At 37.4% G+C, this 144,179-nt stretch overlaps 1 protein-coding gene across 4 annotated transcripts; it reads left to right on the plus strand.

Annotated features, from left to right (window-relative positions):
* Positions 1-29,609: 29,609 nt before the first annotated feature.
* LOC138690979 (probable bifunctional dTTP/UTP pyrophosphatase/methyltransferase protein) lies at positions 29,610-104,512 on the plus strand. Of its 4 annotated transcripts, XM_069812593.1 has the most exons (7): positions 29,610-29,826; positions 37,297-37,396; positions 39,535-39,776; positions 53,381-53,527; positions 71,359-71,561; positions 99,628-101,237; positions 101,317-104,512. In XM_069812593.1, the coding sequence occupies exons 1-5, from the start codon at positions 29,768-29,770 to the stop codon at positions 71,498-71,500; spliced, it is 690 nt and encodes a 229-aa protein (XP_069668694.1). In that variant the 5' UTR covers positions 29,610-29,767; the 3' UTR covers positions 71,501-71,561; positions 99,628-101,237; positions 101,317-104,512. The 4 variants fall into 4 exon arrangements, with proteins under 4 accessions (XP_069668694.1, XP_069668693.1, XP_069668696.1 ...); XM_069812592.1 differs by having other exon boundaries at positions 99,628-104,512; XM_069812595.1 differs by lacking the exons at positions 29,610-29,826; positions 99,628-101,237; positions 101,317-104,512 and adding exons at positions 29,907-30,206; positions 36,740-36,857 and having other exon boundaries at positions 71,359-71,526.
* Positions 104,513-144,179: the final 39,667 nt, after the last annotated feature.

A 144,179-nucleotide genomic window follows, 5' to 3' on the forward strand; every position in this document is an offset into this window, starting at 1 on the left:
AAATGTTAAGAATGGACGTAGACAGTTTTGGAATTGGAGGCTTCATTTGTTACTACGCAATTGGCTACGCACTCTGATATTAAAGAAGGAACGCAATTTCAACAAGATCGGGCAACAAGCCATATCACAGAAATATCCATGGACGCCGTAACGCGATTCTTCATCGAGCACATCAGCTTAAAAAGCCGGAATTCGCCTTATAAATATCTTCGTGATAGTGGGATTACCAGCGACATCTCGTGTCCAATTGAACACAAACGCAATGAACAGGGCCTTCAGAGTGGGAATTAATTTTAACGACCCGACTATGGTCAACTGCCCAGAATTCTGTTTTCGAAGCATTCTAATTAGAAGATACAAGAAATATAGGGGTTTGAACTTCTATTGATGCAGAAAAATATGTGTTATACATAACACTTTACACGATTCTTATAAGTTTTTTGGTACGTAATACCCTCATCGCTGATTTTTAAACGGTAATTCGGATTTACAATATTTTTGCCTCGATTTTAAATCATAAGTACTCCTGTCTTTGCCCAAAACTTTTATGTCCCCAAACATTGCCATAATTTCATAATACTTCGATATCAATGTGATGTATTTATGTATTCTCAGCTCTTTCTCTGTCAATCGAAACACACGGTCCGGAAGCATATAGTTTTTCATGGATAGAAAATAAATGTTTAATTTCTTTAAAAACTTCAGAGCTTTCCAGATAACCAACAAGCACAGCCATCATTATGCAAGTTTTATTCTGAGACCCACAAGAATCTGAAAACAATCTAAGAGTTAAATTTCTGGATTCATCTGTGAGTAAACATTCTTCCTAAATTACTTACGCAATCCTTCAATTGTCATAATAACAATGTCTAAACGTAGCAGCACATATTGGGAAATCTTCTCCATTTTCACCTACTCGTATCATGAAATATGAAATAGACACAGATCTTTCTACGTTTTTGAAGTCCTACTTTACCATACGCAGTTAAGATAGATCAACTTTCACATTTCCTAGCAAAAATTGTCCTATTCAACTTTTGTACTGTTTCTCCAAAAATTGTCTCGAAAATTAGTTACATCATTTAAGCACAATGAACCTGCAGCACGTTTTTTTCCTGTTCACAATGATTATAGTTCATTTTGGATGAATGTTGTTATTTTTAGGCACAACTGTATATTTCTTACTCTTAGATTAACGTACTCTGCTCCTGCTTTTCCTGCCCCTTCCAGTAACTTAAACGGATTTTAAATACTCAGGGTTCTTATCTATTTTTCATCACTATTCACAGAATACATGCACTTACAACAGCGACCAGATTTATACTGAATTAACACATGAAACAAAAAATATTATATAATATTTGAGCTTGGAAATGTGTCAGTGTTGTCAAAATGCAAATGTATTACATTGTTGTAAAATATTGTACCTTGTGAAACAGGTTAAAAGTGTCAAATATTGAGTTAGAGGATATGTTGAGTATTGTAAAAGGTTGGTCGGTCGGTCGGTCGGTCGGTCGGTCGGTCGGTCAGTCAGTCACTTAGTTAGTCAGTTAGTTAGTGGGGTTTAAAAAGGGCGCGTCAGCTGCTATGGCTATTTACGCCCTTTTGTAAAATGCGTCACAAAACACAAAAAACAATACAATAATCTGAATGCTTAAAAGTGCTAAAAAGCGTTGTCACGGTTAAAACTAGGCAAACAAATGCAGTTTCAACAGGGTGATGCATAAAAAACATAACAGTGAGCAGATCACAGACCTTAGCTGGTATTTAAAAAGAAATAATAAAATTAAAAAAAAACGTGCCACCAGAAATAAATTAGCTGACGCATTTCTAAAATGCTCGGATGTAAAAGGTCCAAATGTCAAGTGTGTTAAAAACATATACAAAACAACGAATGTAACCTCCGGATGTAAAGGGTCCGGAGGATACGTAAAACGGATCGATAAAAAAAATAAATCACCCTCTCAAGTCCCGTATTCGATAAAAATCTCAGAACTGCATTTGTACAAATAAAATTATTTCCAAGTGCGCTACGTAGAGTCGGCCGAATTCCAAACTGCCGACGAATACGGTGATACTTTTACACTGTAATAAAAAGTGGAGAGATTTTTAAATATAAAGTGATCTTGTATACCAGTGATTTTACTGCAGAACATTATGCTATTTACAGAGCTTTGTTATTTTTAATTCGACAACCTCGGGGTAGATTTCTTATCTCCTCCGATTCTTTGAGTGCTGTCCAGTCTCTGCAATCATATTATTGCGATGATGCTCTCATTGTCAAAATCTAGGTTCTCTTCCACTCACTCCTATTGTCGGGCTCCGGTATTGGAGTGGTGTGGGTCCCAGGCCATGTTGGAATTCCTGGTAATGAGACAGCAGATGCTGGAGCCAGAGACGCTGCTCTTAATGGCACACTGGTATATTGGCGAGAGAGGCGGCAAGATGTAGTGACTTACCTAAGGAATGTATTCGGAGGAAATGCGATGAACAATGGTCTGCACAAGCGGGTAACAAACTACGAACCATTAAAAATACAATCCGAGAATGGGATTCGTCATCAAGAGCGTCACGGCGAGATGAAGTTACATTTACTCCCTCGAGGATTGGTCACTGTCGTTTGTCACATGGTCACTTATTCTCTGGCGAACCTCCACAGGAATGTGACACTTGCCATGTCCCTCTTACGGTGGAACATTTTTTACTCCACTGTCGCAAATATGATTTGCCTCGACGTCAGTATGCAATACGTCCAACGTTACGCGACGCTCTTGGCAATGATTTTAACTGTGTCAACGCAGTGCTAAGGTATTCACGTAGCACGGAACTCGACAAGGTGATCTAAGTTTTAATGTCCTTTTAGCCCATTGTTATTATTCTCCACATTCTTTACACCTGGAGATTATTTTAGTTACCTTTCTTTTAATTACACTTTATTAATCGGCCCTTATACATCCAACTTTTACTGACTGTTGTCATGTAACACTACCACATATTTCTTGTGACAGTGTTTGTTTAATTATTTTATGATTGTCTCACATTATCCTGGGATGCTACGTGTTCTTTTTAATGTTAACATATATCAGGAGTCACCTTGTTCGTTCAATATTAGTGTGTCTTAATGCGTCAACGTTTTTAATCCGTGTGTATTTTAGTTATCCAATAATAATTTAATTTCACCACACAAAAAAGGAAAATTAAAGGCATGGGTGCAAATAGCCATTGATGCTGATCGCCCTTCAAATTTCACTATCATCATCATCATCATCATCATCATCAATAACCACATCTGAAGTGTGCTCTACTACGGAGTCTACATTTTCAAGTTCGTTATCATCGAATGATATGGACTCCGAAAATCAGGCCTTTTTAAGAACCCAGTTTGGAGAGCGAGACGTAGAGCGGATATATGCATTCGGATGGAGTAGTGGTCACTACCATGTAGGTCGTAAATCACAGACCATTCGAAATGCGTGGACAAAACTGGGCTACAAATGGAGATATCTATCGTGGAGTATGTACCGTAAGCAAAGCATAGGTGTGTTGGTTCAACTGAATTCACGCTAATTAGATTTAGACGTGTACATAACTCTGCTATTTTATTTCCTCTGTCATCATCGGAATTTGAGACCCAAGAGTGGTGAGATGCATTGAAACCCCCACTAATAGATATGGAGCAGGTACTTGTGATAGGATATGTTCAATTTCATTCACTGTGAAAGGAGTTTCTGGAGGCATATTGATACAGACTATTGAAAACTCAATGGTGGGTAAAGTTATTGTTGCGCCTATGCATTGATGAGGAGTGGTAATATTAATGACAGAGGGAAAAGATACTTTGGCTGAGTAAGATGACATAACCTCCATTAGCCCGAATACCGGCAAGATGATCATACAGGTGAAAACTGTATCCTGATATATTCATGGAATATTCAGGTCGGAGGTGTCTCTCCTCAAGACATAAAATAGCAGGGTTCTCATGATAGATCAATTGTAGTTCTGTGTATCTGTAGTGCTGCGAACACCGTTCACATTCCACTGTACAATATCAGTCATCGCGAGGAGCTAAATTATGTTGGTGGCTTGACAGGGGATCTTCTTTTTTATCTTCTCTGTGACTTGTTACCCTTGTCTGCGACTGCTTAGTCTTCGACTGTTGCGACTCACTTGCAGTTCGTCGGACTCAAGATCGTGATCTTGATCGAGGACGTGATCGAGATCGAGATCTCGACCCGCGACCCGAACTATGAGTGCGAATTTCTGGCGTTCTACCAGGCCTAGTATCCTTCAATGCTGTCATTTTTATTGGGTTATTTTACGACGCTGTATCAACATCTAGGTTATTTAGCGTCTGAATGCAATTTATTTAGTGAATTATTTTACGACGCTGTATCAACATCTAGGTTGTTTAGCGTCTGAATGATATGAAGGTGATAATGCCGGTGAAATGAGTCCGGGGTCCATACCGAAAGTTACCCAGCATTTGCTCCTATTGGGTTGAGGGAAAATCCCGGAAAAAACCTCAACCAGGTAACTTGCCCCGACCGGGATTCGAACCCGGGCCACCTGGTTTCGCAGCCAGACGCGCTGACCGTTACTCCACAGGTGTGGACTCTGAATGGAATGAAGATGATAATGCCGGTGAAATGAGTCCGGGGTCCAGCACTTAAAGTTACCCAGCATTTGCTCGTATTGGGTTGAGGGAAAACCCCGGAAAAAACCTCAACCAGGTAACCTGCCCCGACCGGGATTCGAACCCGGGCCACCTGGTTTCGCGGCCAGACGCGCTGACCGTTACTCCACAGGTGTGGACTCCCTGCTGTCATAGCAGCGATCTTCTCAGGGACGTAAGGCCTGATGTAAAGCCCACACGTGTCTGACTCAGCATTCTGAGTGGCAGGGTCTACATACGTCTGGATTGCGATCTCAATTCGCTTCCCAGGTATACTTGTAAGAGGTGACGTTTGTGTGGTTCCATCACTTCTCTCTGTTGTTTTCTGCACTACAGACGCATAGGACTTTTCCATTGCCTTCTTTTCTTTATCTAAAATACGCTTATTCGCCTCGAAGAAGCTAATATTTTCCCGGACTCGAAGCTCTTGAATTCTCTTCTCCAGCATATAGTTTGGGCAGTTTTTAGAATTAGAGGCGTGATCCCCGGAACAGTTCACACAGTGCTTGACGCCGCCACATGGGGAATCCCCATGATCATCGCCGCACCTTGCACATATATTGATTGTGCAAAAGCACCGCATTGGATTCGGCACATGCACACGCACAGGGACACGTTCGTACCCCACAAAGATGTATTCTGGCAAGAGAGACGTTTCAAAGGTCAGAAAGACTGTGCTCAGGGGTTCAGTCCGACCGTCCCGCTTACGCAGTAAACGGTAAGCCTTGGACACGGACTCTTCCGCCATCTCTAACTGGATCTCTTCGTCGGACATACCATCTAGAGAATCCGTATGCACAACTCGCGTGGTGTTCAACTTAGAGTGTTGCTCAACTCTGATGGGGTATGACCCCAGCAACTTCGCACTCAAGAGCGTCTCACTCTGTTTTGCATATACAGTCTCAACAAGGAGACTACCGTTGCGGTGTCGAGTTGCACTTCTGACCTTGCCAACGAGTCCTTCAAGTGCGCGTCTCACGTAAAATGGACTAATGCATTTCATAGCTTTTTGGGTTTCATCCAAGGTGATACTAATATACTGTCCGCGCAACTTATCTAGGCAGCAGCGTTTCCTAGTGCTCTCTCACTGTCCCGTAGCTATCTGCTAGCTATCTGACCATCGCTGCAGCAGTTCTACGTACAGTTACAAAAACATCATTCGATATTTATTTTCAGTGCATTCCATTGGATATGGTAGGTGAAAACGTATGGATTCACAAAATAACAAATGTAAATAAATTACATTCTTTGCCTGTGTACAGTACAGTACAATCACAACTAAAATTATTACAATTCGTATCTGATTGTGAACTGATGGTACGCAATATAAGTCTTGAAAATAGATACATAAAGTCTTTCAAGTGGAAGAGCTATAGGTCTGTTACAGGGGCGTACGCAAATGAGGGTTACCGAGTTTGAACTTCCCCGTGAACTTAAAAAAAATAAAATAAAATTACATATAGTACATTACATTTCATTAGATTACTATCCTATACAAATAACAGTTGACGATATTATTGTGTGAATGTAATAGTGACACAAGAATTTTTTATTATGCAAAATGAAACAGACGTTAAAATTTATTAAGAATTGGATCGCTGTGAAAAAAAAAAACACATTTTCAAAGATTTTATAAGGATATTCATGAATATGTTCTATTATAACATAGTATAATATTAATAAATATGCCGTAACATAATAATAATAATAATATTATTATTATTATTATTATTATTACTAATAAAATCCAGAACTATTATTTAGTTCTGGCAGCTCAGCGACGCGAAGCAGGGGAAGTAATAGGAGTAGTGGGGAGAGCTCCGGAGTAGAGATAAAGGCGAGCGGTCGGTAAAAGAATGCAGTACAGCTTAATTGTACTAGAAACATACCGCTCTACCGCACACATTACATACGATCGCTCCGAAGGCAAGCGAGTGACTAGCACAAACACCACTTGGCGTAACTAAATGGACTCGCCTGACCCAGGCGCACATCGCCGGCGACTGTCAGGACTAAATAATCGTACTGTAAAACACAACGAACTCTTCGATAACACTAAGACAGCAAATTTATTTTATCCGTCTCGTAGACCGTCCTCCCCTATCCTTCCTCACTTCCGCTAGATGCGACCCCTCTATACCCCGCGCGTCTCTCTTTTAACTGTCCAGATAAGTTTCGCGGACAATACTTTGGAGGCGGCACTTTAATTCTTACTTTCTCAGGGTCCAGTTCCATTGCAGTGTTCGCTATATGAACACCAGTCGCATTGTCTTTTCCTAACGTTTGCTTCTTATTTTGTTTCTCTAATGGAGGGGGGGAGGAGCGCGAGGACATTTAAACTGCCCCCCCTTACGGAACCGTCGGCGTCAGCCTGTCACCGGGGGGGGGGGGCGAAAAAAAAGACACCTAAAAATTCTTCGCGGTCTGTGCCGGTTATGAGGACCCCCCCACAGCCCGATCACAAAGCAACCCACCTCACGCAAGTTACCCTTCAAATTGGACATTACACACCTAATGGCAAATCTTACACTAGAGGCATGTCGCACTTTTATGCTCCTACCTCGGGAATGACCGCCCGTGGCTCCCCACTATACGCTGAACAATCCCAGTACTTTCCAGCTTCAGGGGACTTGTGGTTGATTACACTGCGACACCCATAAGTCAGCGGTAACACGTCGGAGCGATATATCCGCCCCGGCGAGCAGAGTCGGTCACCGGGACGTCTAAATCGCCCCGGGCCCGCATTGGGTCTCTATTTGAGCGTACCTGACCTCTGGTTCGGGGTCGACACCTAAACTTGCATATAGGGGCAGTGTGAAGTGTCCATTATTGCTTCGTTGCTGGGCGCCCTGTCGGGCTACAAAATTCGTAAGCAGGGGCGGTTATTCAGGTGAAGTAAGTGAAGTGCTACTTCACCTATTTATGTGTAAAACATACTTTTATCTCGTTTTAATAACTAATCCCAGTTATTACCGGTACCGTATTTCTAGAATAATAAAAAGTTTTCTTTTCAGTCGTTATGAACAGTGTTTAGTTGTATAAATAGTACCTGTAACCGTCCGCTGAATAGAATAATGTCAACTGTTACGAGCGCCGAGCGGTGTCTATTAGAACTTACAATACTGTAGAGATGAAATTATTTGGGTTCCCATTCTTACACAGCACTTGGTTTCCATGGTAACGTGACGTCACGCACTAAAGAAAGATTGTATGAGTGAAGTGCGTTTCTGAGTCTTTCAGTTACGGAGAATTGTCACACTTGTTGTTGGTGGAGAAACCAGTTGCAGATCTAACGGTACTAATAATAGAAAAGGGTTGAAGCTGGTCTCCAAGCCTGGGGGCTATTGTTTAAGGGCCGTGAAATTTTACAGTATGTACTAACTGACTGGAGAATAGTATTCTCATTCCCTGTGTCTTAGCAGCCAACCCTGCAGTGGTAAATTAGCTGGCTCCATGTTATTTTATCAAGAATACACCCCACATACATTAGCAAAGTTTAAAAGTTGTTTTCCTCGGCGTGTATTATTTCTTCTCATGAGCTCTCCAGTTTTGCTCGAGCTCTTGTCTTTGAAAGTTTAACGCGCGCGTAAATGTACACATGTAGTTTAATACTAAGTACGTATATATTAACTTATTATTTAATGTATTTAGAGTGTACTAGTGATAAGTGTATATAGTGTATTAATCCTACATCTAAGTGTATATTTATGTTTAATCGCTACAGTGCTATTATATAAATACGAGTTCTTAGGTACGAGTACATAGAAAATGTTGATAAATGAGTGCGAAATATGTATCCCGAAAATGACAAGGGTTTGTAATTTATTAGAAATGTCGTTTTGTAGACTTAAATATGAGGATAAAAAAAATATGTTTTAAATTCTTGACGATCTACAGTTCCATTTATTCTTTGTTTTAAAAAGTGCTAAGAAAATAGAGAAGTTGCATGAAGTAACTTAAAAAATTCTTCCGATGAAAGAGGCTTTTCTGTTTGAAAAGATTGAAAATTTCACTCGGAATGCTACATCACAGGAGGGAGACTTTCATCATTAGCCCCATAGCTTTCCATAGAATATTCTGTCTACCCTCAGTTAAACTCAGACATTTTATGAAGACATCATCGACAGGTTTGCTGCTTTAAAAGATAGGAGAATTGACTTTTTATGCAAGAAACTGAGTGAGTCCTGAAATAAATTAGTTTTCCTGTTTGAATGTGTTCTAGAACTACTAAAATTGTACGTAGTTTACGAATAGTAGGCCTACTCATTATATTGGTAAAACTGTTCATGCATTTGTTTGTGTCAACAGCACTTCGCCTATTTTTTTGACGGAGAGCCGCTACTGTTCGTAAGTTGCGCTCGATACCGTGGAACAGGATCACGGAGATAGGAAAAATCCCCACTGATAAGACGGGAGTTATAAACCTAAGAACCTTAACCTAAGAATGAATATAATGAACTAGAAGATGAAGAGTAATGTAGCCTCACCAGGCATTCTTAACAAATCCCGTCACGTAGGCGGACGTGGCAAGAACAAAACAGCGGGGATGTAGGGGTGACAATGGCTGTGATGACGTGGTGTACGTTCCGCATGCAATGGCACCGGCGAGGAGAAATATAGCGATGAAAAGACGAGAGAACGAAAAGGGTGGTGATGGTGATGATCAGTCAATATTCGAAAAGAAAAGCACGAGAGCCACCATTGCATCCCCCGGTCACCAACTTGGCGGAACCCACCTCGACCGGTTTATAGTGGTACAAATCAATAATAAATATAATGGTAAAAAGTGGAATATAATAGCATGCTATAGGCTTCCGAACGAAACAAACTTATTTACTTTGAGTACGCTACAAGAAAAGATTTCCTCAATATCGTTAGAAAGGAAGGTTGTTTTAGCAGGGGATTTAAATCTACCCGCAGCGAACTGGAATGGTCAGGTAGAGACAAACACTCTTTCACAAACCTTTTTTGATTACCTAGTATGGGAAGAAGGATTTACACAAATCACAAATAAACCTATAAGGAACAATAACCTTTTAGATGTTTTCTCGATACGACCCTGGGATAGTTTTCATTCTTCACAAGTATTACCTGGAATCAGTAATCATACCAGTGTTGAACTCGAGCTAAGCTGGCTTCAGACAAAGGTCCTAATAGATATCACTAGAAAAATATGGCAGTATAACAAAGCAGATATAAACGGTTTGCAAGGTTACCTTATAGATCAATATAACAAATTCTTAGGCCGGGTTGCAGAAACGCAAATCAAATAAGTCCCTGATCGCCAATCAGTTGATGTCTGATTTATTTGATTGTTCATTGGATTGCACAAATGTGAATCTCCAATCAACTTGTCTCAATTTACTAATTGTTGATTTGAGAAAGAAATACATTTCACAACAGCGCTATTTAGCAACCACAGCCAATGGGAACCTTTCGCGTGTAGTAGCAGAATTCACCACCAGAGCGCACCAGGGGCCAACCCGGTCCTATATGGCGCGCTAATGTGCTTCTACTTCGTTGTTAGTTGTTACATGACATTGCTGGAAGTTTATTTCCGAATACAACTTTACACTCTCTATTAATTTATGCAAAAGTGTGAATAATAGAAAATTACGATGAATGGAGTTTACTCCATTGAAAAATGAATTTTGCCGAAGGAAAGCGAAAATTCATGGCAAGAAAGCAGATCTTGTACAGAGGTATGTTCCTAGACCTAAAGTTTTATAGTATTACATTTACGCCATTACTAAATTGAGGACTGGATTGAATTTAAATTCAGTGAAAATATTTCCTATTTAAAGTCTGATATGTAGGCCTAACACTTGGTAAAAAATTCTTGTTTCAGGCTGAAAGATTACGATGTAGCCTTCAACCAACGTGACATCATTCCTAGTGAAGATGATAGGCCTACGTTCGAAATGTATTTGCCACATCCTTCTTTGTATCAGGATATTAATACTGATACTGTACTTCCTGCCACATCGGACGACTGCATTAAGGTTTATTTGCAGCTGTGTGAAAAACGAGACTGTGATATGGAAATGAAAATGTATAATGAAAAATATTTATTGTGTGTTCGTATGGCATCAGTGAATACGTTTTCTTTTATAAAAAGCAGTGTTGCATCCTCATATAAAAGTAATATAGTTTATAATGTTGATGTGAAAGTGAAAGACTCTTTAATTGACGAATGTGAATGTGAATGTGCAGCAGGAATGGGACCAAGTGCGCATTGCAAGTATGTATGCACAGTATTATGTGCTTTAACGGACTTCACAAAGCAATGAAATCACAAGAAACATGTACCAGTAAGCTTCAGGCATTTCACAATGTGGAAAAGTTCAAGGGTTCACCAATTAAAGCGTCATGTTTGAATATAAGTGAGACAAGCACTTCAAAATTATTTTCTCAGTTTGACCCCAGACCACATAACCTACGTTCCTCTGAGTCCTATCCCAGTTACTTTAGGAACTTATCCATTAACTTTTCTGATAATTTTCCAACTACATTTCCTCCTCCTATATTGCAGCTTTATTCCCCAGCAAATCTAAGAGCATTTTATAACGACCATGACTACTGTCAGTCACCTGAAAAATTATTTTTCCTTTCATTAAAGCTGATCGACTTGAGTGCAGATGAAGCAAGGAAAATAGAAGAGGCAACAAGAGGTCAGATATCTAATCATCTGTGGATTGAACATCGATCAGTGAGAATATCAAGTACAACATTTAAGAGAATTTGTCATTTAACTGAGAAAACAAACTTGTCGAACCTTTAGCAAACCATGACCAATTGGTCAAAATGTTTTCAAAGCCCACAGAGCACGGCAAAAAATATGAATCTGTGGCCGTCAGAGAATTTCAAGACAGATTTGGAATTGTAACATCTCCCTGTGGGTTGTTCATCAGCAGTTCACATCCATTCATTTGTGCTTCGCCTGAGTGGGTGATAAGTGAAGAAGAAATACCAGAAATTAAATGTCCATATTCCGCTCAGGACAGTGTAATATCCCCAGAAACAGTGGACTTTTTATATCTTTACGATGTGAGTGGACAGTATGTGGTGAAAAGAACTCATCAGTATTTTTATTAGATGCAGGGACAGTTATTTTGCAGTGACAGAAAACTATGCAGATTAGTTGTGTATACATTCAAGGATTTTAAAGTAATTCATGTATATAGAGGTGATCCTTTTATTCATGATATGGTTAAGAAACTGTACAATTTTTATGAAATGCATTTCAAAGAATTTTTGCTCACAAAATTCTTGTATAAGGAATGAATAATTTCCTCACTGTACAATATTTAACTTACTGGCATTTTTATTTTATTCCATTCAGTAATACTCTCACTTTTAAAAACATTTGCATTTAACATATAACTGAATATAGTATTAAACATGGAATATAAAATACTCAAATATAAAACAATATCACTACCAAACCTATATTATATTATATCATGCATGTGTGATTACTGTAAATAGTGAAAATACTACTATAGTCAAAATTAGCATTAGTATTGCTACTGTCCACACCTGTGGAGTAACGGTCAGCGCGTCTGGCCGCGAAACCAGGTGGCCCGGGTTCGAATCCCGGTCGGGGCAAGTTACCTGGTTGAGATTTTTTCCCAATACGAGCAAATGCTGGGCAACTTTCGGTGCTGGACCCCGGACTCATTTCACCGGCATTATCACCTTCATATCATTCAGACGCTAAATAACCTAGATGTTGATACAGCGTCGTAAAATAACCCCAAAAAAAAGTATTGCTACTAGTATTAGTATTCAAGTCAGATGTTAAAATTCAGAAACTTCATTCAGTCAATAGACTTCACAATCTCGGATACAATATAAACAAAGCAGATGCCATGTTGTCGGACCTGGACCGGGTTACAGTGGCTGTATGAATATAGCCACTGTAGACCGGGTTAGTCCCTGCTGCCATCTGTCGGGACACGATGAAAAAAAGATTCCCATTTGATGCTCTTTAACAGTCGCGAAACTTATGCATCTAATAGGCGGTGAAAGGAAAACAAGTGAATGCTTTGCTGTTTTGTTGTTTTTGTAGAAGGGAAACAGTAGATTGTATTTGTACCGTTGCTTACGAGATTATACAAGCTGGCGCATAGAGCTTGAAAAACGAGTCTGAAGTGGTTCCCTCGTAATGCCAATTCCGCCGCTCGGAGCGCTGTTCTGCCCTATATATTCATAGCAGAACACTTAAAAGACATTGACATTTGGGACATTTAAAGGACTCATCATTGCTTATTAAATGCTTCGTACAATATTTTATGGACAATAGACGTAATTTGCAAACTTCTACTCCTCAATTATATTGCAATAAAAGGCTGTCATTCTTGATATTAAAACATATTACATATAAACTGAGGGACTGTCTGCTCTGTACTTCAATTCATACACCAAACATTTCCGGAAATAAATTAACTTAACATCTTACATATACGCACTATAGCCTACCCTTTTCACCTAATATTATTAATATTGTTATTAAATAAGATATTGCAACTAATTAAGGTACTGCATTATCTTTAATTTCCTTGAATTCATAATTACGCATTTGCAAGAAGGCCTAACTTTTCCCTCTCTTTTTAAAAAAAATACGGACGTCACAATAACTGAGAAGTATAATTATTGCGCGATTTTTTCTTGCATTGGTGAAAACATTTCTATAGGCCTACTGATTAATCTATTGAGCATAGTAATAGTAAACGCTGTAGTATTTTAGTGCGTGTACGCCTACTTAGCTCTTGTAAAACGAAATTTTCACTTTCACTTTCAACGGAACACTCACTTATATTCAGTTCTTGTATCTTGCAGTAAATTATCCATTTGTGATTATCTTTCCAATATAACCTCCCAGTGAAACGACCACTTAAAATCATGAGCTAGAATTTATTATTTTAAAAACATTTCCACGTACATACTGTTATAATTGTTATGAACCACAATACAAAAGACAACACTGTGAAATTGGATTAATTTACCAAGATCAACATCAATACCGGTAGTATAAAATCACATATAGGCCTAGGCTATATTATTTCATTACTTTATGGTATTAATTAGAAGAATTAATTTTGAAGAATTTACAAATATGCTGAAATAATTTATGACACCTCTTATAGAAATGTAAAAATATGTATGTACATTTTGAAACAATGGGTATAGCACCACTTGAAAATGTTGAGCATTTTAACAGTAACCTGTAAATTGTTCCATCACGTTGTCTATAGTGTTCATTTATTGTAGCACTTTTAGAACGAACGTGGTTCACATACATAAGAGGAAATGACGATGGAATGAGTCGAACACATACAGTTTTCTTTAATTTTTAGCAAATGATGAAGTTGAATATATACTGTTACTTCATATCCTAACATAAGTAGAGTTGCCACCATAGATGTAACACCTGAAATGAATGTAAAATAAATTAATGTATTGGTAATGATACAAGAATAAAAAGAAATTAGGCTAGACATAACCTCACAAAATTACAAACACATGCTAAAACAAAAAAAAAAAAAAAAAAAAAAAAAAACTTTACGCATCCGTATATAATAAAACTAGATATTCCAGATATAATTTGTTTCACACGATAACCACCTCAGCCTATTTCGGCAGCAGCCATTATTAGTTACAGTTTGAGGTGCATTACCTAATCTCATACTAACCTTGTTAAGTTCTCTAACCTAATTCACTGATAATTACGTAACAATACGCAGGTCTAAAATACAGACAAATACACATTTAATTACCTAATAAGTACAACATGAAGATAATTCATTACTTTTGTCGGTATTTTCTAAAAGAGAAAGGGAAAACAGTAACAACATTATCTTCAATGTTTACATCACGTCGTTCACATTTTCATTAGGCCTATATCAGTAATGCTTGGTAAGTGAAACAATGCATGAAATTATTTTACATTTCGGGTCACATCATTCGAGAGTCGGAAAATGCAATTCGCCACTTTTAACATAGCATTGCTTGTTATATGAGAGAACTTTGACATTTACCTTAACCTATAAAGATACGACCTGTTGGTATAGAGTTCTTCACATAGCAAAACACAGACAATTTTCGAATATAACTTAGCAGAACAAACTTCAAATAACACTGTAATATGCTTGGCGTATTTATAATATTCGTACTCAATCAGTAATGCACAATTAATCGAACTATTTTAACGATGCACAATGCTTTGTAATGGTACTATTCATCATTTCATAGGGCAGAGAGGCGAACCTAGCGGCAGAAATTGTCATGACTCACAGAGACCTACTCTCGATCGTGCTATGCGCCAGCTTGTATAATCCCGTAAGCAACGATTTGTACCAACGAGTTAGAAAGAGAAAGTATAGAGTGGTCATTGCGCCGCCATGTTTGAAGAAAATTGAACGACCGTCGGTAATGAACTTATGCGCCCAAAACAAAGTGGGCGTGGTGATAACTGACATTAGAATCGTCAACTGTCTTAATTTCGTTTGCATAAATCAGTTAAACTGAAGTGGAAAAACCAACGAGCACAGTTTGTGCTCGTTGAATCGGACAGTAATAAAATGTAAGTGCGCGGCATTCTAATCACACGTTAAAAATAGAACATCTGCTGCCGCAGTGCACTATAGTCGCGACGCTGTTATTCCCGGCATGACTCCTCCTCTTTGCTTACGTCTTAGGAAGTGAAGGCTCTATAAAGTCTAAGTAGGTAGTATCGTTCGCCACTTTTGTTCTTTCGTTGCCGAACTACTATACGAGGAATGTATTTGCCACACCGTTAAACATTATCATGTCGTAGCTCCTATGATAATAAATCAAACGCACTGTAATTGAGCAAATAATTGAGCGGCAAATAACGTCTTCGTGTGCTCTCTGCGAACGCCAACGAAAAAACCAAAATGGCGGGCGATCATTTTAAGCATTTATCGAGCCTTAAGAAATGACTAACGTCTTCATAAGCGAATCACAAGACGCGCACGTTTAAATGTAGCCGATCTGCAACGCGATTGGCTACCGGAAATTAGAGCGACGGGACTTATAGTACTTCACATGATCAACAAAGACTGTAATATAATATATAGAGATTACAGACAGATTAAATTCAATTGCTTACAGAATATTATTTGTGTAAGACGTATACCGTAACAGTGGTTAACTATTACTCGTTGTATAAATATGCCGCTACAAAATCGTAAAACTTTCTCTGTGCTATTCATCCGTAGGCTAAATAATTGAGATATGGGGCCTCAATATCAGCAACGATTTCGTGAAGAGCGACTACGTGAAGTGCAACTTAAAGACAAACACAATTGAATTCTGGAATGAAGTAGCCAGTTATAGGGATGCATGTAATATACCTTTTCAAGAGTTGGTTGATCTTATTGTGTTTTCTTGGTCTACTGTATTGCTCAAGTGGAGAGAATATTTAGTATGATAATTGTCGTGAAGTCTACGAAAACGGATGGGGACAAAATTAATTAATGCAATTCTGACAATATGGGCAGCTCTGGGTCTTGTGAACAAGTGTTGCAAGAATTATCAGGTACCACCAGAGATTTTGAAGAAAATAGTACCACAGTCTAGTATATACACTATATTATACAGTCACGAAGCTTGAGTTTTGAGAGTGCTAGGAACAATAGACTGTGCCAGTACTATTTTGCATTGTCTGTAATGAGGCGATATTAGCGATCCTAGCGGTTTGCAACTATCTATGGATGCATATTTACTACGTATTGAGCTTTGTGACTGTATATACTAGACTGTGATAGAACCTTGACTACGTACAGAAATGAAAGTGGACAGGCTAGAAATAACTTACTCTACCCCGGGGACTTCACAGTCACAGCATTATATTCCTGCGTTAGAAGATTCAGATGGAAATGATCCGGAGGGGCTGCTAATTTGAGTGAGTGATATTTAAATTACACGTTTCTTATCAATACTAATTGCATGCGTATAAAATTGAATGTTTACATTGTGCCGAAACGAAAGCTTCATTGACCAGCATCTACGAAAGTTAAACTTGTGCGTTATACCACATTATTATTATTATTATTATTATTATTATTATTATTATTATTATTATTATTATTATTATTATTATTATTATTATTGTGAACGTTACTTACATACCTGAGACTATGTGACATTGCTAAAATACCTTGCAAATACCTTAGATTTATAGTATGGAGTATTGGAAATTACAGTAGATGTGATTACTGGGACAGCTATATGTCCACTCAACTCGCCTTCACGGCCGACTTGATGTGCTCGCTTCGCTTCTCCTTTACCGGCCTTGACAATTCATTTTGATCCCTGTGATAAAGCTGTAATCGAGAAAATATGAAATTCCCGCCAGATGGCACTGACTCCCAAGGTTCACTGAGGAATGTGTGTATCACAGTCTACTATATACAGTCGCGAAGCTCAATATGTAGTAAAAATGCAAACATGGGTAGTTGCTCACCACTAGGATCGCTACTATCGCCTCATCATCGCAGATCTCTCTCCTAGCAGACGACAAAATATGTTACACTTTCGTTATGTTCTTTTGTAAAAATTAACACCTTCCTTCCATTATTGAAATATTAAATGCATAAAGTTAATTTATTATTTTAATGAAGCAGTGGCGGCTCGTGATAATATATTAATGTGTGTTCACAATTTTGTGGTTCCAAAATCGAAGAGTATTTAAAATCGTACGTTTAGTCTAATATGAAATGATATGATTGCAATGTTTCACTATCGAAAAAAACCGTATATAAATTCAAAATAACATATAATAATAATAATAATAATAATAATAATAATAATAATAATAATAATAATAATAATAATAATGAAACTCAGTCTTTTTATTTCCAATTTTTTTTTGGTAAGCCAGTTTACCCAGTTCTTTACTGTTCAAAATTACTTGAACAGAGTTCATTGTTTACGTTTGTTAAAAATGAATACATACCACAGTCTCGTTATTTGCAAACGCGTGTGTTCAGTAATATAGGCTATTTTGATTCACAACACACTGATACACTCTAGCCTATACCAGTACTGTAATCCCACTCGCATAGATTACTACAAATACATGCCAGTAAATATTATTCTTAAATATTATACACTAAAATACAGATACTTAAATTCATACCACCACCACAGTCAACCAGCACGTGTTTGAAAGTCAAACTATGCTATTTTTTTTTTTAATTGGCAACTTTTGGATACAGTATCGAAATCTTGGGTGATCTCCCGACTGTTCCTAATTACTTTTACTTATTGCTGAGAGGTAGTTCATTTATGATGCTGCACTCCCGTCATAACCAGGATGAACAGCGTGAAAACAAATTTGACAGATAACTATGAGAAGAGGAACAAAGGTGTACGATGTCTTGTGTAGTACTGAGGGTTATAAGTTCCTAGTTTTGATACATACACAATTTGGTGGGAATGTGCCTGTTTATAAAATGTTTCAGCGAATCTCCTAATGATAACTGGGATACTTTCCACTTTTAGATCTTGATGTATCTCTCCGTTTCTTGTGTACCACCCGCTGTTATGAATTGCACGTAATACTTTATTTTGTACAACTCGAATGGGATCTAACGTTGTCTTAGGTGCGTATCCCCATACTGTAGAACCATACAAAAGCACTGATCTAATCAGCAAATCAGCAATTTATAAATTTTCACTTTTTTAGATGTTGACATTGCACGCGTTTTTAAAAGGGGATACAGTTGTACCATTCTTGCTATTGTTCTTGCTCGTGTATTTGCAATGTTGGTATGCCATAACAGACGACTATCCAAATGGATTCCAAGATACTTAACAGAATCCTGAAATTCAAGGGCAGTACCATACAGTGTTAGTTTAGTTTGTGGTACACTTCGAGTTCTACTGAAGGCTATGACTTGACTCTTCATTGTATTTACAGTTAAGCGCCAATGTTGGAACCATTCTTCTATAAGGTGGACATGCCGTTGAAGTCGACCAATGGCTAGATCGGCATTGCGATGTGTAGTGTATGCTAGTGTATCATCTGCATATAAGGCTAACCTGGTGACGTCAGTTTCTGGAAGATCTGAAGTATATGCACAATATAAGTAAGGGCCCAATACTGAGCCTTGCGGAACTCCTCCTTGAACTTTCTTTTGTCTTGATAAACAGCCGTCTTTCTTAACACAGAAACGTCTGTTCCGAAGAAAATCAGCAATTATATGAATCAGTGCATCAGGAACCTCTGATTGGATTAATTTATAAATTATACCAGTATGCCACACAGAGTCAAATGCACTTTTGACATCGAGAAATATTGCTACGGTAGTAGCTCTGTTGTTGAAACCGATAGTTGTTTGTTCAACAAGACGCAGCAGTTTGTGTGTTGTAGAGAGACCTTGTTGATATGCAGCCTGATAGGGTGGAATAAGGTTTGGTGCACTTTGTAGAAGTCTGGTCATAAGAATTCGTTCAAATACTTTGCCAAGGGCATTAATCAAACTTATTGGTCTGCGATTTGCTGGAACCTTTGGATTTTTCTTTTGTTTGGGAATGGCAGTAATATATGCAAGTTTCCAAGCATCTGGAAAATATCGATGAGCTATACACTGATTGAAAAGCTTGGTAATATACATAAGTGCCTTTCTAGGTAAGTTTTTAAGTTCCATGTTGTTAATTTTATCAGGACCTGGTGCCTTTTTAGGTTTAAGGCATTTAATAATGGTTTTGACTTCTGACGGGCTCGTTAAACAAATGTACTGGGGTACGGGACATAGTAGGAATGTGCTGACAGTTTCCTCGACATGGCGATAATGTTCAACTAAGCTGTCACATTCATTAGCAGGTTTAAATGGGTTCTCAAAACAATCGGCTATCAGTTCAGCTTTTTCACAAGACTTATAAACTGGGCCATCTTGTTACCACAATAGGGGGTGGTGGCTTATGTTTCCGACTTCCATTTTGGGAATTTGCAGATTTTTCTTCTGTGGTGGAAAAATCCATTTGTGATGTAGGTTGTTGACTTATAGAATTATCTATTTCAATTTCTGGATCTTCTAATAGTGGTTGGAAAACATTGTTAGTTTTCACCGGAACTGTAGTTCCCATTTTCTTATACAAACGGGCAGCTGAAGTTCGGGGAAGAACTCCCTTCATTTTACTATGTACTGACTTGAATTTAAATTCATGTATGTCGGCTTCTCTAGCTGATGACATTTTTCCGACTTTACGCCGTGTTCCAGAAGAGTTATGAACTTCATCAATATGCGAAGAAATGGCATTCTTTTCCAGTTGTGGATTTATAGCAGCATCATAGATGTCTGAATGAACCTGAGCAGTAGTTATAATTTCACTGAAATCACTCGAATTTTCATTAGAAGTCATATTGAATAAACAACACAATGGGTCCGTCTACAGACGGCCCAAAAACGAAGAGAATGTAACTCAAATAAATATAATAATTGTAATTAACACACAAAAATTAAGAACTTGCTTTCAGCACAAATTTTAAATAATCTGAACACTAGTGAAAGTTAAACACAATGTGAGCACTGTACGCAACAAGACGCAGCTACTAACTGATTAGCACTGCTCTCCACCGCGTACCACAGCCAACTGATGCTATTATGCCGACACTGAAGTATAGTAATTCACAAACTACACTCTCGTAGCAGCACTGTACACACTCCACGTAAGTAAACGTTCCTACAGTCAGATGCTGACATCTACAGGCTATTAAATTTCCTCCTCGAGATATAGCATGTGAACGATAGGCAAGATTATTACCATGGATAATTATATATTTATCCATGTTATTACATTCAGGTTGTCCACATTAAGGAGTTTTGTATTCGGCAGTTTCCGGCTACATTCGGATTATGACGTCACAGGGATACCGCGTTTGGTCAGTCGTCTGCTACTCTGCTATACAAACAATAAGAATACTCTTACATGCATTAAGTTTCAAGTGGTTGTATTAATTTTAATATGCATATACTGTTTTATTAGTGAGTGTGTTTTATTAGTGAGTGAATAGTTACTTCGTTATTATTCTGCTTAAGTTGTGTGAACTATCGTAGCTGCTGAGTTACTGTCATGTTTCGCGTGTTTGTGTAGGCCTATAACGCAATACACTACAGTGAGTAACCATGCCGGGTATGAGGTGTGCTGTTGCAGTGTGCAATAACAGCTGGGCGAAAACAAGGAAAGACAATTCCAGAAGTCATACAAAATACTTCACTTTTCCGAAAAATGAGGAATTAAGAAAACAGTGGATTCAGAGATGTAGGCGTGACGGAAAATGGAATCCGGATTCGTGTAGAGTGTGTTCCGAACATTTTCATGTCAGCGATTTTGATCGAGACCTAAAGAGCGAATTATTAGGACTTCCTACCACACGCATACTTAAGAAAGATGCTATCCCTTCTCTAAATTTGGATGTTGATCGCGACACATATACAGAACAATTATCGTATGATGGAGAAATTAGGAAGGAAAAGAGACATCATAAGAAAGTTGTTACAGAAATGTTGCAGGATTCGGATATTTGTATGTCTAATTCTACATTAAGTTCACCATCTCCTTCAGTCACTCCACCTCCCCAGACCTATGATGAGAATTCAGCGGCTCTGATCGAAGAAATTGAAAGATTGAAAAAGGAGTTAGATGAAGAGAGAAAAACTACTCTTGTTCTGAATTTAAAATTGGAGGCAGCTGAAAGGAAGTTACAGCAACACCGTACAAAAATAAATAATTTACGGAAGGAACTAATAGCATGTAAGAAGAAAGAACGTTGTGCTCATAATAATCAGTGACTCGTGCATTGTGGATAACCTGAATGTAATAATCTTGAACGATAGGTATCGATGGACCTGACATCTGCAGGTTAGATACTCATCATGTTCACTTAACGCTTTGTGCTCTTGACGAATCATAAGCGGCCAGCTAAAGACAATTTTCTCCCGTGCATGCGTGAAATTCCTGTAACCATCTCGAAAAGAGCACGGCTTGTACGTGAACGGATGTTGCCAAGTTTACATAAGAAGTTTATGCAAGATGCGGGAAGTTTAAAATACTCGATTCTGATATTATACATCCCCACTACGTCAATAAGGTATCAAATAATAAAACTAGTAGTGCATTAATGGAAACAAGGTGTTCACGTGCTCTTGTGCTCTTATTGACGCACCGCCACTGTAATGAAGTATATTAAATTCCACCATAAACTCGAAGATACCTGCAAGAAATAAGTTAATATAATTTTTGTTTGTGCAAAACGAACTGAAATTTACTATAATAGCTCCACTCATTCAAGATTATAGCGATAATTAACTATGAAACCAATAAATATTAATTTGCATTTCCCTTTACAACAATAATAATGGAAATATGAATTAATGGAGTAACTTACGTGTTACTTATAGTGTAGGCTTACGTAGTTAACAAAGTGGGATGAGGTTAAGCAATAATAATCACACCAGAATTGGAAATAAAACGTGATCAATAAATTTTATTGTAACAGACTTTTTCTACGTTTCTAGTAAAGCAACAAATAAAAATAACAACAAAATTAACAGCTACAATTAAAAACATATCCTTTGAAAAAAAAAGTAGGCCTAAGCAATAATAATCCCACCAGAATTGAAAATAAAACGTGATCAATAAATTTCATTAAAACAAACTTAATTTTTCTACGTCTTTAGTAAAATAACACATAAAAAATAATAACAAAATCAATAGCTACAATTAAAAATATACCCTCTGAAAAAAAAAGTAGACCTAACCTTTATATCTCTGGAAATTTAGCAGCCTAAGTGACAGAACTTTAACCGGTATCTAATGTCCTTTCGGTTAGACTGAAACATTTCATTGTGAAATTTAAGGATATAATGTATTCTAACAGTCACAAAGAACTTCAAAATTAGGAGTTTTGTTTCTGCACAGCATTCTTGTGAAACCCAGGAACCTTTCTGAATCTTTCGGAAAACGGACAAAGGATAACTCTGGCCTCTTTCTCTTACTGTTGCTACAATTTATAGCACTACAAACGTCTCCTTCTTGTCCCATATTATTATTCCAATTATTATATTTTAGCCATTAACATTTTCATTACAACCAATAACGAACATTTCACAAGCATCAATGTGAAATACGCAACGAGCTAGCACTCGATAGAAATACGACACAGTCCAAAGTCGACCATGGACAGTCTATTGTTTCTAGTTGCTAACCGCTTGGAGCGCTTTATCACGAGATTTGCAAAAAAACACCTTAAGCTTCGCGACTGTATATAGTAGACTGTGGTGTGTATGGTTTCTTGTACGATTATAATTAGTAATATTGCGCTTCTTTCTACTGGCATGTGAGTTTATTGTGATATGATTCAAAACGACGTATTGTTGTGTACTATTGTGTACTTCGAATAGAAAAAAAGAGTGAAGGAGCAATATCATTCCACGAATTTCCAAGTGACAGGGAAAGATGATTATATTTCGTGACCATAATATTACAGGAAATGGAAATATAAAAATTGGAGTTGTATCCTTCGAAGAGGTGGAAAAATTCAAATATTTTATTTTACTAGGTTATTTTACGATGCTTTATCAACATCTTAGGCTATTTAGCGTCTGAATGAGATGAAGGTGATAATGCCGGTGAAGTGAGTCCAAGGTCCAACACCGAAAGTTACACAGCATTTGCTCATATTGGGTTGAGGGAAAACCCCGGAAAAACCTCAACCAGGTAACTTGCCCCGACCGGGAATCGAACCCGGGCTATCTGGTTTCGCGGATAGACGCGCTAACCGTTACTCCACAGGTGTGGACAAAAATTCAAATATCTTGGAGCAACAGCGACAAATATAAATGACACTCGGGAGAAAATTAAACGCAGAATAAATATGGGAATGCCTCTTATTATTCGGTTGAAAAGCTTTTGTCATCTAGTCTGCTGTCAAAAAATCGGAAAGTTAGAATCTATAAAAACAGTTATATTACCGGTTGTTCTGTATGGTTGTGAAACTTGGACTCTCATTTTGAGAGAGGAACATAGGTTAAGGGTGTTTCAGAATAAGGTTCTTAGAAAAATATTTGGGGCTAAGAGCGATGGAATTAGAGGAGAATGGAGGAAGTTACATAACGCAGAACTGCACGCATTGTATTCTTCGCCTGACATAATTAGGAACATTAAATCCAGACGTTTGAGATGGACAGGGCATGTAGTACGTATGGGCGAATTCAGATATGCATATAGAGTGTTAGTTGGGAGGCCAGAGGAAATAAGACCTTTGGGAAGGCCGAGACGTAGATGGGAGGATAATATTAAAATAGATTTGAGGGCGGTGGGATATGATGATAGGGACTGGATTAATCTTGCACAGGATAGGGGCCAAAGGCGGGCTTATGTGAGGGCGGCAATGAACCTCCGTGTTCCTTAAAAGCTATAAGTAAGTAAGGGAAAGATGCGAAAATGGCTTAAAGTGATTTCACGCCGACACTTTGTTCCTAAAACAACTCCCCATCTTCAGTCGTTTGTAGTTTACATTTCAGGGAAGAAGATTATTCTAATAATGGGAAATTTAGACTATTAAAACCAAATGCTGTGCCAACAATATTCCCTCATTATCCTAGGTATAAGTAACAGATATCAGAAGACCATGACGAACAGTTACTAAAACTGATCTCCCTCCACCCAAGAAACGTAAATCTTTTAGTAATATTGGTTTTTCACTATTCGAACAAGATGTTCCGTGTGGCTCAGCGTCAGTTAATGACATTCCCTTCTTGCCAGTTGAAAAAGACCATAAAGCGACGCAAACAGATGTTGTCAACTTTGTGGAGCTAAAAATAAATAATTAACAGATTGCATGTGAAAATTACACAACTTAATCAGGTGTTACAAGAGAAGCAAGATGAGATAACGAAAACAACCGGAAAACTCCAACTAATTGAAAGAGATCCGTTGCATAAAGAACAAGAAAATGTATGGAAAGAGGCTGATGAAGGCAGTATTCATGCAAAATTGATTCTAGATCAGCTGCTTAATCATCGAAAGAGAATACCAAACAAGAATATATTAGAAAATTTGTGTTCAGAAATTGAGCCGTTACTGTGTAGATGCCCTCTCTTGCAATGCCAATTTGTGATGAAGACGGCCAAAACGGACTTGCTAATATCATTACTGTGAAATTTGTTAGGCTGCTTCTAGATAAAATTGCAGCAGCTTTAATTGACAAGCTTGTTCCTTCGAAGAATGCGGCTTATAATCCACTGAGTCGCAAAATCTTGAAACTATGATTCTTGAATCTGCAATATCAAGTGGAATGTATCAGTGCAGTGAGTGAAATTATAAAACTCAGTACAAGTTATGGTAAATAATTACCCAAGTGATTACTTTGAAACATCGCAGTTTAGCCTAGGGGTGCTACTCAGCGAATGAACTACAAAATTACGCCTCTGTCATCATGTTACTTAAACTGAACAGGTTACTATCACAGTCTAATATATACAGTCACGCAACTCATACGTATAAAATATGCCAACATTTGACAGCTGGCGCGACAGTAGCCCTCTAGCGGCAGGCAAGTTAAAAGTGTGCACACGACATATGATAACACATCAGAAAACGGGTTTTGCGTAATTTATTTTATATTTTTATGCTATACAATAAGTGTATATGGTTCTTATTAATTCTACTTTAGAATCCTGGAAGAATTTCACACGCAGTTAATCTACAAGTTTCAGAAGCTGGGAATAAATGTAATTCTTTCTGCTCCTTACAACTGAATCATGGTCCTGATCACGTATTATGGTTTGAAATGATATAATTGTTCGTTGCGTGGTCGGTTAATTCAATTCATTCCTAAATATATTTATGAATCATTGGAACTTTGTATTTCCTGTGAGAAGAGTAAAAATTACGTAGCAGCTTCAAAATTGTAGGGAATATCTCGTAGGGTACATCGCGTGGTCAATTCCTCTCCCTATTTCCTGAAAAATTAACGATTTTCCATACCGGCAAATTGGGGTAAACTCGGCCGCTGAGGTAAACTTGAAAATAAAGACAAGGGGAGGATTTAAACATTAATATGAAATTCATTATTTTTCCATTTCTTAGCAACCGGTATTTCCTTTATTATTTTGAGTCACAAATAGTGCTGATGTTATGGTTTAAATTTTTATGGCAAGTTTACCGCATTTTACATTACATTTCCAGTTTTCACACATAATGCCCAATTTTAACATATCCTACCTATAAATACGTAATTTACATGCACTTACTGTTAATATGACGTAGGTGAGAACAAATAAATGAACATACAATTTTGTTGAAAAAATTGTAACTTCAATTAACTCAGAAAATGTAGGCCTAATTTTATTTTCAGAGCAGAAGTGGTGTAAGTCAAAAATGGGTAATGAGGGGTTAAAGTAAACATTCTGTAAAATACAGCGCAAAGCGGCAGTTAATATTGAATGTATTTAAACTATTAATAGTCAGTGAATAGCACGAAGGATATATTAATTGCTACTTTGCTCTGTATTTTACAGAATTTTTACTTTAAACCTCATTACCTGATTTTGACTTACACCACTTCTGCACTGAATGGCTCAAATAATCACTGGGAATGTAAAATCAACACCAATAACAGTCATGCAAATTGTTACAGAAAAGATTGCTTCTTATATTAAATTTAAAAAGGCTCTTTTATTTCTTGAGAACTTAATACGTCTGCCACATGAATCTACACGAACACATCAGAAATTTATCGACACAGTTTGGATTTATTCAAGGAGTGAATATTTTGCAAAGGGATTACTATACTCCATGAATTCTTGCAAAATTAACACCATGATACCTACTTGAATGCTATATAACATTCAACTTTTGAAAATATAAAGAAAAAAACACGAATACAAAAATTATGGAATTACTTGCATTAAAAACTGTAGATGTATTACCCAAAATCGGAATGGTTACACATTTACACATGATCTCTGCAAAAAAATAATATACTGTAACAGGTATTTACTTTGTTTTTATTTAAACTGTCCTTCCTGACATACAAATAGGTAACTGATAAGCAGGGAAAGGATTTATATGTAAATACATATTTACTTATAAAGCTAATATAATTTATATTTTGCATTATCTTTATGTTTCACAATGTGTAGGGTTGAAAAATCCTACTTTTATTTTCCATATTTTTCCATATTTTAGAGTTTAGTACATATTTTCGTTAATTTCCATATATTTTCCATATTTCATATAAAACAGTCCATATTATATTAGGTTTAACAATAAAACAAAACAAAATTCCATTAACTTTTAAAAATACATTTCAACAATAGAGATTTAAACACATGTTCACTAATCCCTTTAACATCAGAGTTATTTGAAAATTAGCAGTCCTATCAACAATGGGAAAGTAAGTTACAAAACTGTATTAATTTAATTTAAAATTTTTAACAGACTTCAGTTGTGCAGCTCAACAGTTAAATGCCAGTCAGAGTACACATAGGTTCAGTTTTGTAAATCATACTATAAAGACGGTAAATATGCCAAAAGTACGTCATTCAGTCAATTTAAAATCAAAACTAACAAGTTACATTTCAGAATTTGAAGAAGATGGTTTATCAACTGACAATAAAATATTATTTTGTAATTTGTGTCAGTGTGCAGTATCATCTACACAAAAGTTCCTGGTGCAACAACACATTACAACTAGTAAACATCAGGCCAACAAACAACTAAATTCCAAGCAGAGACAATTGTTTTTAACACAACCAACAACATCGAATGTAAGATCTGAGTTTAACATCGACCTGTGCCGTTCTCTCATCTCTGCTGATATTCCTCTCTACAAACTAAAGAATAAGGTCTTCAGGGAATTCCTTGAAAAATATACTCAACATACAATCCCGGATGAGTCAACACTTAGGAAGACGTATGCTCCATCCATCTACGATGAGACAATACAGAAGATAAGAGATGAAATTAAAGATAGTTCAATTTGGGTTTCCATTGATGAGACTCCCGACAAAGAAGGTAGACTTGTTGGTAATGTAGTTATCGGTTTGTTAAGTGAACAATATTCTGAACGAATTCTTTTACATTGTGATGTTCTAGAAAAGTGCAATAACAAAACTATAGTTAAACTGTTCAACGAAGCTATGGGTATCCTGTGGCCAAAGGGTATTATGTACGATAATGTGTTATTCTTTATTAGCGATGCTGCCCCTTATATGGTCAAAGCTGGACAAGCATTATCTGTTGTATATCCTAAATTGACTCATTTTACTTGTGTGGCGCATGCATTTCATCGTGTGGCAGAAGTGGTCAGAGACAATTTCCCTAAAGTAGATTTGTTGATTTCATCAGTGAAAAAAGTATTTCTCAAAGCTCCCAGTAGAGTTAACGCGTTGAAAGAAATGTACCCTGAAATTCCATTGCCACCAAAGCCAATTTTAACTAGATGGGGTACATGGCTAGAAGCAGTTGAATATTATGCCGAACATATAGACTCTATTAACAATGTTCTCCTTGCATTGGACTCTGAAGATGCAGTCTCAATTGATACTGCGAAAACAGTTACCTGTGACATAAGTGTGAAGAATGACTTAGCTCACATTCAGCATACATTTTCATGCATCATAAAAACGCTCAAAAGTCTCCAAAATAGGCACCTTTCACTATCTGAAAGTTTTGAAATTATAAATAGTACTGTGGAACAACTGAATCGTGGTAGAGGTAAAGTTGCAGATGCAGTAAGAGCTAAGGTGGACACTGTACTTTCAAAAAACCCTGGATATGAAGAACTACAAAAGGTTGTTGCTGTGATGAGTGGTGAATCAACAGTGAAGATTAACTTGGACTTATCCCCAGCAGACATTGTGAAATTGAATTATGTACCAGTTACTTCTTGTGACGTCGAACGCTCTTTTAGTCAGTATAAATCTATCCTCAGAGACAATAGAAGAAGATTCACTTTTCAGCACTTGAAAGAAATGTTTGTAACCTATTGTTATGGTAACAGACAATAAAAATTGTGTTTTGTTGAAACTACATTGGAAGATAAGGTACGTCCATTATATTTTTTGTTTAGTTTGATTAAAATGTACCAATATTTAACGTACATAGTCATTTTTTTATAATTTTAAGTCCATATTTAATTCCATATTTTGGTAAAAATCCATATTTAATTCCATATTTTGGTAAAAATAACTACATATATATTTACATATTTCATATATTTTTAGTCCATATAAATCCGTTCCCTGCTGATAAGTAATAAAATAATGTTTTATAGAACACAATACGTAGGCTACCTACAACGTGGATTATAGGTTATGACCGAGTTATGACTTTCTCTTGGTCTTTAGGGAATCTGAAGAACGACAAATTCGCAGATTTAAACTTGTTGTTACTGCAATTTTCGTCATTGCACACATTGCCTTTATTCCGTCGCATGATTAAAACGTTATTATAGCATCTCGCATACCTTTAAAGCATGTGCTGGCTGTATCAACCCTATGACCAGTGCCTTGCCTGCCGCTTGGGCGCTAGTGTCGCGAATGTTGGCAAAAAAAGTGTTGAAGTTGCGCGACTGTATCTATTAGACTGTGTTACTATGTGGTACCTTCCCTGCTTTTAAACTCACGCTTTTACCATAATTAACAGAACTAAACATAATAATACTTATTATTTTCTTATTTATTATTTATAAGTGTTATTATTACTCTTTAATCATTTATTTTGATTCATATTGAGTATTTCTTCTATGGACACCAGAGCTTGGCAGACAGCGCCTCGTGGTGGAATTGAGAAATATTCAATTTCAAGAAAATATTACTATTGTCAAGGTCAAGGCCGTATACAAAAAAAAAAAGCGAAGGGAACATCAAGTCGGCCGTGCTTACTTATATAATGAAATGGATGTGCGTGAATGAAGAACACTGCATATTTCGTGAATGTGACGTACTTGAAGAAAATGGAGGGGGTTTCAGACATAAACTTATGTGCAATAAGAAATGAAATGTGTTGTGGCTGTGATAAAAGTGTTCAAAATTACTTTATAGCTCCACATTGACTATGATAAAAGTGTGCAATATTCGTTACATTGGCGGGTGGATGCTGTACCTTGACCTATGGTTATTATTATTATTATTATTATTATTATTATTATTATTATAAAATAGAATAATAATAAATACGCATGAAAATCTATAGATTTTTGTTAGAAAATCCCGGGTTTTCGAAAGCAATCTAGCGGGATTATATGAACAACTGCAGTTGGCAACACTGTTGGCAGCAGCCTCGATAAATAAGAACGAAGTGATGTGACTAACAAGCTATTATTTGTCTATGCTAACAAGAAGCTTGTCTAGAAGAATTCTAAAACCTTGCAAAAGTTGAAGTGCTGCATATTATGATATAATCATGTCTTTAATGAGTTCAGTGTGGTTGCTGTTTCCTTACCACACAGCTAAGCTGACTTGAGAAGGATTAAGTAGTGCGTATGAAAGTACCGGTATGTATGAAACAATTACCTGAAGAAGTTTTGTTTCACAAATGAATTCTAATTCTACTTCTAATTAATTAATCTGTATGATAGCGAAATGAATGTAAATGTTTAATATTGTCTTTTAATTTAGTATTGAATGTGATTCAGCCGGTGTTGTTTAGGAGTAAGGTTAGGTCAACGCTCACAATTCTAAACCAGGGTTGCCATTGCCAGACGTCCCGATTTGACGGAACATGACCCGATTTTTGCATAAAAATCCAGCGTCCCGCTTCAAACCTAGATGACACGCAAATTGTCCCCCAACTGAATGAACATCATGTAACTTATTAAAATTTCGGGTAATTCTTTCGTAAGTTGTAATCAATTCTTTTGTAAGTTGTAACCAGTTTCTACACAAGAAGCTTGAATTTAAATATTAACTAGTGGCTTGTGCAGCAAATGCTGCAGCAAACTAAGTTCGTTAGACGTTCAAATACAAATTTTTCAGATTTATTTTCAATGAAGAATACTTGTCTTTTTTATAGTTATTTGCTTCTATAATAATGAAACATACTCCCTCTGAATGGATATTTTTAGGCCAAATACTTTTTCTTGAACCTATCCAACTTCAGTTATTGAGTTTCAACGCGAAAACGCAAGTATCAATGTCAGGACGATAGCAATAGCTATTTCAGGTCATTGTGGTTTGTAGGCAAAAGTTAAAAAAATGTCAGGTTTGCTAAGCTTTCGAACAATAGCATTTTCGTATAGCTGCTGCATGTAGAACTTGAAATGTAGAGTGTAAAATCATTTTATCCTACTAAGAGATCTTTCTGAAATGATCTGGACACTACAAAATTTTCTAGGCCTCTTATTTTATCAGTAAGTAATACCTTTTTATCTTTCCTTAGGAACTGTAATTTTTGCGCTCTCTCGAGCCAATACTGAAGACAATGATACATATCAATATCTACACTACACCGTCATTAAGTATATGAAAAAGACCCACCCCACTGGGTTAATAAGTATAAAAGTATTTGATTTTTAATAACAATATTATTGTCTTACTTAAGTTTTGTAGTTATATATAGCAGTCACTCAGTAAATTATAGAAATGAAGATCTAAATTAAGATATTCACTATATTTACTTACATAACCTCAAAAGGTTTGGCTTTCATGTTATCAATATAGCATCAATATTATGTACAATTAATGAAAAATAGACGCATCATGATATTAACTATACTAATATTTAATTTCTAATGGTAATAATGTCATCAAACCACCTCAAGTTTCGTAGATTTGAATATCCAATACACAGCTGTACTCAGAAAATTATAGGCCTACACTGCAGAATCAGTTTGTAATAACAAATTGAATTGAGCTCTAAATATGTCGGCAATCCTGCAGGTGTAATAGCCTATTGTTTATTGTAGTGTGTGTTTTGTTCTGAAATTCAATCAAGTCGGCCGTGATTCAATAAAATTAGTTCTCAGACAACAGATGGATTTTGGAAAATAGGAAAATTATGTAGGAAAATTGACATTTCACTGAAAACTACTACTTTTCTGAAAAACTTTGGATTCCAAGCTTCAAAATGAGGGACCATTTATTAAAATCCGTTCAGCCGTTTTCCCGTAATTTCCATTACCAGTTCAAATTATATATATATAGATTTTTTTTTATTTTAGTTGGTTATTTAACGACACTGTATCAACTACTAGGTTATTTAGTGTCGATGAGATTGCTGATAGCGAGATGATATTTGGCGAGATGAGGCCGAGGATTCGCCATAGATTACCTTGCGTTCACATTACGGTTGGGGAAAACCTCGGATAAATCCCAACCAGGTAATCAGCCCAAGCGGGGATCGAACCCACGCCCGAACGGAACTTAAGACCTGCAGGCAAGCGCCTTAACCGACTGAGCCACGCCGGTGGCTAATATTAATTTACGCAACAATGTGTTTACACGTTATTTTAAACCAGTATCGGTATGCATTCGCACAGCGGCCGCGCGTGTCAATTCAGTTAGCAACAACAATGGGGGTTCGATACCTAGCCCCGGAACAATTTTCCCCACGAAATTATTTAAATAAACTTTACAGGGAGTTAATACCTGAAAGCTTGATTTGCATAATACACGTCACTGTTCGTTAACAGAAAACCACAATTTAAGTCATAAAGAGTTAGTGTGCACTCAATGTTGGTTGCTTGAGAGTAAGTTGTCGGTCCACTTTGAGGTCTGTGGATATAGAGGGGAAAAATAGGATCGGTGTCTGATAGGAGTTCCCGGGTAGAGCATTTGAATGTTTAACCAAAGGTTCCGGGTTCGATACCCGGCACCGGAACAATTTTCCCTCAAAATTATTCAAATCAACTTTACAGAGAGTTATACCTGCATAATACACGTCACTGTTCGTTAACAGAAAACCACAATTTAAATCACACAGAGTTTGTGTGCACTCAATGTTGGTTGCTCCGGCGCCGGGGATCGAACCGGGTCCTTGGTTGTAAGTACCAAGCGTTCTGATCACTGAGCTACGCCGAATTTTTCTCCTCAAATATTGTCAATATTACAGATATTATTCTGTAGGACAAATTAATAAATCCTTAATATTCTCATACCTAGCAATGCATATTTCTGTACAGATTTCTGTGCACTTAACTGCGGAATCCCGGCTAAACAAGTCACTCAGTTGAGTGCGCCCCTTGTATAATGGCAGTTGACTTGAACATAAAATGTCAACGTATATGCCTAGCTTGGAGTCAGGCCACAAAGGGAAACATTGAAGGAGGAGAGTTCGATCCGGTGCTGTGGATTGAATTCGGCGTAGCTCAGTGGTCAGAGCACTTGGTACATAGAACCAAGGACCCGGGTTCGATCTCCGGCGCTGGAGCGAATTTTTCTCCTCAAATATTAATTGTCAATATTACAGATATTATTCTGTACCACAAATTAATAAATTCTTAATACCCAATTAAAAGGTAAAATTCACTGATCCATTGATACTGTATAGAGCTAGAAAGTGACGCTTTCTTAAACAAAATGACATGCTAGTCACTGTGTTTATAAATCAAAACATAACCAATCACATATCCAGATTAAATATAATTTAAATTGAACAATGCCGCCTATACTGATCAACCTATTAATGTACCGGTATTTCATTCCCAGGCTATAGCATTGAATAATCAAAGTCAATATATAAATGAAAGCTAGAGAGATTCTTATAACTGTATTATTCTTAGGATCTTAGGGGATAACACCTGCATCCCAGTATCTGAAATTTAAATGCAGGCAACGCTCAGAAAATGAGAGAATAAAGAATGATAAGAAAGAAAAGCAGGACTTGGACAAAGTCAAACACAAAAGAAAAGAAGTTAGCAGTTATGCAACCTCTGAGACTAATGATATGCAGTTAGCCAACAGTTAAGTTAGCAAGTGATGAGCTTATATGAAAACTATATGAAATCATCATGTTCGCACCTACAGTGCAAAACCTAAAAGTAGGAATATTTGTAGTGTACAAACTGTAGATAGGTACGCTGGAATGGTTCAGGAAGTTCTGGCTAACAATGAATTTAAAATTGTAGTCCTGAAATTTGTAGGCCTATACATTATTTTCCATCCACCTGTTCTCATGAAATTTCGGCCAGCTGCCCACCCAGCATTGTGTTGCACTTGGGCAGCTACAATAGGTAGTGAAATCCGGTTACAAAAGCCAGTTATAATGACATCGTGCTAACCTCCATTCTGGTTGGATGATCGTCCACCTCTGCTTCGGCATGTGGACGTGAGGCCAGCAGCCACCTGGTCGGTCATGGTCCTTCAGAGCCTGTTGTGCCTCTGAAAAAAAGAAATTAGGAATGAAATAATGCTAATTATATTTTTATGATTTATTAAAGGAGTGTTACACAAAATATTTACAGATCCTTACTTACTGGCTTTTAAGGAACACGGAGGTTCATTGCTACCCTCACATAAGCCCGCCATTGGTCCCTATCCTGAGCAAGATTAATCCATTCTCTATCATCATATCCCACCTCCCTCAAATCCATTTTAATATTATCTTCCCATCTACGTCTTGGCCTCCCTAAAGGCCTTTTCCCTCCGGCCTCCCAACTAACACACACTGCTGCTAGATAAATTAGATTATTATGGAATTAAAGGTGTTGCACACCAATGGTTTCACTCATATCTCATAGATAGGAAACAGAAAGTTGAAATCAATACAACTATGAAATCTACATCGACATGGGGAACTATTAATAATGGAATTCCTCAAGGATCAATATTAGGTCCCCTACTTTTTCTAGTGTTTATAAATGATCTTGCCCCCCTTATAAAAGATGTAAGTCATCCCATATTATTTGCAGATGACACAAGTATAGTAATTACAGCCAATAACTCCAACACATTCCAATCTTCAACAGAGGAAATTCTCTTCAAAATATGTGACTGCTTCTCAGTCAATAAATTAGTATTAAATTGTAACAAAACTAACATAATTCAATTTAAATCCTGTCCAAATTCAACGTCGCAAATTTCTAGCGCAATAATTAACAATAGATCCCTATTAGAAACAAGAACAATCAAATTTCTTGGCTTAAAAATCGATAATGTGTTAAATTTGAAAAATCATATTAAAGAAATTACCCCCAAACTAAATTCAGCTTGTTTTGCTATTAGATCCATGCAAAAGATAGTAAATATCAATACCTTAAAAACAATATACTTTGCATACTTCCACTCGGTAATGAGTTTTGGAATAATATTCTGGGGAAATTCTACAGATAGTAACAATATATTTCTATTACAAAAAAGAGTAATTAGAATAATAGTAGGTGCCAAATCTAGGGATTCGTGTAGGACTATTTTCAAAAAACTACAAATAATGCCCATGGCTTGTCAGTATATCTTTTCATTAATAGTCTTCCTCGTATGTAATCGTGAAAACTTTGTAACTAATTCAACAGTTCATAGCATAAATACACGTCAAAAAAATGACTTTCATACTCCATCGGCAAGTCTATCGTGCTATCAAAAAGGAGTGCGTTATATATGGCAGTAAAAATTTTTAATAGCCTCCCTATCGATATAAAAAATGAAACTCAAAACATAAAATTATTTAGGGCCAAATTAAAGAAGTACCTTATTTCTCACGCCTTCTATTCTGTAGGTGAATTCATGACATTCAATAACACTTCATAAAATTGATACTAAAACTATGTGTTGTACTAGTAGACTATATTGTAAATCTCGTCTGTATATATTTCATCTAGACTGACTATAAATTAAGATTTTATAATAGTATTAAGTTTTTTTGACTTGTTCCATATTCTAGCTGTAAGCATGTATGAATACCATGGAATGTTAATAAATACAATACAATACAATACTATGTATTTCTGGATTCGCCCATACGTGCTACATGCCCTGCCCATCTCAAATGTCTGGATTTAATGTTCCTAATTATGTCAGGTGAAGAATACAATGCGTGCAGTTCTGTGTTGTGTAACTTTCTCCATTCTCCTGTTACTTCATCCCTCTTAGCCCCAAATATTTTCCTAAGTACCTTATTTTCAAACACCCTTAACCTATGTTCCTCTGTCAAAGTGAGAGTTCAAGTTTCACAACCATAAAGAACAACTGGTAATATAAGCTTAACTGTTTTATAAATTCTAACTTTCAGATTTTTTGATAGTAGACTAGAACACCTGTGGAGTAACGGTCAGTGCGTCTGGCCGCGAAACCAGGTGGTCCGGGTTCGAATCCCGGTCGGGGCAAGTTACCTGGTTGAGGTTTTTTCCGGGGTTTTCCCTCAACCCAATAGGAGCAAATGCTGGGTAACTTTCGGTGCTGGACCCCGGACTCATTTCACCGGCATTATCACCTTCATATCATTCAGATGCTAAATAACCTAGATGTTGATACAGCGTCGTAAAATAACCAAATAAAATAAAAAAAAAAAAAGATAGCAGACTAGATGATAAAAGCTTCTCAACTGAATAATAACAGGCATTTCCCGTATTTATTCTGTGTTTAATTTCCTCCCGAGTATTATTTATATTTGTTACTGTTGCTCCAAGATATTTGAACTTCTCCACCTCTTCAAAAGATAAATTTCCAATTTTTATATTTCCATTTCGTACAATGTTTTCGTCATGAGACATAATCATGTACTTTGTCTTTTCGGGATTTACTTCTAAACCTATCTCTTTACTTGCTTCCAGTAAAATTCCCGTGTTTTCCCTAATCGTTTGTGGTTTTTCTCCTAACATATTCACGTCATCCTCATAGACAAGCCGCTGATGTAACCCGTTCAGTTCCAGACCCTACATTATTTAATTTTTCATTCAAACCTGACAATCTCCAAGTCATAAAGAACTGAACTAAAGAGAGAGAGGAAGGGAGAGGAAAGAGGGAGAGAGGGGAAGAGAGAGAGAGATTTTTTTCTGTTAAATAATGGACCGCATTTGTTTTGACAATTTAAAATGAGCCTCATCAGATCACGTAATTTTACCAGTGATCCATTGCCTTGTCTTTCTTTATTCAGAATCACTTCTCAGAACTGTAAATGACAATTCGGATCATCCTCTAATAACCCATGAAGAAATCTTGGCTGAGACATTTTTAAATGTAAACATATCATTAGATGATTCAAAGATCTACAGGTAATGCTTAACTCAATACAATTTCTTTGTTTTGATTTTTGGGGGCTCTGCATAAATGCCTTACTCACTAATATTTAATTTTCTTGGGTGGTAATACTAACCAGTTGGTCACTTCTTGAAGCAGTACAAATGGACTCGGTTTCATTAAAATAATCAGGTATTCTGTAATTGTTTGTATGCTTGATGGAGGTGTATCAATTCCTTCAACCCATTTCTGTCAAAATTTTTCATAATTCTTTGTCTTCAGTATTGTTTAAGTATCCATTTTCGTTGGTTGTTGGTTAAATTACTAGTCATCATTACCTAAAAGACAAACCATAAGTAAGATACGAAGTAATAACAATAATAATAAGACAAATAATACAAGAATAAACTCTATTCGCAACTGTAAACCTATTTCTGTCCACTTCTGTACAAAATGTAACTTTCTTATTTACAGTAAATTTAAGATGTTGGAACCTATTATAGACATTCTTAACTCACAAAGAATAATTTTGGCAAGTGGGTCACCAAGACGTGAAGAAATTTTAAAATGTGTGGTAAGTGAATTGTTTATGTAATTTATAGTAAATAATACAATTAAACAGTAAAATGGATTTTGAAAACATTTGATATGTCATGCCAGTTATCCAGTTACAAAATAAATTCGAGGAACACTGACAAAAATATATCCTATAATGAAGTAGTTCAAGCACACTCTTCAAATTCATAATTGCTGGTCAGTTACAATCAGTGCTGAATCATGATAACCCATAGCTACCTTGGTAGCTTAGTTGATGGAGTGCTAGTTTTCAACGACCCTAGACAAAGTCAAGTCTCAGTGACTGCGGAGTTGTATTTGTGGTGAAGAAAACCAAGATTGTGAAGGTTTTTCTCGGAATTTTACAGTTTTTCCATTGCCATTCCATCATCATGCTCCAGAATTCTTTTTCATTTCCATTCATTCTCGAAACATAAGGCATTTGTGTTTATATCAGGGTTTAAACTGGAAAATTATAAATGCACAAATGACAGTTTTCATTTGGACCTTCAATGTAAAGCACTAATGTTGCTAACTGTAAGAAGATTTCAAATTTCTGTTTTGATCAGATTCTTACAATTAAACCCTCTTTTGCACAGTAGTTGTTGCAACATACTCAGTCATCACTGTACTCCTAGTTTGTTGGTGTACATAAATTGCAAAAGCTCTTTAAAGTTAAAATTCTCACATTTGCTTTTAAGTACCTACTTTTTTGAACAGTGACTACTCCAATAACTTTTCATTCACATTACCACACTGCTGATTCTAACAATTTTATTCATGTATTTGCTTACTTTCATTCTCACCAGAGCAAACTTATCTTAATTCCCCAATCTGTCATTCATGTTGTCAATAATAATATTAAGGAACTTTGAAATTGTTAATTTGATATAATTGTTGTATTTCAGTAAGTCAGCATTAGATTACCAAATTCTAAGTCACAGCCATTAAATTCCTCAGGGATATTTGACAAAAAATTTGTAGCCTATAATTTGGGACAGATTTAGATTAGAGCTCCTCAAGCTATAGTGAATTAAAATTCAATTAATGGACCAACAATTTCAGTATTGCATTTTCACACAAATACGTTAACTTCTTGTCACATTATTTTAGCACTAGTCGCAAAATACGAGAAATATAATTGCAGCTTAAACTCTGAATGATGCTGAATTGGCTGTTCAACATTGTGGGTGTTCCTTGCGGTTTGTCCAAAGATTGTTAGATGGAATTGGTCATGAATAATTATAGACGACTCATACATCTCTGTTAGAGGCATAAGGACTCTCCAGGATCTTACCTTTCTCCTGATGGAGACATGATGACTCATAGATCTGTGAGGTAGAATAGATCACTATCACAGGTATAATATACGGATTTGAAGGCTGGAAAGGAATATGTAGTGTGGCAGATGGTGTGAGTGACTTAGTGGAGTAGTATATTCAGCACACAACTCATTCCATCATGTTTGCACCAAAATAGTATATGAAGTGCTCCATATCCCACCCGATAAGCATCTCTATAGCTGCATCTACACTGTTCAATTTTCCATGCTCGTACACAGGCAATCTGGGAAGAATATTGAAAGAATCAAGTTAAAACGCGCGTTCAATTAAGATGTGTGAAGATTTTGTGTCTACATAGTGCGCCGTTTTGAACGTCATCTTCATTACGTATATACAGGGTGTCCCATTTACCTTGACCAGCCAAAATAACTTTTCACACAAGCATCAAATGAAAAATTGTTTCATACAAAAGGTATACAACTGAAAGGGGGAAATAATACTGATGTGGAGGCAACCTTGTAGCATTATTTATTAATGAGATACGAGTACTAACATTGTTTTTTTTTTTTTAATGGCAGTTGTACACATTTTGTATGAAATAATTTTTCATTTGGTGCTTGCGTACAAAGTTATTTTGGGTGGTCTTGATAAATGGGACACTCTGTATATTAATTAATATTAACTATCAATATTGCATGCATTGCTTGAATACTTAAAGTTGAAAGAAAAGTAGAACCTTGTAGATGCACCTTAAGTCTATAGCCTATTTCAGTTTTTATTACTTTTGCACTTCATGAACAATTTTTTTTTTGGGGGGCTTATGTAATGGAAATTTTTTTTTTTTTTTGTTATTGAGAGGCTGTTTCTGTTTCAGGGACTGAAGTTTGAAGTATGTCCGTCATTGTATGAGGAATCTTTGGATCCAAACACATATAAATGCCATGCAGACTTTGTTCTTGACACTGCACGCAACAAAGTGCAGGAAGTAGCAGACAGGTTAAATGCAGATGGCAAGGAGGCCGATATAATAATTGGAGCAGATACTGTTGTTTCAATGGATGGCAAAATATATGGCAAACCCAAAGATGAGAGAAGAGCAATTCAGATGTTAAAAGAGTTAAGTATTTTGTTATTTATTGAGACAAAGCACCAAATGGAAGAGAATGTTTCAGAGAAGAGAAGACAATAATATTAAGTTAGCAATAGCTGTGCCACAATTGCCCATCCCAAATACGAGGACTATTTTTAAAATAAGGACCGTTTTGCAATGAAACATAAACTACGAAACATTTGGGTACTTTGTTTTCAGATGCTACATACATTTTGCTACTTTTCTGTATAGTTTCCATTGTTATTGAAACATTAGTTGTAGTGGGGAGAAGTTTCTGTAGACCCTTTTTATGGAGTCCACCACCTGAGTTGACAACCATTCCTGCACTACTGTTTTCACTTCATCATCGTTGGTGTTGAAATAATATAATAGGTTTAATAAACACATTGTGTATATTGAGTATTGTGAGTATATTGTACACAGTTCTTTGTCACTCATCTTTAGCGTAATGCGACAGCGGCAATGTTCTTAGTGAGCACTCAAAGATATGATATAGCGGGCAATGCAGTCCACAGATTACACATGCACAGTCACTGGTGATTGGTTTTGAAATGCTTGCCAGTGAGAAACCTCTTCAGATGGAGGAAGACATGGTAGCACAGTCTATTAGGCCTATATACAGTCACGAAGCTTGAGTTGTGAGGGTGCTAAGAACAATAGACTGTGCCGGTACTATTTCGCCTTGTCTGTATTGAGGCGATATTAGTGTTCCTAGTGGTTAGCAACTATCTGTGGATGCATATTTACTACGTATTGAGCTTCGTGACTGTATATACTAGACTGTGATGATAGTCTACTGGGATCAGGTCCACTTGCTGCCATCTGTAAGATTCGACTAGAGCTTGCGTTCGAGCAGCAGTATGGGCCTCACGTTGTCATGAAGCAAAAGAACTTCGGTAGACAGCATGACACAGCGTTTATTCTGGATGGCATGGCACATTTCTGTAAGATCTCACAATAGGCATTAGCATTGATTCGTGGATATTGTCTCACCCACTTACACACTTTTCCATCACTCATTGCATTGCAACCATACACTTCATAGATCTGGTGATGAATCTGCTGCTTTCACATTTCTTGCAGTCGAGAAACAGATCACTGACCTTATTTCACAGGTAGTGGGCCTCTCGATCTTCATATACAATTCCATCACATGCTACGAAGAGCACAAACTGTCAACATGGCTGCAAACATTTGTAATTCATTGTCGTTTTCACTTGTTGACAAGGTTATGACCAATACTGACATACGAAATTAATAGTTACAATATCCTCTCTAGAGTAATACAAACATGATTAGTACAATGAAATGTCGCTATTACAAATGCCACAATTACGAATTTTTCAGAATAACGAAATAATTTTTTAGTCCCAGCCATTTACATGTTAAAAATGTTCAGTTTAAAGAATGCATAAGTAAAGAACTATTCAGTTTAACGTAATAATAATTCATCCCGCTACAAAAAAAAGTTTTTAACGAAATTAGGCCTAATAAGCAGTTAAAAATTACTTAAAATAAATTTGAAAGAAAATAAAATGAGTTTCGCTAGGCATCAGTCACTCTTGGTTTCAGTGAATTTTTTTAATGCACTTCCGTAGATGCGATTGTTGTGGTTTGAATTTGTATTTAAATGAAGCAGTTTAATAAAATCGAACTTTTGAAGGTAGTGGTCTATACAGAACCCACTCTCGTAGATCATAATATTTCGAGAAATTGATTTGACAAGATGGTTGTAAACAACGAGCTAGATACTATAGAGAGGCAGAAGACCTCTGAAAGTTGAAGACAATTGAACTTTGGTCCGCCATATTTTGCTTAGTCAAAACAAAGGGGCGTGGCTCGGATGTTGTAGGAAATGACTGTGATGAAGTTAGTATTATTGTGAATTGAGTTACATATTAAGACTATGTTAATAAGTAAAAAGTAAAATACACATAAAACTTTACGTTTTATAACAGCTGTAGGCCTATGTTTTATTAGTTTCACTAAATATAGCCCAGATATTAAATGATAAGCTATACTCAATGCAACCAAAGCAAAGCACCTAAAGACGGATGAATGTATTCACCAGAAGAAAAATAAATAATATTTTGGCTTCGTCACAAATTTAATTACCTTACAGCTAATCTAACCTAATATGAAATCATGTAATTCAGTGCTCACCAGGTGATTTCAAGAGAGACGACGTATGTAACTAATAGGAGTAAAATATAGGAAAGGTAGTGGCGAAAATTAAAAAAAAATATCCAATAATTAAGTTATTGAGGAAAATTAATTTGAAATTGGAATTAACACAGAGAACTTTTGAAAACTGCAATTATTAAAACTACAAATAACCTCTTAGCATGCAACATAATAATTAAAGAATGACACTAATAGAAAGTTACTCATGATCATAACTCACCACATTTATTGAAACGATAAGATACTTCCGATTAACATTGTTATCAGAAACAACAGGAGCCACAGCTAGCTACACTTCTTTTCATGTGATGGAGACATTGTGTAGTCTAATATAATTTGAAACAAATATTGTCGCGTGATGGAGACATCGTGTAGTCTAATATAATTTGAAACAAATATTGATCTCACACGTGTCTCGCAACTAGGCAGAGGCTTTTGCAGAATAAAACTGTTCTTACATTATTTTGAACAATAATGACAAATTGTATGTGATGCAAGTGCTTACTTTCCTCTTTGTTAACAAAAAGAGCCCTACGCAGTAATACAAAGAAAATGGAGTAGGCCCTATAAACACAATAAATACTAAACTCTTGATGGTACAAACTTATTAATACAGATATTTCGCTTATGCTCAGTCCGTCTTATCTTATAATTCTCTGGGGCAATGATACCTGTATTGAGAGGGTTTAATTATCCAGCAACGAATATTATGATTTACGGTACATTTCATGTAAATCCGAGGGAATGAGATATTTTTTGGAAATTTTAAAGTCTTAATTAATACTTTTTCATTTATAAACCCGCCTTTTACCAAACCTATAGCGAAATGTTTAAATTAAATATTGATGTATTGATGTATAATTTATTTTATTTTACCTGGCAGAGTTAAGGCCTGCTCTTCCACTGACCCAAGTCTACAATTAATACAAATACATAATAATAATAATAATAGATATGTTGTGAAATATTATTATTGAAAGTGTATCATACAAGAATATGAAATAAAGTATTCATTGGAAACTACGGGACACCTTATTACTCAAAGTCTCCCGTTGTTTCCGTTTGCCACGTTATAACCAAATTACTACTTGACATAATTTCAAATTTGTAATAAGTTTAAGGTGGTGTTAAAGGACTATTTGTCTTCATAATATTTATTCGGATCAAGAATTTTATTGTAATGAAATATACTGACATGTGCATCTGTACATTGTATGGCAGCTGACAAAAATAAATGATATGATATAACAGTACCAGTACACAAACACAAATGAAAAGAAGAAAAAATCATTACATTTATCAAAATAAAAAAAAAACATAATCCTCTTTTCAGTCAGAAAATTGAAACAATTTAGGATATAAAAAACAAAATATATTACAGAAATATATGAACATTAAAGAGAAACAAATAAATGTAACCTAACATGAAAATCCACAATTAAATGCAATAATTTCCCCGATTTTTATGCAGTACTAACAGCTAGGTCATTTCAAACAGGATACAATGAACATAGAAGTCACACATCAACACACAACAAATTGGATAACGCAGAAAATATTATCAACACTAATCGTAATTACGAAATATACCAGAATAATAACAAACATAAAAAACACCAACAATTAACACTCAACACAATTAAATTTTAATTCACATACACTTTTTTACCTAAAATAAAATACAAAGGCATCCGCACCACCTCCCACTATCACATCCATATAACTCCTTCCATGGAAGGCAATGAAACGAAAAAATCAATTAACTTATTCTAATGTTGATCATAGAAATTCCGACTTAATTTTTGCACTACTTTGTTTGTATGAATGTCTCATGTGAGAGCTAAATCAATCCCAATGCCCAAAATTGAGTTGCAGTTGCCTCATCAACATCTTTATTTTCAATTTGAATTTTTTGGAAATTTTTGTGCTGAAAGAACTAAATAAAAACTATTTTACCAATGCTTAGAGTGAATTTGTTAACCTTTAACCAGGAATGTGATTGTATGTTTGACTGATTTACCATAGACTGAAGGCACATGGGGGGGGGGGGGGTCCTTTGTTGCAGAAGAACATATTCGTGTGACTGAATTTTGATTGAAGGATATTTGGATGGAGATTATTTATAGGCTGTCTACAACAAACCAATGCACAGTGGATCAAATTACAAACCTGGCTGGACAAAAGTATTTTTCTTCATTATCAAGAAATCATGATTTATATACAGTATATATAGACACACACACACACTTTTCACAGGTAACTGTTCCTAACTCCCCTCCACTAGAAACGCATTTCAGTGCAATATTGACAACACAGCACAGCCCCCCATCTGAGGTATCTCTGCACGTGTTGTTTACACTATCTTGCAGAGTCGTTTAGCGTATGGATGTCTGTGATTATCTGAGTATTTGTTGTAGTATTTTGATAAAGAGTATGTAGCTGAAAGTTTGGAAATTAATATTTTAAGCATTTTCAGTAATTACTTACAATAGATACACAAAAATATTAATAACAATATTTCTATAAGAAGCTTAACAATTATTTATTTATTTGTCTAATGGCTAGTACATGATATTTACTATCAATCAGTGAGGGAAAAACAAAGTGGTGAACAAAACTACGGATTAAGTAATTAAAAACATTCGGGCTCTGGCTTCCCAGTAGTGGTCGACTTCCTTGGAGGATTTCAGAGCAGGGCATTTTGCAAGATGTTGTCTATCCATGTATTGCTGTTGATGACAAAAAATGCAGGTTGCTGATGGAAGGATGCCAAGATGATTGAGGTGTTTACGCAGGATGTCATGTTCAGTGTTAAGACGAAAGCTTGCAACTGCTAGTCTCTGGGTTCAGGAGGTATATCCTTCAGTAATTTCCTATGTTGTTGCGAAATGTTTATGTCCAATTCTTGTTGGTGATTATTTTTTTGTAGTTGCTTGATATATTGTTTTACTGAGCTAAATGACAAAGGTTTCCGTGGGTTTTTTTGAGATTGGCACCCTTCTTAGCTAATGTGTCAGCCTGTTCATTCCCATGTAGATTACAATGTCCTGGGATCCATTGTAACACAACTGTTTTGCCATGTTCTTTTAAAGTTGCATGTATTTTTTGACAATTATTGATTTGTTTTGTGTAGGGGTGGTCAGTTTTATTTATGGACAAAATGGCTGCTTTTGAGTCTGAGAGGATGATGGCGTTTGTGAATTTATCCACATAGACCTACCGCCACGTGGTGCACCCTGGACAACGCTTTGCGGCAAAATGGTCTATAATAAGGCAAAGAAAATGAGAAAGCCAACAAATTGTCCTTTTAAGGTTTACTCTGAACAGCTTAACAATTATTTCATATTTAATGTCTTTGACGAAACTTTTAACATACTCTGTCATGATCTAAATTATGCTACAATGTAGTACAAAAACTCTAATTGACGGCAACTATCAAATTATTTGCACAGTCTTGGAACTTAGTTATTTTACATTTTAGACGTCAGTGCGCAATGGGTTACCGTGTGGTTACACCTCTTTGAAGAACTGGACTCGAAAATTCTGGGAAAATAAACGCTTAGTAACTAAATGAAAATAAAAATAGAAACACAGAATTGTTCTGAATGTTTAGAAAAATGCTGAGAAAGATTAATTTTTTCCAGCTAGATTTGAGTTTTGACCCACTGTACAATGCAATATTACTGACCCTTGAAAAGTATTAACTTTGTAAAGACTTGTCTAATTTGATTTCCTCTTTCTTCCTGTGCTCTAGTTCTCAAATAATGGTGAAATCGACAAGTGAAATATTGCTTCAAGATAAGCTTAATAAGTTTAGTGTAATGAAGTTCTTCATTTGCTTCTGTTGCTGTAAACAGATGGACACGATCAGGAAACAAGCATCCAGACAACATAAAAAACACTTCTGTTTGTAATTTTAACATCACATTAGAGCCACCATTCCTTAACATATTTTCATTATTCCTAAGAACCTTCTCTGCTACTTTACACAATTTAACCACATCATTTGATGGAATATACAAATTATTTTTCACATCTTTCACCTTAATAAGGCTGCCTTTTTTGACGCGATCAGTAGTGATAAGCACTTCAAAATATTCAGAACATTTAAGTGTCTTTGACAATTGTCTAATTACGCTACCAGCAATGTATTGAACAACATTTTCACTATATATGCTTAGTGCCTGATAATCTGAAATAAAATCATGATCAAATGGACGCATACTTGTATCAATCATACCTTTGTTTCTGTTTGTTTTCACACTTATTGGGACATCTGTATTGGATGTCAGCACCTCACTGTCTGTTGATTTACAATTTCCATTACATGATGGATCAATCTGAGCAATTAGACATTTTCTGTATGCTGATTTGAATTGAACAGAATTTGGGTTATTTCTATTCCCACCCCTGTTACGAATACTAGAGAAAAATAACTCTAAGTGATCCTGACTGAGTCTACGAGTTAACATATATTTTAGAGCTGGGATTTCCTGTCAAACATATGTTTCTGCTAGACCTTGAATGCTCATGAGATCTATAATTAGGCCGCATATTGGAATTTTTCTAGTAGAATTACAAAGAGGCTTTCCATCAACAAATTTGATGTTTTTTAGATAATGGATACATTCTTCAATGAAATTACATACAGATATTTTGTTCATATTATTAATTGGAGACTTCGTTCCCTTGCCCATAGGATGACATGAATTCAGTATATCAAGTGCTGTGTCTATAGTCTTTATAAATTTTACGGTGCAATCAGAATCACTGAATTCTTTGAGTCCTATATCCTTACAAAATAATATTGCATTGGCTACTGAATTACTAAGTGTCTCTGCAGCCAAAGAAACTTTAATCTTTTGTGCTTCCCACTGCAAATGTTGATTTCTTATTTTATTTGCAGCATGCAAACCTTCATTGTTCTGTAAATCAACTAATTTCTTTAAGTATTCCCATTGAATTTTGTTTGTATTCTCTGAAATAGCAGTCCCATCAATAAGCACCTGCTTTTCAGCTGACAGATTTGTAATCAACTTTAGCATGTGGGCAGCATCAAGGAGACAGTATACTTTTTTGCTTCTATCTGAAGGGTGGGGAAACCAGCACTGTTGGTTTTCACCACTCAACGTCACACCTAGTTTTTGAAAAACACTTCTGTTAGTTGTTGTTCCATCGCAAACTGTTGCTACAATGTTGATGCTGGTTTCATGCAATTTTCTAAGATATTGTTGCAACAAGTTCATTTTTACAGTAGCAGAAATAACGTTCACCAGGCAGTACCCTACAGGTATTTTCCAACTTCTGTTTAATGCCGTCACCATGAAAACCAGTGCCTCTCTGGCTACTTCGCAATCCTCACTGTCTAAGTGACCATGACCTAAATTAACATAGCCTGAATTATACTTCCCATCCCATGTTAAATCTCTCCTTATTGCCATTTCATCAAACATAATTGCACCTAGAATTGGCTCTGAGCTATCTTTCATATCCTGCGCAATTTTAAGAAAACTCTCTTCTGTAAACCCTGGGTTTCCATCAATTGAAGTTGCCCATTGGCGAAGAGTTCTTGGATGTGGCAGCTTAAAATACTTTCTGAGATACCTGTAACCTTGTGGAGAATAAAAGTGCATTGTCAGTGCAAACTTCCTCACAGATTCTGTATACTGATACACTACACCTTTTGCTTGAAGATCTATTAGTTCCTTTATAGCTCCAGGGAAACATTTGTTTAGGATGCTGCTTCCAGATTCACAAAGTCTCTTGTTAAGACCTTCAATTATTTTCCGACAGTTCACAACCCTTTCTTTTCGCTACTTAGCAGTTTGACGAACACTTTTAGAAGTCTTTTTTAGATCTTTTATCTTGTCAAGAGCTTGCTCATGCATCTTCTTCGTTTTTCGGGGGCTAGGTAAGCAATAATTACAGTCATTCTGTATGTCTCTATTTGCACGTACTACATCTGAAAAATCAAAAGAAAAATCAAATGAAGATCAGATCCTCTAGTATCCACTGTATGGAACAGAAGTGCAAAGGAGATATGAAGTAATTATCGCTATACAAAATACTCCCCAGAAGTATTACACAATGTCTTGGTTAGTTCTGGTTCTGCACTGCTGCTTCTTGCTGTTTCTTGGCAACTGCACTTCCGAAGTGGTCTGTCTATCTGCTTCTTTTGCATATGTATAGGAAAGGAAAATATTTTCGGTACTGCTTTTGCTAACAGGCGCCTCTTGTCATTAGTCTTATACATAAACTTCTCTTCGAAGTGAGCTGAACACAAAAAACTATGGTTTGTAGGTTGCCACTTATCTCTCTTCATTGCAACAACCCACTGTTTTGTCAGTTGTTTATCTTTCAGTGGAAATCTGCAATATTAAAAAGCATAATAAAGCCTAAACTTTGGGTAAACGAGCAAGCAATGCATTCCCTTACTAGAGGTTAGAACTTAGACCATTTTCAAATCAGCTTACATATTAACATATCTAAATAGGTTAGAAATTGCTATATAGTTCATATCAACAAAAAAAAAAAAAACTATAAATTTATGATTTTCACTTCCAAAATCATTGGAAATGCACTGTGACTTGCATTTCTTACAAAATTTATAACATTTGCAAAGGGAAAGAGACTTTTCTATGTAATAATCAATAGTATAGCAAAACATTACAAAATTCCTTTAAAAGAAAATACATAGAGGAGAGTGGGGTTCCATACGCCGCGGTTAATGATACGCACCAAAGTTTTAGGATATGACAGCACTCTATGGCCGTGTTCAGTGAGTTAGTCTAATGGCAACATCGGTAACGTTAAAAAATTATTTTGGAATTTATAGGAAGTTCGGTGCGTTCAATTACTCCACTCTCTCCTACATGAGTAATTTGTCGTAGGTTTTTCATGAAACTTGTCTCTTCAGGAACATCCTAGGTACATCACAACAAAACGGGTTTTTATCAAACAAATTTAAAATAGTCGGATTTTCTATAGCTTGCGACACTGGAGGTTTTTTGACGAAAAGAGTGAAAAACCTGTATAATTTTCAGAGGGAAGGTAGTTGGGAATGTGAAGAATTCATATAGGACGTCATTTGACTTGAGAACTTATTACAAAATAGGTAAAAATTGGAAAGAATTGATCGGTGTAGATAACCTAAAAGTAATTATTTTACATGTGAAATGAAGAGGTATAACACTTCAAAGTATAACTAGAAACGCCCATTTCACCTCACTTAGTATATGAAAGGCATACAAAAAGCCTAAACTAACCTAACCTGTCACAGATTCGTATATGCAAGACGTAACAAAACCTACACTAAGCTGTCACAGATTGGAAATGTAAAAAGATTACGAAAAACATAAACTAACCCAACATAACGTAACTTAATCTGTCACAGATTCGTGCACCAAAAAACTTACAAAAATTCAAGTTGGAAGTTTTAGTGTTGCGTACTATAGGAAAGCTAAGTGTTTAAATTTACATACTATTAGAAAACGATGGTCAAGAGAAGAATTGGGTTAAGATACGTCTAATTCCAGAAATTGAGGGTATGTTGCTCTCTCTCATGTTATTATAACAGTCACATTACAGTATGTGAAATTGAACTAAATTTATTAAGTATGTCATAACTGAGCTTCAGTGTTAAGTATGTAAAATATAGTAGGCCTACTTTAATTGATTATATTACCAAGAGTTTTAGTGTACCAGGAAATCTAAATCACAAAATTCACGTGCAGAATGTAGGCCTAAGCTTATTTTTGTTAAGTGTGCAGATTACCTCAACAGTAATTAAGGTACAGTTTGCTGCTTCTTATACATTTATGTATTGAAATATAAATCAATACTAACCTACTAACTACTGCTCATGAAAGAGCATTTATAATGAAACAAATCAGCGAACATATTTAGAAATTAAACACAATTTTTCACCAACTATCGAATTTTAAATTAACATCTCAGCAGATGACTTAAAGAATTATATTACATTATCACCATAGCACTCTGTCACTTCATGAAGAATCGCAGCAGAAAGTGTTATGCATTTTTTCACTATATGACGTCTTTTCATTATGTACCTATGACCTTCGTGAAGAGACAAGCTTCGTGAAAAGATAATATTCACCAAAAGAACTATGCTTTACGAAGCTTACGCCCTTACTTAAAATAATATACATCTTCTGTTTTGTTGCTTCTGTTTGTGCAATTGTATGCTGCACATACAGCTGGCATTATTCCAGCATTAAAAAATTCTTTTACACCAAGCTTACAATGTCAACACAAGTTAAAGCCAACTAGTTAACAAGAGTTACTTTCACTACACTATGCTGTTGTTTCAGTTTCACAGTTCAGTATAGAGAAGCAGCTGAGAGGCAGTATACCTTTGATAAGCACTCTTTGCGGAGGCTGGCAGTACTATAGGCCGCCATGTTTTGTAGGGAACGATCCATAGTACTGTTGGCCTCCGCAGGGAGCGCTTATCAGAGCTCTTCTGCCTCTCTCTAGTACCGGTATCTAACTCGTTGGTTGTAAATGTAACACCTAACCTATATAATCCAGTTCAACGTACTTTTTGCTCTGTAAAACATAATTTTTCGTTCTAACAAGGTCATGATGAGTAATAAAATATTGTACAATATGCAGGAATAATTGTTCAGTTGTCGGGAATGCATTATGGTACCAATTCTTATTGAAGTTGGAATATAATATGGATATACAGTACAACCTAACCCAGGTACAGTATCTGTTATTATATAATATGGTACACAATTTGTAGGCAAATTTAATCAATTTTCGAAATTTCACTACAACGAAAATAATTACAGTACCCTCTCAACTTCGTTATACTGGCATTTCACTGTAATAATGAAAAGCAATATAGTGATTAATTGTTACTAACCTGTGAGGGTACAGGCACAATCATCGACATTGACGAGAGTAAAGGCTATTGCAAAAACAAATACAACTGTGAACATTAATGTTAGTGTCTTTTTGTAAATGTTGTCCCCCTCGCCCCTTAATGTATTATTGCACTGATATTATTGCGTCTGTGGTATTGTAAACTCTAGATCATGGCGATATGGGAACTGTTTTATTGTGAATGAAATCCGAGAAATAATGATATCTAATTATAACTTTAGGCTACAAATAGGATTTAGAGTCGCTTTAATGTGTTTTTCTACTAGGGCCAATTTTGAGTATAATAAAATGGGTGTTAGTAGCTTAATCTGTGATCACTCCATTGCAGAATGACCAAATCACGATATTAGAGAACAAGGAAAATTCCTAGAGAGCAAAATAAAAATTTGAGTTTTGTTTACTTAATGGTAAACCTTACCATATTTGAATTAGTTTCGGTATTGTAATTATTATATTAGCCACTGCCCAATGCCACAGCTTCATGAGCTAAGGCAGGGCTGTCAAAGTGCCTTAATTAATTATATTAATGCCTTTAAATTTTTTTTTTATGCAAAAGATGAAAATGTATAATAACCCATCTTATTATATTAACATTGAAAAAAAAAAACAATGTTATCAAACCATGTTTTGAGATCTTTTAACAAGTTCATAACAAGTTTTCTCTAAATCCTGTTCATTTGTGTCGTTAACAATAACAGAAGTACAGTAAAATTCCTTGTATCTGCCAACTGTGGGAGAAAGCCATTGCTGGATAACTGTTTTGCCAGATAATTGGAAAATATGTATGTAAAGACATAGGCTACTGTACTGCACAAACATTTTGTTCCGTGTTGAAATTTAGTAATTTTCATATATATAAAAATATAGTTTTGAAATACGTACAATGTTTATGTTTGGTACTGAATGTGGTAATGTATATTCATCAGTTCATAATTGTAGTAATACATAATAGTGTAAAAATACTGAAAGTTTTCGTAACCTTATGACAATTTTAAGAAGACGAAGTAGCGCTCGATGATTTGAACCTCTTTAACATATCTCTAATGTCTTCTTGTTTACATATACTATCTGTCACTCGAGTGAAACTTTTACGTGCTGTAGGAACAGAGAATTTCACACATACAGAAAACCAGAATTTAAGTCACACAGAGTTAGTGTGTACTCAGTGTTGGTTGCTTGATGGTTGTCAGCCCACTTTGAGGTCTGTGGATATAGAGGGAAAAATTGGATCGGTGTCGGGTAGAGTTCCCGGGTAGCTCAATTGGTAGAGCATTGGTACGTTTAACCAAAGGTCCCGGGTTCGATACCCGGCCCCGGAACAATTTTTCCTTCGAAATTATTCATATCAACTTTACATACTTGAAAGCTTGATTTGCATAACACACGTCACTGTTCGTTAACAGAAAACCACAATTTAAGTCACACAGAGTTAGTGTGCACTCAATGTTGGTTGCTTGGCGGTTGTCAGCCCACTTTGAGGTCTGTGGATATAGAGGGAAAAATTGGATTAGTGTCGGGTAGAGTTCCCGGTTAGCTCAGTTGGTAGAGCATTGGTACGTTTAACCAAAGGTCCCGGGTTCGATACCCGGCCCCGGAACAATTTTTCCTTCGAAATTATTCAGAGAATTTCACACTTTTCTATTTAGACTCATCCAACATCCCTTCGAAACGTGCGAGTTCAAGTGGTAAATTTAAAGATATCATCTCTGTGCAAGGCCCAAGTGACATATTGATGCTACCCGATCTACTCCAGGGACATAACGGGGTTTTCTGTCTATGTTTTCACACGTGAACAGTGTAAATAGTAAACACAATATGCTGCATGTATGATCCACAAAAACCACTCACATCTTCATCCCGACTTTTTCCCTTTCGCATGAATGACTTTTTTTTTTGGCCTAGCCAAAAGTGCTGTTGTTTTGGTATTGCTGGTTATTTGGGTGCTGGATACGAAGAATTTTACTGTATCATCAGCATGCATACACATTTCTGTACATGGGTAAATTGTTGACATAAAATGAACAATACTGGGCCCAAAACAGTCCTGAGGATTACTGATGTCATTATGTACTTTCTTGGATATGTATCTGTTAGTGCATTTATTTGTTTTACATATTTTAATATATTGTTGCCTGTTGTCATGATAAGAAGCAAACCATTTTAGTATTATATCACAAATACCATATCTTTCAAGTTTAACAAGGAAGAAGTTATGATTTATACAGACAAAGGCTGTGCTAAGATTACAAAAAATTCCAACAGGAGGTTTGTCATTACCAAGAGCAGTCAAAATTTCACTATACTGTAAACATTATAATTTGAAGTTTCTAATTTCGTTATCTGTTTTTCATTAATTTCTTGGTATCATGAAACTTTGTTGGATTTATTTTATTTACTTGCATTTTTTTTTCTGCTACCTATGTTTGACTTCCATCCTAATAATATTGATACATACATAAACTTTGTAAAATAACTTTGAACGTATACTTCACATGTTACTTCTATTTGACAGGTTAAGTGGTCGTGTACATACGGTGTTCACTGGTGTCATTCTTCGCTCTGGTACCTGCCTAATGAAGTTCAGTGAAAGTACTAATGTTTTCATGACTCCAATGTCAGAGGAAATTATAAAAGCATATGTAAAAACTGGAGAACCCTTGTAAGTATTTTAAGTATCATACTGTTCATTATCATAAAGGTGATGATCAGAAAATATACACTTTTAGGAATAAAAATTTACTGATATTGATGGCAAAATGGCTTGAAGTACAGCAGGTACCTAAAACTGATTTCTTTCCTTTCATTATCATATTTTTCCATTTTGATGTCACTATGCATTGGAAACTAACCAGATCTATACATTGTTAGTCGAAACAATGTCCACAAAAGTGGACCAGATCGACATTCTACTCTTTTGAAGAAAATCGATATGAAGTTATTGGGTTATTTTATGATGCTGTATCAACATCTCAGGTTATTTAGCGTCTGAATGAGATGGTGATAATGCCGGTGAAATGAGTCCAGGGTCCAGCACCGAAAGTTACCTAGCATTTGCTCGTATTGAGTTGAGGGAAAACCCTGAAAAAAACCTCAACCAGGTAACTTGCCCCGACCGGGATTCGAACCCGGGCCACCTGGTTTCACGGCCAGACGCGCTGATATGAAGTGGACTGATATGAAGTTAAATGAATGTATAGATAAAAAATGAACATTGATTTTTTTACTATTAAAAATGAGGAATGCAAGTTTAATCTATAATACAACTCTACATTGAACTTTTCATTAACCTAAAAATTTTTTACAACTTATTTTAAAATTACTGGTCATTGTTCACTATGCACTGAATAATTTTCACTTTCGATTTTATATATACCTGCTTCTTCTATTTCTTACCATAATTAACTGTTTATCAGCCGAATTCATTTGCAGATGAATTTTATTTATTTTTCTCATTTCATATACCTAAACACCAGTCAGCTGAAGATGGTATAGTGATGTTTTATTTTATTTTTTTTATAAATTCACACTTTATTTTGATGTTCCCAATGAGAACATTGGCAGGTAACATTGTATTTTTTTATTTTTTAACTTTATTCTATCTGTATAATAGTACAATTACATACAATTAACTAATTTATTTCTTAAAAAAAGAACATACATCAAGCTGAAAAAAAATACAACAAATTGGTAAATTACTTTATTTCAAAATATGTTGTTGTTGTTTTCTAATGCCAGGCGTTTGACAATAAAGTCATTTGACCTCTTGCACTCCAATATTTTTCAAAGATATTATCATGGTCAGCCACTGAAGCATAGATTTTGAGGTGTTCCGAATCCATTTCTTGGTTTGAGTTGCACAATGGGCAGTTAGGGGACTGATTATACTGCCAGCATTCCATTGTAAGATGTTTAGTTGATTCTGTACCATTAAGTAGTCCCCGCCCGGAGATCCGATTGGGGGACTTTTACCTCCGGATAATTTTACCTTAATGGTAATCATTTCATATTGGAGTTAAATGGCAAGTTGTAGCTGATTTAAGTGAACACCATATTTTAACGTTTTGGTGGCTACTTCATTCACACACAACCCCCAGAATGTCTCGAGGACCACACCTGCTGTTGGTCGACGGGTCCATTGGACCTAGCTGGGAGATCTTGTTGATCACCAGCTTTCCCTCCTTAAGCCACTGGAGGACGATTTTAGTGCCATAGCAGGTCAGCACTAGGAACAGAAAAGTAGAAAGAGGAGGAAGGAAAGGGAAATGAACCCCTAGGCCTCGAATGCTCTAATGCCGTCGGGGTCGAAGAAAGTAAGAGTTCAGTCAGAGGACTGGATAGGAAAGGGTAAAGAGGGAATTAGGTATTGGATAGAGGAAAATTATACCAAATTCAGTCATTAACTCATCAAGCTGACCAGTGCTAATGGATGAGTAGCCCCTCCCTTTAGTTCAGCTCGTAAAATTATCCTTACTAACAGTTGCAGCACGGGAAGGTAGGGATGGGACATAGGGTATTTGTCCAGGTTGGTTCCTTAAAGCCTTCAATGGGAAGGATTAATGGCTCTCCCCCCTGTATCCGACAGATACCCTTTTGCAGCCTGTTTCAAAATGTAATTATTTACAAAAGTTCATGAAACACTGGAAAACAATGCAAAGGGGTCATTCCATGGTAACTCATGTTACAATTTAACAGTAATAATTAAAAAGTCAAACATTCTTAAACAATATGAAAGTTAAATATTTAGCACACAGATACAAAAATAATTATAACAGATCGGTAACTCACGTTACAATTCTTGGACAACACTTTCCATACAATCTTCAATTTGGCAAATTTCTGCTCTGTTAAGCATAGAATAAACATGACTTTTAACAGTATTATGAACACAAGGTCAGTATATGCGTACAAGGAGAAAACATCAAAATTTAATTTAGCAAAAAATGACTGTCAAAAAAGAAACAAAATTTGTGGTAACTCATGTTACTTGTTTGTAACTCACGTTGCACAGTCAACTAAAATTTGAAATGTCCTCGAGCATTAACAATGGTTGGTGGATTTATCACTCTGAATATATGTTCCTTTAGTTAAAATATTCAGTACATTGATATAATAATTATAATAGATCGGTAACTCACGTTACAATTCTGGAACAACACGTTCAATACACTCTTCAATTTGACAAATTTCTGCTCAGTTAAGCATAGAATAAATATGACTTCTAACAGTATAATGAACACAAAGTCAGTATGCAAGGAGAAAACGTCAAAATTTAATTTACGAGGCGCGGCCATAAAGTAACTTTCCCACTCGTCCCACAGCTAGCAAATCATATGTTGCGTGAAGCGACTATGTGTATGTGATAGAGTAATGTCCTGGCATGGTACATACGCTAGCAGAACTTCCCGAGTGCTCTCAGTAGCTTCGTTGTATTGGTTGAAGATGGACGCTCCTATTACAGCTCCTGCCGAGTGTGAAGTGCGATCAGTGATAAAGTTTTTGAATACACAGGGCATAGCGCCGATTGAAATTGATCGTCAGCTGTGTCAGATCTATGGGCCTAAAGTCATGAGCAAGCAGATGGTGCGTTGCTGCTGTAGACAATTTTCAGCAGGATGCCAAAATGTGCATGACAAGGAACGCAGTGGGAGGCCAAACATCATCACAGACGATCCTGTGGAGCAATGCACCATCTGCTTGCTCATGATGTTAGGCCCATAGACCTGGCACAGCTGATGATCAATATCAATTGGCGCTATGCCCTGTGCATTCAAAAACTTTATCACTGATCGCACTTCACACGTGGCAGGAGCTGTAATAGGAGTGTCCATCTTCAACCAATGCAACAAAGCTACTAAGAGCACTCAGGAAGTTCCGCTAGCGCATGCACCATGCCGGGACATTACTCTATCACATACACACAGGCACTTCGCGCAACATATGGTTTGCTAGCTGTGGGACAAGTGGGAATGTTATTTTATGGACGCGCCTCATATCAAAAATGACTGTCAAAAAATAAACAAAATTTGCAGTAACTCATGTTACACAGTTCTCTAAAATTTGAAATGTCCTCGAGCATTAACAATGGTGGATTTATCACTTTTAATACATGTTCCTTTGTATAAGATATCTCATCTTTGACTTCAGGCCACTTCCAGAATTTATCATCTCTCTTAACTTTTTAGTCCTCATCAGCTATTTCAGTTACAATTCCTGCAGATCCAATTCCATCATACTGAACTTCTACCCAGTCATCAACTTTAATTTTTTCCTTAATTCCTACTTCTTCCTCATCCTTGTCAGGGCTATCTTTTGCCTGTAGAAACTGTTTAGTTGTGATATATCCAATGATATTGTCATCTACAATGTTTATACAGTGCATGTTTGCAATACCCACTAATGTTTTGGGATTCTTAATTACCGATGTTAAATGCAAGCATTTGTTTTGCTGAGAAATCTCTTCATCAGTAACTTCTATTACATTTATTTTAGACAATGGATTTGTGGCTTGTACAGACTCTGATGCATTAGAGACTAAACATTTTCTTCTCTTTACTGCTTCCCATACTTGTCGCTTTATGGAACCTTCAATTCCGTCAACAAGTCCCTTGCCATGCAATGTGACAAAGTAATTCCATATGATCTTTTTGCCATGTTTCTTTTCCAGAATTTTGATGGATTCAGCAATGTATTTATTTTTTAATTGAGAAGTTGGACCATCAGATATGTGCATCTCTTGAAAAGATTTTACCAATTGTTCAAGTAAACGATCTGTATAAGTAACAACAGTATTTTTAGTGTGATCGATATTGTCTGATACTAGGACATACAAATGAATATCCTCTGAATGCCAAATGGCAGCAGTGAAAAGATTAATCTGATTCTGTTGCCAATGTGCACTTTGAATGTATCCTGCATCATGCATGTGTAATTCTCAAAAAAATCCACTTGAATTAAAGCCATATCATGTTGAGATAAGACAGTAGTTTTCTCTTCCTGGTAAGTGTTTGCCTGTTCCCTTTTGATGTAGCAGTGCTCCAGAAACTGGGGCCCAGTAGCACAAATATATTCAATCAGCTCTTGAATACTTCCTTCTTCCTGTGCCTTGGCAAGTCTACCATCACATTCTTTTCACACAAACCATGATGCTTCTACTGTTTTGTCTTTACAATTTTCCTGCAATACTGTGTTCATTAAACTTTTATATATTCACATTTTCCCATCCAGCATTATTGCACAGAAAAAATTCAGGCAAACTGGCTGTATATTCAGAAAATTTTGGCATTAACTTATGAAAAGAATTTATTGCACCAATGAAATTTTCATGGTACCTACAAAGACACACATTATGGGGAAGTTTGTTACTTAACATTACATGTTTTGGGCGAAGTTCAGCAAACTTTCTTTTGCCAACAATTGGTCCATTCTCATTACAAAATATTGCATGTGCTTCTCTTATTGGAAACATTAAATGTCGAATTTGGAACTTGACTTTCCCTTCTTCGTTTTTGACAGATACAACATATTTTCTCCCTGGAGCTTGTCAACTTATATCATCCCTCAAATAAAATTCACTGACAGCTTTTACAATGATGGGGCTGAGAGCAGACATAGTAGGCCTACTTTGTTTATCTTTAATCGGTTCAAAATTGTCTGCATATAACTTTCTAATGACTGCACATTTCTTTCTTAGAGAGTTAGGTAGTGCTCGCCTCAATCTTGCTGTAGCTTTTCCTAAACTTGAAAATGACGTAAATGGTGGTGTATGTTCTTCTGCCATTTCTTTGGGAGTCATGTGATTTTGTTCCCTTTCTTGTTTAAGCCTTCTATATTTAGCAACTCTTTCTCTGATACTAGCTTTCCTTTCATTGTGAACTTTGTTCTGGACATTTTTTGGCAATCTCTGCTCTTTTTCTTGCTGTTTTTTTCCTGCTATTTTTCACAATTTCTCTATGCTTTTTCTTATCTTCATAGTTTCCTTCTTCTTTCAACTTCTGTCTTCTTCTTCTCATTTTTTCAGCTGCTGCCAAAGGCATCTGGAAAAAAGATCACAAAACAAAGTCATAATGAAAGTGACCAAAATTACCTAAGTTATCTTCTGAACTTGCTACATTTTAACCAATTTATAAACATTTTATTGTATTTTATAGACATTAATAGATTTGTGACAGACTGACTACTATAGACGCAATATGTGTTTTTACGGTATTGTTGGTAACTCACGTTAGATTTAATAATCATGTTACATTGTTCATGCTTCTTGCCAGAATTTTTGTGACATGTTTCAATTAATCACATAATCAGTAAGCACAATATGAAGTATGAACCTTTTCTTCTTGTTAAAAAGGGCAGAATTCTAAAAGTATGGAAATTTGGTAACTCATGTTACATATGAGAGATTACGTTTAAAAGCATATAATCAAAAGGGAAAATATTAAATAAAAAATAAAATAGTTGTAGCACCATGAAAAGGAGTCCTAACACTTCAATTTTAAATGTACAAAATTGGTCATTTATTGCAAAAATAAGGTTGCTTTTAACAAAGTAGCTGCATATTCAAATCACAGATTGGAGGGAAAAAATACAGTGCTGCAATAAATCAATAATGAAACAAAACAGAAATAAACTTCCCTCAGTGAAATTTATTTTTTGCAACTTATGTTTACATTTTCATGGAATTGCCCAAATGCAACATTCCCGACACTGAAGACGTGCATTAATTTTGCATTGCACACACCTTCCCTGTTTGGATTCTACCAGGTAATGTCCGTCACTTTTCTTTATGTATGTGGGAGGCTGCACCCTTGGCTCTGGTCTTGATCCTAACCTAGGCTGAGATCTAAGCAAGGCAAGAGTCACTTCCCTCTGAAACTCTAGTGTTCTTTTGAAATTTTCCCATGAAGTTCCAGATGAAGTTGCCAAGCTCCTACAACAGTCATGTTTACTACATTTGCGTAAAGATTCCACCACCACTTCATACTTTGGAGCTGAAGTCTGTATCTGGATAGAAGCCTATCAAGTATATCGACACAACCCATTCCATAATTGTAGTTGCGTAACTATTCTAGATTCAGGGATAACTATTTTCTTTTTGTTTTGCCTTGAGTACCGTTTTGCAGTACCTATTGTAAGATATTTTTGGTGATTAGATGCTAGAGTGACAACGTCATTGTTACTCCATCTACATATGTACACATCGCCATCACATCGGTAATCAAAAGTTCCCCTCTCTGACTTCTTCAGTGTCTGAGATGATGTAAGTGAGCAGTGGCCAGTCCTCCCTTCACGTAGAGTTCCTGTAGCTTCGATTTTCATATCCTTCAATTCTTTCAGCAAATTATATGTGAAAAAGTTGTCGAAGTATATTTCTACCTAAATCGGATCACGTACAACTGACAGTAATCCGGTGACCATATGGGTTCCTAATGGTCCTTGATTTTCAGAATTCTTCTTGCCTGAGTAGATTTCCATAGCATAAGGATACCCGCTACTGGAACACAACATTCAGATTTTGAATCCAAAATGTATGGGTTTACCTTTTATAAACATTTTGTAAGAATAATGCCCATAATATGGAACCATGGATTCATCAATACTCAGTTTATTGTGGAATGTCCCGAACTGTTGGAGATTCTTTCCTAATTCATCATTGGCGTAACTTTACCAAGCTTATCTCCTACCTTCAGTCCAGTATTGTCCGTTAGTTGAAAAAACTTTTTCATATCTCTGAACTTCTGTCTGCTCATAACAGTTGGCACAATTTGAACTGAAACATCATCTGCTGTGCTCCAGTATAGGTCTTTTGCAGGAACGGAATGATATCCACTTAGAAGTAAACCGAAAAATTGAGCGATCTTCCTTGTTGGTTATGAATTGTGCTCCCTTCTGAGCTGCATACATCTGAGTCATTGTAGCAAGATGATCAAGATAAGTTCCTGGAAGCATCTTATAGAACAAGTCTATGGGTTCTAAAGTTATTAGTTCTGGATGCTGGTCCGCGAGAATCTTCTCACTCTACTTTCTTCAATCTTCTCACTAAAAATGGCAGTCTTCTTCCAGACGGGGTTACTTATTATGGCTTCTTTGGAAGTGCTGGGACAACTAGTTTCTTCCTTTTCCTTTTGATTAGCAGTTACCACAATCTCGCCACAAACATCTGCAGGAACTACTTTCTCCAGAACATTATCTTGAATATTTTCTTCGTCTGTGATATTACAATTTCTTCATTATCACTTACAAGATTTTCATTATCTAGCTGATGAATGTAATCAATAGCTTCTGCAAGAAATTTTTTCGAAGTCATGTCATGTACTGGTAAACATGAATGCTAGTGATATGCTGATCACTTGCGGCACTTTCACTTACAACAATGACTGAGATTTGTATGAATATATTACCGTTATTTTCCATTTTCCATATTCCATACCGAGATTGTTAGGTGCTTGTAATTAGTACAAAAGTATTAAAACTCATTGAAAACATGTTCGAGTTTGATTTATTTAATAATTTATTGATAAATGTGATTTATGCGAAAACAAGTATATTTAAAATATTTTTTCGGCACATGAGTCAAGTAAAGTGTGAAACAAGAATGCACAAATAAAGTTCAGTTGTTTGTTAACATAATACAATTTTATTTCAAATCAACAATTACATTTAAATAATTAAAAAAATATTTAAAAATACTGTTCCCATATGGGAACATTGGCTGGTAAATGGTTATGTATTCTCTTCAATTTTTGTTTTATTTCTATTTGTTTATTGTAATGATGAACTTTCTTCACACAAACACAATTTCATCACCACTTGTTGAATCATCCTATTCATGCAAGTCTTGCTGGTTGTTTTGTGATCTTTCTCTTGTAGCAGTTTGTGCAGTTTTAAGATTTGTGTAGTAGGCATAATGAAATAGTAGGATGAACTTCAGTAAATCGAACATATCCTTATTTTCATAGGTAATGGACTTCCGAATCTTGTAAAGTAGTTCCTGAGGAATATTTGCCAGTGAGTTTAGTTTAAGTATTTCTTTCTCTTCGTCATAAAGTTTACCTCACTGAATTCCACTAGTTCACTTAGGGATTCTTTAAACCTCATTGTTAAAGGCATGCTCTTTCATATCTCATCCATCGAATATTCAACAGTGTACTTCATGACCATCTATAGTTTATTTTCTGTTCGTAGTTGTCTGTTCTAATGAGTTTGTATCAACAAAATTGTCTCTTTTCATTATGACTACTTCAAATTTTGGTTCTTTCCATTTTGCGGATTTTACAATATTGAACAGGGCCACAGATACACTGTGCCTTACTTGCAGCTTTTGCTATTACACTGAAGTCAGCATTATTATATAAGATTGAATGGCCGGACGCCATAAATTTGTGATCAGTAGGGAGCGGATTTTTATGTGCTAAAAAATTTAAATATATTTATTTTTTATGTGCTAAAAAGTACGAAAATATTTGCTAAAATAAAAAAAAAATATTTTTTTTAAATATGACAAAATACCTTACTTAGCTTGAAAAAAAAAAATATTACTAGGTACTCACCAATCACACTGGAGTATCAGTTGCTAATAGTTGTCCGAGAATTGCAGTGAACAACAAAGGTCATTTCCAAATTATCTATCACAAATGCATGCCCATTATCTCTGAACAACGACTTATACTGTGAAAACGATCTTTCCACATCACAGGACGTCAGACGAGCATATTTAAAGAGAGGAATGTCACAAACACCTACACTATCAATTTCACCTACAGGCACACCCTCCAATACTTGAGCAACTTTACACATTTTTTTTATATCCAGACAATGTTGCGTTACCTGAGAGCTCTGATCTGCACTTACTGATTTACCACATGGTTGGCAAAATAACACTTTTCCGTCGGTAGTAAAAATGTTTTTAAATTCATCTACATATTGCTGTAGACACGATCTTAAACTCGATTTGATTTTAGGCATCTTAAGAGGCTAATATACACACGTCTTAAGGTAAAAACATGTTTCTGGCTACTGACTGACAATGTCGGAGGAAAGCTTCCTATAGCGATGCCACCACGTCTACACTACGCAGCTTATGCTTATGGTCCGATAACGGGGAATCACAACATAGGCATGAGCGAGAGGCGAGAGATTTGTTTAAATTAAATCATGTTTATACCAGAGCTCTTATCCGTTGTGTTTCACAAACAAAGCGGGAATGAAATCATCTTCAGCAACAATAAACATTCCTAATTATGTGTTGCAAAATCTCTCCTCCTTGTCCATGTTAATTTATTCTCATATAATAATACTTGATATGCTACCTAGCAGTTCTCAGAACCTGAGGCGATACTATTACAAAAATGGATCACTGATACACCACACAGCCCATAGAAACACGAAGCAACCAAGAATTCTTAAAAGAGAAAACGTATTTCTGAGCGATATAATTGATTTAGTTTTAAAATATTTAAAAGTTCTTGTAAAAATATTATTTAAGTAAAAAAACTCCAAGATTTATGTGTTTATAATAGATTTCCTGAAAATATGTATTTACATAATTTTTTTATGAAAATATATGTTTTTATGTGAAATAAAATTCGGGTTTTAAAGTTGAAACTTGACATTCGGAATTTGTAACTTTGTTAATTGTACGATGAAAGAGTAATGGAACGGAGAAAAATTCCCTCGGCACCAGGATTTGAACCCGGGTTTTCAGCTCTATGTGCTGATGCTTTATCCACTAAGCCACACCGGATACCCACCCCGGTGCCGGACAGAATCGTCTCAGATTAAGTTCCAACTCTTGGATTCCCTCTAGTGGCCGCCCTCTGCACTATGTCATAGATGTCTATGAACGTAGGACTGAAGTCCACACATGTGCCGAGGTGCACTCGTTATGAGTGACTAGTTGGCTGGGATCCGACGGAATAAGCGCCGTCTTAAATCACGAAGTGATTTATGCATATCATATCCCGGCGCCGGAGGGAATTTTTCTCCATTCCATTACTCTTTCATCATATGATGATGCAGAATATCTGCATGGAAATATCATATGTACTTCGGTACATTAAAATAATATATTTGTTAATTGTGTTTTATCACACGCAAGAAAAATATTTAATTACATAGGAATCCGCTCCTTAGTGATCAGTTATCTCCACCTGCATATTTTCTGTTTCATTAACTAGCTTTAGCAATGTAAGATTCATCTTAACATTCTGGTTCTCCTCAGAACATGCATCTGAATAAAGAATAATGTGTTTGTGGTTTCATGCATACTTTTTCAAATGCCTTGTAATATAGCTGGCTATTTCTTGAGATCCTCTGCCCCCTTCTGGCTCATCCCACATGTACATAAATGCTGCTGATTGATTGAAAGAATGAATGCCGAAGTTATATACTCGTACATAGACCTACATATTTCTTTTGTAGTATGCTGTGGATGTCATCAATGTAGGAAATGGCAAAGCCTTCTGCAAATAGAATTACATTTCATTACATCCATTTTCTTGAACTATTCTCACCAGACCTCTAGCTTGCTCAGTGTTTATTAAATATACATCTTTTTCTAGCATAAGGGTCTTTCTATTTGTTTCATTGCATTCATTTTAAATTTTAATTTCTAACTCATAACAAACTTGGCAAGTATCCATATATGAAGGCTTGAATTGCAAATTAAATTTTGAACTGAGAATATAATAAAATGTTTGTTTGCTGTTGACATTCTTCTACATACAAATCATACATTTTACGAATGTTGTCAGGATTTAGGTATTTTCTTCCAGGTTTGTCTTTCCGTGAATAGTGATTTTGATAAGCAAGAAAAGATCATATGTGGTTTGCGTTGCTTGCGCCTCCAGCCAGACACAAATGCTTGCACAGTATTTCTCAGATACACACGTAACTTCCTTTACCAAAATCCTCTGATTTATGTTTAGAAGATTAATAATGCTCACATCCTCAATTAGAAACACTATTTTTATGAAAGAAACTCAAAACATAAAAAAATAACACGAGTCAAATAATTTGTACTTTCATGAACACATATTGAAAATTATATTTCCTAGTGCAATGCAAACAATAAACATTATATCTGTTCTTTCCAGTCTTTCTGTGTCTTCTAGGTGCTCACATTTCTTCTTTCGCCAGTGCCAGATAACTGATTTTGCCAGATAATTGGAAAATATGTTTATAGGTTATGTAAAGGCATACTGTACTGCACAAACATTTTTTCCATGTTGAAATTTAGTAATTTTCATATAGGGTAAACCACCCAGTTATTGGCACCTTAAGGACATTGGAAGAGGAAATCTTTAATTTCTATGAAAATAGTGTTTACTGAAACTTAGAAAATCTGTTATAAATAGAGTAAAGATTGACAAATACAGTGGTAGCTTCAAATAATATTTTATTTCACAATTAATGCAACAATGTCTTGTTAAGTATTTAGGATCAAATATGCCAGTCATTGGCACCCTTTTACCAGTACTTGTCACCTTTTCTGCTAGTTATTGGCATCCTCTGTGAAAAGGTTGCATTTTTATCTCTAAGTCTCATTTCTTAGATAAATTTCTACTAAATTACATTATAATAATATGATATGTAATAATAATTCAATAATTGAAAATGTTAGGCTATTAATGAAATAAAGTTTCAGCTACTCTGAATCAGAAAAATGTGTCTTGTCCCCAAAATCATCATTACTGTCTAATTGTGAAACACTCATGGCAAATAAATAGATCTTCGTCGGAATCGTCTGGAATATGTTTTCTGTGATGATCCGGTATGCATGGACCATGGTAAAGTCTCTTGCATGTGTTGCATTCTTAGCCCTTCTTGGTTGTAGAAACAGTTCTTGTGCATTTGAAACATATCTCAATATTTCCTTCCTCTTGCCTGCTTGTAGATGGCTGAGAGATTACTGTGTGTATGCTCTTTAATATTGTGGTATCCTTTTCTAATTTTTTGTTCACTTTTGAAATTTTTCGTCTGGTTTCTGCTGAAATTTTTTCAAGCTTTTCCTTTTCTCTTTCCAGTTTACGATTCTCTTTTTGTTTCAAAGCATCTCCCTTTTGTTTTTCCTTCTGGTCATGCAGTTCTCTCCATTTCCCAGATGTTAGTATATGTGACACTCTCTCTATCTTCCTCTTTCCCTTCCGTTTTGGTGTTTCAGACCACAATAATATGTCACACATGTTTTCTTTAGTATGAGTTCGTTTATTAACAGATTAATTTATAATCTCAATTTGTTCCTCCTCGATGTTGGGGGGTAGAATTTAGCTGAGGAACATTTTCATTTACAAATTGCTGATCATGATTCATTTCGTCATTGACAAGGGTAGGAGTCCTGTTATAAGCTTGGTCCTCAGGACTATTTACTGTTAGAGGCCTGTTGTCACAAATGTCGCCCTCAGGACTATTTACTGTTGGTCTGCTGATCTCTGTACATGTAGTATTCATGTCCTGTGCATTATTGTTCATCTTATAATGTTCCCATAGTCTGTAAAGAACGAAGAATTCTTCCACGTGATCTTCATTTTCAACAAGGTTATGAATATTCTGAAATTTCTGAATTCTTTCATTGCCAACAATCCATTGAAATCATCATAAGGAAGAGACTGCATTTGAGTTCCTTCATGTTCCTTTTCATTTGCAGACCTAGTATCTTTACTTCTTTTTCCCAAACACTTTGTGTAGTCAATTGCATCAGGATTCATCCATCCATTATCACTACGGCCTATGACCCATTTTTCAGGCAGAGTGCTGGATATAGCCTATCATTGGAAATTCTCTGAAGGGGATATGTTATCATTGGGGAACAGACTTTCCCAGCAGCTGAGAAGGAATACATCACAGTTAATGTAGCTTTTGTGTGACCTCTTTCTACTTCGTACACATTTTTTGAGCCTGATGGGGCTAGAATAATGTTATTTTTGGGACAAAGCATGAAATTTGTTTCATCTCCATTGAAGATACGATCAGGATATGACAGAATGTAATACACATTTTGCTCCTTGAGAACATCTTCCACAGCAGTGAACCATCCTCTTATATATTCTTGACTCACGCACACACTTGCCGCAGTGATATCTTCAGGAGTTCTGATGGAAACTTCAGGATGCCTCTTTAAGAAGGAGTTGTACCATTTGTCACCAGGAGTATTGTCCTTAAAAGGATTTGGACAGTCGTTTTCTTGAAGAAATTTTTTCACATTGGTCTGAAGATTTTCTTTATGTCTTGGAAATCCCTTACGGGCACATTCGAAGATCCACCTAGAAAGACAGGAATGATATAGAAATATATTTTTGAAAATTTCCTATTTTAAATTGTAAAAATTTAGCCCGAAGGAAATAATGATCAGAAACTAAAACCGAATGTTTTAATTAAACATTTTCACAGATCAAAAATATCAAAGACCTCGATGATTAAATTTATGTAGGCCCAGTTGCATTGATAACTCACCTAACGAGAGTACTTTCCTCTTCACTGTTAAGAACAGGAGCTGGACCACGAGATATTTTCATAAACTTTTTGCGTAATCGAAATTGCAAAGTAGCTCTAGGTACACCAAATCTTATGGCTGCGGCTTTAAATGACATACCATGCTTTATAGCTCGCAGTGCTTCCTTTAAAGTCTCCTCACTGTATGTCTTTTTGTGTGGTACCATGTTGTTCACTGTGCGCATTTATTTTCAGGTTAGAAACTAGCAGTAGGCCTACTACTCAGTCTGGGAATAGAAAAAAATGTAGGTAAACATAGGCCTAACACCAGTTGTTGGCACAAAGTTTTCGAGTAATTGGCACCGGTGCCAATTATTTGATAGAGAGGTTGCTTTTTAAAAATAAAGCTATTATTAGCATCCATAAGAAATGGAAGACTAATTTCAGAATATTTTATCTAACAACAACTATTTCACTCATAAACCCGGTTATTGGCACTACATGCCAACCACTGGAAAATGCGAGTTTTGACACACCATGTATTGGCACCCCATCCTCGCACGTAAAATCGCAAGTTACACAATCCACAATATATCATACTCCTTAGGAGGCCAAGCCTAAGTTATGCAACTATCCGGAAAAAATTAAAAAAACGATGACAGTAATAGTTGTTAATGTACAAAGAATTCTCTGCTCTTAACTTATCGCTAAGTAATCACCAGAATAGAATAGATATTTCACAACACTTCTATCTGCAAGCGATATCCATCAAACAATGAGCAAGATATTTTTAAATTAAATTGTAGAACAACAACGAAGTAACTGGCTAACGAAATTCGTAAGAAACAGGTGTGCGAATTACTACATTTCCTTAATATCAAAGTTTTAATTAAGGGGTGCCAACTATTGGAGGGGTGCCAAAAATAGGACAGTTTATCCTAGATATTTAAAAATAAAGTTTTGAAATACGTACAATGTTTATTTTTAGTACTGAATATGCTAATGTACATTCATCAGTTCATAATTATTGTAATATATAATAACGTAAGAAATACTAAATGTTTACATAATCTTATGACAATTTTAAGTAGCGGCCATGTGAAGAGCAGTGTAGTCAACGTGAAGATGATTTGAACCTTTTTAACATATCTCTAATGTCGTCTTGTTTATATATATTATCTGTCACTTGAAACTTTTACTCGGTGTAGGAACAGAGAATTTCACACTTTCCTATTTAGACTCGTCCAACACCCCTTCGAAACGGGCGATTCAAGTGGTAATTTGAAAGATATCGTTTCTGGGCATTGTTTGCAAGGCCCAAGTGACAGCTTACCGATGCTATTATCGTCGCTCTCCAAAAGTTAACATTCGGCATCCCTTTGATTGCTAACCACATAGAGGAAGATTGCTTTGTGGAGCCGTGCCAATCAGCATGTCAATATCGCCAATCAGATTCGGTTATTCTTTAGTAGCTGCTTTTGATCCAGGTGGCGTTATTTCCATGTTGCCAGATTGTGTCTTAATTACGGTACATAAAGACCTATATAATTGATCAGATATCTCCACGAGTTCGTAGTTGCTAGTAGCACTCCATATGTTTAATTAGAGGCACATGCTTATTCTATTGTTTAGCAATAAGTAGAGGCACATACAATTCTTATGTTTAACAATGAAGGAAAAAAACGTGACAATAGTGCACAGCTATAAACACTCATGTCCACGGCTAGTGTTAATTACTGAAAGAAATACCGCTTCCCTTTTATCTGCTGACGTTAATCTTTAGTGAACTTGAGTAATACCCGATCTATTCCAGGGATAATGGGGTTTTCTGTCTATGTTTTCACTCATGAACAATGTACTGTTTGCGCAACTTATCTGGGCAGCTAAAAGAGCGGGGTAGTGGGATGTAGCGAGGTTGCTTGTAGCGGTGGCATGGCAAGAGAGGGGCAGGGAGAGAGCACTAGGGAACCCAAGTGCCTAGGTAAGTTGCGCGGACAATAAAGAGTAAACAATATGCGGCATGTGCAATCCATGAAAACCACTCACATCTTCATCCGACTCCTCCCTTTCGCATGAAAGACTTTTTTTTTGGCCTAGCCAAAAGTGCTGTTGTTTTGGTATTGGATGTCGGATACGAGGGATTTTACTGTAATAATGATTGTGTAAACAACTTATTATTTTATTATTACCTATACAAACATTCATTGTTGTCTGTATAAACACATGTTTTGTAAGCAGGTCTAACAATATACCAAAAACATTAAACCGCTATAAATAACTTATAATATTTGAGATAGGGAATAACAAACACATCACAGTGTTAGGCAAACAACGGGGTTTACAAAACATTGGGAAGATGTGCGCCGGTCTCTTGTTCAATGTTCAGCATTCTGTCTGTGACACCATGCACTGTATTTTGCAGATAATATCTTAGAATATTGGCAATTTCTTGCGAGATAGCATCTTTCAGTTGCAGTAGGATTGTTGGATGTGTCAGCAAAATTCATTCTTTATGGTAACCTCACAACCAAAAGTCGGCCGGATTGAAATCTGGAGATCGCGGAGGCCACATTGTTGGAAAGTGCCTACTGATGACACAATCGACACAATTGTTTTTCAGGGATAAAGATGTGGGGTGGAGCGCCATCTTGCATGAAGATTATGTTTTCCATATCGTGATTCCTCAGTCTAGGGATGACGAAGTTCTGTAACATGCTGTAGTAGTGCTCCCTGTTTACTGTAGCAGTCTGTCTTATTCCATTATTGTCCACACCTATGGAGTAATGTTTAGCGCTTCTGGCTGGAAGACCAGGTGGCCCAGGTTCGATTCCCGGTCAGGGCAAGTTACCTGGTTTAGGTTTTTCCGGGTTTTTCCCTCAACCCAATATGAACAAATGCTGGGTAACTTTTGTTGCTGGACTCTGGACTCATTTCACCGGCATTATCACCATCATTTCATTCAGACACTAAATAACCTTATATGTTGATAAAGCATAATAAAATAACCTACTAAAAAATTAATGGTGGAGTTAACACGCGTGATTGAGGTTCCTTTTCCGACCAAAGTCATCAGTAGGTACTTTCCACAATGTGGCCTCTTCAATCTCCAGATTTCAATCCGGCCGACTTTTAGTAGTGGGGTTACCTTAAAGAACGAGTTTTCCTGACACATACAACAACTCTACTGCAACTGAAAGATGCCATCTTGCAAGAAATTGCCAATATTCCAAGACATTATCTGCAAAATACTGTCCATGGTGTTGCAGACAGAATGCTGTACATTGAACAAGAGAACGGCGGACATCTTCCCAATATTTTGTAAACCCCGTTGTTTGTCCAACACTGTGATGTTTTTGTTTTTTTTTCCCTATCTGAAATATTATCATATTTTTAGTGGTTTAATGTTTGAAGTGACTTCTGAAATATCCTATATTTTAGGTTATTGTTTGTCTTTTATGAAGTGACGAAATTAATATAAAGTTTCTTTGTCTTAAAAATTGTTAATAATAGTTGAAAATATAACATTTCTAATGTCAGTAAAACTTCACACTATATAATTAGTAATTCTTTTGGCCAAGATAATGTCAAGCCATAGAACAGTATACATATAAATATAAATTTTTAATATGAAATAATAAAAAAAAAAAAATATGCACAATATATTTCACATTTTAATTAAAAATATATCAAGGAAACTCATTATACATATAGAATCAAAATTTAACTTTTTCTGTGATTTGAGGATTTGATCAAACATTCAACTTTCCTTGTATCAAAAGTGTAAAAATGTGGCTTGGCACTTTCTTGCTGGGATTTCCTCAATTCAATTCTTGTTAGTTACCACGCTCACTCACCACTGGGAAAGTTAATGTTGCACCCCAAGTGCTGCTATTTCACTCTCTCAAACTAGTAGAATTCCAGAAAGGTTTTGGTTGACCATATCTGGAGTACTGGAAAATGACAATAAAAGTGGTAACAACTTAAATTTGAGAAACATAAACTCCTGGTTTTAAAATTGTATAAATTATAAGTGTTTACTGATATGATAATTTTTTATCAACTTTTCAGAGATAAAGCTGGAGGATATGGCATCCAAGGCCTTGGTGGCAGTCTAATTGAAAAGATAGAAGGAGACTACTTTAACGTAATGGGTCTGCCTTTGCACAACGTGTGCAAACATCTAGTTGAAATGGGCAAGAAGATGAAATAAAATGACTGTGATTTTGTGAAATACAACTTCATTTTTTCATTAGTTTCAGTACCTTGATTGGGTTAGTGTTAATTTTGCATACACTGTGTTCCTGTTTAAAATATTTTACAGTTCAGAATTAATTTTGTAACTATTATACAAAAGTGTAGTAGGGTAAACATTGGTAATTTCGTGATAATTTCATGAAAATTAATTTAAAATGCAAATGTGTAAATATATCCTTATTCCGATTTTTTCATCTAAAAGACGATAATTTGCTGTACAAATCTGGAGACATAAAAGATTGGACACGTTCTTGAACAAGTGCCAAAAACCACTTTTACAACTTAAGCTAAAAGGTTGGTTATTTCGTGATAACCGTGATAATTTCGTGATATTACATTGATAATTTCGTGAGAGGTAGAAGAATTGTGGAAAAATTCATTAAAGTCAAATGAAATTCTCGTTTATTGTTACAAGACTTCAAATAGTAATTCCGGCTAATATTCATAGCAAGAAAACATAGAACTACATATCAACACATAATAAGAATGAAATCAAAGTAAAAATTGAAATCGAAAAGGGACCTTCTTTGCCCTGAAAGGGTGAACACTTTTATTACGGTCTTTACTATAGCCTATATTACTAGGGTAACTCCAAAAGTAATGCATAACATTTGTTTAAATATTATATTTTTATCCTACAGCTTTGCTATTTTCACAGAATGTAGATACATCCTTTAGGAACAAAATGTCACTTTTCCACATAATCCCCATTCCTTTCAACTGCCTTACGTAACCTAGGAACGAGGGTCTGTAGACCAGCACAGTAAAAGTCTGGACCAACACGTCTGAGCCACTCTTTAGCAGCGTGCACAAGGGAGTCATCTTCTAACCTCGTTCCGCGAATGGATCCTTCAGTTTACCAAAGAGATGGTAATCATACGGTGCCAGTTCAGGACTGTAAGGCGGATGTTTCAGTGTTGTCTATCCGAATTTTCTGATCTGGTCTGTGGTCTTGTGATTGACATATGGCTGTGTGTTGTCGTGCAATAGCAGAACATCCTGCTTCTCCCGATGTTGTCGGACACGACTCAGTCGAGCTTGAAGTTTCTTGAGAGTTGCCACATACGCGTCAGAATTAATGATGGTTCCGTGTGGCATGATGTCCACAAGCAAAAGTCCTTCTGAATCGAAAAACACAGTAGCCATAACTTTTCCTGCCGAAGGTGCACTTTTGAATTTATATTTCTTTGGTGAATTTGGATGATGCCACTCCATTGTCTGCCTCTGTGTCCGGTCCAAAATGGTGGAGCCATGTTTCATCTTCTGTCACAATTCTTGCAAGTAAATCATCTAGCACTTATCATTGGCACTTAGCATGATAACAAATAAAACAGAAGCTACACTGAACCCATTGCGTCCCCCTTTTCTTTTTTGTTATCACATCTTTTCCTCAGATTTCTAAAATTCGTATTGTAATACAATGTTTAAAATAGTATAAAATGTAACGCTTAATGCTCAACAAAATTTCGCCTCAAACAGCTAAGATTTCTATCAGTAAAGCTAAGCCTATATGGCGACTACAGCTATATCTAAAATTCCAAAAACATTTCCTAAAATTTCATTAAGATATAATAAATCATTGTACCAAATATCATATGCTTACCTTTAGTAATAAGCCTGTAATGTAATTACAAACATCCACAAAATTTGTATGCCTGAGAAGTCGATGCTAACTTGCTCTCTCCAAACATAAAAGCTCACTGAAGCAGCTACAATAGTCACATAAAGCGTAGCTGTATGTTTCTGGAAACCAGACAACATATGCAATCCCTTGGTGGAAATTTGAATCTCGTAACACCATTGGTTAGTTGACGAAAGAGCAAAGAAAAAAGTATCACGAAATAACCACTGCCACGAAATTACCAATGTTTACCCTATTAAACATAAATTGCACTTACCAAAGTTACCTTTAGATAGATAGATTATTATTTCAGATGAAACCTTTCGAGAACACATGCATCAATGATATCGCATACATGCTCCAACCTTGCCTTCTTCCAAGCACAGAATTTAAGGAAAAGGGCATACCTAGTGACTTAAACTTCAATTTAAATAATTGTGTACCATAAAGCAGGTGAAGACGGACAGTTTTATATGTTTATATTTAAATGCTTAGGTAAAACTTTGATTTAGAACTTATAAATTTAGAATATAAGTACTTTCAATCTTCACTTACATGACATTCTTGTAGTCATTTAAAAGTGCTGTATAGTGTCCGACATCACCTACCTATATTGGGTGAAGTCGGACACTCATACTTTTATACAGGAAACGAACTTTCTTTTACTTGGTAGCATGATGTCCGACAAAAAAAAACTTTTTAAAATAAATTTTATTGGTTGAAAACTGAAAATATGATTACAAACATACAGAATCTAAGGACATCTAACATTTAAGCAATTTTGAACAATTGTGTGTATGAATTAAAATGTGCCTCACATTTTTCTTATAGAAATAAAATTCTAAGAATATAGGAACATTACATTACAGCTAAAATTGCTTTCTTCATGTTCTCTTCTGTGTACTTGAAGAGCTGCATATGTTCTTCCTTCACAATGTATTTTTCAAGCATGTCCGACTTCACCTGCCATCAGAGCAATAATCTTATTATTTTCTCTATACAAGCGAAATATGGAAACTAATGTACTTGCGGTGCACATAACCAACAACAATAATTTACTCTTCCCAAACATAGCACTGATATTGGTTTCCGCTGTAACTATTTATAGTAAGCTGAAATGTTTTTCAAAACATCTTACAAATTACACTTACAGTAATAAAATTCTACCTTTACACTTGAAACTCGTAAGCTTACCTATTACAACATACATACTCAAAACGATACACTGGGGAGATTCAAAGAAATGCATCCTGCAACACACAGGTAACTTGCGTGTAGGGTGGGAGGCGATAGAACTGAAGCAGTGGCGGATTGTATAGTGTTTTGCTGGTGAGAGTTTATGTATCTAGTTACTAAGATGGCCATAAATAGAGCAAAGTTATACTATGAAACATTTCATTGCATTATTGTTAAGATTTAAAAAAGCTAATGCTTGTTCGAAAACAAAAAGTATTTAGGTCGTGAAATAAGTTACAAACCTTTATGAAATCAATAACCATATGACATACTTTTAAAGTACTATTTACAGTGGCGGTTCGTGAGATTTGATGTTGGGGGTTCACATATTCAATGTCGGTACTCATAAATAAGTTACGACATTAATTTATAGCATTACTGTTTTCGTGTACATGAACTCGTTCTCAGAAAAAATAAACATAAAATCAAACTGTAAGAATCAAATACTCACCTAACCCAGTAATTCGGAAGAGGATGGTGTTGCTGTTGAATGTTTGTAGTGAAAATCCACCCTTCTCTCCTTTTTTGTTGAAAATATGTTGATCACTCTCTCGTTGAAATCCACACATTCCGTAACCATGGATTTTTCAATGGATAGCATTGCTAAAGCCGTTAGACGTTCTTCCTCCATCGTACTTCGAAGAAACGTTTTCACCCGCTTTAATGTAGAAAAACATCTTTCTGCTTCTGAGGTAGACATAGGTACTGTTGCTATTATTTTCAGGAGCTTCGACACTTCACTGAATGACTGTACCACGTTATTTTCGAAGAGGAATTGCAAAAGATCAATGACACCAGACACATTTCTGAAGTCATTTCTCGTGTAGATCACTTTCAACTCAGATTTCATTTGCTAGAATTTAAGAAATGGATATGTTTCTATTACAGATTTCAAGGTTTTCTCAGGGAACATTTTGTTATAATTTGGAAAGTGTTTCAAGTCGAAAAGATTTGCTGCCAACATGTCATTTGTAAATGAAGATCTCAATCGTACGTGATTTAGAATCACGTCACAAACTTCTTTCGCTGCCACGTTGCGAGAGATGTGGGTGTTTTCACGATGTCTCTTTGCCTTATTGCCCTCTTCATATTCAGCTGCAATGTTATCGATGCTATGTCGAATTTTCATTACTTCTATTTCAAATGAAGAAATTGCATTCTTGATTTTTAATGAATCAGCTGTGCTTTTTTGTATTTGGTTGTAGAGTATATCTACATGAGGCATAATCCTGTAGAAAATTTCCAACCAAAAATTAAAAGAAGAAAGTTCCATTTTCAACCGCAAACCTTGAGCTTGGTTTATGGTTAAATTTTGTTTACTTGTGTTTTCAATTTTCTCCAGGCACTCCAGAATAGCGTCTTTATTTTCATATGCCACTTGGACAGTTCTCGAGTTAAAATTCCATCTGGTATTGGAACTGTGCGGAACTCTTTTCCCGACAATTTCATCAAGGATGGCGATCCTTTGAGGTGAGCTGGCAAAGAACGAGGGTATTTCTCCAATGTTGGCGAAAAACACGCGGACCTGAGTGTTCTGACTAGCAGCTTTAGTCATGATCAAGTTTAATTGGTGGGCGTAACAGTGAATGAAGTAAGCGTAACGGTAATCCTGTTGTACTAGGGTTTGAACTCCAGCATTACATCCACTCATGACATTTGCACCATCATAGCTTTGGGAGATTAGTTTCTCTTTATCAGTTTTGAGAATCTCTGCAAGAACGTCCTTGATGCAGTTCGCCAAGGAAAGAGCGTCATGACCAGATGGATTCGAGAAAGTCCAAAACCTTTCCACTGGTTTTCCATTCAGCAACACAGCGAATCACCACCACCAGTTGATACTTTGATGACACATCTGACGTTTCGTCTGCTATCACAGAAACAAAATCAGCATTAGCTATTTTGGCCAATATTTGTTCACGACACACTTGAAGCATGCAACTCAACTGATCATTCTGTATCGATTTTGATGTTTCCTTGAAAACAGTTGCTGTAGTGAGATGGTCTTTTAAGACACTGTCTAACGCAGATGTGAAATTGATTAAACCTCTAAAGATTCCCGGGTTTGATGATGATGTTTTTTCATCATGTCCTCGCAGTGGTAATTCAAATTCACCACAAAACTTGACACAATCGATAATTTTTGATAACACATACTGATTTTTTTCTCACCACATCATTATGTCTTTCAATATATTCTCCTGAACGCATTGTCGAGTTGTTCCCTGATATCTGTTTTCCCAAGCATTGACAGATCCAATGTTGCATTCTTATGAACCACAGATTCTTCGTGTTTTTTAACTTTTTGAGTCAGGTGACTTAAATCACACACTCCTGTTTTAACCCAACTAGCATCACTTTCTTTACCAAAGAGCAAACATGGGAAACAGAACTATTTGTTTGTGGCTTCACATCCACAGATCCAGTTATTTCTTTCATAAATTTGAGGCCTGAACACTCTACAAAATGATTTACCCTTACATGATCGACCAGTCGAGGTGGGTTCCTCCAAGTTGGTGACCGGGGGGTGCAATGGTGGCCCTCGTACTCTTCTTTTCGGCCATTTTTCGTGTTATCACCAACCAAACCTTTTCGCTCTCTCGTCTTTTTGATCACTCTATTTCTCTCCGCCGGCCACCATTGCATGCGGAACGCCCACCACATCATCATAGCCATATTCACCTCTCCATCCCCGCTGTTAGTTTTCGCCACGTCCGCCACCACGACGGGATTTGTTAATGCCTGGTGAGGCTACATTATTCTTCCTCTTCTAGTTCATTATATACATTATTAGGTTAAGGTTCTTAGGCTTATAACTCCCGTCTCACCAGCGGGGATCTTTCCTATCTCCGTGGTCCTGTCCCACGGTTTCGAGCGCGACTTCCAACTTGTGTGGCCCGACAGGGCGCCCAGCAACGAAGCAATAGTGGACCCTTCATACTGCCCCTATATGCAAGTTTAGGTGCCGAACCCGGACCAGACGTCAAGTACAGTCACGTAGAGCCCCCCCAGGGGGCCCGGGGCGATTTAAACGTCCTGGTGACCGACTCTGCTCGCCGGGATGGATATATCGCTCCGACGTGTTACCGCTGACTTATGGGTGTCACAGTGTAATCAACCACAAGTCCCCTGAAGCTGCATGCGATCTCGGATTGCTCCGGCTTTGGGAGGGTAGGTCGGAGTTAGCCAAAGTAGTCTGGCGGTTGTGTTCAGTGTAGAGTGGGGAGCCACGGGCGGTTATTCCCGTGGTAGGGGCATAAAACTGCGACACGCCTCTGGTGCAGAACTTGCCATTAGGTATGTAATGTCCAGTTAGAAGGGTAACTTGCGTGAAGTGGGTTGCTTGGGATCGGGCTGTGGGGGGGTCGCCACGGCCGGCACAGACCGCTAAGAATATCTTGGTGTCTTTTTCCTTCGCCCCCCCGGTGGCAGGCTGACGCCGACGGTTCCGTAGGGGGGCCAGTTCAAAATGTCCTCGCGCTCTCCTCCTCCCTCTTCATCACCGAAGAAACAAAAAGTGCAATTGGATGACAACATGGATTTGGACCCGGATAAAATTAAAGTGAAAATGCCGCCTCCGAGATTTGTGACTCTAACTATTGACGGGAATGAAAAGACGATGAAAGATATCAGTCCCTTCTATATCAAACGCACTCTCGACGCAATGATTGGTAAGGTTAGAAATGCTACTCGCCTTCGAAATGTAAGTCTTCTGGTTGAAACTTTAAGTCCTAAGCAAAGTGAGACCCTTCTGAAAGCGAAATTACTTGGTTCTTATCCCATTAAAGTTGAGCGTCACTCTTCTCTCAACACCACGAGAGGAGTGATTACTACGAGCTCCTTAGAAGGCCTGTCCGATGAAGAAATCCAACTGGAGCTGGCGGAGCAGTCTGTTTCCAAGGCCTACCGTCTTTTAGGTAAGCGGGATGGACAGACTGTTCCACTTCAGACCATATTCTTGACCTTTGAAGTCCCATCTCTCCCGGAGTTCATTCTCATAGGCTACGAGCGTGTCCCTGTTCGTGCATATGTACCAAATCCTATGCGGTGCTTCCGGTGCCAGCGATTCGGTCACACACAACAGAGATGTACAAATAACATCGTGTGTGCAAAGTGCGGTGAGGGCAATCATGGGGATTCCCCGTGTCCTCACAGTGAGCACTGTGTAAATTGCAATGGGGACCACGCTTCTAGTTCTAAAGAATGTCCAAGATACATAGAAGAGAAGGATATCCAAGAACTTCGTGTCAGAGATAACATAACATTTTTCGAAGCACGTAAGCGGTATTATGACGACCAGAAGAAAAAGTCGACCACAACATATGCGTCAGTAGTCCACAAAGGTCTTAAGGGATGTGATGCCTCCACGCAAACGCCACCCCTGGACGACACCCGTCAGAGAGTAGAGATATCTACTCAAACTTATATCGATGCTGCCACTCAAACAGCAGAGCCTGATGATGATAGCTGTGGGCTTACTATCAGACCATACAGTCCAAAGATCAGTGTATCGACGACAAAATCTACCGGTTCCACGGCGGAGAGAAAACCACATCGTCAAAGTCCCCGATCAGATGAGATGCCCCGCTCTTGCACCAGGTCGGGAGAACGAAGGTCAGAAAAGTGAATCCCCACAGCAGCGAAATAAGCAGTCGAGACAATGCAGCTCTGGTGATAAGAAAAAGAGAAAATCTCCCGTGAAACCACCCTGATCTAAAAATTTTTGATGCGTAACGACATAATTCAGTGGAATGTGAACGGAATTCGCAGCCGATATGCAGAATTACAGCAGCTAATCTATGATGAAGAACCCGCTATACTATGTCTCCAAGAGACACACCTTCGGCCTGAACATTTCCTATCCATTCGTGGTTACAGGGTTCACCGGCACGATCACCTGGCTGGAGTCAGGGCCAATGGAGGATGTGCTATCTTGATGAAAAATAGTATCATGTCTTCTGCAATTATAGTAAGGACAAGAGAAATAGGCGGGTTTTTGGTCTTGTGCGGAAACAACTCACTCCACACTTTCCCTAGCGGTTTATGACCTGAACAAAGAGATCTTCCTGTCGCTGCGTTCGAATGCTAGTTGTTGACAAGTGCTCGTCTGTGATACTACTGTGTTATAGCTTGTTCGCAAATATATACAACAATAAACAGTATTTTTAAATACTAATTACTGATTACAAACAGTATTTTTAAATACTAATCATTCAAGTAATTGCTGTCATGTCTCAGTCGAGCCCTGATATCAGAAGTCATACTAAAGGCGTTATTTATCAAGTTTACTGTTTCTTGAAAGAACTTAAAGATTGTGAGGACATTAAAAGTGTACTATCATCAACGCAGACAGCTACTGCCAAGGCGTGTGGTGTTTCTCTGCGATCGGTTCAGAGAATTTATGCACAAGGGAGCCATCTTTTTCGTCTCCGAAGAAGACTGTAGAACATAAGAAGCCTGTCACTGATATAGACGATTTACAGAAGGATCTCATTAGGCGTAAAATTCAAGAATTTTATGACCAAGGTATGTACCCCCACGCAGGAAAAAGTGATGGAAGCTGTTAATTTCGAAGGCTCTAAGAGTTCGATGGGCAAAATTCTGAGAAGACTTTGATATACATACAAGAGGAGCAATGATGGCAGACGTTTTCTTGTGGAAAGAAACAACATCGTTGCAGCACAAATCTCTTTCTTAAGGAAAATGCACGACATCAGAGAAGAAAAAACTCCGCGCCCAATAATTTATGTAGATGAAACGTGGGTGACCAAAACCACAGTAGTATATATATATATATATATATATATATATATATATATATATATATATATATATATATATATATGTCTATGGACTGATTCATCATCATCTGGTGGTCTTACGGTGCCCATTGGAAAGGGGTCACGACTAATTGAATCGGTCATTGCAGAAAGGGGATAAGTCATAAAATCTTACTTTTGAGATAATCAATAAAAACTGTTTTCTTCTTCCAATACTGGAGTAATCATTATAAATATTTTTTTCTTACTTTGTTTATGAATAGTGAAGTATAATACATCATGTTAGACATCTAACATCTTAAACACTTTTGTTTAAAGTTGTTTAATCGAACCATGACTTATCCCCTTTCTGCAAGGAATTGTTAAATATAAAAGAAAAAATATATAATTTACAATTTTGGGCTAATGTAATATTTGATATCAAACTAAATGTTAATAATTACGATGATAACGATGTTTTTGTGTGTAATTACTACATTACTGTCACCATTTACATAATTATTTTTGCATTTTAATCATTATTCCTACTACAGAAATGTACCAATATGTGATTTTATATCACAGTTTTAAATCAAAACTCTACTTTTAAACTAATACTTAAAAACTGCATATAGGACAGCACAATAAGAATACACTAAAGTACTACATTAAATCATTTGTTTCAATTGTTATAGAGTGTATTGTTAGACGTTGGAAGCCACGTCATTTGTAGATTCCTTGTCACAAGGTGGCCAGTTCAGGATCTCTTCGTAAAAGAAAGTGTGTTCCAATGGAATGTATTGCCTCACTTTCGATACGTCTCCAATTTTTTTTTTCGTATAATGGGAATTTTCTATTTGTATGCTTTTGTGTAGGCATTACTATGCGTCCAGAACCTGGTTTTTTCATACAGAATCTGTGTTTCCTCATTTCACTACCAATGAACAAACTGGCAGTCACACATCCTGGACCATCTTTAGAGTAAACAAATTCACTGAATTGTGCTGAAGAAAACATATTCTTATCTTTCCCTTTCTTCCTCAGTGTGTCTAATGAGCAGGTTGGTTTTCTTGTAATGTTCTGGCCACCAGTATTTAAAATTCAAAATATCATCCAGCAGTAACTGATTCTACAGAAAATCTGTTGTTTGTGTTTGCTTGGTGGATCAAGGTATTGTATTGGTTTGGCACATATACCCTGTCTGTCTTCCTTAGTTTGCGCTTCACTACACCAAAGTTGCGGTAACAGGGAAGAAATGAATGGCCTAGTTGTGGAAAATAATGAATGATTTTGTTAAATCTCCCCATTAGGGACAGTGCAAGCAACAATCGAATTAAGGTATGATTTTTATTTTGCCCTCCACAATTATCAGAGAAAAGATACAATTCCTTGACTGAAGAAGGGACATTATTTTCAATGTAGTTCAGAAGGAACACACTTCATTTGAAGATTTGTGGCCTATACCTTCATGATAGGATAGAAGTTCGCCGTATGATCTTTGAAATTGTGAATGTTGAAAATTGATGACACAAAATTGCGTCTAAACAAACAATGAGTAGTTTCTTACCCACATTGTTCTCCTGTCGTACGGGCTGCTGCAGAGTTCCCAATGGAATTGACGTTCGAATGCCTTCAGATTATTTTCTTATTTACATTTCTGCGGTAGTTAATTTCATTGCGTTTACGTTTACCACTAATAACACAGTTTTCTTCCCCTTACTACTTCTAGCTTATCTGTTATTTCCCTTATCAGCTGATGGGCCGTAACTTATTAGAACCGCGGCACTCGGTCGCGTCACGTCGTCAGTCAGTGCAGAAAGAAGTTAAGTCGCTGACTTGTCCCCTTTCTGCAATGACTGCGCTGCTTATGGTACTCTGCTTTGCGTTGAGAATGAGCAAATTTGTCCCATTTCTGTATGGAAATGTGTGTCTAGGTCTGGAGAAAGCAATGGCACTCTTAACTCATTTTCGCGTTTTTCATGACTTATCCCCTTTCTGCAATGACCGATTCAATTGTTTGTCATGAGGCTCATCGAACTATGGATTTATTGAAGGGGCAAAGATGGTATTTCAAGCAAGCAACAGTGGTGACTACCATCAGCAAATGAACAGCGATGTGTTTAAAGAGTGGTTCATCGATCTTCTCCGGAGTCTGGAAGAAAGCTGTGTCATGGACATGGACAATGCATCGTACCATTTGCGCGTGTTCGAGAAAATTCCCACAACAAATTCCAGAAAGTTAGAAATTGTGTCCTGGCTCGCCAGTAAAGAAATTCCTCATGATCCTCAAAAGTCCGTTCCTGAATTACTCCAGATTGTGGATAAATATAAAGGATTGTTCTCCAAAGTGTAAGAGTTAGACAACATTGCTGCAGAGATGGGTCATGAAGTAGTTCGTCTACCGCCTTACCATTGTCAGTATAATCCAATCGAACTAATATGGGCTACAGTAAAAGGGGAGGTTGCAGAAAAAAATAAAACATTTAAAATTAAAGACGTTAGAATGTTGCTGGAAGAAGCTTTGGACAGAGTAACAGTGCATGACTGGAAAAAATGTGTTACGCACTCTGAGAAAATACAGGAAGAGGATTTTATGAAAGAAGTGGCCAGGGATGTGATAATGAAAAGAATTGTAGTAAATTTAGGAAGTGACAGTTCTGAAGTAGACAGTGATAATGACGGTGAATTTTGACATGTTTTCGAAGTAGTGGATTTTTTTAAACAATGAACAAATTGAACTTTATGATGCCTGTATTTTTATCAGTTCTCTAAAAGTTTCACTGTATGTGGAGTTGATAATGACAATATTTTTTGCTTATACCAGATAAGTAATATCCCCTTAAATGTGAAGAAGTGAAGAATTTGTTGTGTAGGCCAAACGTGTATAATTACTGACAAAATTGACAAATTTTCAGACTGAGATGATGACGACGATGAAAGTTATAATCGTATAATTAAATGATACAAACATATTAATGACAGTGCTTCTTATTACATTGAATGTTTTATTTGTTTATAATTTCTACCTACCTTGATCGGAGTCGAAATCAATACATTTTACTATGCAAATCTAGTCTTTCAGGTGAAGCTCTCTGTAAAGCAGATTTGAATAATTTCAAACCCGGAACAATTTTTCCCTTGAAATTATTCAATACATTTTACTGTTTCCGCGATGTGTAACTTATATGTGGACCAACTAGTTTAATAATGCATATCCACAGATTATTTTTGTATTTAATTGTTGATGGATTGCAATAATACAGACTCATAAACAAATTTAGACTGAACGAAACTCATCGTATAGATCTGGAGTAGTGTTGAGTGCCTAATTTTATTTATAAAACGATTTTTTTAGTCATACTTATTGTGTTATTTCTTTTGTTAAGCTAAGCCGTTCATGTTATAATAACGTGTACATTTTCTACACATAGTATAAAATAATAATGTTAATTTTTTACACTTTAATTTTTTATTTTCTCATGATTCACGAAGTTGATAACTTTATAAACATTATATTTTATTATTTACTATTTCAATATAATATTCTGAAAACAGGTCTACTTGTGTGTGATGCTAAATATTTGATTTCTCGTATTAAGTTTACATTACATTATAATAATTATTACATTTGTGAAATGGCTAACTTGCTAAATATTATAAATGATAATATCGTCTAAAGTCTGATTAGTGTAATATGTTACTATTCAGCGATGTATGCAATGGAGGGAGAAAGAGAACTGGCTGTCATAACCTATTATATCCCGGCTTAGTTACCTCATGAGTGATGCCTTATTGTTGTCACTTGTGAGTTTCAGACCTGTGTTCGGACAGTTGGCTAAACAAAACAACAATATTCAGTAAATCAGGTATTTGTAATTACTAGAAATCACGTTATTATTTTATTTCTTCTTTAAAGTTTTCCGATAGTGCAAAACGTGTGAATGGACGAGTAAGTTATTTGGGACAGGACCATACATCAAGCAGGTTATGAGGGTGTAGGAGTCGGGGTAGTGAATGAGGAGTTCGCCATACCCGCCTATTTCTCGTGCTCCTAGTATAACATTCAAAGCATCATTCAGAATATAGTAATCCGAATACACCTGCCTACCATAGAATTTACAATAGCTTGCATATATATATATATATATATATATATATATATATATATATATATATATATATATACCACCCAACTTTGAATTAACGATACCTGAATTACAGTTTTTTGTATATCATTTCCCCGCCCCATTTCTCTTGGTGGGAGATTTTAATGCCTCCCATCACCGCTGGGGTTCAATGAATGACAATGACAGAGGGCATGTAATAGTGGAGATTTGTACTCGTCTTAATCTCATTACTCTTAATACAGGAGCAGCCACACATCTATCTCTCGCCCACAGCACCTACTCCATGATAGATCTGTCCATTTGTAGCCCAGTTTTGTCGGCGCACATGGAGTGGTCAGTCATCGATGATCTCCATGGAAGTGACCATTTTCCTATCCGACTTCGTCTCTCTGTATCATGTCCCACGGAGTCGCGCTGGCCTAACTGTGTTATAAAAAAGGCGGATTGGATTGGATTTGCCGAGTCCCTTTCGTTTAATAACAATGAAAATGACGATGTCGACTTAATCGTAGAGCACTTCTGTACAAATATCATACGGGCAGCAGAACTACATGTTCCTTGTTCCTCATCAACACCAAGACGTGTCCCTGTACCTTGGTGGACAGAGGGGTGTAGAGACGCTATCCTGGCCCGTAAACGAGCTCTACGACTCTTTCAAAGGCATCCAACGGAAGAGAACTTCATCCAATTCAAACGCTTCCGTGCCAAAGCTCGCCGCACCATTTGCGAAGCTAAGAAGGTGTCCTGGACGAAATATGTCTCTTCACTGAAAAAGAATGTCCCAGCCACAACTGTATGGGGAAAAGTCTGTAGGATAATGGGGAGACGTAATTCTGCTATTCCGGGTCTAGTACATAATGGCAATATGATAACCAATCATTTGGATATGGCTGAGCTCCTTGTTACATCATTCACGCATATCAGTAGCTCAGTCCATTATGAACCTAGATTTTTAAGAATTAAAGAGGCTGCAGAACGAAGTGACATCTCGTTTATATCTGATAACACAGAAAACTATAATACTCCGTTCACGTTACAGGAATTACAGTCAGCACTAGACAAATCCCCTGACACATCTCCTGGCCCAGATAATATTCATAATCAAATGCTCCGAAATTTACCAACAGCTGGGAAGATATATCTTCTCTCTTTATGTAATAGAATCTGGACAGAAAAATCCTTTCCATCTCAATGGCATAAAGCCATTGTAGTTCCTGTGCAGAAACCAGGAAAGGACCCATCCTTACCTAATAGTTACAGGCCTATTTGTCTCACCAGCTGCGTGTGTAAAGTTATGGAGAGAATGGTTAGTAATCGCCTAATGTGGTTCCTGGAATCAGAAAACCTCTTGTCTAAGATCCAGTGTGGTTTTCGTAAGCGCCGATCAACTGCAGATCATCTTGTTCGGCTGGAAGGAGCCATTAGAGACGCCTTCCTCAAGAAGGAGCACTTGGTAGCAATCTTCTTTGATCTGGAGAAAGCTTACGACACAACATGGCGTTATGGGATCCTACGCACTATCCACAACTGCGGTCTAAAGGGAAGTCTTCCTACTTTTCTGGCCAATTTTTTGGCAGAGAGGTATTTCCGTGTACGAATAGGTACCACACTTTCCAGTGAACATTTACAGGAAAATGGCGTTCCGCAGGGTTCTGTACTGAGTGTTCTTTTGTTCTCCATTGCGATTAATGGTATAGCTGCTAACATAAGTCCTCACGTAACACCTCATTTATGTTGACGACTTTAGTTTGTATTACAGCTCACGATATCTCCCATCCATTGGGAGACAACTGCAGCTAGCCATCAACACTCTGTCTGAATGGGCTATATGCAATGGATTCAAATTCTCTACTGCAAAGACGCAATGCATCCACTTTGTTAACTCCCGTGGACTTCACCCACACCCGGAGTTACGTCTCAACGGAGTAGAGTTACACTATACAGACACTGCAAAATTTCTGGGCTTAATATTTGATTCAAAATTAAGTTAGGAGGCACCCATACGGGATTTAAGGTGGCGCTGTGAAAAATCTTTGAATATCTTACGCATTCTGTCAGGGGTACATTGGGTGCAGACCGCAAAACTCTTTTACGTATCTATCGTGCTGTTGTACGCTCAAAATTGGATTATGGTAGTTTTATTTATGGCTCGGCAAATAAGTCGAAATTGAAAATGTTAGATCCCATCCATCATCAGGGTCTAAGGCTTGCAACAGGGGCTTTCCGAACGAGTCGGATAGAGAGGCTCTACTGCGAGTCTGGGGAACCATCGCTGTATCAGAGACGTAATATGTTGTTGTGTTCCTATGGGGTAAAGCTCCGAGCCCAACCTGAGCACAACACATACAAAAATTTTCATTCCATGGCTTTAGATTTCCGATACAGACGGGATCCACGGCGACCTCTTCCAGCTGGCGTCCGTTTCCAGGAAGGACTCTCAGAGCTGGACATTAGGCTGCCGAATATAAAGGTAATAGAATACCCGCCTCACCACCATGGATTATGAATCGTCCAAAATTCGACTTAAGTTTGAGCCAGTCTCTTAAGAATTTTACACCCAATTTTATTTATAGACAACGCTTTTACGAAATTTTATCTCAGCTTCCTTATAATAGTATAATTTATACTGACGGATCCCGGGTGAATGATCGTGTGGGTTGCTCCTTCGTTGTCGACGGGCAGGTTTATAAATATAAACTGAGTTTGTATACCAGTGTTTTTACTGCCGAACTTTATGCTATTTACAGAGCTTTGTTATTTTTAATTCGACAACCTCGGGGTAGATTTCTAATCTGCTCCGACTCTTTGAGTGCAATCCAGTCTCTGCAATCATATTATTGCGATGATTCTCTCATTGTCCAAATCCAGGTTCTCTTCCACTCACTCCTATTGTCGGGCTCCGATATTGGAGTGATATGATTCCCAGGCCATGTTGGAATTCCTGGTAATGAGGCAGCAGATGCTGGAGCCAGAGACGCTGCTCTTAATGGCACACTGGTATACTGGCGAGAAAGGTGGCAAGATGTAGTGACTTACATAAGGAACTGTATTCGGAGAGATTGGGAAGAAAAATGATCTGCGCAAGCGGGTAACAAGCTACGACCAATTAAAAATACAGTTCGAGAATGGGATTCGTCATCAAGAGCGTCACGGCGAGATGAAGTTATACTTACTCGCTTGAGGATTGGTCACTGTCGTTTGACACATGGTCACCTATTGTCTGGCGAACCTCCACCGGAATGTGACACTTGTCATGCCCTTCTTACGGTGGAACATTTTTTACTCCACTGTCGCAAATATGATTTGCCTCGACGTCAGTATGCAATACGTCCAACGTTACGTGACGCTCTTGGCAATGATTTTAATTGTGTCAACGCAGTGTTGAGGTATTTACGTAGCACGGAACTCGACAAAGTGATCTAAGTTTTAATGTCCTTTTAGCCCATTGTTATTTCTTCTCCAGACCCTTTACATCTGGAGATTATTTTAGTTACATTTCTTTTAATACACCTTATTACTCGGACCTTATACATCCGATTTTTAATGATTGTTGTTATAAAACAATGCCACATATTTCTTGTGGCAGTGTTTGTTTTATATTTTATGATTGTCTCACATTATCTTGGGACTACTACGTGTTCGTTCTAAAGTTATTTTATATCAGGAGTCACCTTGTTCGTCCAATATTAGTGTGTTTTAATGTGTCAAAGTTTTTAGTCAGTGTGAATTTTAGTTATACAATAATTTAATTTCACCACACAAAAAGAAAAACAATAGGCATGGGCGCAAATAGCCATTGATGCTGACGCGCCCTTCAAATTTCACTATCTATCTACATGATCGACCCTGAGAAATTGATAAAAGTGGAAGTTGTCTTCCCAGAGCCTTTATTTCAAGTTTTTTTTTCTAATGGAAGAGTTGAAAAGTTGGTTGTCTGAAGAACATTAACACTATTTTCCGCCATTACAAATCACAAGTTTAATTATAGGCCTAGTTAAAAACGCTCAACGTCCTTATGTAAAACATATAAACCTATTTTCCACCATTACAAAGCACACGTTTTAGTATTGTTAGAAACACACTTTCTTACGTAAAACGTATTTACAATAACATTAGTTTCACTATTAGTATCGATAGGTACTTATACAGAAGTCCGCACCGCGGGAACACAATGTTGTAACTGCCTCAGTGCTTCGCTAAAAACAACATTTCTTACAAATTCATGAGCTAGTCCTCCCCACACCCATCCCCTCTGAAGTATTAACAAAAGAGAAACCTGTTCTATTTAGGCAGCTTTGAAGCAAGCTGGATAGCCCTCTTGCTTTAGAGAGAGAATTGTGAATGACAGACGAGGGTAGTGTGAGTGACAGAAGGACAGAGTTGGAGCCACAGATTTCGTTGGCGATGACAACACTGTTAATAACGACTGAAAATGAAACTTTTTTTATTTTAGAAATACGGAACCGGTAATAACTGGAATTAATTATTAATACCAGATAAAATTGTGTTTTACACGTAAATAGGTGAAATGGTACTTCACCTACTTCACCTGAATAACCTTCCCTGATTACTTCTGTATTCTCGCCTCTACTGCTGTGCTGGCTATGGTGTGGTTTCTTTGTAACACTTACCATATGTTTTGTGTACCATACCCAGTCCTTTTGGAACATTATATTTCATTAATTTATTGCCCGCCACTTTGTCAGAAACTGGAAGCATGACTGACTTGACTAGGAATTGTTGCCAGGTTTGAAGTTTCCCTTTTCTTATAATAACTGACAGCTACACAACCTTAAGATATTTGTTATAATAACCGACAATAACTGATCACTCACTGACATTTTTAGAAACATTTACAATTTTCGCAGACAGTACGTCTGAGTTACTAAACTCTCTTAATGTCACATATAGGTTCAATAAAATATGTCAGATTACCCTTAGCAGAGGATTTTTCAAGAAATGTTTCTGCATGATTTTTCCAAATTTGAAATTTCGCTAGAAGACGGCGCATACATGGAAAAATGCACTATTTAGCTGGACAAAAATATTTTCTTCCAGAGATTTCCACTCCACACAGCAACACAGTATTCGTTATTGCACTCCACAGACGACAATGGCAATTCACTTGGTCTATTGAGAACAACAATGTACTCCTAATGTCAACTAATGTTCACAGAGCACTATTTACAAACAAAACTGTCAGTTCTCAGTTCGCTTGCCTTGGCTAGTTATTTTTTTTTTTTTCATTTATTTATTTTATTCCATAGATCTTACATGAGCAATGAAGTTTTAAGATGTGGAACAAGTCAAAATTTTAAAATATTACAATTACAATTTTTACAAATTTTTACAGTTTCACAATTTGGTAATTTTTTACAATTTTTACAAATTTGTACAATTTTTTACAATATTTTGGCGAGATGTGAGTTATTCTAGCTCATTCACTCAAGTTCACAGTATATCGAACCCAAGACTTCCGGTGACAGTCCACTGAACTTCGAACTCAGGGCCCCCCAACTGCGGTCCACCGCACGTCGAACCATCGACTCCGGATACATTGCACTCGCCTGGATGCTCGCACAGTTGCGGACACACACTCGAGTCGAACTCTGGCTTCACTGCTACACAAGACTGACTGGCTTGCTGTCCAAAAACTGAACTGGCTCCTTCGCGTCTCCTTTTTATCACTAAACCATAGTTTCCAGACAGTACGATTCTGGAAATTTCCGTTTCTGGTGTCTTCCACCTGTTACTCGCGGCTACTGTTTCCGCACGTCTGTTCGGGAGGTTTCTTCGCAGCCTTCTTCGCCGCGTCGCCTGTTTTCTCGCGCGCCCCGCCCTCTGCGGGACGCGTGATCGACTCCCGGCTGTCACATTGCTCCCTCAAGGCTGTCCATCCCGGACAGTCCCCTGGTAGGCCGCTAGACAGTCCACATGCACCACCATCTTCCCTCGGGGTTGTCGCTGGATGCGGTACACCACGTCGTTGATCCGGGTCACCACGCGGTATGGTCCATCCCAGGCACGCTGCAGGTTCGGTGATTTTCCTTTGGTCCTGGTAGGTCGGTACAGCCATACCAGGTCGCCCTCCTGGAATCCTGCAGAGTTGGCTAGTCTGTCGTAACGGACTTTAATCCTGTCGCTGGCCATCTTGAGGTGTTCTCTAGCCAGCTGATGGAATCCATCCAACTTCTCGGTCAGTTCTGCCACATAGTCGCTGGCTGGTCGGCGCTGGGTGGCGTGCCAAACAGCAGATCACAGGGCAGGCGCAGCTCTCTCCCGAAGACGTGTTTGCCAGTGTCATCCCTGTTGTATCGTGGACCGAAGCTCTGTAGGCCAAGAGGAACAGTGAAACTCTGGCATTCCAGTCTCGCGTATGGTTGGATACCACCTTCCGCAGGTGCTCCTCCACAGTTTTGATGTAGCGTTCCACTATACCGTCAGACTGTGGTCCTGGTTTTATGCACCCCCAGACGCTCGAACTATTCTCCCATCAGGTTGGATTCGAAGTTGCGCCCCTGATCACTATGCAATTCCCGGTGCACCCCGAATCGGCAGATGAAGTTGTCAAATAGTGCGTCTGCCACCGTCGAAGCCTCTTGGTTGGGAATCGCGTACATCTGTGGCCATTTTGTGAAGTAATCCATGGCTACTAGCAGGTAGCGGTTCCCTCGATCCGTGGCCAGGAATGGTCCAGCAACGTCGATGGCGATTCTCTCAAAAGGAGCTCCCACGTTGTACTGCTGCATGGCTCCCCTGCTGCGTGTCCTTGGTCCGCGACTGGCTGCACATGTGTCGCACCTTCGGCACCATTGTTCCGTGTCGGTTCTCTGATGCAGCCAGTAGAACCTCTTCCTTAACTTGTCCAGCGTCTTGTTGGCTCCCAGGTGGCTTCCAGTCACGCCAGCATGAGTCTCCTCCAGCACTTCCTTCACCTTGTTCCTGGGCAGGAAAAGTTGTTCTATGCGGGTTCTTCCAACGGCCGACTCCCAAATTCTCTTCAGGATACCGTCCTTGACAGTGAAGGATTCCCACTGGGCCCAGTAGCTCTTGTAAGTGGTGCTACAGTTGGCGATATCGGCCCACACTGGTCTCTGGCCGGACTCCACATCACGCAATAGCTGTCCAATGTTTGGGTCCTCCAGCTGCTTCCTCCTTATGGCGGCGTTATCCCATCCTTGGCTCGGCTGGGCGGCAGTTGCTCGGCCTGCGTGGGCGCCATCTCGCTCTTATACTTTCAGGCAGTGTTTGCAGCCATCCGGGCAAGGGCGTCGTGATAAGGCATCAGCGTTGGAATGTTTCTTCCCTTGGCGGTGTTCGGAGGTGAAGTTGTACTCCTGCAGACGTTGAACCCAACGGGCGGTCTGTCCCTTCAGATTCTTGAAGCCCAATAGCCAGGTGAGTGCAGAATGGTCTGTCAGATGGAATTCCTGGCCATACAAGAATTTGTGGAAATGCTTTAGGGCTTCCACAATGGCAAGAAGTTCTCTACGTGTCACACAGTATTTTCTCTCAGCGTTGGAGAAAGGAGAAAGTGTTCGGCTGAAGTAGGCAATCACCCTCTCTTGCCCGTCCTGTTCCTGAGAGAGTACTCCGCCGATGCCTACGTCGCTAGCGTCCGTGTCGAGCGTGAACTTCCCTCCAGGGATAGAGTATCCCAGTACAGGAGCAGTGCAGAGCGCCTCTTTCAGCGACTAGAAGGATGACTCCGCCTCGTCGTCCATTGGCATTGTCGTTTCTCCTCGGTCAGCTGGGTTAGAGGCTTAGAGATGTTGGCGTACCCAGCTGTGAACCTTCTGCAATAAGTGCAGAGGCCGAGAAAGTGGCGCAACTCCTGTTTGTCCCTCGGTCTCGGCCATCCTCTGACGGCTTGTAGTTTCTCCGGGTCTGTGGCCACTCTGTTGGTCCCTACTATGTGCCCAAGGTAGCTGACCTTCTGGAACAGATTACATTTCTTCGGGTTCAACTTCAGCCTGGCTTGTCGCAGTCTCTCGCAGTCTCTTTCCTCAGGTTCGACAGTTCGCCGAATGTTTTGCCAACCACGATGACGTCATCAAGGTACAGCAAACAGGTGTCTCATTACGGACTCCATTGGTCACTGGAATGTAGCTGGAGCGTTGCAGAGGCCGAACGGCATAACGGTGAACTGCCATAGTCCCTGGCCTGTAGAGAATGCCATTTTCTCTTTGTCCTCAGGATGTAGCGCCACCTGCCAGTACCCTGACTTGAGATCCAACATTGAGAACCACTCTGCTCCGGCCAGGGTGTCCAAGGTGTCGTCAATTCGTGGAAGGGGAAAGCAGCCCTTGGTGACGTCATTCAGTCTTCTGTAGTCCACGCAGAAACGCAGGTCCCCATTCTTCTTCACCAGCACCACAGATGATGACCAAGGGCTGCCGGATTCCTCGATGATCCCTCTTGCTTTCATGCCCTCCAGTTGGCTGTCAATCTCCCTCTGTTTAGCTATAGGGACGCGTCGAGAAGATTGTTTGGGCGAGCATTTCTAGTGTCGATGCGGTGCTGAACTTTCTCCGTTCTCCCGTAGTAATTTTCAGACAGACTGAACATGTCCTGAAATTGTCAGTAGGTCGTGGACTTGTCTTCTTTCTCCTTTCCTTAAATTCTCCACTAATTCTCGATCCAGCTCTTTCAGTGATGGGTCTAGATCTGGACGTGGTCGGTGATACTCCTCGTTATCTGCCAGAGACGTCACAGACACCACCGGCTCGACGCTACCTAGTACAGTTCCACTAGGCACCTCCTTGCCCCGATTGGTGACATTCAGGACCCTCACCGGTACCACCTTCTGGTTCGGGAGTAGGGATCTGGCCACATAAACCCCATCTATCGGAGTTGTCTGCGAATCGAGGATCAGGTTTCTCTTAGGTTGTCCATCCAGTCGTGCCGTCACCACCATCTCGCAGCCTGCTGGAATTATCACCTGATTCTCCAAGGTGAGTCTGCTAGCCATGGGTTGGTCTTCGACGTTCCTCAGGAACACTTCAACCTGATTAAAACGGAGTATATGGCGCCGGACGTCCACCGTCGCATCGAAGATCCGCATGGCGTCGAGTCCCATAATGACGTCTTGAGTGATGTTGGCGACGAAGACCCACATCTCCAGTCTCCTCTTTCCCAAGGTCAGATCCAAGAAAACCTCTTTTTGGATGGGCAGGCTCTAGCCTGAAGCGGTACGTAGCTCATATCGGCGTAGCAGCGTCCTCCCAGGTAGGCCACGCACGACTTCCGGTCTGGCGATGGTGAGCGACGCCCCGGTGTCTACCAGTACTCTGCATGGGCGGCGTCTTATCCATCCATCAGCAATCAGCCCATCGTCGCATCTTCTGTTGACAGTTTCAGGATTAGCCGAGGTGTCGGTGATGTCGGCGCCGACGTGCTCCTATCATTGGCCCCCTCTTTCTCCTGACTGGAGCCAGTTATGTCGCACTCCCTCCTTAGTTGTTCAGGTTCGCCGCAGAACCAGCAGGTGGGAACCCGTCGTCTCCGCCGCTCTGGTGACTGTTGGCTCCCCTCGACGTCGGCCACCTCTCTTTCCTGCCTGTGGTCTGATCGGTCTCAGTCTCTCAAGTGTCCCGGTCTGCCACAGGACCAGCAGGAGGGCGTTCCTCGTCTCTGCCGCTTGGGTGGCTTCGGTTGACGTTCCTCGACATCGGCCGCCGCGACGCTCCTAATCCGGTGCGATGCCAATACGTTTGCCGTCAATTTGGCCGCCTCCATCCTGAGGGCCGCTGCCAGAGCTGCGTTGATGGTGCGATGCTCTGCCAAGAGTAACGCCAGTTCCTACGTGGGCGACCGCAGCCACACGGCATGAGCGACGAAATTACAAACCAATGGCAATGCATGGGAGCGTTCAATGTGACCGAACATAGCGACGCGACATGAGCGGGCGATGCGAGCGTATTTTGAAAATTCAAATCAGTTTGTCTTTGGTCGCTTCGTCCGCTCGAGTCGCGTCGCTCCTGTCGTTTGTGTCGCCTGTGTCGCCCACGTAGTACGGTGATACGCCAGCAATGCTGACGGCGCCACCAATGTCAGCTGTTGGCCGGTAGATGGGACTTGAGAAAACAGTGTAGTACAGTTCCGGTCTGTGTGACTTCATGAGTAATCATGTCTGTTGAAGAAATTATTTCAATGGTGCAAAAGTACCCATCATTGTGGAATATGCGTCATATGCATTACCATAATAAGTTGATGAATGAACGATTGTGGAATAAAGTAGCAGAAGAAGTTAATGAATCCAGTAAGTAACCTTTAATTATTGTCTTACAAAAGTAAGGTTAAGTTAGTACAAGATTGTTTACTTTGGTTGTCGTGGTATAACAGTCATACTCATACAGTACAATTTGATCGGAAACTTAATAAATACTGCAAATATGGTTAATCTTATATGGTTTTATTTACAACAATTCTGCATTACAATATTTGAAACCAGGGTCTTTGCTCACATTGCGCACACAACAGTCACTGAATGTTCAATGTTTACCCAACAGTCATCCACTAGTGTAATTCTCATGCTGGCTGTTGATGAGGGAGGAGATTTTTGATGAAGTATGAGGAAAACAGCTCTCGAATCTCCTTAGCACGTTTCTTCATGCTATTGTGTTTTCTTGAAGTTGCCATAGCAGTTTGTGGATCCTGTTCAACATTAATGAATGTAGAAATTTCTTCATCTGTAAACCCATCTCAGTCTCTGATAATGTTGTGAAGAAGGGTCATGGCTTGGACTATATGTATAATGTTGTGAATGTCGGTTGCAATAGGGAATGATAAGATATTGAATTTTGAAAGGAGGCTTCCATAAGAACACTCAACAACTATTCGAGCACTGGCCAATCGATAATTGAAAACATCTTTCTCACCACTCTCTACTAATTGGTTTCTTGGGAAAGGTCGTAAGAGATATGGTCGTAGAGGAAGGCCTTCGTCTGCAATTATAACAAATGGTGCTTCAATTTCTGAGTTTGGCAGTTTTTGTGGGCGCGGCAGGTTTAATGTTTTTGATTCAAGTTGTTCACTTAAGGCCGAGGCAGCAAACATTCCACCATCGCTGTCTTTGCCATAGCCACCAATATCAACTACAACAAACTTGTAATTTGCATGTCACAGTCAACATGTTTGTTGAATAAAAACCTTTGTAGTTCCTATACATGTTTTGCGAATTATTGGGCTGCTTGATTCGAATATGTTTTCCATCGAGAGCACCCACACAGTTTGGAAAACCCCATTTCTTACCAAATTCTTCACCATTTTTCTTCAAAGTCTTCTGAGTCGGTACTGGCATGTAAATTGGATGCAAGTTTAACCAGATGGACTTGCAAATATCAATGATCATGGTGCTAACTGCTGTTTTTGATATCCGGAAAGAATATGCCAACTGCTTGAATTGCATTCCTGTGACCAGATACCTGGAAATAACCATTATATCATTATAACAAAGGAGGCCGATTATAAATGTAATTTTTATGCACAAAAATTTTGTTACTGTAATTAGTTTAGTAGCTATCAGTTTTACAATGTAAATAATGTTACAAACTACCTTATCACACTAACTTTAGCACATATCTTTGAGAATGTCTTAAGTAATTTTGTACGATTGAACAGTTCTGTAATTCGTTTTTTAACAACTTAAACTTCTGAAAATGGCAAATAAAAGAAAACTTTCTTTTTCCAGCTGCAGCCGCCGTGAAGAAAAAATGGAAAAATTTGAGAGATACATTTAACAGGGAGTACAATAAAGCACCCATTCCAAAGTCTGGGGACTCAGCTGATTCGGCTCCTGTCTACAACAGAAAATGGCCCTATTTCCAGTCGAAGCTTTTTTTTTTTAAGATATGTCTCAGCCTCGATCAACTAGCTCCAATTTGCAAACTGTGGAAGACTCGACCTCCTCTCTTGACAATACTCTACTGGATGAGGGACATGAGGAAACGGAAGATAATGTCATCTCTGAATCGGTGCTTGCCAACATTACATCCGACATTCTAGCATCACCTGCTCCAAAACAGCGTAAAAGTGATACTACTGTACATGTCGCACCATAAACAGTCCGCCCTAAAAAAAACAAGCAGAAACAAAGTTCACTCTCTACGTTTGAATGTGAATTGTTGAAGAAAGAGGGCTTGAAACTTGAACTACTCAAAGACCCAGACGATGACGATCTTAATTTTTTTAAGTCACTTCTTCCTTACTTTAAAACTATGAACCCCATAAGAAAACTGAAACTTCGAAGCAAGATCCAAGATTTGGTTATACAGGAATTAGATAGTGCTACACCTTCACCAATGCCTTCACCAGGACAGTCTTCAGCTTCACATTCATTCAAGGAGTTATGTACATTCATGTTTCAATCAATACAACTACGAGTATGAAGTCAACGACGAACAGGATCAACAATCACTGACTGTGACCGACGTACTAGTTAATCCGTTTAATTAACTAACTTGGCATTAAAAAGCCCATTAAGTGAGTAACAACACCCTGTTATTTGTAACTTTTACAACCTTTTGTGTAAATACAGTAAGCGTGCAAAGATGTAAAAATCCGAGAGCACATAAAATTTGTACACTAAATTTTAACCAAGATTGAACTATTTATGTACCTTCCACCATCTTTGATTTTATACAATTTCTATTTACTCAATAATAATTGTATTTTCTTTACATAAGTTAAAAAAAAAATCATGTTTGATGACTAAAAAATAATAAATTTAATGATGCTTACCTGAGAGTCACGATAAGCCGTTCCTCCAATGATATAGGCCTTTGAAAGTTGGTTGTCCTCAAAGTAAAACCATTTTTCAGAACACTGACAATGTAATCGAATGTTTCAATTGTCATTCTCGTGTAATTACGAAACAATTCCGGATACTGCCGCAATCTTTTATAAAGGTGATGAAACTCGCCATAAATTGGACGTTCTTTATAAATATTGTTTGTTTGACATCGTTCACTCTTCCTTTTTAAATATGCATACGTTAGCACCGAACTGTATAAAAGTATTAAGTTACGTCTTTTCTCCTTGGAGATCATGGTGAAATAGTTTTGAATATGATCGCCGGTGTCGCCCGCATCGTCAGTCCACGTAGAACACAATAACCTACATAAATGCTTGTGATACAAGTGTATCGCTGGGACGCTCCGTCCGCTTGTGTCGCGTCGCTGCTGTCGCCCACGTAGGAACCGGCGTAACTGTTGTCTGATTTCGGAGTTTCGAACTCTGCTGCCGAAGGTGTAGGCCGCCTCTCCAACGACGAAGTTAGTAGGTAGGCCACTGAGGGCTTTATGGGCCAGTTCCACCGCCATTGCAAATTCTTGTAGGGACTTGCCTGACTGTTGGATTCTCTTTTTCAGTTGGGTCCTAAATGCTGCCTCAAGTTGATGGTCACCATAACGTCCCTCGAAGACCGCCATTATCTCAGTGGCTGTCCCATCTTCTGGAACACTGTGAAGAATCTCCGACGCCTGTCCCTGAAGCGCGGCCAGCAGCTGAGTAGTTTTCTCTGCCGGCGTCCACCCATTGTGCTCTGCGATAGCCTCGAACTGGCGACGGAAAATCGCCCAAGACGTCGTACCGTCGAACTTCGGCGTCTTGACGTTCGAATGTCTGGCTGAAGGTGATGGTTCCGCAGGGCCACTATATAGAGTCCTCAAATCTGTTGCCTCTTCTTGCATGGCACTTCGAAGCTCCTCGGCAACTATCTGTTTATGTTCTCTAGCCTGGCGATCCACCAACGCGAGGATATGCTTGTTTTCTTGTTGTCCAAAAACTGAACTGGCTCCTTCTTCGCGTCTCCTTTTTATCACTAAACCATAGTTTCCAGGAAGTACGATTCTGGAAGTTTCCGTTTCTGGTGTCTTCCACCTGTTATTCCTTGCTTCTGTTTCCGCACGTCTGTTCGGGAGGTTTCGTTCCCCCCCCTTCACCTTACACAGCGAAGTACCTACAGCTTTGCGTCCCCTTTCGCCTCGCACTGCAGTGAACCTCCCCTTGCCCTCTCGGCATGCAGACGTTCCCCTTACGTCCGTCCCCTCCAGACCCGCTCAGCTGCAGCCTTCTTCGCCGCGTCGCCCATCTTCTCGCGTGCCCCGCCCTCTGCGGGACGCGTGATCGACTCTCGGCTGTCACAATATAATTCAATTATACACCTCTACTGCAGTTCAGTTAAATTAGAAACTAGTCATCTTCGTTTTGGATATCGTCACAGATGTCATCAGCGCGATCCATGTCAGATATTCCTTGTAAAAACCCAGAGATTTTTAGCAAGGGAATTACTTCTTTAGAAAATAGCTTTCTTCGTTTTCTGGTCGTTTTTCTGTTCGCAGAAATCACTGGATCTGGCGATACCAGCAACATTTGTATTATGTCAGTATTCGTGTCGATTTGCGATATTTTCCTGGAGTGGAAAAGCCTAATATTCTTGTACTCTTAGTGACTCGCTGCAAGAACATTTTCTGACACAACTGTTCCACAGGTAATGACAGAGATTTGATTATACCACTGCCATGTATAAGTACTTTGTGCACAGATGCACTCATTTTGTACCAACCATATAACTCTATAAACAATCTGGCTGTTTCCAAACTATAATTTTTGAAGTGGTCTACATTAATATAATGTCCACTTGCCAACACACTCAGAATATTTGAGAAACATGTGATGAGAGTGGAATCAAGGCCTGTAATTTCTGCCACCTTATCTGGGTTGTCGAAGAATTTCCTTGCCGTGTGCGCATCGTTGCTATTGCCACCTCCTTGCTTCAGTTGTTCCATGACTAGCCCCATTTCTTGATAAAACTTCTTTGTTATTGTAGATTTTCTTTGCTCCTTTCTATCTTTGACCTCCTTGCCTCTAGCCTGCCACTGTTTTATGTCTAATTATAGGAAATATATAATAAAAATTCAATGAAACGTAAATAGGCATAATATACGATATACCATATTGATAGGTATCGGTATTGCATTTTCTTTTTAGGATCGTTACTAAATCATTCATGTCTCTGGGTGTAGCTTTGCAAACGTTACGTGCTTGTGTTGAACAGGTATCTGTCAATGTGTTGCATGTTTTGCATCAATCATGATACATAGAAGTATATGATTAAATAAAAGTTTCCTTTCATTATCGTTATCTTAGTATTTGGTTGCAGGACATTGGTTTACTGATACATATAATATGTCCTTGTCTGGCTCAATTATAGCTATGCTAAATCTTGTGCACTTACAACATTGCAGTGAATGGAAGCATACTTCTGTGAATTTCCCAATATCAACGTGTAGTGTCTGTAAATATATTTTCTTATACTGAAAAAGTTCTTTCCACTTTACAGTCGACAAACCTGAAGACTGTGCAGCAGCTGACTTTCCTGAGAGATGTTCAGCAATTTCTTTGATCTGTTCCCAGTCTGGGTTCTTCATTATCATTTTAAATTTGGACTGCATCATCTCAATAAGTGGATGCAGGGAGAGCCCCCCCCCTACCCCATTCAACCTATATGATAACAGGTTAGTTTACGGAATTATTTACTTCAGTGAATGAAATTAAATCTGTTTTATTTCTGCCTTATATACGTGTCACCAAAGTATACACCCCTTGAATAGTAACCAGTGGACTCGTCTAACAGCAACCAGGACTGATGAGTGGTGACAGTAGTAGGAAGCAATGTTGCAAATGTAGTGATGACTTTGTCTCTAAATCTGGCGACATTTAACTGTATTTCGATGACAATTTGTTTGAACTTTTCTACTGCTTAATTATGGATCTAACCGTATGGCTTTGCATTAGCAAACATCTTTAAGGAAAAGGTAATAAATGAATATCTGGCGAGAAAAATGTTGGATGTACAATTTTTACATTTTACAGGACAGTTGTTTAAATGTTGTTAGTGCCAAACGCAGCTGGGTTGAGATTCAGGTGTGACATCCAACATTTTTCAATATTAATTAATCACATTGAGTTATTAAATAAAATACAAATTTTGTATTATTTAGTTGGAACCATTACATTGCAAACAATATAAACCATTCAGAAGGTACCTACTTATAACACAGAAACTGTGACATCACTTGAAACTTCAGAGATCAAACAGATGGAAGGTGTTCATAAAATTGTCTGTGCTCCTCATTGAACAAATATTTTGTCATATCCATCAGGTCAGCCTTTTTTTCTTTCGAAATTGGTAAGGGACCATTGTACATTTCTTCATAGTCTGGCGGCTGCTGTTGTGCGGGAATACTTGCGCAGAAATCCAAGGTCTTAAGGTGTTGTGAGTTTTTCTGGTATACAAACTTGTGGGGTCATCGGCGCTTAGTTTATACTAAGTAAATTTGATTATTTGAAGTTTCTTCTTAGCACCATTTGAGAACGCATCAGTATCTTTCAAGTTGCTCTGACTCATTTCAAACACCAAAAAAGGGCAATATATTTTGGCAGATGCTATTATGTATTTCCAGTCAGATGGGACAAGGGCCTTTTTCTTCTTGCACTTTCTATAACGGCGAAATTGTGGTCACAGGGAAGGAAACTGTGACCACTCACCAAGAACTTCTGTTCAATTGCAGTGAAAACCTCGGATGTGTTGAGATAGTGGTAAACGTTCAGAATGGTCCAGTTATTTTGACCTATACACCCATCCGACCAAGCAATAAGTTTCTGTTCTTGTCCTGGCTACTGTTTTCTGTGACATATTTTAACATACGGAACCAATTTCCTTTGAACCACGTTTAGCAATACTTTCATGCCACACAAACATGTTGGCGGTTTTGGCTGTCATATTGTGTATTGCTAGGCTGTATGAAGAATATTGGCGCTGATAATATATATCTGAGTGAGTCAGCGTTGGAGTAAACAGAACTTGCTGAAGATCCACAAAATCGTGATTACACTGTCATTTTTGGCATCATTAGCAAGAGATGCATAGGCTTGGTCAGCTTTCGAGAGGTGAACAGTTCCAGTTTGTGTGTTTGCTATTGAAATCTCCACCTAATAAGAAGTTAGGAGAAATTGTGGTTATCGAGAGGTGAACAGTTCCAGTTTGTGTGTTTGCTATTGAAATCTCCACCTAATAAGAAGTTAGGAGAAATTGTGGTTATTGTATCCAAGTCTTGGATTGTTAAAGGGCGACTGGGAGGAGCGTAAACTGATCCTATTAATAGTTGTTCTTTGTAGACTGGAATTTGAACTGCCACTATTTGAAGATGTTGCGGTTGTTGGCAGGGGATTTCGTTGTGCATAATATATGATTTAATTGCTATAGCAACACCGCCCTGTCGGCCATTTGGTCCATCTTGTCTATAGATGGAATATTTCGGTATTGGAAGCCCATCATTTTGTTGAAGATGTGTTTCTGTTATAAGAAATATATTTACATCATATTGTTGAAGGAATTGTTGTAATAGTTATTTATCGCTTTGAATACCGTTAGCATTCCAAGTTACAATACAGAGAGGATGTAATCTAGAATCCTGCATTCTATTCGTAGCTTGTAGATGGCGTTGGAAGTGTGTTGAAATGTGTTTGAATTATTTCTTCCGAGGAAGAAAAGGAAGATATAATAACTTCAAATACAACCGTGAATTTATCAATATTGGACTTAAGAGATTTTAATATGTTTATGATTTGTTTTATTTTGTGTAAGATATTCCGTATCTGCAAATTTTTGAAGAAATAGATGAAATCTTTAAGAAGTCCTCCAGCTGACATCAGATATGTTCTCTTGTGAAGCTGCAGTTCTTCTTTTGGCTCAAGAGATTGTGGATTTTGTTTTAAGTGTATCCGGGAAGTCAACCGATATGATAGGTGATTGCGTAAATTGTTGAGAGACGTAGAGGGGTTTTTCTTGGTAGTCATTTCTAACGGAGGAACCTATGACGTTAGCTTGGTGATGTTGTTTACAGTTTACACATGTGGCTGGTGAAGTTGGAGGCTTGGTGCAAATGTATGAAAAATGATCGCCAGCTCATTTCATACAACTAGGGTTTAGTGTGCAATATTGTGCCTGACGGCCAAAGTTTTGGCTTCTGTAACATTGAACTGGTCCTGTTTTTCCTATATAATGTTCTATGTGACCTCTGTAATGCTGTATACCTGTAAGGTGTTTTATGTTCGGAGTATTTTCGATATATTTATAAGTAATAGACCACAGTGGTAGAAATTCTATTGACTTTACGTTATTTTCGTTAAGAATAGTTTTTGTTAATTGGCGGATTGCTATTACTGTATAGTTCAAAGCAATAAGTTCTTCTTTTAACTCGTCTGCAGTTGTTGTAGGTGGTAACCCCCTTAGCATGACCGGATTTATCTCGTTGACCATACGCATAGTACTGAATTTCATTTGCTTTGAAAATGTCAATTAAATTGTTATGACACTCTATGCATTTAGGAAATATTTTGATTCCTTGCTGTGTGAATTGTAATTCTAAGTTTTGTTTGCTGACTCCTAGTGGATTATTGAGGTCCAAAGGTTGCAATTTGTTAATAATAGTTATAGGTGGTATTTTCTTACTGACCTGGTTGGAGTTGTGGTTATTTACCGTTGATGGGCCGGTTTCTGGGGCGTTGGTACTTTGGAGAGGTTGTGCTGTTGTTATTGTGCCCATTGCTGTTGACGTAGTGGTGGTGTTTAATACCGCATATTTATTTGACGTTGTGATGGTGAATTGCTGCTGTTGTTTAGCAGCGATTGTTCGTTTTGGATTTTGAAAGCTAGGATCATCTGATATTTCTTGGCGATTTCTTCCTTCTTCGGTTTGTCATCTGATGTGTGTTTAATAATTGGCTTGATGATATATCGCAGACCTTCAGCGGATGTATACACTTTCGGATTTGTAGATTTTAGTAAGATGAGCTCCGATGTGATGTCTCCAGATTCAGCTAAGTCTTGAACTTCCATATTGTGCTAGTATTCTTTGCCATGGTCGTCGTATGTACGTGATACACCGCTTTGTACGGTGTGATGGTGTCTGAGTTGATTTATTTAATTTATTTAAACAGATTAATTGAATAAGCACTATTTCAAATATTCACTGAGGTTAAACAAACAAAAAATTACACTATGAATGAAAGAAAGGTAGTAGATATACTGATATTCTCTATCAAGAGCACGATATTCGTTCACGATGCGAACTCTGTCACGTCTCGTGGTAGAATGCAGATTACCTGCCCTACACCACCGACAGCGTTCGCATTCCTGCTGTACTGCTGACAGCGCCATCTCTTCCCTTTATTATTCCGATTTAAATTCCTATTGGCCGGTTAAGTTCTGACATATGTGTGAGAGAGGGAAAGCGAGCTTTCTTGGTGACTATCAAAGCACGGAACGATCACTCGGGAACTCGTCGTTATGTTGAAAGGTTGACTTACGAACTCGTCGTTATGTTGAAAGGTTGACACAGGAATTATCGTTATGTAGAGAGGTTGACTCAGGAACTGATTGTTATATAGAGAGGTCGACTTGGAAATAATCGTCGTGTAGAGAGGACGATTTCGGAATCAGTCGAGAGGTATATTCACGTCGGAATTGGGCGGCTTGTGCTAAAGCTTTGTGATGTATTGATTTTGGAATTGCGCTTCTCTCTTTACTTTTTGTAGTTTGAGCAATCCGGTATCATGAGGATTACTATTGTGTGTTATTTCTTACGGCGATTTTTGCTATTTTGGATTAAGAATATTTTTATGCCATTTGCACGCCGGGTAATACTTGTTAGGTTCTCAATTGGTTAGAAGCTACCAGAGCAATATTGTATAGTCAAATTGGGCTATCTAGAGTTGGCTGTAATAATTGAATTCTAAATTGATTATTCGTTCTATACGAGTTTAGACTTATTGTCTTCTTTTTCTTTCTCTGCCACACTTTGGTTATTGTATGGTACAGAGATGTTATTGTAAGTCGAAATTATAGTTAATCTCTTAAGTACATATTGTCTCATGTTTACTGAGTGTGTGTGGCTGCTCCATTATAGAATATTTTCTTGTGAATTGGTATATTAGTAATTATACAGCTCATTAGTTAAGTCTAAATTATAACTTCGAATGCATAACTCTGCTTTAAGGACTGAAACGTATTGAAGTTGCTGGACGTTAATGTGCCACATAGTTTCAGATTACTTTGTAATATCGTTTTGTCTATTTAACTTCATTAGTTCATGTATCACAAATTCATCAATTCATTGCTGTATTGTTATTTATTGTTTGTTAATTATATTCTTTGTTATAAATTTGCATTTCTTATTTCGATGTCTTCCACTGTGCCCACCCCGAAACTCAATGCTTATAACATCTGACGAGGTTCACCAGAAGGTTAACCACCAATGGTAAGAATGCCTCATTATAGTCACCAGCATTGTCTACAACCTGTTGCCAGTTATTGTGGAAGTCATAGAGTGCTGTTAACAGTGCCTGTTCTATTGATAGTTTCATTGGACTAGTCTATTGCCTGATGAATATCTGGATCAGTTCAGAAGCGAATGCCTTAAAATGGTTCCTTCATCTCAGGAGTCAAGTCGAAGTTACAGGGCTTAAGTATGGAGAGTATGGTGGATGGCAGAACATTTAGCAATTCCATTGATCAAACACATGCGCCTGATCATTGTCCATCAAAATAATGAGTGGATTCTGCATAAAGTGTCGTCACTTCTTTCTCAATGCTGGTCACAGGTTGTATTCCAAAAATGAAGTGTAGCACTCCACATTGATGGTATACTGTTTGGGTACTGTATGCATAAGATCACACTACCACAGTGGTACACGAGAATCACCATAACTTTTACATTGATGGGGGTCCGACGAATGTTGATGTTCGTAGTGATTCATAATGACACCACTTGTTCAATTGATGTTTCATTTTTGTCTCGTAAGACCTAGCCCATGTCTCATGCCAATTGATTTCGCGTAATTAATTTTCACATGACTGAAGACCATCTTCAACCTGTAATGCCCTATCTGCTAGATCCATAATAGAAAAATACTGGAGAGCAACAGCTCTAATGGCTTCACTGCCAAGGGCTGAACATTAAACAACAGCAATAACAGTTTTCACAGTTGAATCTGCTCTCCAATAGTCTCGGAATTGAGGCTTGCGAACCATACACATATGAATCACTACTGCTAAAAACAATTTAATTTCCTGTGTGGTAACATTTCTCCACTGTGAAAGTGTCTCTTTTTACTTGCTTCCTGGGTCGTGTATCTGTTTGTCTCATGACATGAAATTTTAAACATATCATTGTCAGAAATGAGGCTTAATACGACAAATGGAGAACTGTCTGCTATGATTCCTGAATTACAATTTATTCCAGGAAGATCAGAACATTTGGGGAATTTACTGGAACCATACTTTGTTTCCAGTTCAACTCTGAATCACTTTGTTTTCTGGCTGGTGCTTGCCTTCTCTTTTGTAATGGTTCTTGAGGGGGCAGTACTTTCTCTTCTTCCTCACGAATTTCAGGAGAATCAACCGTTTTCGTCCCTATCTCATTATTGTCTGTGGTTTCGTATTCATAGGAATCAGAATAATTTACTAGTTCTATCAATCCTTTCTCAGTAAGGTTACACAGTTGGACGATATACTCGTATTCATTACTTGTACTGTGAGTAGGATTTTCCATACTGACATGTCTGCATAGTCTTACGAAAGAAACTGAATCATATGATAGTATGATATTGAAATGTGTGGCAGGCTGTTCTTGACCTTCTAGTCATATATAGTCGATAAAAATGTTCAAATTTCAGTAAGAGTAGATCTTTCATACGTTAATACCTAATACCATATACATTGCTGCAGTTATGCAACAGTGTACTCTTACACACATCATGATAAATATCATCTCCTTCACCAGACACAGAACGAAATGCAATGTTGTGCTGTTTTATAAAGCACTCTAACCATCCATTACTAGCAACAAATTCCTTGAGTTCTTTGGCAATCCGGTCGAGGTGAGTTCCTCCAAGTTGGTGATCGGGCGGTGCAATGGTGGCTCTAGTGTGTTCCTTTTTGCACATTTATCGTATTATCACCATCCAGCCCTTTTCGCTCTCTCGTCTTTCTCATCACTATATCTCATCACCGGCCACCATTGCATGCGGAATGCCCAACACATCATCATAGCCATTTTCACCTTTTCATCCCCGCTGTATAGACTTGCCACGTCCGCCTACATGACGGGATTTCCTGAGAATGCCTGATTAGGCCTCATATTTCTTCCCCTTTTGGTACTTATATTCATTATTAGGTTAAGTTTCGTAGTAATGATATATATCAATAAATTCAGTCTTATGGCTTAGACACTAATAATTATATAAAACAAACAATTTATGTTTTACATCTTATTAAGTTCTAGTACTAACGTTTTCACCCTCATGGGGCATCTTCAGGTACAAGATAAGAGAGAATATCTATCTAAAATCAATTACAAAACTTAACCTCATATTGGGAATAACATTGATCATATTAATATTATGAATGCAAAAGATTAACATGTAACTGTCTCATGTAGTATGTTCCCTGCAATGGAATGTTCTGCATAAAGTCAAAACATAAGGAAAGAACATCTTCTGTAGCACTTCTGTCAGATTGAAATTGGCTATAGAATTTATTGGCTCTTCGTTTGTGCACCATTCAGCAGCAGCAGTCCGTTTTGCATTGTGATTAAGATGTGAACTATTTAGCTTTGCTTTTAACTCTTCAGATGTTCCGCAACCGTCAATTTGAGGACGCCCAAATGAAAGATTGAAATTTTCATTAAACATTTCTGCATACGACTAATAGGTTATTATGACACCAGGGTGCAACTCTGAACAGCTTATACATAATTTTTATATTGAGCCTTGAATCTAAATATTTAAATGACCTTTGAGCATAATGACTTTCCTTAACATCAAAACTGTCTATGTGTTTCTTCACCTTAAGTTTTATCTCTTCGGGAAGAGCATTGCTCTTATCATTTTTTCCTCATATCTTTAGGGATCTCTCCAAGAATAGCTAGATCTCTCAACCTCCTCACTCTTTTCACTTTAATTCCATGCAGTGATAAAAATGCAGTGAGACTAACATCGATCCGTTGGTCTCCTACCATAACATGATACTTGAAAGATGCACATTTCTTCTTATTATTTTTAGTAGTTAGTCCTGGTCGACACCTTGCAATGTCCATTGTGCCTATGAGACCCTGAAGATATATGTCTTGTATGTCTTTTGACTCCATATGTACAGGCGAATACGAACATCAACAGGATCATCTACTTTGTCGTAACAGTGTCTGGTGCACCTAAAATGAAATAAAATTTTAAAATAGATAAATTTATTCCTAATATAAATTTATTAGAAATAATAGCTATCTTAATTTGAAATGCAATATATATCAATTAATTTTGTTATAATAGAATATTTTAATTACCTGCAAGGAGGGCCATACTGTGTAGCGGGAATCACTATTCCTTTGGCGTTAGTGTATTGAAGTCCTCTTACTCTTGCTAATATTTTTGGTTACATTTCCAGGATCTTGGCTGGGCAATCCTTTTCTTCACTTTCTTATTACTATTTTCCGCATTCTTCATTCTGTTCTTATAACACTGACTGTGAGACACTTCTTAAATACCGATATTATGAATAATAATTCCCTTCAAACCACAGAACTGAATTTTTATTATATTATTTCAACCGTCTATACCACAACAATGAACAAAAATATCCATAAAATGAACATGAAACTACAACTCGCAAGATTGCCAACTGGTCGAGGTGGGTTCCACCAAGTTGGTGACCGGGGGGTGCAATGGTGGCTCTCGTGCTCTTCCTTTCGACCATTTATCGACTTACCATCACTCAGCCCTTTTCGCTCTCTCGTCTTTTTCATCTCTATCTTTCTCACTGCCAGCCACCAATGTATGCGGAAGGCCTACCACATCATCACAGCCATTTCCACCTTTCCATCCCCGCTGTATAGACTTGCCACGCCCGCCTATATGACTGCATTTCTTACGAATGCCTGGTGAGGCACATGCGTTTTCCTCTTCTAGATATTTATATTCATTCTTAGGTTAAGGTTGTCAGGCTTATAACACCCATCAGCGGGGATCTTTCCTATCTCATGGTCCTGTTCCACGGTTTCGAGCGCGACTTCCGAATTGTGTAGCCCGTCAGGGCGCCTAGAATCGAAGCAATAGTGGACCCTTCATACTGCCCCTATATGCAAGTTTAGGTGCCGAGCCAGGACCAGAGGTCACGTACACTCACGTAGAGGCCTAATGGGGGCCCGGGGCGATTTAGACGTCCCGGTGACCGACTCTTCTCGCCGGGGCGGATATATCGCTCCAACGTATTACCGCTGATGTATGAGTGTTGCAGTGTAATCAATCACAAGTCCACTGAAGCTGGATAGCCCTGGGATTGTTGAGCATAATGTGTGGTGCCACGGGCGGTTATTCCCGTGGTAGGGGCATAAAACTGCGACACGCTTCTGGTGTAAGACTTGCCATTAGGTGTGGAATGTCCAGTTTAAAGGATAACTTGCGTGGGGTGGGTTGCTTGGGATCGGGCAGTGGGGGGTACTCATAGTCGGCACAATCCGCGAAGAATTTTTTAGGTGTCTTTTTCTTTCTCCCCCCTCCCCCGCGGTGGCAGGCTGACGCCGACGGTTCCGTAGATGTGGCCAGTTTAAATGTCCTCGCGTTCTTCTCCCCCTCCTTCAAAAAATAATAAAAACAAGACAGGAATAGACACGACTGGTGGTCATATGACGAAAATTGCAATGGAATTGGACTCTGAGAAGGTAACTGCCGCCTCCAAAGTTTATTACTACAGTATCACCTTGGACGGATCAGAAAAAAGAGAATGAGGAACATCAGTCCATTTTACGTGAGACGCGCACTCGGCGGACTCGTTGAGAAGGTCAAAAATGCAACTCGACTACGCAACGGTAGTCTCCTCATCGATACTATATCTCCAAAACAGAGTGAGACGCTGTTGAAAGCCAAGTTGCTAGGGTCTTACCCTATTAAAGTCGAACGGCACTCCTCGCTGAACACCACGTGGGGAGTAGTGAATACGGTTTCTCTGGACGGTATGTCTAATACAGAGATGCAGCCAGAAGTGGTGGAGCAGTCTGTGTCCAAGGCTTACCGTTTATTACGTAAGCGGAACGGACAGACTGTTCCCCTGAGCACTGTCTTTTTGACCTTCGAAAAGCCAGTCCTACAAGAAATGTAAGATTGCAATATTCATTAAACATTTCTGCATACGACTAATAGCTAATTATGACACCAGGGTTCAACTCCTTGAACAGCCTATATATAATTTTTATTTTGAGCCTTGAATCTAAATATTTAAATTACCTTTGAGCATAATGATTTTCCTTAACATAAAAACTGTCTATGTGTTTCTTCACCTTCAGTTTTATCTCTTGTCGGGTACGAGGGTGTCCCAGTTCGTGCGTATGTACCGAACCCAATGCAGTGCTTTAGGTGCCAACGGTTCGGAGATACGTAAAAAAACTTGCACTAATGACATCATATGTGCAATGTGCGGCGGTGCTGACCATGGTGATTCCCCATGTGCCTGTTCCGAACACTGTGTGAATTGTTCTTGGGACCACACCTCCAATTCTAGAAATTTGCTCGATATATATGGTAGAGGAGGATATCCAAGAGCTTCGAGTCCGAGAAAATATTACTTTTGTCGAGGCGCGTAAGCGTATTTTCGATCAACAAAACAAAGGCGACAGGAAAGTCTTATTCATCAGTAATGCAGAAGGCAACAGAGGAAATAGATGCATTTACGCAGACGCCACATCTTGCCAGTATGTGAAGCGAATTGAGACCGCAACCCAGACATATGTGGACGCTGCCACAGAGACTGCTGAGTCAGAAGACTCGTGTGGGCTTGATATCAGACCTTACGTCTCTAGAAAGATCGCTGCCGTGACAGCAGAGATTCTAGGCCTGGTAGAACGCCACAACGTGGCACTCCTAGTTCGGGTAGTGGGTCGAGGTCACGCTCTCTGATCACGACCTAGATCAAGATTACCATCAGAAAAGCGACGAACTGGAAGTGAGTCGCCACAGTCTAACACTAAGCAGTCACAGGCATGTGCATTAACCCATAGAAAGGGAAAGAAGCCAACAACATGATACAGCTCCTTGAGATGACTGATATTGTACAGTGGAATGAGAACGGTGTACGCAGCAGGTATACAGAACTACAACAATTGATCTATCATGAGAACCCTGCTATTTTATGTCCCCAGGAGAGAGACCTCCAGCCCGAAAACTCCCTGAGTATCGAATTACTACGTTCACCGGTACGATCACCTTGCCGGAATTCGTGCCAACGGAGGTTATGCTCTCCTACTCCACCAAAATATCTTTTCCTCTGTTATCAACATTAACATTCCACATCACTGCATAGCCGCTCGAGTAACTTTACCTACCATACAGTTTTCAATAGTCTCTGCTTATATGCCCCCAGACACACCTTTCGCAGTGCATGAAATTGAACATATTCTCTCACAGGTACCTGCTCCATATCTGGTAGTGGGGAATTACAATGCATTTCACCACTCTTGGGGCTCAAATTCCGATGATGACAGAGGAAAAAAAAAGTAGCAGAGGTGTGTACCCGTCTAAATCTCATTACCCTGAATTCAAGGAAAGCAACACACCTCCCCTTGGCATACGGTACATACTCCATGATAGATATGTCAATTTGTAACGCAGTTTTGTCCACGCATTTCGAATGGTCCGTCATTCACGGCCTACATGGTAGCGACCTCCATCCGCTGTACGTCCTGCGGAATCTCGCTCTCCAAACTGAGTTATTAAAAAAGCGGACTGGGTCTGATTTTCGGAGTCCATATCATTCCATGATAACGGATATGAAAGTGTGGACTCCGTAGTAGACCATTTCTCAATTGTGGTTATAAAGTCAGCGGAATTATCTAGCCCTCGGTCGTCCTGCAGGTGAAAACGCTACTCTGTCCCTTGGTGGACGTATTCCTGTAGAGATGCAATTCGAGACTGTAAACGTGCCTTACGCCAATTTGAGCGTCATCCGACCCTAGAAAATTTTGCCCAGTTTAAACGTCTTCGAGCCAAAGCTCATCGCACTGTGTGCGATGCTAGGAAGACGTGCTAGTCAAGCTACAGTACGTCAATTAAAAAAAAAAAAACAACGTCCCAGCTATCATCGTATCGGACTAAGTCCGCCCAACAATGGGGAACCGTAGTTCTGTAATTCCGTGCCTTCCGAATAATGGAGTAACGACCACTAGTTCCATAGCAATTGCTGAGATATTTGCTACCACTTTTGCAGAAATAAGAAGCTCAAGGAATTATGACCCGGAATTTCTGAAAATCAAAGATTCTGCACAAAAACGGAACCTAAATTTTAACTCTGATAATACTGAAGACTACAATGCACCGTTTACGTCTGACTAGCTGGAGGCGGCACTAGACATGTCCCCTGACGTCTCCCCTGTCCCTGATAACATCCATAACCGCATGCTGCGCCATCATGCGCCAGCTGGAAAATCCTTTCTTCTGTCAATATACAACAGAATCTGGACATAGGGGGTGTTTCCATTTGCTTGACATTCCGCCATTGTAATCCCAGTCCAGAAACTGGGAAAGGATCCTTCTTTTTATGCTAGTTATAGGCCAATTTGTCTCACCAGCTGCGTATGGAAGGATATGGAAAAAATGATAACCAAAGGCCTGATGTGGGTAGTCGAAACGGAAAACCGATTGTCTAATATTCAATGTGGTGTTCGTAAGTACAGATCCGCCGCATAGCTTCTTGTTCGGCTGGAGACCGCCATTATAGATGCTTTCCTGAGAAGGAACATCTTGTGGCGGTCTTCTTTGATCTAGAAAAGGCTTACGATACCACATGGCGTTATGGAATTCTGCAAACTCTGCACGATTGGGGACTTCGTGGCAGTCTACCAACATTTATTGCGAAGTTCATGGCAGAGCAGTATTTCCGAGTTCGAGTAGGCACCACACTTTCTACCGAACATATCCAAGAAAACGGCGTTCCGCAGGGGTTTGTATTAAGCGTTCTTCTTTTCTGCATTGCCATCAATGGAATTACCCACTGTGGGGGTGGCCGAGTATTTTCTCTCTTGTACGTTGATGACTTCAGTTTATATTACAGCTCCCGATATTTTCCATCCATCGGTCGACAGCTGCAACTGCTCATCAACGTACTATAAGAATGGGCTGTTCGCAATGGCTTTAAATTCTCCACTCTAAAAACGATTGTGTCCACTTCTATAACCATCGTGGACTCCACATTCTGAACTGCGTCTTAACGGAGTGGAATTGCAACATTCAGACACTGCGATATTTTTGGGCCTGATTTTGATTAAAAATTAACGTGGGAGGCGCATATGCGTGATCTGGGAAGGCGTTGTGAAAAATCGTTAAACATTTTACGCCTTTTGTCAAGGGTTCGCTGGGGTGCAGACCGCATAGTGCTTTTACATCTTTACCGTACTCTTATCCGGTCGAAGCTGGATAATGGGTGTTTTATAAATCCAAGTTACGTCTCTTAGATACTATTCATCATCATGGGATACGACTCGCTACAAGGGCCTTCCGAACGAGTCCGATAGAGAGCCTATGTTGCGATGCGGGGGAACCATCATTGTATCGGCGACGAAATGTCTTATTGTGCTCGTATGCTGTTAAGCTCTGCTCACAGCCCGAGCACAATTCTTACGACTCCTTTTACCATCTGTCTCTTTATGGCCGATACAGTGAAAAACCACGGAGACTTCGTCAAGCAGGTGTGCGCTTTCGAGAACTGCTGTCCGAGCTCGACATCCGCTTGCCAACAGTTCGCACACTGGAGTACACCACCACTCCACCGTCGACTATGCGACGTCCCATGTTTGATGGAAGTCTGAGCCGATGTTTTAAAAATTTTACACCAGCTTTTGTTTACAGACTTCGTTTTAGTGAACTTTTATCACAGTATCCGCATTATTCATTAGTTTTACTGAAGGATCCCGAGTAAATGATTGTGTAGGTTGTTCCTTTATAGCGAATGGACAGATATTTAAATATAAATTGAGCCAGTACTCCAGTGATTTACCGCAGAATTATATGCTTTTTACAGAGTTTTATTCTTTTAATTAGGAAACCCCGTGGTAGATTCCTTATCAGCTCCGACTCTCTAAGCGCCATTGAGTCCCTGCATCGTCTGAATTCTGATGTTCCGCTTGTGTTGAGAACAGAGGAACTTTTCCACACTCTTCTAACCTCTGGCTATGAGATTGGAGTGGTGTGGACTCCGGGTCATGTTGGCATTCCTGGAAACCAGTCAGCGGATGCTGCAGCAAGGGGCGGTGCTATAAATGGGTCTGAGGTGTATTGGCGTGAGAGGTGGCAATATTTTAATAATTATTTGAAACATACGTTATGGTGGCAATGGGAAGGCGAATAGTCTGCACAAGAGGGAAATAAATTACGAAGAATAAAGAATACTGTTCGCGTCTGGGATTCGTCCACAAGAGCGTCACGACACGAAGTTTTACTCACCCGGTTGAGGATTGGCCACTGTCATCTGACGCATGGCCATCTCCTATGTGGCGAGCCTCAGCCGGAGTGTGATCTATGCCATGTTCCACTGACCGTGGAACATTTGTAGAAAATACGACCGTGCTCGTCAGCAGTATGGAATTCGGCCGACTCTACGTGACGCTCTTGGAAATGAATTTAATCGTACAAGTGCAGTTCCGAGATTTTTATCGAATGCAGGACTTGACAAGGTGATGTAGTTTTTTTAATGACCCGTTTTACTTATCCTCCGGACTCTTTACATCTGGAGGTTACATTTTTAGTATATGATTTTAACAAATTTGACATTCGGACCTTTTACATCCGTGCATTTTATAAATGCTCCAGACAATTTATTTATGATGGCATTTGTTTTATTGTTTTGTTGCTTCTTTTTAATTACTACTTAGGGTCTGAGAACTTCTGAATTTTATGGTTTTTATGCTTCACCTTGTTGAAACTGCATTTGTTTGCCTCGTTTTAACCGTGACAACGCTTTTTAGTTCTTTTTAGCATTCTGGTTATTGTATTGTGTTCGTGTTTAGTAAATGATCTTAGATAAGGGCGCAAATAGCCATAGTAGCTGACGCGCCCTTTTTAAACCCCACTAACTGGACTAACTCCATGCCGGACCGACTTAGAGCTGTAATAGAAGCTGTTGGCATGTGGACAGGATTTTAAGTTAACAGGTCTCTTTTTGTTTCTTATGATTTTTGTTTGAGGAAGAATACTTTTAACTTCCAAGTAAGATTTATTATTTTTTGACGAGGTTCAGCCCACTTGTAAGATCCAGAAATTGGGCAAAATTATTCATATTTTTCGACAATTAGACAATCGAGGAACTCTGAAGAAATTAATTTCACCCCAATAAAAAAAGTTTTACCGGGGATTGAACACGAGACATTTCGGTTAAGCAGTGGAACCAACACGCTACTATATGAGCTACCGAGAGAAGATAGTGACAGCAGCAGTCTTTAATGTAGATCCCATAGCAGACATTTGCCATTCGGGTACAGAGAAGCAATGATATTTTGTAACCCGAGCTATGTTGTGAAATCGTGGCCTTAAATGGGTGTCTTCTTCGTGATCCTTATTCTGGTCCTAGTAACAATTCTTGTTGTATTTATCATGGTACGTATCGTTACGTCGATATCGAGTGAACCGCGCTGTAGAACACTAACTTCCGACGACCAAGGGTCGTCTCATTCCTTTTAAGGGTAACTGTACCTTATCATCTGCTGCTGCCTTTTTTATTCTTCTTTTGTAATTCTCGTATGCAGTTTTTAACTGGGTAGGAGTCCTTTCGCCCTGTTGTATCAGCGTGCCTGAGTAAAACCCAGGAAAGAGGAAAGGATCGTAACTTTAGGTATTTTTGGTTGCCTTTCACAAATAATATAAGTATCATAATAATTATAACAATTTAATATTAACAAACTGAGAGAGTTAAATTAATGTAAAAATACCAAAACAAAGAATTATAGATCTAATAACAATATAAATTAGTGAGATAATGAAAGAGAGAAAATTAATGTCTGCCATCAAAATGAATGTAAGAAAGGCGATGTATAACAGAGTAAACTGAACACTCATTGAGAATACAGTCTGAATAGACTCGGCTCAAATAAGACATATAAAGTTGTATAAAGTCCAACCTTTAGCTGAATCAAAGCTCAAATCCATGGAAAGCACACGGTAACCAAGTAAGCCGTTATATACATTAATGACGTAACGGCCCCAGAAAACTTCCCTGTAGACTTATGGACGTCGATCCCTCGTAGTATAGAATATGAAAATCAGGAATGCTGAGAATGAAACAGACCATCCCTCAGTCTGTAAAGCGATGATATCCAAACGATGTTCCACCGATGAATTATACCACACAGACGATAGTCGCAGCTATCCAAATCAGCGGGGTCACCTTGACCACCGGAACCTACGTAATACGATGAGTTGACTATCTCAGCAGAGACGGGAGACTACCCGTTTCTCTCTTGAAGTCGTAACTGCGTGCAATTCTCTCACCAACTGAACATTCGCTCCGTCTCCAAGCCCAGGCCGGCGGCGCGTGTCGTTCCTCCAATCAGCGGAGGAAAAGATCAGGGTACGTTCAGGAAAAATAAAGTAAACAGCACAGCCACCATAAACCATAAAATTGCCCACAGCATAAACTACATCACAGCCCTCAGATGAACACCTATTAAAATCGACAGCAATGTCTTCCCACGCCTTTTCTTTTTCTTGTGACCAAACTGCATCCGTTTCCCCCCCCCCCCCCGATTATGTGCATATATCCCTCCACTATATTTAATAGAGCTCTGTCAGTGGAGCTAAAATTTGGGCCCCTTGGTTTTTTTTTATTGGAATCGCTTATGGACATCATGATGCTTTAACCTCAAAGCGTATAATAAACTAACGTTCATTTACTACCGTTAAACAGCTGAAGGTTGTATTGCGAGCTGGTTTGGCGCTGTTGCCATATGTATTTCTCAGTCAAATCGACAATCTGTTGATCACAACCATCTGATCTTATATTAACTTTTCTGCAACTCGATCTGTCAGTCAAGTAAACGAGACATCAAGTAATCTCTGATCACACCCTGATTTGATCGACGTTTCTGCAACTGGGCCCAGTTGCAGAAACATTGATCAAAATATGATTGGCCAACAAAGAGGGTTTGATTGGCCACCAGTTCTATTTCTGTTGCAGAAAGAACAATCAGTATTTGATCGAAGATCAGTCTTCCATCAGAAATGATCAACAGATTTTTGCTGGTTAAGTGACATCACTGATCAAGTATATGTTGTTCTGTTCATAGTGCATGCTGTAATGTATATAACAATTTGTTACAGCGTAATAATATTGTTTTCTACGTAGTAATGGATTCTTCTGATGAAGAAATTTTCGAACAATATGAAAAAAATATTATTAAGAATATGGCATTTCCGCGACAGACATGAATTGTTTTTTATGTATAATGAGAGAGAATTTCAGCAGAGATTTAGGTTAAGTAAGGATTCGTGTGTTTTTTTAATTTCGAAAATTGAAACAAATATATGCAGACAGACAGGAACTTACCACTTTCTCCTATGAATCAACTTCTAATAACTCTGCGATTTTATGCTGTCGGAACTTTTCAGGCGGTCTTGGGTGATCTTGTTGGGGTCCGCAAATCAGCTATTTGCCGAGTAGTAAGGGATGTTACACATGAAATTGCTTTGTTATCGCAGGATCTCATAAAGCCTCCAACCTCATACAGGGAACGACTTGAAATCCAGAGAGAATTTTCAGCCATGTCAGGATTTCCAAGAGTCATTGGTTGTATAGATTGCACTCACATCCCCATCCAATCACCTGGTGGAAATGACGCTGAACCACAGTCTACTATATACAGTCGCGAAGCTCAATATGTAGTAAAAATGCAAACATGGGTAGTTGCCCACCACTAGGATCGCTACTATTGCCTCATCATCGCAGATCTCTCTCCTAGCAGACGTCAAAATATGTTACACTTTCGTTGTCGTGTTCTTTTGGAAAAATTAACACCTTCTATTATTGAAATATTAAATGCATAAAGTTAATTTATTATTTTAATGAAGTATATTAAATTCCACCATAAACTCGAAGATACCTGCAAGAAATAAGTAGTATAATTTTTGTTTGTGCAAAACGAACTGAAATTTACTATAATAGCTTCACTCATTCAAGATTATAGTGATAATTAACTATGAAACCAATAAATATTAATTTGCATTTCCCTTTACAACAATAATAATGGAAATATGAATTAATGGAGTAACTTACGCGTACCGGTACTTGTAGTGTAGGCTTACGTAGTTAACGAAGTGGGATGAGGTTAAGCAATAATAATCACACCAGAATTGGAAATAAAACGTGATCAATAAATATTATTGTAACAGACTTTTTCTACGTCTCTAGTAAAGCAACAAATAAAAATAACAACAAAATTAACAGCTATAATAAAAAACACGTCCTTTGAAAAAAAAATAGGCCTAAGCAATAATAATCCCACCAGAATTGAAAATAAAACGTGATCAATAAATTTCATTACAACAAAGTTAATTTTTCTACGTCTTTAGTAAAATAACACATAAAAATAATAACAAAATTAATAGCTACAATTCAAAATATATCCTCTGAAAAAAAAAAAAAAAAGTAGACCTAACCTTTATTTGTCTGGAAATTTAGCAGCCTAAGTGACAGAACTTTAACTGGTATCTAATGTCCTTTCGGTTAGACTGAAACATTTCGTTGTGAAATTTAAGGGTATAATGTATTCTAACAGTCACAAAGAACTTCAAAATTAAGAGTTTTGTTTCTGCACAGCATTCTTGTGGAAACCCAGGAACCTTTCTGAATCTTTCGGAAATCGGACAAAGGATAACTCTGGCCTCTTTCTCTTACTGTTGCTACAATTTATAGCACTACAAACGTCTCCTCCTTGTCCCATATTATTATTCCAATTATTATATTTTAGCCATTTACATTTTCATTACAACCAATAACGAACATTTCACAAGCATCAATGTGAAATACGCAACGAGCTAGCACTCGATAGAAATACGACACAGTCCAAAGTCGACCATGGACAGTCTATTGTTTCTAGTTGCTAACCGCTTGGAGCGCTTTATCACGAGATTTGCAAAAAAAACACCTCAAGCTTCGCGACTGTATATAGTAGACTGTGGCTGAAATTTATCGCAATAGAAAACGTTTCTTTTCTGTGAATGTACAGGCAATATGTACAGCTGTCAAAAGAAAAAGTGGCCGCTCTCCTGAAACAATGTTCCCTTCGGGTATCTTCGCTACAATTCGGAGACAGGCGATGTTACATGTTGTTGGACCACGTTGCCTGATATCTACAGTTATAATTGAAGTGTACTGTGTGTTATTCGATAGCATAATGGTAGCGTTCAGGCCTCTTATTCATGAGGTCTTGCGTTCGACTACAACCTCGTGCTTTTTATGTCCTTTTTTGTTATGTTTTTGAGAGAGACAAACTAGACATAATGGCGCCTTTCTCTTTTATGATTATTTTAGTAATTAACATCAGGTTCATTAATATATTATGCCATGACTTTATCATTATCATTATGATATTGTGGCTGCAAATGGAAAGAGAAAAGATTTTATTCTCAATAAAATATCTTTCGTGGCATAAACATAACAAATTTACTGGCGTCGGCCTTAAAACATTCAAACAATTAAGCGTTCAAAAAACAAAACAGAAAGCCACAATTCAATATTTAGTCTATCTTCCTCTTATCTCGATCATCTTGCAGTCGAGTGGGCATGGAATTGACTAGTCTTTGCAAATAGCGACTGTTCTTAGACACGATATTCCAGGCATTCTGAACATACACACATAAATGTTCTGTCCATGGGCAGGTCTTTCATTGCAAACCCAGCAATCTCCAATCTTTCCTATTTCCTGCCTTCCTCTTAGTCTCCGCATATGATCCACATATCCTAATGTCGTCTATTATTCTTTTCAATCAGAGACCCAACCAATTCCTTTTTCTCTTTCTAATCAGTTTCAGCATCATTCTTTCTTCACTCACTTTTTCAAACACAATTTTATTTCTTATTCTGTCTGTCCACTTTACACGCACCGTTCTTCTCCATATCCACATTTCAAATGCTTCAATTCGTTTCTCTTCAATTCGTTTCGTAATGTCCATATTCTTTCCCCATACAATGCCACACTCCACACAAAGCACTTCACTAGTCTCTTCCTTAGTTCTTTTTCCAGAGGTCCGCAGAAGATCCTTCTTCTATTAAAAGCTTCCTTTGTTCATGTTTGCAGTTTTCTTGGGAAGGATAGGCCTAAATGCGGTAACATCCCGTTGCTTTCCGCACACCACTATCTCTTTCGCATCTTATTAAATTCCAGGGGGCCCAGGCGTGGAGATGAGGAGAGTGGATTTGACTAATTGGGCCCTCCGGGCTTCACCGAAAGTCACGGCAAGGGTTAAATATTAATTCTATCAGGATGTTTGACCCGGTCAGAGACCGGGAAATCTCAATTAGCCTTTGCCCCCCGCATCCTGGACTAGCTTCTACGAATCATCAGAAAATCTTAGAGTGTGATTGGGCCAATTTTTCCGAAAATGTTTCCACACTTTTGCTCTCGTAGCTCAGCGGACGAACGTCGGAATTTAGATGTCAACGTCTCAGGTTCAATTCCTCGTTACTCCTTTTCATTTTATTGTGGTTCAAGATAGTATAATGTAATAATACAAAAATAAAAACTAAAACCAGTATTATGCAACTGGATTTTTCCAAACCTAATATTAAATTTATGTTATTTATATCGCTAAAGAACGATTACAATATAAATAACTTGAATATTATTTATACAGTATCACTAAAGAACGATAACAGAATATAAATGATAAATATCGGTTTGTTTAATTAATATATTGCGAAAGAACAATAACAATATAAATAACTTGAATATTGTTTTATAATGCTAATGAAGGAAAACAGAATATAAATGATAACTTGAGTATTATTTAAATCGCTAAAGAACGATAACAATATAAAAAAAACGTGAATATTATTCATATCGGAATTTCACAGATTTATTACAGATGTATTTAAGAAATTGTAGAAGAATAGTAATTAGTAACAGTGTCCTATTTATTCTTCTTGGAGCCAAATTTGTAACTTTTAAAAGTGTGGTTACTATGTTGAAGTGTATGTGTTGTAACGGATGCTTGATTTGTTATGTATGTGAGTCAGTTATGGGATGCTTGATGTCGCAATGTCGTAATTATAGTTTGATTGTGTTTGTGTGACTATTGTGTGTTAATTTATGATGTATGGTACGGAAAGCTGCATATTTGTGTTATAGAAGTGTTACGTATGTGTTTTTTTAATGTTTTTGTATGTTTCAAATTGATACCTGATATTTGTTTTGCAATCGCAATGCCTAATTTACGGATTGTTTATGTTTTGTTTACATCGCGTAAGCTGATTTAATTTTCTTTTCCATTTCTCTTTATGCTTATCTTTTTAGTGTATAAAACTATAGCCCTAACATACATATGTAAAATAGGGCTAACCCCCATTGGAGATACAATAATAATTATTATTCATATCGTTATAATACGATAACAGAATACAAATGATGACCTGAATTTTATTCATATCTCTAAAGAACGATAACAAAATATAAATAACGTGATATCCATAAAGAACGATAACTGGATATAAATGATAATTTCAATATAATTTACATCGCTAAAGAACGATTAAAAAATAAAATGAAAACTTGAAGGCCCGAACCTACGACCTTAGAATCATTAAACAAGCACTCTACCGCTGGTGTACGAGGCGCAGATATGGAACACTTTCATAGTTCCGGAACTGCTTGTACAAGCACATGCATCGTGTAACATCGCCGCGACCCGAAGTGGACTTTGAAAATATTCGCTGTTCACGAGTGCGGCCACTTTTTTTTTTGACAGCTGTACACCATCATTGAAATTCTGGAATGTTGTAGCCCGTTGGCAGGGTTCTACACATGACAGCACAATATTTTTAATGAGTAGGTTACGATGGAGGCTATGCAGGTTCCAATTTCTTGTTGGCTCCCCTAGCAAACCCCACGACAGAAACAGAGGAGCTGTATAATTCAACACATATATACACTCGAAACTGTATAGAGCGAGCATTTGGCGTGGTAAAAAGGTTTCCATGCTTATCGTTGGGTCTCCATGTCAAGCTGGGAAGGCAACGATCAACAACACTAGAATGCATTGTTGCATGTTTTGCCATCCATCATTTATTGATGGAGAGAGGAGAAAATAATCCCCCGCCTCCTGATGAACATCTCATTGCAAGATTCTACCCACAAGCTGATGAGGATGAAACACCTATGGGAAGAAGGAGAAATGGATGGAACACAGTCAGAACTACACTAATAAATACACACTTTACAACACTGGCAGAAAGGTGAGCAAAATACTCGTAATTAATTAGTTTTTTATTTTTGATGCAAACTTTTTTTTATTTTCTTTGACTAGAATTGCCCTTTTAATCTCTAACTCTACTTGGGCCACTTGTAGATTAGTTTTTAAAATTTCCATTTCCATTTCATGTTTTTCGACCAGAAGTCGACACCGTAATTCATTAAAATCAGTTTTACTGGACATATAGTCTTCCAGCCTGCTTCTTTGTGATCTTGATCTGGGCCTAACTGTTCTACTCCTGCTTCCTGTCAGTGGGACAGGATTTTCTCTTATTGGAGTAATTTCTGGTGACAGATGACGACTGCTGACAATGAATCTTGTTGATTTGCAGGAGACGGGGACGGCAGAATAGTTGAGGCCTCATCTCCATATTTGTCCCCAGTGACATCATGACCAGAAGTTGAATGCAGACGAGCAGAGTGCACTATAGACATAGCTCCATCAAATAAAGTTTCATGGCTATCCTGTAAAACAAGATGAAGTATACAATATAAATGCACAAACTGGAAAGTTATTTGTGTTGTGATTGAACTGAATTACACTATTTAGCCGAAAAAATTTGCTTATTTTTTTTGTTAATGTATAATTGTTTGCAGTGAGATGGTTTCTTATAAAACAGGGTTATAAGACTGTAAATAAATTAAGGGCAAAATGAAGTTCATCTTCTCCTTTCAATTATATTTCCATTTCACACCTCAATCGATATTTTTATGTTCTGAGCGATGGGATGTTGATGGATAATGTAGATGGATATTTTTTACGTTTTTAGGCCTACCCAAATTATGTCAAACTAAGCTAATATATTCTTACCTCCAGTATATTACAATCCTGTCCTGTTACTTGAAAAACTTGGTACTGACCATCACTGTCACAAGGATTATTCACAGGTGCAAAATGGTAATTCAGCCTGAATATCAGTCTTTCGCCATCTGCATCTAGCTTCCTTTTAAAAGTTCCTCCGCCAGTTTTGTAGAGCTCTGCCTGGAAAAACAAAGCTTGAATGTAGGTCAAGAAACTGGTTAGAAGAAAATAATTATGAATTTAAATCTCCCTCTCAATTTTTGAGACGTAATAATATTTATGGAATGCCACAAAAATGTAAGTGTCCATTAATAAATCTAGAAGTAGGTAAAAATTATACGACACAGCTTAGCCCTACCTTATCGTCAGCTGCAAGTTTCTTGGTTCTCCTTTTGTAGTTTTCATATGCAATCTTTAATTGCTGAGGTGTTCTTGCGACCTCATATGTAGCTTCATTAAATTCTGAAGCAATTTTCTTCCAGGCCTCTTCTTTCTGCTTCAGCTAAACACTATCTGTCTTCTTACTTTCAATGGTATGCATAAAGCTCTCTATGATGTTCAATAAGAGGACTCTATCACGTTTATGTTTTTTGTTTGCTTCATAGTCTGTACAAATCAACGAGTTAGAAAGAGAAGACTATAGAGTGGCCATGTTGTCCTGTACAGCGCTCTTTGCGGTGCCACCGCGAAACACGGCAGATCTGAGCTAAGCGCCCACCTTTGTAAAAATTCGTCTGCTTACAATGTTGTATAACGGAGGTAAGAAGTACAAGAAAAATGAAGAAAAAACATGCCTGTTGTGTGTGCTGCATATAACTGCAATGTCAAAAGGAAAAAGACAACTGATATATCATATTTCATGTAAATTTTATGAAGTTAAGTCCATAGTTTTGTTAATTAGCAGCATTTTTTTTCATGCATAAATGTGTAACAACGCCCGGCATAAACAAAATAAATGGTTCACTGGTAATGTACTTAAACTAAATACGGATAAAACCAATACAATTCCGTTTCAGACCCAGTGAAAAACAAATAGCAATACAATATTAAAACTGTATTTCGACACCGGCATCCTTTATTTCTGCTCTTTCTGTCCTTACTGCTTATAGAAGAAGACGATGAGCTGTAGCTTATAAGAAGTAGGCCTATTTCGAAGACAAACGATTAATCAAATAAATAGTTCACTAGTAATAAAGTTAAACTAAATACGGATAAAACCCCTACAATTCCGTTTCAAACCTAGTAATAGCAATCAAATATTAAAATTGTATTTCGACACTCGCATCCAAAATAACGCAAAACTCTGGGGTAGGTCGTATTGTTGTTAGTATTTTGACTGGAAGGACATGAAAGAACATAATTGAGCACCACGTGCAATAATGGGGTAAGTATGAATATATTTCGTAAATACTTACCCCATTATTGTACGTGGGTGCTCAATTATACACTAATAATTATCTATGGTGCCACAGCCCTTGAAAGGCTCAGACCAGCCGGCTGTTGGCCTCACGTTCACATTTCGATAATAATTATACTTTACTGTAACAAAAAAACTGAAAGCGTGTTTTGTCATGTTTCACCCACGTTACAAGCTTGGAGTAAAGGTTGTTTACTACAGTTAGGGCCTACTTTCATTCTATATCTTATGGTATAGTAAATAGTTTTGCAACGTGTAGAGACTGGGAAAACAATTTAATAAAATCATCCGAATCATACTCGTTCATTTTATAGGCAATCTTGCAGGTCGCATTTAAAAGAACCTAGGAATATTAACATTTTCTTCAGTATATTTGCTAGGACTTCTTGTCATACTACATGACAATTTTGCTTAGGTTAATTTTTTAAGCATTCCTTCTAGGAATAGCTCAAGTGTTTTAAATTTAGCGTACATAAGTTTAGATTAAGTTCCTAGCACGTATTTGACGAAATACTAGGTTTTTCCCAACGAGCACAGAATACAATAGAGTAGACACTAGCATCTTAATACCATTGGACGGAGTGAAGCCGGTTTTATGGACCTGACGCCATCTTGTTGCTACCAAAACATTGCAAAATAGCTATTATGTTATAGAAGATCTGTGATAATAAGAATTCCGTATGTCCCTAATTTCTTGTAGGACTCACACTTTCTTGTTTGTTTCGTAATACAGAATCGCTATGCACGTATTTTTAGCAAAAATTACGAAACTATCATCGATAAATCACATATATACAGGTTATTTAAATTGGCAGCTCTTCAAATTGCAGTTTGGTATTTAATAGATAATCTGGAAGGTTAAACAAACAATGATAATAAAAAAGGAAGATAACAGTTTGACCTTATTTTGCTACTAGTCCAATAAAAATGCTACCCTATAATAATTACTTTTATAGGTTGATCCATTTGCTTCGATTTAATAATGAAACTTGCTTTTTAACGCAAATTATCATTCTCTTCCTTTTGCCAATATTTCGTATAGATATATCGATTTTGTTTAGAGAAAAACTGGAATGCTCTTAACCATATAATATTTGATAGGCTCTTCGTTTATATTATATAATTAGATTATAACGGCGAACAAAAGTGAAGTTTTATTACCAAGTGGGTCAAGTCAGTTCACGACCGAGTTAATGAAGCTACTAAGTCTGCAAAGCATAAGTCTGATTTCGTGATTATAAAAATTAATTACAATAATATTAATACACTATTTCTTTTTCTTCATCAAACGAATACGTGCATTCGGTTTAAGAGAAACCTCGGTATAGCCGTTTTCTATAGCACTCGACACAAATTTCCAACATGGGTTGTTAGGTTAGCTTCGCTCGTAAATGCTAAGTCTGCAAAGCATGTCTGATTTCGTGATTATAAAAATTAATTACAATAATATTAATACACTATTTCTTTTTCATCAAACGAATACGTGCATTCGGTTGAAGAGAACCTCGGTACACCCATTTTTATAGCACGCGACACAAACTTCCAACTTGCGTTGTTAGGTTAGCTTCGCTCGTAAATGATAAGTTTACAAAGCGTGTCTGATTTAGTGATTATAAAAATTAATTACAATAATATCAATACACTAATCCTTTCTCTTAATCAAACAAATACGTGAACAATACGAATCTAACCGACTAACCTAGGCTAAATCATTCATTATCTACCAGTAATAAGTACATTTCACACATGCATATTTACCTGTGAAAAGTTATTCCAGGAATTTTTTTGAAAACCTGTTTGTGCAGCCATACGCAGTACATGTAGGCATATTGAAATTACTTCATTTATTAATTAAAACAACGATGCAACATCAAAATCAACTGCCCATGTGCTAACCGGGAGCCCAATGTTTTGGTAGCATCATAATGGCGACGGTCTACAAAAGCGGCTTCACCTCCAAGCTCTTCATGTCTACTCTATGCATTCTGTACTCGTTGGTTTGTAGTGTGTCACTGCTAGTTTCTCTGATGGATTCCAAGGTGGCTGCGCTGATGGCTACCCTGCGTGTTCACTAGCTGGAAGTATTGCGCTCTGGTGACTGCTTTGGTGGCTAGCTTGCTGGATTTCGAGGGTAGGTTCCAAAGACGTTGTAGTTATATATCTAGACACGGAATTGGCGCTGGTGTCGTGTACAAATTTGAAACCTCTCGCGCAGGTTCGCGCGACGCCATGTTTGGGGAGCATGAATGATTGTTTCTATAAAGCATTCGGAGTTTAGAAAATACCATTGAGTATATAGGCGTTTTCTTAGTGGATTTCCTCCTTCACTGTAATATAACTAAACTTATTTACGTATTTCCTAACGTATAATATAAAATAACAGAAGTAAATCTAAATATTGTAACTAAGCATTGTTTTAAATATAAACGCCTTAATTATATTACTCATAAATAGACTTACTAGTTTATTTGTATTTCCTATGACCGAATACATGGAATATTTTTACTTATGTTATTTTATATACGTTAGAAAATACGTAAATAATTTATTTAAATTATATTACAAAGAGAGGGATGTCCGCTAAAAATGTCTATATACCCAATGGTATTTTCCAAACACCTAACGCACTGTAATAATAATCCTCAGTGTTTTGAGAATCAGAGGCGATATGACTCTTCTATTGCAGACATTGATTGCAATTCCCCCATTCTTACATCATTCTTAAATGTGATTGTATTCATTGCTGACTTAGTTGTTGAATCATTAAGAAAAATATGGTGTAATAAATCTAAATACTCAATTTATGGTACGTAGCCTACCAGCAGTAAACAAAATCTCTTTTATTTTTTTAACGAAAGAATAATGGGAGTCTTGTCATACCATCATCTGAGATTATAGAAATATGCCGCTTAAGTGAAAGAGCGATTATATAGATGTTGACAGTTCAATGGCATATTACCACCCACTCTTACATCGTGTGAAAACAATGTGCTCTAGAAGTAGAACACTTGTACAATCTTTCTACACTTATAGGAAAATATTTTAGAAAATGGATCCCAGATTCCTCCCGAGAATCATATTTTAAACTTGTTAAACTGACCATAAAAGTACATAAAGATCTACTGACGTAGCTCAGTGGGCTAAAGACTGTCGGTCCGGAGTCGCGCTCGGTCGCGGGTTCGATTCCCGCTGATTTCCTGGTTGGGTTTTTTCTTATATCCCCAATCGTAAGGTGAATGTCAGGTAATGTATGGCGGATCCTTGGCCTCGTCTCGCCAAATATCATCTCGCTATCATCAATACCATCGATGCTAAATAATCTAGTAGTTGATACAGCGTCATTAAATAACCAAATAAAAGAAAGTACTACATAAAGAGCAGATTTTGTTTTTTTTTTATTTTATTGGGTTATTTTACGACGCTGTATCAACATCTAGGTTATTTAGCGTCTGAATGAAGTGAAGGTGATAATGCCGGTGAATTGAGTCCGGGGTCCAGCACCGAAAGTTACCCAGCATTTGCTCGTATTGGGTTGAGGGAAACCCCCGGAAAAACTTCAACCAGGTAATTTTCCCCGACCGGGATTCGAACCCGGCCAACTGGTTTCGCGGCCAGACGCGCTAACCGTTACTCCAGAGATGTGGACAAGATTAATATAATTTATGTTGAAATTTTTTTAAGTCTTTCATTACAACAAACGACATTGTTAATTGGTAAGCATAAACACTCTGTTCATAGTCTGTTTATTCAATAATTATTTCATTATTAACAACATTACCATTTTCCATCAGGATTAATGAAACCTTGACACGTACCACAGAAGGGTACCTTTTGCGAATTACGTTTACATAGCAAATGTCTGTTTGCGAATTTCATTTCTAGTGATGAACTCATTTGCCATTTGTCCAAATCTAAATGCAGAACTTCTTCTCTGTGAGAATGAATGATAGCTACATCAGTCATTAGCTCAGTGATGTCAACTAATGCCCATAGGAGCAAGCGCGCGCTTTAGAGCCCAGGAGAGCCTGAGCGCTTTACAGCGGAAAGGAAAGAGACAGACGAAAGAGGTAGTATATGCCGCTTGGTCGAGCTATATACAGGGATGGCCAGCACTGAAGAGAACTTATTAAAACTGTATCCATGTTAATTTTTAGATTTGTCTGAGAAGTATCAGTGCATTATAAGTTTTAATTTTAATGTTCATTTTTCACAAGTTTGCTTTTTTATTCAAAAGGAATATTTTCTCAACTTTTTTTTACAGAAAAGTGAAATTTTCAACAATGTTTTCGTAAATTTAATATATCGTAAATACGTATTACTGGAGATAGTGTATTAAAATGTTTGAAATTATTCGCATGGAAAAAGTTTGTAAAGAAATGAATTAACAAAGCAAATACTGTTACATCACAAACAAAAGATACTGTATGTGCATGTACTCGTATGTTGGTAAAACGTCAGCTCTATAGTTTCAGCAGATTTCGAGATAATTTAATATTCTGATAACAGAAAGTTGCGCACCAATATTACCTAAAAGCATAATGCGATAAGAGTTTTATTATGTAATATTAGTTACAGTTAAAACATATACCTAGACAACTTTGCTTTGTACTATAATATTGTTTTGATTACTTTTATAAGGGTAAAGATACCATCAATATCAATTTCAACTTATCATGTCATATTCAGTGTCTTTCTTTGGGATAACACTTTCTTTATGAATGATGTGTTTAATTCACTTAGTACAGTATAGTTGTAGTTATTATGGAATTTTTCTGAATATTCCTTCTTTGCTCTTTATTATGTTATTAATGTTTAAAACACAACTGCAATATTAGGCTAAGAAATAGGTGTTAGTACTTTTGTTTTACAGACAATATAGAAAATAACAAATAGAAAGAAGCCATATAAAAATAACGACATAAAATTTCACGTTCCGTTTGAAGTTTGTGCACCACTGTTTTCTTAATCCAACAGGCCGCTTATTCCTCCTAGCATACCTAGCGCTTAATGTCCGCGCACGACGTCAAGGTCAGAAAAATGCGCTTGCTTTGACATCACTGCATTAGCTGTTGACCCATGGTAGACCTAGTGTAGGATTCAAGTCTGCGGAGAGAGGAGAATGATCGCTCAGCAGTAGAGGTAGAACTAGTCTCATAACTAGTCTCATGGACTTAAGAAGTTCTGGTAGCATGTCATGAAGAAAAGCACTTACGCTACGCAAGTAAAATCACTTCCCGCATCGCCTCTCTATGTCATAGCTCGTAACATGAACTAACGCTTCGTATCATTAGTTTGGATAGTTGTGGAAACTGGAAAGTCTGTATATAAATAAAATTGAGGTGCTCAGCACCAACAGTAATTATTTTGGCGGTGTCAAAATGCAAGGCACCCCCGAAGTCGGCGCCTATGGTTACAGTTAAAGTACCATGATTCAGTGCTTCATGTGAGCGTTCCTTTTGGTTCACATGAATGATAAAGACGAGGGGCGGTTCCTCTTTAAGGACCATTGGGGCCCGGCCCCGGTCCCCATTTTTGAGATCGTAAAGTACAATATAGTGCAGTATATTTCATATTAAAATCATCCTTCTTAATGCTTTTCCAATACACAAAAATATATTATGCATTGACGCAATTCTACGAGAGAATGAACTGACTGGGCCCGTGAGAGTCCGCCCTGTACGTAGTTCATTTTAGCACTAAAGGTTGGATTGTAACCCATAACAGTTCTTTCCCGTCCCTTTCCCCATCATCCTCGCAGTTTTCTAGCGTTACTTGGGGTCGACCCTTCTGTTCAATTCTGTCTGTAGTATTGTGTTAAAATTGAAGTTCTATAATACATTAAGTTCAACGTAAGTGCATGTGAGTGTATGTACAGCGTTTAATGTGGATAAGTACGTTTACAAAAGTGTGTATAATATTACACAATTAAGTAAAAGTATAAACAGCGCTTTTTTTCAGCCGGAACGGTCCGGAACCCGGTAAACTTTTTGCCATTACAAATTCCAACAAGATATATTTTATAAGCGAAATTAAAATTGCCGCCACTGCCGGGTCCAAGAGTTTACATTTTCTCTATTATCGTTTGTGCAAAAGTAACTCATGCAATCTAGTGCTGCCATCTTCCGTTATTGATCCTGAACTATAGCTCGAAATCGCAATCACAAAACTTCCGTTATGCTTAAAATCGATAAGCTCCGTTTGGAACTTATTGTAATATAAGGTATATAGGCCTAATATTTTTAAACCTACGTTTTTGTTGTATAATGTGATCGAGTGATAGAGTTCCGGTAAACTTTTTTTCCAGAAAAAAAGCACTGAGTATAAGTATTATAGAGCGTGCAAAAGTGTTTGAAAGAATGAATACAGTAGATAGTTGGATTCAAACTCTGTTCTCGCGGTTAAAATTATAAGCTAAATTGACAAAGCTCGCGGACCTTTCCAGCCTAAAAATATTTACGTAAAAATTAATTTTTGGTCCTACAGAATTTATCTGTTATGGTTACAATGGTTATTAAAGGCGAGAAATTCGCTCCGACACCGAGGATCGAACCCGGGTCCTTGCAGAAAACTTTGCTCTGAGTGGTTTGGAAAGGAGAAATGGTTAACGGCATGTGAGAAACGAAAATCGTTATATTGTGTTTATTGTCTGATCTGTGAACTAATAAGGGGTGTACAGTTTTAAAGCATTTTTGTCTGAGATAGTAAAATCACATGAAAATTCTACAACACATATTAACAATGCTATATCATATAAAACTTTAGGTGTTGTGTCAATTCAAAAGAAGCGTGTAACACCATAACGTGTCAAATAAGTGACAGATTCCAAATTTCGGGAATTTTTTCTGCAGTTTCGATAGTTAATCCAAAAAATTCCCTATTTATTGTGATAATTTCCCCGAGTCGTTGCTTCGAACCATTATTACGCAATACAATATGCTGAATAAGGAAATACTTAGAAATTAACTAAGTGCATTGTACTCTAATCCCACGTTCAGGAACGTATCTACCTCTAGTGCGTTAATGTTGTTACTCCATGAAAATGACCTTACAGACACACTCCAGGAAGTAACAAAGTTGTTGGAAATAGTTCTTGTGACCTGTGGCTACTGCCGAAGCAGAGCGTTGTTTCAGCACCTTTGAGAGCGTAAAACCTTTTTTTGAGAAACACTATGACATAAGAAAGATTAAATTCACTGGCTGGTCTTTCTATTCACAAGCACTACATTCACAAAATAATGAACTATAATTTATTCGAAAGTGACTGATAAATTTGCGCATCAGAAGAATAGAAAAGCAGCATAGTTATACAAATAATCGGCTACCGTAAGTTTGTTGAATTCTTTATTTTGATTGTTGTTTTATTAATGACGCATGCACTAACCATTGTGTAGAAATGCTTTAATTATTTCATGTTTCATTACAAAGTATTTTTTCTAGTCCAACGATTGATAATATGAACTGATATGTTGATGTAACTATAAGGGCATATCGAGAGGCGCCTTGAGAGATATACGGTATAAGACACGAGTTTATTTTTAATCTGGCCCCACCTAGCCTAGAACTCACGAGTAGCCACTAGTAAAGAAATAGGCCTACAGTATGTTCATAATAGAATGATGGAGAAAAGGAGGTGGAAGAGAATGAAAAGAATTAGACAAAGAAGACGAGACAGATGAGGAACAAGACGAAGAATAGGATGAACAGAGGCCAAGTGACGTCGGAGGACAAGATGAAGAAGAAAAGATATATAAATATGAGAAGAAGAAAAATAATCTGAGGGGGAACTCATATAAGTTGCTTCACGCATTACAGATATTGACATAATCTTTTTCTTTTAATCTCAGGAAGTAGCCTATCTATTTATGACATGATACAGAATTAAAATTTGGAGCGAGTCTTGAAGGCAGTCCACCTGTATGTAGGCAACAGTTTCACATGATTGTCCACGAGTAGCATATATACAGGGACTCTTGTTTACTGAACCTATGCAGTGTGTTGTAAGCGAAACATACAATAAGGGAGCTCAAATTTTATTTCCGTATCTGTACATCTTATCAGTCATAAATGTATTTTCCTGCCAGATGTGATATTTAATTTTAGAATAAAATAACTACGATCGTTTACATTTTCATTATAAACAGATTCCCTCCAGACTGAAAAAATTGTAAACATTTTCCCCAGTTGATCTTGTAGCCATGTGTTTAATATCTCCATATGTCTAGTCGTTACCGCTCTCGTTGTAACTTCCGTGTTCCAACATTGCAAGACATTGAAGAATTTGTATTTGTTTTAACCGAACGCACGTACAGAATTGTCGGTCAGGATTTATGAATAGAGCAGAATGCAAAAATGCAAGCATATATATATATATATATATATATATATATATATATTCTTGTAACTTTCGACTCAGTCATTTCCGGACCAGGGTTTCTTATCTCAAATTGATACATGTGCCCTTCCCCATCATCCCTGAAAGTTTGTAACACTAGCCCAGAAACACCCTGTATATATGTATGTATGTATGTATGTATGTATGTATGCATGTATGTATGTATGTATGTATGCATGTATGTATACATGTATGTATGTATGTATGTATGTATGTATGTATGTATAAACATGTAAACATATAAACAGGCCTATAAATTAAAATAATGTATCAGAACAATATTGACTAATAATGATTATAACCAGGGAACGGATTTATATGGACTAAAAATATATGAAATATGTAAATATATATGTAGTTATTTTTACCAAAATATGGAATTAAATATGGATTTTTACCAAAATATGGAATTAAATATGGACTTAAAATTATAAAAAAATGACTATGTACGTTAAATATTGGTACATTTTAATCAAACTAAACAAAAAATATAATGGACGTACCTTATCTTCCAATGTAGTTTCAACAAAACACAATTTTTATTGTCTGTTACCATAACAATAGGTTACAAACATTTCTTTCAAGTGCTGAAAAGTGAATCTTCTTCTATTGTCTCTGAGGATAGATTTATACTGACTAAAAGAGCGTTCGACGTCACAAGAAGTAACTGGTACATAATTCAATTTCACAATGTCTGCTGGGGATAAGTCCAAGTTAATCTTCACTGTTGATTCACCACTCATCACAGCAACAACCTTTTGTAGTTCTTCATATCCAGGGTTTTTTGAAAGTACAGTGTCCACCTTAGCTCTTACTGCATCTGCAACTTTACCTCTACCACGATTCAGTTGTTCCACAGTACTATTTATAATTTCAAAACTTTCAGATAGTGAAAGGTGCCTATTTTGGAGACTTTTGAGCGTTTTTATGATGCATGAAAATGTATGCTGAATGTGAGCTAAGTCATTCTTCACACTTATGTCACAGGTAACTGTTTTCGCAGTATCAATTGAGACTGCATCTTCAGAGTCCAATGCAAGGAGAACATTGTTAATAGAGTCTATATGTTCGGCATAATATTCAACTGCTTCTAGCCATGTACCCCATCTAGTTAAAATTGGCTTTGGTGGCAATGGAATTTCAGGGTACATTTCTTTCAACACGTTAACTCTACTGGGAGCTTTGAGAAATACTTTTTTCACTGATGAAATCAACAAATCTACTTTAGGGAAATTGTCTCTGACCACTTCTGCCACACGATGAAATGCATGCGCCACACAAGTAAAATGAGTCAATTTAGGATATACAACAGATAATGCTTGTCCAGCTTTGACCATATAAGGGGCAGCATCGCTAATAAAGAATAACACATTATCGTACATAATACCCTTTGGCCACAGGATACCCATAGCTTCGTTGAACAGTTTAACTATAGTTTTGTTATTGCACTTTTCTAGAACATCACAATGTAAAAGAATTCGTTCAGAATATTGTTCACTTAACAAACCGATAACTACATTACCAACAAGTCTACCTTCTTTGTCGGGAGTCTCATCAATGGAAACCCAAATTGAACTATCTTTAATTTCATCTCTTATCTTCTGTATTGTCTCATCGTAGATGGATGGAGCATACGTCTTCCTAAGTGTTGACTCATCCGGGATTGTATGTTGAGTATATTTTTCAAGGAATTCCCTGAAGACCTTATTCTTTAGTTTGTAGAGAGGAATATCAGCAGAGATGAGAGAACGGCACAGGTCGATGTTAAACTCAGATCTTACATTCGATGTTGTTGGTTGTGTTAAAAACAATTGTCTCTGCTTGGAATTTAGTTGTTTGTTGGCCTGATGTTTACTAGTTGTAATGTGTTGTTGCACCAGGAACTTTTGTGTAGATGATACTGCACACTGACACAAATTACAAAATAATATTTTATTGTCAGTTGATAAACCATCTTCTTTAAATTCTGAAATGTAACTTGTTAGTTTTGATTTTAAATTGACTGAATGACGTACTTTTGGCATATTTACCGTCTTTATAGTATGATTTACAAAACTGAACCTATGTGTACTCTGACTGGCATTTAACTGTTGAGCTGCACAACTGAAGTCTGTTAAAAATTTTAAATTAAATTAATACAGTTTTGTAACTTACTTTCCCATTGTTGATAGGACTGCTAATTTTCAAATAACTCTGATGTTAAAGGGATTACTGAACATGTGTTTAAATCTCTATTGTTGAAATGTATTTTTAAAAGTTAATGGAATTTTGTTTTGTTTTATTGTTAAACCTAATACAATATGGACTGTTTTATATGAAATATGGAAAATATATGGAAATTAACGCAAATATGTACTAAACTCTAAAATATGGAAAAATATGGAAAATAAAAGTAGGATTTTTCAACCCTACACATTGTGAAACATAAAGATAATGCAAAACATAAATTATATTAGCTTTATAAGTAAATATGTATTTACATATAAATCCTTTCCCTGATTATAACCATTGATCATCTTGCCATCGACATTAATAAATTGCTGTATTAAGCCGTTGTTTTAGACATAATTACTAGTACTTATTTGTAGTTTACCTAGTTTTATTAACTTCATTTTCTTCTCTTTTATCTACCAATAGGCCTATAGTATGTTTAGAAATACGTATTCTAATATTTTATTGTCATTAAGGATACGAGTTTGAAGCAATTTAAATTGAAATATCCTGAAAATATAAGTGTACTTTAAGGGGAGAGGATGGTATTTTTTGGTGAAAAATGAGTAAATTAAAAAAAAAAATTCTTTAAAATACCATGTGATAATGTGTGGAATGCATAGCATAATATTTTGTGGGTATTTGTGCCCTTATCGGATGTTGAGTCGCCATTTTTAAACTTCCTGCGTTATGGATTTTTAATCACTCGCCCACTTTTATTGTTGTTTCTGGTAAATTAAATAAAAAAAAAATTTTTCTTTAAAATATTCTTTGATATGTGTGAAATGCATTGTATAACATTTTGTGGGTATTTGTGCCCTTATCGCATGTTGAGAAGTCATTTTTAAACTTCCTGCGCTATGGATTTTTAAATCACACGCCCTCTTTCATCGGTTTCCAGAAACTTCTTTTTTTTTTTTTGCTACATTGCCAGACAAAAATGGATATAATTTCTGAACTATTAAAGATACAAGCATGAAATTTAGAACACACATTCTTTAGACTATTAGGAAACTTTTCTCTGAAACAGAATTTTGTTAATTGATTTCATTTTAAAAATACGTCCGTTTCTTTGCAAGAAAAGAAATCAGAAAAGTGTTATTAAATTTTAATTGTTTATTTTACAAACGTAGGGACTAATATCAAAATTCTGTTACAGACAGTTTGTAGAACATGCTTTTGCAAATACATTGCAAAAAAACTGTTTGAATCTATCTTTAGATAATAGTTTTAGTACAATTCTGCATTGGGTATATTTTGTTCAAAATTGGGCCCCCAAATATCTATATATATATTTTTTTTTTCAAAATATTTATATTTGGTTGAGTTGCTACAGCTATGAGCTCTCTATATACAAAAAATTAATATTTACACCAAATAGGAAAAAAGTTAAAAAAAAAACAACCATCCTCTCCCCTTAAGCTTATACGTATGATTTTGCAGCTAATCAAAACTGTGTTGGGAAAATGTTTGAAGATCACGATAGAAGCAGTTAACCGTAAGTACCTCGAATCAATGCAAACTACTGTAGGAAAAGCGTGCAAATTTGATATTAATACCGGAAAGGTAAGTACGAATATTTCAAATAGGCCTATGTACGAAAATAAGGAGAAAGCAAAATAAAATTGTGATTCATGAATTTATATAGGGAAGCAAAATTAACAACTTTTTCCTTAAAGAGTACTCTTGAAAGAAACCGTTTCCACAATATTGAGGCGTTCTCTGGAAAAAGAACTTAACTACAAAATCTTGAATTTGAGATCTACAAAGCATAAATTATTTTAGATCTGATATAACAGTATTGCTCAGGACGACATTCAATTAATGTTATTGGAAGGCGCTATGCCTGTTGGAGGGAAATAAAATTTCGGCAGGAGGGTGATGTATTATTGAGGATTTATGATGGAAACAAAGAAACGAAGTAACGTACGTTAAGTTGTTATTCCAATTGGAAGAGTAAGCGAGGAAAAGGATAGTTCCAGAAGAATATGCTAAAGACAAAATTTTTAGTTATCATGAAGTTTTCCCTGCGTGTAGTAAGCGCGCTCATTAGGTTCATAGGCGGTTACGTTTGTAATCCACTTGGACTCAATAATAATTAAATGCAATTTGTAAATGAAGGCTAATTATTGGTAGGACGTTGCAACATGATTTGTACGGTGAATCTGAAACTTCCTCCTTGGCCATAATAGAGAATTCCATCTTCTGAAGCGCACAAGACTAAAGAACGCCAGCAGCAATTAAAATCAACAAGTAAACACAGAGGAATCTTTCTTTGATGTCCTCTGAAAATGAACAGAGTGCGACCTCAAAGCTGTTGAACACTTTCGAGGTAACATAAAGGGTAAAGTTGCTGAAGACTTTTCGAACATTTTTTTTTTTAAATTCACCGGACATTTTGTGTGAAGTTCTTTCCAGAAAATTAAATATATAAAAATTACAAATATAATGTGTTTTGATCACGTTAAAATAGTAGAAAAAGTGCACTGAAAGTCCGTGCCTTGTTGGGGAATACAACGTACTGTGCAGTATATTGTAATAATATGGCGGGGACTAATTCGAACTCCGACAGCAGCGACTGTACTGTGAACTATCACTCTGATCCTGACTGTTGGTATACTGTAGCTGTCCTTCCTACATCATCTGAGTAAACAGCATAGTGGTTTGTGGGTGGAAGTCCCTATTTACACTTGCTTAATGTCGTTCGACTTATAGCGCGGGCGCATGCGCGGTACGGATTTCTTTCCTTCCCTTTCGACATCTGCTGGGTAGAAGCTGTTTCTATTTCTGGGCGACATTTCCGTAGGTGGGCCAGCCGAATTCACGCGACAGGACCCGAACATGGTTCGGAAAAGCAGTAGCAGACAACTTTTAATCAGCTGTTTCTCTGTTTCCGCGCGCTTTGTAGCATCATGTCACAGCGGAACAAAAACCAAGTAATGAAATTAATCGAACTTTACGAGGAATGTCTATGCTTATATGACATCAGAAATAAGGACTTCGGAGGGAAAATGCACTGGAGTTTATGTGTAAAAATTTGGAGTCTGTCCGTCCCAATACTACTCTCTCCGACATCAAAACAAAAATAAAGAACAGCAGGAGTCAATATGCAAGAAAAAAATTAAACTTTCAATTCATTTTGATACAATATATCTATTGGACAATTTTGTTCCAGTTTGAAATCTTTACTGAGAACATGGAATAACCCTTTCTCCTGCCTTCTGGATATCCATTTCCTTTCCCAGTCTCTTTCTCTCTCTCTCTCTTTTTCATTAGTGCAAGCTAACAAAACATTTGACGCTGCAGAAGCTAAAACAGCTACTTTTTTATTGTTCAAATTCATTCTGTTCATTTAAAAGGCTCTCCACATCACTCACACGTAGCCTCGAGTAGCAGACGAGAAATCTTCCAAGAATGAACGGTGATACTACATTTAGCCGACAGAAAGCGCTTGATATAGGATGTTGCCAGAGTTCGTGGATAAACAGAGTAGCGCAATCACCGAGCCGGCCGCCATTGTTATTCCTTTTCAACACGCTAGGGATAGGAATATTTAAAGTAAAACTCAGATATTTTTAATTTGAAGGGCAAAAACTTCTAAAGGATCTTCTTACATTTTAGAACATTATTGTCAGTCAACATACTAATGTATAAAAACTTTATTTAATAATTATTACAGCATAAATATACATTTAAGTGTTCAATACGCTCCTTCATAAACGTCACAGTTATAGGTATTACAGCAACACGAATTTAATAAATTACAAGTAACAAATGAAAACAACAATGTTGCAAATAAAATAACAATAAATCTAAACATTTCCAACTGCATTCCTCGTGCAAACTCTCCGACTTCCGCATATAAGTGGACACTATACTGAAATTTCTCGAAGTTCATCAGTTTTAGGAGTTCACAAAACTACCATACTTACGAAGCTAGATTCACCACATTTTGATCACTAGTATATCTGCTTAATAGTGACAAGTGTACAAAATTACATCCGCCTATGATACGTGGTTTGCATTTTATTAATTTTATTTTATTAAAATATTGAACCGCTTTATATAAAAAGTCGCTTGTGCTACAGTTGACATTATTCTTAAGTGATTTTCACTTATATGGCTCCTTACATACATGGAATCAAAGCTTACTATAAGGTTTTGCTGTAAAATTAATAAGTGAATTAATAATAATAATAATTATTATTTTAATTTTAATAATTTATTTATTTAATCTGCAGGATTAAGGCCATAAGGCCTTCTCTTCCATCCTACCAGATAGCACATATAAATACAAAAAAGAAATACAAACATTACTAGAATTTTTTATTATAAAAAATAAAAAAATTAATAGTCATAAAAATTCCTAGTAATTTACCCATTCGCTGTACAGAAAATTCCAATAGTAATGTTTGTTCCAATGTATATAAAGAATCTTATAAGTGAATATCAATGAAAAATAATGTAAATTGTGACGCAAGGGACTTTTTGCATTAAGCAATACACTATATAATTAAGTTATTAATAAAATGCAAATCACTTATCATAGAGAGAGACGAAATTTTGTACATGTGTTATTATCAACCAGATATACTAGTGATAAACATTTTGTGAGTTTAGCTTTAAAAATATGGAAGTTAGTAATTTCAGTATAATGTCCCCAAGAATACACCGATGTGAGATTTTGTCATTTTTGGTAAAAAAAAATCGTTTCTTTGTTTTTATCTCTAAAAATTCATTTATGATCTAAAGATGCCCTGTGCCAATTTTCATGACCATACGACCGGTCTGTCAGCTGTTTAGGGTCCCATTTTTAAAAGGCTGCGGGCTCTGACTGTTAATTTAAATTCTCCGTCCACGACCTCCACTCTGAATTCTGCGACCATTTTGGAAATTACGCTCTATTTCATACATTATTTATTATATTAGATTTCCGATTGAGCCAGTGTATCTTCTCGACTTCATCATAGAATCCAACAGGTGTTAGACCTACTTCAAAGGCTGCTTTCCTTTAAAAGATATTCAGTTACAAAGGAGAGCACAACTCTTATCTAAAGGAAAATTCCACTTGTTCCTAGTAGCCATAACAACGTGTTTTCCATGCTTGGGTTTTGTTTGTGATACAAGAAATATTTGCAAGTTTCTAACAGTTTTATTGTTAGTGTTATAATAGTGTCTACAGTCCATAGTGACTTATAAATAATATTTATCTATTATAATGCTTTTATAAGATTACATAATTTTTTAGTCATCTTTATTTACTAATGTAGGTTAGGTGTGCACAGCGTGGTAGTGTACATAAGGATAAGTTCTGTATATAATATGCTAGTGCTATATGTTTCAAAATGCCTAGAAAATAAAAAAGACAGAGGCCTGGTTCATTATTATTATCCCAAACTTTTGAAGTCAATTTTCTCCACTTTAATTTTCTTAAATTTTGCATTGCTAAAATGCTACTCGTTCTACAGATTCTGTACTAAATGCATGATTTTTTGTAGAGGTTTTTTAATATGTTCTTCACAAAACTTACTATCAGTATTATACCTAACACTCATTTTTGTTGTTGTTGTTGTTTAGTCAACTGTCCGAAGATAGGTTTGAACCTCATAAGTACCACCAATAAGGCATCATTCATGAGACAACTAGGCCTGAAGAAAAATGGGGTAGGGTGGCAAGTTTCTTTCCTCCTCCAATGCATACTTCGCCGATTAGCTACATATTCCACTAATCAGACTTCAGATGCTTACAAACAATTGTCCTTCCTCTGACACATATCGTCAAGTGAGATGTACTGCCCGATTATATATATATATATATATATATATGCATATCAGCCAGAAGAGGTATTTTTTAATATTAATTTTTTTACGCTCGAGTTGAATTTTTTCTGTTTTTACACTTTTAGTGTATTAAATATTTTTAATTATTTTTTTAGTAAAATAAAGAGGGAAATTGTATAGTAAGTTTCATTTCTGAAGGTCTGACACGTATGTAGACAAAAATTCTGGCCAAAATAGTAGCAATTTTTGAAAACCTAAATTTACGCAATTTAAAATTACAAATTATAAGTACAAAATTTCATAGATCTACCTAGAATAGTTTAGAAAATTGAAATTACACATCAGTCTAACCTTAATACGGTTTCTAGTTTCTACGGTCTTTGTATTTTCCAATCGAGCCAGACAATACAATCTTGTCTCAAGAATGAATTCAGAACTTCACAAATATATTATGTCATTCTTGCAAATAACAAATAGGATTAAATTCAGGAAATGCTTGGTTTGAAAAGGAGATGGTAAAAATTAGACACTGATCCTAATTGGTACGTGATTTTCATTTGTTTTACGTAGACATATCATTGCTGAAACAACTTAAATTCTAAATTAATTTTATAAAAATATTTTGGGGCCCAAATTTTGAAAAAATAAATATCAAAATACAGTCATTCATTAATCTCACAACGTATGCTCGCTTAGGTAGCGGATCGTTCCTTTTTATATTTATAGTCACTTCTTTCCTTTTTCCTTATATCTTTCACCTTGTCACAGATAAAACAAATGTGCGCATTTTTCAGTTCTCTGTGAACAGTTCTGAACACAGCAGCACTGCATTTTTTCGCATTTAAATTACATTCTTTCCCTATACAACTGTATACTGCATAGCTCGCACTGGACTAACAATGGCGGATTTGTCGGCATTTGCCGGCTCAAACAATTGCGGTACTCTGGATATCCACGGACTCTGGATGTTGCCAGAGTCCGCCAAGTGTAAATGGTGATGCTACATACAGCCGACAGAAAGCGCTTGATGTTGCGCGACAAATAGCAAGTGTAAACAGGGACGAAGGTTGTCTTCTGAGTTGAAGCCTTTTATTGATGTAGGTTGGGCTTTGTCATCAGTTACTGCAATAGCACGGTCCTCTCCTTTCCACACATCCCTTTACCTTTCTTGATACCAAGAAGCATATTTAGGCATTTATAATACTTAAAACGGGTAGGTAGAAAGGTAATTAAAACATGAAGCTGTAAGATAAAAAGCATAACATATTTTATCCAGGGGCGTATTTTGCGGACTACCGGGGCTACCGGTGGTAGCCCAAGGAAATTACAAAAGAAAAAGTTTATAATATAACATAATGTAATAATTTTGTATTATTAGTTTTACCATAGTAATTAAAATTAAAGTAATTGTTAGATTTATATGCGCTCTCTGCTCTCGAAAAGAAACAAGTTGTCAAGGCGGCATCGCTGGAGAAACCGCTTGCTACGTGAGATAGCCTGTGACCGTTTCGCGCACGCTGTCCTTCGCACAACTGCCCGTCCCCCCCGCTCCCTCCTGTTTCCATCGTGCACTGTAGGCGGGCAAGTTGCCACTATCGTGATCGGTTTCTTCGCAGGCGCGAAGCAGCAATACGCTTAGTACGCTAGCAATTGAATGTGATTGTGTTCTTGCAGTGCATTATTTTAAATCTGTGATTTGTTCGAGTGTCTAAGAGTTATATTAATTGTGAATTATTAAGATTTAATTTCCCAATTAAGTGATATTGTGAAAAATATGGCAGAACAAGTTTCTGGAGAGGTTTGTGTTGAAAATGACTGTGTAATAGAAGGTTTATTAAAAGTGCCTTTTAACCGTCGTACATAACAACGAGAAAGTTGAAATTGTGAAAATGGAAAGACCAAATCCTGAGTTAAATTTGTCCATGGACGTAAAAGAAAAACAGCGAGAGTACACACGCCATTTCACTTCAACATCATATGGTAAGTGGAATTGGTTGTGTGTTACTTCTAAACTGTCTAAACTATTTTGCTGGCCATGTTTGTTATTTAGCCGCGAAACTAATGTGTGGTCAAAAGAGGGGTTTTCTAATATGAACTCCCTTCGAACGGCAGTCCTAGAATACGACAAATCAAAAGCTCATATTTGTAGTAGCATGAACTTTGCAAACTTTGGGAAGACAAGAATTGATTTACAGCTAGATAAGCAAAAAGCTCTACACATCAACCAACACAATGCTCTTGTGAAAAAAAATCGGGAGATTTTACTGCATCTTATTAACGCAGTCTGCTTTCTAGGAAAACAAGAATTGGCTTTTCGGGGTCATAACGAGAGTGTGGAATCAGACAATATAGGAAATTATATTGAATATTTAAGTTCCTTAAGTGAATTTGACCATTTACTGGCCAATCATCTTGAGAGTTCAACAATATTTCGTGGTACTTCTCTCGCAATTCAGAATGACTTAATATTTGCTATAAGTGGGGTTATGATAAAGAACATAAAACCTTTTGTGGCCATTGTTGTTGATGAAACAAGTTACTGCTCTAATCAGAGTCAATTGTCCACTGTTTTAAGATACGTCGACAGTACTGCCAATGTTCAAGAACGGTTTATAGGATTCACAAATGTTTTCAGCATGTGGAAGGTGTTATAGCAGAATACAATGTTGGCAATAAGTTAATTGCACAGACATACGATGGTGCTTCAGTTATGGCGGGAAATATTAATGGCTTAAAAACAAAAGTTCAAGAAAAGTATCCTCAAGCACTATTTGTCCATTGTTACAGCCATGTTCTCAATTTAGTTTTGCAACAAACTACTTCATCCATTCCAGAATGCCGCATTTTTTTTCAAAACACTGTCGGGTTTAGCTGCATTTTTCTCATCATCTCCTAAAAGATCAGAAAACTCAAGGAATTTATGAACAAGAAACTCCCAAAAGTAGCACCAACTAGATTGAATTTTACATCTCGGCTTGTAAATACAGTAAAGGAATACAGAGAAAAACGGACTGCTTTCTTTAAAAATATCATTTGTAATGACTCTGAAGAAAACTGGGATGATGCTGTAAATGTGCAGGCTCAAGGATGTTTGAATTTTTTCACACAGTTTCAGAATATATTTCTTCTTGAAGTCTATGCTAGAGTGTTCGCACATACAGATGTGCTCTACAATATTCTTCAGACAAAAAGTCTAGACATAGCATACTACTTGCAAGAGGTATCAAAGTTAAAAAAAAAAAAAATACTATATCCGAGTTCAGACGTAGTGGGTTTCCGTCCATATGGAGTAATATGGAAAATGAAAATTCTTCAGCCAATACAATGGAACCACCATTAAAGCGAAGAAAAGGAGATGATGAATTGAAATACAGGCAGCTGTACTACAGCATACTAGATCGTATGCACATGGAAATTACTGACAGATTTTCTGATTATGGAAAGCTTCAGTTCACACATCTTCTAGATTCTTAAAAATTGTTTGCTTATGGAGAAAACTTCCCGAATGAGGCACTAAACAAATTATTTCAGTCCTATAACAGTCACTTTGATCAAGTACGTTTGAAAAATGAATTAAGTGTAACATATTCAGCAGAAGTCTTTGATTTTTCGAACACACCTATCCATGAAATATTATCTGTCATATATGAAAACCAGATGAACCAAGTTATTCCTGAAGTCCTTAAATTGGCAACATTAATTGTGACAATACCAGCTACGTCAGCATCGGGAGA

This window comes from Periplaneta americana, chromosome 16, assembly GCF_040183065.1.
Source record: "Periplaneta americana isolate PAMFEO1 chromosome 16, P.americana_PAMFEO1_priV1, whole genome shotgun sequence".
NCBI classification, from domain to species: domain Eukaryota; kingdom Metazoa; phylum Arthropoda; class Insecta; order Blattodea; family Blattidae; genus Periplaneta; species Periplaneta americana.

Bases quoted from the DNA above. Each gene is read 5' to 3' on its own strand.
- LOC138690979 (XM_069812592.1), top strand. From the start codon at position 29,768: ATGATAAAAGTGTGCAATATTCGTTACATTGGCGGGTGGATGCTGTAC. The intron at 37,397-39,534 runs GTAAGTGAATTG...TTTCTGTTTCAG, and splicing joins AAGAAATTTTAAAATGTGTG to GGACTGAAGTTTGAAGTATG. The intron at 53,528-71,358 runs GTAAGTATTTTA...TCAACTTTTCAG, and splicing joins GTAAAAACTGGAGAACCCTT to AGATAAAGCTGGAGGATATG.